Source organism: Bos javanicus, chromosome 24 (assembly GCF_032452875.1).
Source record: "Bos javanicus breed banteng chromosome 24, ARS-OSU_banteng_1.0, whole genome shotgun sequence".
Taxonomy (NCBI): Eukaryota; Metazoa; Chordata; class Mammalia; order Artiodactyla; family Bovidae; genus Bos; species Bos javanicus.
The window spans coordinates 36,740,077-36,861,972 of NC_083891.1; the positions used below are offsets into that span (position 1 = coordinate 36,740,077).

The 121,896-nt window shown below is 39.8% G+C and overlaps 2 long non-coding RNA genes across 2 annotated transcripts; one reads left to right on the plus strand and one right to left on the minus strand.

Moving 5' to 3' along the window:
- The first annotated feature begins 37,245 nt into the window (after positions 1 to 37,245).
- LOC133237605 (uncharacterized) lies at positions 37,246 to 42,930 on the plus strand. The gene is made up of 2 exons (XR_009733267.1): positions 37,246 to 37,682; positions 41,218 to 42,930. It is a non-coding gene; the product is annotated as an uncharacterized LOC133237605 (long non-coding RNA).
- Positions 42,931 to 67,895: 24,965 nt separating this feature from the next.
- LOC133237606 (uncharacterized) lies at positions 67,896 to 121,526 on the minus strand. The gene is made up of 4 exons (XR_009733268.1): positions 121,228 to 121,526; positions 70,929 to 71,041; positions 70,424 to 70,595; positions 67,896 to 68,390 (listed from the first exon to the last, which is right to left on the minus strand). It is a non-coding gene; the product is annotated as an uncharacterized LOC133237606 (long non-coding RNA).
- Positions 121,527 to 121,896: the final 370 nt, after the last annotated feature.

Below are 121,896 nucleotides of genomic sequence, written 5' to 3' on the forward strand. Positions count from 1 at the left end.
CCCAGTACTCTATCCCACTATAGACTGTTGAACTTAATCAACAAAATCAAAAGTGATTTCTGACCAGATTTATGGAGGACATGGAGAAGGCAATGGCACCCCACTCCAGTACTCCTGCCTGGAAAATCCCATGGATGGAGGAGCCTGGAAGGCTGCAGTCCATGGGGTCGCTGAGGGTCGGACACGACTGAGCGACTTCCCTTTCACTTTTCACTTTCATGCATTGGAGAAGGAAATGGCAACCCACTCCAGTGGTCTTACCTGGAGAATCCCAGGGACGGGGGAGCCTGGTGGGCTGCCGTCCATGGGGTCACACAGAGTCGGACATGACTGAAGCGACTTAGCAGCAGCAGCTCATGGAGGACATGAACATTTATACTGTCAAAGTGTTTGCATAACTAAAAGTACAGTAATAAGATCAAAATGCCTCCAGTTTTGCTTAGAAAATAGTACTTTATAAGTTTATTTCATCTATGAACCCAAAGCTTAGAATGCTTTTGCTGTCGTTGTTGTTTGCACTGAGTCGTATCCAACTCTCTGGAACCCCTTAGTGGACTGTAGCCCACCAAGCTTCTCTGTCCATGGGATTTTCCAGGCAAGAACACTGGAGTGAGTTGCCATTTCCTCCTTCAGGTGATCTTCCCAACCCAGGGATTGAACCCACGTCTCCTACACTGGAAGGCAGATTCTTTACTGCTGAGCCACCAAGGAATTGGAGAAAAGCTAATCAAGACTAAAAAATTTTCCTTAATGTTATTTTCTGCATTGATTCTGTAGACTTTGGGAAGATTTTTTTTCTTTCTTTCTTTACCTATCTTTCCTCTATCTTCTCTTTTCTAAGATATACCAACCTGTTTTACAACGATCTCCTCAGGCCTTAAAAATGATGGCACGTTATCAAAATTTAGAAAGAAATGCTCTCTGTAGAAAGGGTTTCTGAGACAAGCAGGTGAAAGAAAAACCAGTGTGTGTGTGTGTGTGTATCCACTTTGCAACTGAAATATCTTAAATATCCATATAAAAATACTAAAAAGCAAATAAACCAGGAAGGAAGCATAATATAAAGAAAGATGATCAAAGACAAAGGCACAAGTGTTTGAGAACTCTTGGCCCTTTTTTCTCTCCATGTGACTGGATTCGGACGACTATCTCCTCCTTCAAGAATTTAGCTCCAAGCCTTGACTTACTAACCAACAGCCCCATGGTGCCTCCTTGGAGTTCTATCCTGTGTCCCAGACTCTAGAGCTAATTGCTTGTCAAACAACTCCAGCTAGGTATTCAAGTGCTTCAAACACAACCTCTCCAAAATGTCCAAGGTCAGTTTTCCCTGCAGTATTTCTCGTGTCAACAAATGGAACCCACCACCCTTCCAGTTTCCCACCTTTGAGGACAGAGAATGAGCGAGCAAAGAGGACGCTAGTGTTAGCCTGGATGCAGTCTCCTTCATCTCTCATATCCAATCAATCATAAAGTCCTGATAATCTTACTTTATTGGTGTCTTTAGAATCAGTTCAGTTTTTTCATCTTAAACGCCACTCCATCATTCTCTCCTAGTGAAATACTGTAATAAAGTCTCTTGGTCCCTCTGCCTCTAGACTAGCCCAGATCCTATCCATTCCTCATGCTATCACCAAAGGAATCACTCAAGAGCAGATCCAGTCACATCACTCAACAACCTAATCTGACTCTTGAGAATCTTCTAAATGAAGGTGAACCTCCTGATAGGATCTGTCATGACTGCCCCATCTGTCTCTCTAGCTCCCTCCTTGCCACTCCCACCTTCCCTCAGCCTCAGGGATGCACCTGTACACAGCTACTTGCACTTCCTAGACTGGATCATTCTCTCTCATTCCCCAGCCTTTACACATGTTATTAATATTTTCTGTCTGAGACACCCATTCCTGTTTCCATTCTTAATAGATACCTATCTGCCTTTCAGGACTCAAGACTACATCTAGACTGGCAACCCCCCTCTCTGGACACCATTAGTGCTTTGTCATTTTATTTATTCGCCACGCCTGCCGTGAACTGCAAGCACTTTGAGCTCTGACTGCCTTTGCCATTTTATCCCCAGGCTTAGCCCTGTACCTGGCATAATAGTAGGAGCTCAACATATGTTTTGTTAAAGGGATTTGGTATCTCTTTTACTATGAGTCAGCCTTTCAGATTAAATTTTAAAGTTTGGTTACAGCAGCTAACAAAAGAATGGAAATGTAAGAATGCCATAATTATGAAATTAACTCAGGATGAAAGCATTAAGCAAAGCAGAGCATCACTGCATTTGTCTAAATGATGCCCTCCTATCCTCCTTCCATCGAGACTGGATTAGGTTTCTGCGCAGCCACCTCAGCTCTCTTGCAACCCTCTCTAACTGCATTGTCCTCACATCTCCTGGTATGCTTACAGACTAATCTGGGAGTTCTTTGAGAGGAGTGGCTACATTTTATTTATGTTTTTATCTCTAACTGTTGATAAATGTTGAATGAATAAGACACAGCCACAAATCTTTTGCACTAAATAACATGACATCAAAATATATGGAGGAAAATGGTTGTAAATGAAAGTAGGAAGGACAGTCACGCAATCATGAGATATTTTAACTCACTACTATCCATCTATGACAAGTCAATTTAATAAAAAATAAATAAGGGCATAGAAGAATTGAACTATATAACAAGGTTACATTAATATATGCTGAACTTTGTAACCCCAGAAATGGGGAATGCTTCTATAAATCAAACATTTACTAAAATGAATCATGACTGATTCACAAAGAAAACTTAAACTCAGCCCACACAGCTCAAATGATATAGACCAAGTTCCCAAAGGAAATATAAAAATAAAAAAGAATGAAAAAAGGAAAAGAGAGAAAGAGCAGAAATTTTAAAATATCCAACCACTTGGAATATAAACACTATTTCCCTAAATTATTAAAATGTTGTACTAGAAGGAATATTTAAGTTTAAAGGCTATGGAACTTACATAAAAGCAAGTGGATAAATATGAGTAAATAAAAAATTTTAAGTTACATAAATCAAAAATGTAACAAAATTAAAAAGGCAAGGAATAAGCTCTTTCAAAATATTTGCCAGAAATATAAAAAATTAACATCCTTAAAGAGCTGTTACAAATTGGCATATTAATGCATATATATGGAATCTAGAAAAATGGTACTAATAAACTTCTCTGCAGGGAAGGAATGGAGACACAAATGCAGAGGTAGATGCAGCAGAGGAAGGAGAGGGTGGGGCGAACTGAGAAAGTAGCATTGACACATATATACCACATGCGTGAAACAGATAGCTAGTGGGAAGCTGCTGCCTAGAGCAGGGAACCCGGGCTGGTGTTCTGTGATGACCTAGAAGGGCAGGGTAGAGGGTGGGGATGAGAGGGAGGCTAAAAGCGGAGGGTGTGTGTGTGTGTGTGTGTGTGTGTGTGTGTATATATATATATATATATATATATATATATATATATATATATGTTGTGTTGTGTTAGTCGCTCAGTTGTGTCCGACTGTTTGCGATCCCATGGACTGTTGTCCACCGGGGTCCTCTGTCCATGGAATTCTCTAGGCAAGAATACTGGAGTGGGTTGCATTCCCTTCTCCAAGGGATCGTCTCAACCCAGGGATCAAACCTGGGTCTCCTGCACTGCAGGCAGATTCTTTACCAACTGAGCCACCAGGGAAACCCTATACACACACACACACACACACACACACATACATGTATAGTTATAATTGATTCACCTATTCAACAACCTATTGTACAGCAGAAACCAACAACACAACATTGTAAAACAATTATCCTTCAATTGAAAAATAAAAATAGATACAAAAATAAAATGGAAAACCAACAAGGACCTACTATATAGCACAGGAAACTCTGCTCAATATTATGTAACAACCTAAATGGGAAACAATTTGAAAAAGAATGAGGAAGCAAGTGCTAATTACTCAGTTGTGTCCTACTCTTTGCAACTCTATGGACTGTATCCCACCAGGCTCCTCTGTCCATGGAATTCTCCAAGCAAGAATTCTGGAGTGGGTTGCCATTCCTTTCAGGGGATCTTCCTGACCCAGGGTTCAAACCCGGGTCTCCCGCATTGCAGGCAGATTCTTTACTGTTTGAGTCACCAGGGAAACCCCAACCACTGAAAAAGAGTAGATACATGTATATGTGTAACTGAATCTCTTTGCTGAATACCTGAGACTAACAGAACATTGTTAATCAACTACACTCCACTCCAATATAAAATAAAAAGTTAAAAAAAGTAAAAAGAGTCCCTGATAGCTCAGTTGGTTAAAAAAAAAAAAAGTAAAAAAAAGTAGTGAGAAAAATACTATTTCTACAATTTTAACAGTAAATGACATTAATATACAATTTAATAAAGTAAATTTAAAGTGAAAGTTGCTCAGTCATGTCTGACTCTTTGTCACCCCATGGACTATACAGTCCAAGGAATTTTCCAGGCCAGAATACTGGAGTGGGTAGCCTTTCCCTTCTCCAAGGGATCTTCCCAACCTAGGAATCAAACCCACGTCTCCAGCATTGCAAGCAGATTCTTTACCAGCTGAGCCACAGGGAAGCCCAATTAAATTTAAAGGGGCTATTAAATATTCAAATAGTTTAATTTCACCAAGAAAGAACTGTAATTTAAAGCAAAATATCATTTTTGCCTATCAAACTAGCCTATGAAATTTTCCTATCAAAGTCTCGACTTTTTTATTGCTTTGTCTTTATTATTTTGCTTCTTAAATGCTTGTGTTCAGTGCTGATAAGATATAGTGAAAGACATACACTAAGCCTTCTGTTTAAAACAGTGTCAATTTGTTCAATGTCTGTTGGAAAATAGCTTAGAACTCTTCAGTGATGGTCTTATAAAAGTTGACATTATAGATGGTCTCTGACTTAAATGGTTCAACTTACAATTTTTCAACTTTACAATGGTTTGAAAGTGATACATGTACAATAGAAGACATGCTTCATATTTTGAATTCTGATCTTTCCCAGACTACTGATATGCAGTATGGAGCTCTCTTTTGATGCTGGACAGGGGAGGGAGCCACAGCTCCCAGTAAGTCACGAGATCACAAGGGTGAAATCTCATATGCTTACAACCATTCTGTACCTATAAGACCATTTTCATGTTCATGTTCAGTATACAATTCAATAAATTACATGAGATATTCAATACTTTTTATAAATAGACTGTTTTAGGTGATTTTGCCCAACCATAGGCTGATGTAAGTGGTCTGAGCATGTTTAAGGTAGATTAAACACAGGCTAAGCAATGATGTTCAGTCAGTAAGGTGGATTAAATGTACTTTTTTCTTTTGGATTTATGATATCTTCAACTTATGATGGGGTTATTGATGATGGGGTTATTGGGACATAATCCCATCATAAATTGAGAAAATCTGTATTTGAAGTGACAATTCCCTCTCCAGAGATTCAGCTCAAGGAAGTATTCCCAATTGCTTCCTCAGATTTGTGCATTAACATATTATTTCAAAGCATCATTTATACTAGCAAAGAATAAAAATCATTTAAATGTCTAGCAAGAGGGAAGTGATAAACTACAGTGCATATGTAATGCAATGTTAGGCTTCCCTTGTGGCTCAGATGGTAAAGAATCTGCCTGCGATGCAAGACACCTGGATTTGATCCCTGGGTCAGGAAGATCCAGTGTTAGGAAGATGCAATATTGTGATATTGTGAAGCCATCACAGTTTATACAGTTTGTAAATGCATGAAAATATTTATGATCATTTCAGTTAGGTCACTGTATAACAAACCACCCCAAAACTTAATGCCTTAGAACAACAGCTTATATTCCTCACTGCTGCTGCTAAGTCACTTCAGTCATGGCCAACTCTGTGCAACCCCATAGACAGCAGCCCACCAGGCTCCCCCGTCCCTGGGATTCTCCAGGCAAGAACACTGGAGTGGGTTGCCATTTCCTTCTCCAACTCATGAAAGTGAAAAGTGAAAGTGAAGTCGCTCAGTCGTGTCCGACCCTCAGCGACCCCATGGACTGCAGCCTTCCAGGCTCCTCCATCCATGGGATTTTCTAGGCAAGAGTACTGGAGTGGCGTGCCATTGCCTTCTCCTCACAGTTCTGGGTTAAATTTGGCTGGGATCCTGGGACAGCTGGAAGGGACAAAGGGGCCTCTCTCATGAGTCCAGTCTTTGGTTTTCCTCCACATGACCCACTCCATAGGATTTCTTGAACTTTCTCAGAGAATGGGGACTGGAATCTAAGAAGAAATGTTCCAAGCATCCAAAGTAGAAGCTGTAGGTCTCTTAAGGCCTAGCCTCAAAAGTTATTTAGTGTCTCTTCTGCTGCATTTTATCAGTCAAAACATGTCCCAGGGCCAGGCCCCAATTCAAGAGAAGGGAAAACAGATTGCATCTCTCAATGGGAGAAGCAGCAAAGAATCTGTGACCATTTTAATCAACTCCAGTAATATGACAATGCTGTTGATTAGTCACTCAGTCATGTCTGACTCTATGCAACCCCAGGGACTGTAGCCCCTCGGGCTCCTCTGTCTGTGGAATTTTCAGGCAAGAATACTGCAGTGGGTTGCCATTTCCCTCTCCTGGGGATCTTCCCAAAGCAGAGATCAAGCAATAAGTCTCTTACACTGGCAGACAAATTCTTTACCACCAAGCCACCAGTTGAAGCCCATATGAAAATAAGTCAATAAAAAAGGATTAATATATGTGTAACAATATAAACTCAACTCTGATATGTAATATTCCTACATATTTATCTATATTCTATGAATAAAAAAGCATATTACACATAGATCTATATTTTACATATGAATTAAAAGTCAAAGGATAAACTACTACAAAGATTATCTCTAGCTAGTAGAAGGAGTACAATCATAATTTTCTTCTTAAAGTTCTGTTTTTTTCCAAAGTTATGAGAATGTATTACTTTTTCAGCTGGAACATAAATGTAATTTAAAAGATATTTTATTCCCATATAGAAACACTTAAAGCAATGGCCTACAAAAGGCTAGAAAGCATTAAAGCAAATTGAATCAGAAATGGAAGAAAACCAACAGCAAATTGAAAAGCAAAAATGGGGGGCTGTATAATTCTTTTTTTGACTGTACAGAATATTGAGACATTTGAATCATCAAACATTTCATAGCAGGTTTATGACCACACTGAACAAATGTGTAACTGGTTTTCATCTTTCATTGTATTTACATGACACATGAGTATTTTTCTGCCTGCAAAAAAAAGATAAAATGAGGCACTTTCTTTGTTTTTCATACATACATCTAAGCCACAATAGAATAGATGCAGCAGAAGCCTTGAGGCAGAGATAAATAAAACTTGAAAAATTTTAATGGATGTATTAAAAAAACATTTCAAAACCTAATAACAAAATAGACATGCTCAAAAAAAATAAAATTTCACTATTGTTTCTCATGATTCTATGGTTCTGTAAAGAAAACAGGGGCCGGTGTTTTCACAAAGTTACTGTACTATTTCAATTCGTTGCTGTTGTTCGGTCACTGAGTCATGTCCAACTCTGTAACTCCATGGACTGCAGCACACCAGGCTTTTCTCTCCTCCACTATCGCCCAGAGTTTGCTCAAATTCATGCCCATTGAGTCAGGGACGCTATCTAACCATTTCATCCTCTGCCGCCCCCTTTTCCCTTCAATCTTTCCCAGCATCAGGGTCTTTTAAAGTGACTTTTGGCTCTTGGCCAACGTGTTGGAGCTTCAGCTGCAGCATCAGTCCTTTCTGTGAATATTTAGGAGTGATTTCCTTTAGAATTGATTGGTTTATCTCCTTGCAGTCCAAGGGACTCTCAAGAGTCTTCGCCAGCATCAAAATTTGAAAGCATCAATTCTTTGGCATTCAGCCTTTTTTATGGTCCAAATCTCACATCCATACATGACTGCTGGAAAAACCAAAACTTTGGCTATTTCAGTATCACATCATAAACTAATGTTGCATGATTCTGATGGCAACTTTAGATGATACAGAATGAAAACACTATGCAAGGGGGAAAATATGTATTCCTCTTACACAACCCTTTATGTTCAAGAACTCAGCACTGCTATTTAATGCCATTGTCAGGGGATTCCAGGTTTTATCTTTGCATCTTGATGACCAGGAGTTTTGGAATCATTTTTGACTCACACCAAAAAATCACATATTTGAAAAAAAGAATTCTCTCTCCCTCTAGAAAACAACAAAGAAATCCATGGTTCAGCAGTTTAAAAGAAGAAGAAATACTGGAAAACATTAGCAAAAAAATGTGTGTATGGATGCATGCTATTTACAGATGTGTATGTATTGAACTCCAAAATATCACCTGTTTCCAATTTAAGAATGACTTCTGCTGATGTACACAGGCCAGCAGAAGTATCTCTTTCCTTGTATCCTGAGGTTTCTAATCCCAGGTATTAATTAGATCCCACCTCCAGCCTATACATGAATTCTTAGCAATCTTTCTCCAAACACTTGCATATGGTATGGCAATTTTTCTGGGCCCTAGGGTTTCCCCAGTGGCTCAGCAGTAAAGAATCTACCTGCAATGCAGGAACCATGGAGACAGAGACATGGGTACAATTTCTAGGGCAGGAAGATCCACTGGAGAAGGAAATGGCAACCCACTCTAGTATTCTTGCTCGGATAATCCTATGGACAGAGAAGCTTGGCAGACTACAGTCCATGGGATCGCAAGAGTTGGACACACAACTAAACAAGAACAACTGGGCACTAAGCAGTAATGACACATCCATTCAGTCACTCAGTCATGTCCAACTCTTAGAGACCCCAAGGACTGCAGCACGCCAGGCTTCCTTGTCCATCATCAATTCCCAAAGCTTGCTCAAACCCATGTCCTTTGAGTTGGTGATGCCATCCAACCATCTCATCTTCTGTCGTCCCCTTCTCCTCCCACCTTCCTCTTTCCCAGTGTCAAGGTCTATTCCAGTGAGTCAGTTCTTCACATCAGGTGGCCAGAGTATTACAGTTTCAGCTTCAGCATCCGTCCTTCCAATGAACACCCAGGACTGATTTCCTTCAGGATAGACTGGTTGGATCTCCTTGCAGTCCAAGGGACTCTCAAGAGTCTTCTCCAATACCACAGGTCAAAAGCATCACTTCTTCAGTGCTCAGCTTTCTTTATAGTCCAACTCTCACATCCATACATGACTACTGGAAAAACTATAACCTTGATTAGACAGACCATTGTCAGCAAAGTAATGTCTCTGCTTTTTAATATGCTGTCTAGCTTTTCTCCCAAGGAGCAAGTGTTTTTTAATTTCATGGCTGCAGTCACCATCTGCCGTGATTTTGGAGCCCCTGAAAATAAAGTCTGTCACTGTTTCCCTTGTTTCCCCATCTATTTGCCATGAAGTGATGGGACTGGATGCCATGATCTTCATTTTCTGAATGTTGAGCTTTAAGCCAGCTTTTTCACTCTCTTCTTTCACCTTCATCAAAAAGCTCTTTAGTTCCTCTTCGCTTTCTGCCTTAATGGTGGTGTCATCTGTGTACCTGAGGTTATTGAGATTTCTCCTGGCAATCTTGATTCCAGCTTGTGCTTCCTCCAGCTCAGCGTTTCTCATGATATACTCTGCATATAAGTTAAATAAGCAGGGTGACAATATACAGCCTTGACATACTCCTTTCCTGATTTGGAACCAGTCTATTGCTCCATGTCCAGTTCTAACTGTTGCTTTTTGACCTCCTAAGATTTCTCAGGAGGCAGGTAAGGTCATCCAGTATTCCCATCACTTGAAGAATTTTCCAAAATTTGTTGTGATCCATACAGTCAAAGGCTTTGGCAGAGTCAATAAAGCAGAAATAGATGTTTTTATGGAACTCTCTTGCTTTTTCAATGATCAAATGGATGTTGGCAATTTAATCTCTACTTCCTCTGCCTTTTCTAAATCCAGCTTGAACATCTGGAAGTTCACGGTTCATGTACTGTTGAAGCCTGGCTTGGAGAACTTTGAGCATTACTTTGCTAGCATGTGAGATGAGTGCAATTGTGTGGTAGTTTGAACATTCTTCGGCATTGTCTTTCTTTGGGATTGGAATGAAAACTGACCTTCTCCAGTCCTGTGGCCACTGCTGAGTTTTCCAAATGTGCTGGCATATTGAGTGCAGCACTTTCACAGCATCATCTTTTAGGATTTGAAATAGCTCAACTGGAATTTCATCACCTCCACTAACATTTTTCGTAGTGATGCTTCCTAAAGCCCAGACATTGCATTCCAGGATGTCTGGCTCTAGGTGGGTGATCACACCATATTGGTTATCTGGGTCACGAAGATCTTTGTATAGTTCTTCTGTGTATTCCTGCCACCTCTTCTTAATATCTTCTGTTTCTGTTAGGTCCATAACATTTCTGTCCTCTGTTGTGCCCATCTTTGCATGAAATGTTCCCTTGGTATTTCTAATTTTATTGAAGGGATCTCTAGTCTTTCCCATTCTATTACTTTCCTCTATTTGTTTGCATTGATCATTGAGGAAGGCTTTCTTATCTCTGCTTGCTATTCTTTGGAACTCTGCATTCAAATGGGTATATCTTTCCTTTTCTCCTTTGCCTTTTGCTTCTCTTCTTTTCACAGCTATTTGTAAGGCCTCCTCAAATAACCATTTTGCCTTTTTGCATTTCTTTTTCTTGGGGATGCTCTTGATCCCTGCCTCCTGTACAATGTCACAAACCTCTGTCCATAGTTCTTTAGGCACTCTGTCTATCAGATCTAATCCTTTGAATCTATTTGTCACTTCCACTGTATAATCGTAAGGGATTTGATTTAGGTCATACCTGAATGGTCTAGTGGTTTTCCCTACTTTCTTCAATTTAAGTCTGAATTTGTCAATAAGGAGTTCATGATCTGAGCCACAGTCAGCTCTCAGTCTTGTCTTTGCTGACTATATAGAGCTTCTCTGTCTTTCGTTGCAAAGAATATAATCAGTCTGATTTCGGTGTTGACCATTTGGTGATGTCCATGTGTAGAGTCTTCTCTTATGTTGTTGAAAGAGGGTGTTTGCTATGATCAGTGCATTCTCTTAGCAAAACTCTGTTAGCCTTTGCCCTGCTTCATTTTGTACTCAAAGGCCAAATTTGCCTGTTACTCCAGGTATCTCCTGACTTCCTATTTTTGCATTCCAGTCCCCTATAATGAAGAGGATATTTGTTTTGGGTAATGATACATACCATGTAGAAATATTTTTGATATGAGAGACAATCATAAAATGTAAACTTCTGTCTCTGGGTCATCCTTCCAGCAAATAGGATCAATTAAATAGCAAGTACTCCTTTCAGTTCAGTTCAGTCACTCAGTTATGTCCAACTCTTTGCGACCCGATGAATTGCAGCACACCAGGCCTCCCTGACCATCACCAACTCCCGGAGTTCACCCAAACCCATGTGCATTGAGTCGGTGATGCCATCCCTCCATCTCATCCTCTGTCATCCCCTTCTTCTCCTGCTCCCAATCCCTCCCAGCATCAGGGTCTTTTCCAATGAGTCAACTCTTCACATGAGGTGATCAAAGTATTGGAGTTTCAGCCTCAGCATCAGTCCTTCCAATGAACACCCAGGACGGGTCTCCTTTAGGATGGATTGGTTGGATCTCCTTGCAGTCCAAGGGACTCACAAGAGTCTTCTCCAGCACCAAACTTCAAAAGCATCAATTCTTCAGTGCTCAGCTTTCTTCACAGTCCAACTCTCACATCCATACATGACCACTGGAAAAACCATAGCCTTGACTAGACGGACCTTTGTTGGCAAAGTAATATCTCTGCTTTTGAATATGCTATCTAGGTTGGTCATAACTTTCCTTCCAAGGAGTAAGCGTCTTTTAATTTCCTGGCTGCAATCACCATCTGCAGTGATTTTGAAGCCCCAAAAAATAAAGTCTGACACTGTTTCCACTGTTTCCCCATCTATTTCCCATTTTTTGTCCAGGTAAATACACATAACATTTTTAATATATTTCTATAAAACTGAAAATAATCCTTCTAAAGCTTTGACAATACATATTTTATACTCAGTTAAGCTATTTCAAAATGTTATATAATTTCTGAGGGCTAAGAGGAATTTCAGACTCTTTAAACACTAATGAGATCTCAAGAGATTATTCTAAAATACTTCTAATCCTTCCCTACTGTTTCATCACTGGTTCATACACAGTTCTTTTACCTTCATTAAGCTTCAAAGTTTTTTCTTAAATAATTATTTTAGTTGTCCATGCATTCTGAATGCTTTGTACTAGAAGATAAAACAGCAGCTTAATTTGGTTTTGTTTGTTTGTTTCAGGGATTTAGACTTTTGAGATATTTTCAGTTTTCATCACCTAATGCCTGATCAATCTCACTCGAACTCAAATTTTAATTGACTTGATACATCTTTGAAGGAAGAATTTAATGTGTTGGATACTGTTTAGTTGGGTGACTGGGTTCTGCTTTACCTAAAACTTTAACACACTTAAATAAATCCATTTATAACTAGGATTCTAGGTTCCTTATAGCACCACAGTTTTTTTCAGTCAAATTCTACATTTCTGACCTCATTCACATTTTTTCCATATATCCTATATTTAAAAAGAGAGAGAGAGAATGAAGGGCATCAAGATAAACTTATTGAAGCAACTTGTTAAAGCAAGCTTCAACTAATAAGAATATCCCATTTTCAAATCCAGAGCCACAGTGGTAAAAAAAAAAAAAAAAATCTGTCTGCAATGTAGGAGACCTGGGTTCAATCCTTGGGTCAGGAAAATCTCCTGGAGAAAGGAATGGCTACCCACTCCAGTATTCTTGCCTGAGGAATTCCATGAACAGAGAGCCTGGCAGGCTACAGTCCATTGGGTCGCAAAGTGTCAGACACAACTGACTAACACTTTCACTTTTTCGTTCTCAGATCCAAGAATAATATAGTTTCTGTTTTCAACACTGAAAGTGGGAGCTTTCTTTTTATGTATTTCTTAATAGCTAGAGCTTTGTTGTAGGAAAGATTCTTATCATCTTCCGTTATTGCAGATACTAAATTAAGAATGATCAAACTGAGCTCATTTTAGTGATATAGATAGTGAGAGCAATAAAAGTATTCCCATTCCCTATAATAATCTCTCTGCGGTATCATTTTTATATTTCTTTGTATGGGTTTTCTTTTTTTATACAAACCACCGTATTTCCACAGAAGGCACAATTCCTTACCTTTGGACAGAAAAATATAGTTACATTTAGAAGATGGCATTTCTGGATGTCCTTCTCTAGTAAAGTTCTGCTTTTATATTTGATTAATTGCGTCAAACTAACTTTAAGCATATGTAAATACCTCTCTTGTCTTGAAGTGCTAGAGTTTTATTAATACAAGATTAGGAATGGAAATAGACATTTTTAAAACTGCCTTCATGATTTATATTGGTTTCTTAGTAAGCTATGCCAAAGTTCAAATTGTTAACCAAAATTACTCCATAAAAAGTTACCTATTATTGTAAACTTGCTCAACAAAGTGTCTTTTCCTTAAAAAACTCAGCTTAGTTCATAAACATTAGAGTTAATCTTTTAATCTCCCAACTCTCTTTTGCAGTAGAGGCTGTATTTACACTAGAAAGAATTCTATTCCCAGCTGTCAGAAAACATATATTTATTTATCCCTATTTCACTGCTTTCCTACTGAAGAGGTTGTCATTATATTTAATTCCATCATGACCCAAGATAAGAGTTCTTCTCTATACTTTTATGCTAAAAGGTTTTAAGGCATATACTTCATCAAAGCATAGGATGAAGCATCCTGCTATGAGGACTCTAGTTATCTCAAAAAAATTAAAAATAAAGTGTGGTAAAGTTTAAGTCATTTGCTGTTTGGTTTCACTTTCATTTTTATCAGTTACACTCAATTTTAACACTAGCTCATTTGGAATGGAATGGTTTAACTGTTTCAAGCTGTATTATGAAATAATGAAAAACCACCTGCCCATGCTTTTATTACTTAATATTTTATAGTATTTTATAATTTAATATCAAGTCAACTTGACTCTTTCAGCAATCCTTTGTTAGGTAGGGCAGAAACTGTCATATCTTTTTTATAAATGAGAAAATCAAAGAAGAGGAGGTTAAGTACTACCAGCCACTGGAAATGTTGAGCCTGGAAACCCTACCTGTGAGCCAGGGCTTTTGCGACTGTATGGATGCATTGATAACACCATCTATATAAGAAGCCCATATCAAATGTCTCAAAAATAACTAGTAGAGTGATTTAAAAGTTTTAAAGAATGCAGTATAAGAAGTAAAATGCACAGCCTTTGCCCATACGGAGTTTTCATTCAAGAACTGAGAGAACTATTAAAAGGAAAAAGAGAACAATTTCAAAATACATACACAATGTATGTTAATATGGCACAAAGTCATTACTGTCTACCTCCTTCCACATACAGCACACTGCAAGGATGAGCATTTCTTATACAGCCTTCACTTAAGAGAGGTGCACTCTCTATCCCAGGTTAGAAGCTATATAATGTCAGCATGCTTTTGCTGTTGTTCAGTTGCTCAGCTGGGTCTGCCTCTGCGACCCCGCGGACTGCAACATGCCAGGCTTTCCTGTCCTTCACCATCTCCTGGACTTTGCTCAAACTCATGTCCATTGAGTCAGCGACACCATCCAACCATCTCATCCTCTGTCATCCCCTTCTCCTCCAGCCTTCAACACACTAGAAGTATCTTAGCAAACGGATGCAGTTTACATCAAAGGTAACAATTTAAAGAAACAAATTACATACAGTTTATAATTTAGAAGTCAAAAACTATTTAATATAACATGATAAAGGCAATTGTGAAATATGTGGACCTAAACTTTTGCTTCCTTTAACAACCATTACAAATAACATGTCAAGTTTATTATTTTAAAAATAATCAGTGAAATAATAAGCAATAGTGCTCAGGTGCTCAGACATTCAGTTGTGTCTGACTCTTTGTGACCCCATGGGATATAGCCCTCCAGGTTCCTCTGTCCATGGGATTCTCCCGGCAAGAATACTGGAGTGGGTTGTCATATCCTCCTCCAAGGGATCTTCCCGATGCAGGGATCAAACCTGCATCTCCTACATTTCCTGCATTGGCAGGCAGAATCTTCTTTATCTCTAGTGCCACCTGGGATGCTGCGATGGTGGACAATACCTAAAATGAGTTTATCTTCCTTTCCACATGACAGAGATTAAGGAGGATGCTGGAGGAAGGTGACTATTGCCCTCCCAAAATCCTCCTCATGGTTCAAGGAGGCTTCTGGAAGTTCTAGGTGATAAGCTTGTATAGCAGTAGCAAGAACATTATTACTATCTTCACCCACCTCTTTATAGAAACAAATTCTTTGAGATTTACTTGAATTTTAGGTTGATATCAGTTTTCTCTGTTCCATAAAGAAACAGGAATCAGGAAAGTGCCCTAAGATCCTGCATCCCAGCCAGAAAACACCTAATGAGCTAAAAGTGTTGGTCACTCAGTCTTGTTGAACTCTGCAAACTCACAGACTGTAGCCCATCAGGCTCCTCTGATGGGAGGAGTTCATGGAATTTTCCAGGCAAGAATACTAGAGTGGGTTGCCATTTCCTTCTCCAGGGGATATTCCCAACCCAGGGATCAAACCCGGGTCTCCTGCATTGCAAGCAGATTCTTTACCGTCTGAGCCACCTGGGAAGCCCCACACTTAATGGGAATTATCAATTAATTAATCAGCATTATAAATTGCAAAGAGAGCTTCTGAATATCCACTCTAATGAGAAAGGAAATATAATCACTACAGCAACAGAATAAAGGAGAAGAATAGCTTTGGTGGGAGATACTGTAACTGAAGGATTTCATATTAATTTCACCAGAGGGTATTCTCTAATATCACCTTCCAAATCAGACCTGCAAGAAGGATAAAAATCAGAGAACTATTCAAACTCACAGATAATCTCTCCTATTTTGAACACACAGTGTTTTTGATACAACATAACAAAGGTGCTTCAGATTTGAAGGCATTTCCCTCGCTTCAGCTTCAGTCACTCTTTTCCTAAATATCACTGACTCCCTTACTGGACCTTGTTACTCATCGCTATCACTTTTTTCATCTCCTTACCATGGAAATAAAATATACATGCAGGAACCTTGGGCTGAACTTACATCAGGCTCCACTAGAACTTTGTAATAGGACAAAACAAATTCTGAGATACAGACTTGAAAGTGTAGACAGTTCTATGAAGTTTGAGTTTCCAGTGTTTTTCCTAGAACCAGCCCTTAAGCACATATTTCTGCTCTTCTTTTATTTATACAGACTTTGAACATTCTTTGCTACATTCAAAACACAGAAATCACAGCAAGAAGACATCTCGAGCTATTTTGCAAATCTATATATTCAAAAAAGTGAATATTGACTACCAAAAAACATCATGTCTTTAGTATTTACTTCTCACAAAGAGATTCAGAGACAAAGAAACTATAATTTTTATTATTACTAGAAGAAGGAGACACATCTAAATGTGCATATATTTCTCCTTATTTACTTCTACTTTGCTAACAAAATATTTACTGAAACTCTACATTAAAAACCCATCTGTGACTCTTTCTTCCATTTATAACCTCACACATTCATTCTTTCCCCCAACCTATATTTCTTTTTCCTCTGTATGACTTCAACATTATAAATGCAGAAATAATACTCTTCTGTCAGTTTTTAAATTTCTCTTATAATATGTAATATCATAGGGTTTATTGGGTTCTTTTTTCCATTCTAGGAAGTGTCATAATTCCTTTCCTAATAGCCGTAGCTGCTATTTCTCTGAAGAAAACGGGGGCTTGACATCAGAGGTACATGTTGCTTTAAGCTGAGTATATCCTGAATGACCTCTCTTAGGCGAGTTTGTAGGTAGGATGTCTCTGAGCACGGTTGACAAAACTGATTCCTTTGGACACATGTCTATGGGTGCACCTGCCCCAAGTCACAGAAGCACACCTGTCTACCCCAGATACCTCCTCAGAAGAAGGCTGGTCCAGCAGATGACAGCATTTCTTCCACGTTGCCCCTGAAGGGAGAGTGGTTATGAGGAGTGACAGGGGGAAACACTTCTAAAGTTAATCTTTTAATTGCCCAACTCTTTTGCAGTAGATGTTATATTTACACGAGGAAGAATTTTATTCCAGCCTGTCAAAAAATATATGTTTGTGTATCCCTAGTTTGTGCTGCATGCTAAGTCGCTTCAGTCATGTCCGACTCTGTGCAACCCCATGGACTGTAGCCGTCCAGGCTCCCCTGTCCATGGGATTCTCTGTCCGTGGAGTGGGTTTGCCATTTCCTCCTCCAAGGGATCTTCCTGACCCAGGGATCAAATCTGTATCTCCTGCATTGGCAGGTGGATTATTTCTGCTGAGCCACCAGGGAAGCCCACCAAAGAAGGTATATGGATGTTGAATAAGCATATGAAAAGATGCTCAATATCTTAGGGAAAGACAAACTAAGACTACAGTAAGAAACCACGATGCATCCACTAGAACAGCTAAAATTTTTTAAACTGAATATAACAACCAGTGGTGGGAATGGAACATTACTCTGTCCTACGTAGTGTCTACCAGGATCCAGTACAGTGTCTGGCATGCTAAATAAATGCATACATACGTAAAGAACAATTCCTCTTAAACTGAACTGGTGGGACTTCCCTGGTGGTCCAGTGGCTAAGACTCCACGCTCCCAATGCAAGAGGTCCACATTCAATCCCCGGTCCGAGAACTAGATCCCACATACCGCAACTAAGACCCAGCAAATCCCAATAAATGTTTAAAAAAACAAAAAACCTGAACTTATAAAGAAAGAGGAAAAAGTCACAACAAAGTAGGAATTGTGATCAATGGCAAATGCTGCATGGATGTAAGATTCAATAAAGACAGCAAATGCTCTGATGTGCCCATTTTTCCTTTTGCGGATCACGCTTTTGGAGTCCTATTTGAGAAATTTTTCTTAGCCTAATGTTACAAGAGTTTTCTCCTTTTTTCTTAGATGAGCACATAATCCAAGTTTGACATACAAAAGTCAGCTCTGGCCTCTTTTCTGGGATCGAGCCACTGTTTTCGTTTCTATTTCATTTCATTAGCATTTTGATAAACTGGTAAAATGTGAACTTACATCGGATATTGGCCATCTTTGTTACTGTGTGGCGTGTTCCTGCCTGAGAATGAAAGCAGACCCAAGAGAGGGAGAGAGGAAATTTCTGGCCAGCGTTAAGTCTTGCACTTTTCAATCGTACGACCCAACACTTCCTCTTTCCTTAAGGAAGTTTGAGTCTGTTTCTCTCATTAGTAATCAAACAATCCTGATGAGTAGAGTGATTTTCTGGAGCCATTTCAGTATAAGCAAATAAAATTCCTAATACCTGACCACGAGGCTGTTGTCAAGAAAAGAATAATAATATATGTAAATTGTTAGCATCACGCCTTGTTTGTTGTTGTTTAGCCTCTCAGTCGTGTCCGACTCTGTGACCCCATGGACTGTAGCCCGCCAGGCTCCTCTGTCCTTGGGATTTCCCAAGCAAGAATACTGGAGTGGTTAGCCATTCCTTTCTCCAAAGTGAAAGACATTCCTAATACCTAGCCACAGGATAGCTGTTAAGAAAAGAATGATAATATGTGTAAATTGTTAGCACCACGCCTGTGTTGCGTGCTCAGTCGCATCAGTCGTGTCCAACTCTGTGTGACCCCATGGACTGTAGCCCACCAGGGTCCTCTGTCTGTGGGGATTCTCCAGGCAAAAATACTGGAGTGGGTTGCCATTTCTTCCTCCAGGGGATCTTCCCAACTCAGGGATTGAACCCAGGTCTCCTGCATTGCAGGCGGATTCTTTACCGTCTGAGCCACCAGGGAACCCCATGTACCATACCTAACAAATATTAATCTCTCAAAAAATGTAAATACAATGCAGACATCAGCCAGATTTCAGAGGGTTGAAGACAAAATTAAAGATGAAGATAGAAATAGGTACTGGTAATTTTCAAGTATTTTTGCTATCAAGCGAGAGAAGGAAGGTAAAGCTGATAGAAGGAGGTTTAGAATGAGAAAGGTTTAAGAGGGATTTCTCTTCTTGCAATATTCTGTTAAGATTGTTAACAAAAATTTGTTTCATCATGTTCAGTCAATATCAAACTAAATTTAATTTTGGTTTTTTCCTAGCACCTTCAGATTCTTAATTATTACTGCTCTGAGGCTTGCTGATCTTATAAAAATCTCATTACAAACTTTAAGAGACTATATGAGAAAAATAAAATGTTTATGAACTAGACCTTTGGATGGAACACTTTGATGAAATGTCCTTTCTTTATAATTATTAAAATATTTTCTAGATACTGTTGCTGTTGATCCACTTTTCTCTGATACCTGTTAAAATAAAATTATATTAAGTTGCTGTGTATTATTCTTTGATACCCAAAGTGATCATATTAGAATCATATCAAGTTATCATTTTTTTAAATGAATCTGAAACTCATAATTAGGGCTTAGATTAGTAAAAGCTAAATAGGATGACAGACATGCCTCAAAATTACAGGGATAGTGTCATCCTGAATCTTATTTCTTTTCTATACAATGTTAATTATCAAAAAATCACAGGTTATTTTGTTATTCTTTCTAAAGATGCATTATTTTAATAATGGAGTCTTGTATATACAATGTCTCAATTCAAAGTGCTAACTCACTAATGGTATAGTTTGTGACACTACATTAGAAAAATAAAATGTTGATTTGAACCAGATTAAGTTAACGTTACGTGTTTCTCCAATTACCAATAAGAAAATATCTTATGCTATTGCTATAATTCTCCAGTGGGTGTTGTTGGTGAAATGGGGAATGTCAAAGTATGAACCAATTAAGCAAATCCGATAACTAAAGTTTCATCTTCATATCACCAAGAATTACAATAACACAGCTGAAAAATATTGCCATCCACTTTAGAGCAGAATAACAGATAATCTAATTCTACTTTCTAAAAAACATGTAGTAAAATTCTCTAGACTGTATTAGGGATAACTAACATGTGTGACTCTCATTGTTTATAAATCCTTTTACATAAATATCTCACTCAACTCTGTGAGGTAAATAAGAACTTTTGAAGATGCAGAAAGCTCAAGTTCAGAGACATTTATTGACACCTAAAGGACAGTTACTAAAAAATGAAATCAGAATTCAAACTCATCATTCAAATCAGTATTTTATTGTTCTAGTATATCATATACATCTAGATAGATAGATTATAGATAAAAAGATATTAGTAGATACAGATAGATAAAAAGATTAGTAGATATTAGTAGATGTAAACATACATATAATTTCTTCTACCAAGATACCCCCATACAAATTCTAAAATAATAAAATTGAGAACTCCCTAAGTTCCTCAGATCAGATCAAGCTTCATATTGATCTTTTGCCTCTCACAGTCAAAGCTGTTCTTTCACAAACTTCTTTTAAATTTTGATTCTCTATAAGAAAACAAAAACTGCTCAAAGACATGGGTCTGACCCCACGGCTGCAGGCATCTTCCAGATAATATCTACAGAACACACCCCTCCTTGACTGAAACTGTCCAGGAACACGGAAAGCGGCTGCGTATCTCCTGCTCAGCACCTGAAGCCCACTGTGCTCCAACCTTTGCTGCAACCAGCAGGTTCCTCTGCTTGGATTATTCTCCTAATGAACAAAGCCAGATGGTGGCCAGTGAGGTTACCAGACAAGAAGAGTTTCCTTTTCTACAAACTCTGCCTGAGTGTTTCATAAAAGAAACGCTGCCTCATCTTCTCCAGACTTCCAATAAGCTCATATTTCTAGTACTTTCAGTCCTTGAGAAATTTCCAAAAATGTTTTTCATACGAAAAGACTTCTTTGTGGGTGTATATTCTCATGTTATTGCATATGTGTATAGACTAGACCACCTGATCTGAGCACTTCTATGCTACAATTGACTTACTTTTTACAATAATTCTATGTGGGGGACTGGGTACAGTTCTTACCCCCACTTTCCAGTTCTTACCATAAGGCTTAAGCGGATTAGTGAGTAACTGCCAATGTATTGTTGTCTCTTAGTCAATGCTCAGTCTCTTAGTCATGTCTGACTCTTTGCAACCCCCTGGTCTGTAACCCACCAGGCTCCTCTGTCCATGGGATTCTCCAGGTAAGAATACTGGAATGGGTGGCCATTTCCTTTTCCAGGAAATCTTCCCGACCCAGGGATTGGACCTGCATCTCTTCTTATCTCCTGCTTTGGTAGGTGGATTCTTTACCACTGAGCTGCCTGGGAAGCCCTATTGTGCATACTTTATCTCAACTAGATTTTACAAAGTTGAAACTCTAGGGCTGAAACAGGACCAGGCTTGTCCCTTTTCTGCCCCCACTAAGCTGCCTCAGCAACTGTACACACAATCCCCTGGTACATTTCTGGATAATCCACAGGCACTTAGAGATCTTGGCAAATTGAACTAGTCATACTACAGTTTGAGTTAACAGAAGAGAATCTCTTTTCAAAGAGTATAACTTCAAAGACAGCATTTAAAGATAAGATGCTTTAAAAATACACATGGGAAACATTTTAAAACATGAATACTATGATCAGGTAAAGGTTTCAATTTCCTACTGAGATTGTAAATCAATTATTTAATTTATGACTGTGTATACTTAGGAAGATAAAGAGTATTTGTACCAAGTCTAAGATAAGTTACATGTTAAAGGTAGAAGAGAAAGGGACAATGAGAAGTAAGCAAACATAAGAAAGGACATTCTAGCCTCTGACTGAGGTCCAAAAAGGATTGGAACTTGTCGATAATTAATATGCTCTAAGTTAAATTTGGGGCTTCCCAGGTGGCCCAGTGGTAAAGCATCCACCTGCCAATGCAGAAGACTAGGGTTCGATCCCTGGCCTGGGAAGATGCCCTGAGGGAGGAAAAGGCAACCCACTCCAGGATTCTTGCCTGGAGAATTCCATTGACAGAAGAGCCTGGCCAGCTACAGTCCATGGGGTTGCAAAGAGTTGGACACAACTGAGCAACTAACACACACACACACATAAGTGATGTTTAGGTTCAGAAAAAATAGAAATTATTAAGCTATCCTCCAGATCTCAAAGTTCTCAATTAAACCTCACTAGGAATCAATCAAAATATTATTTTTTTAGTAATCTGATGAGGACACAATATAAAATTATACTTTTTATTTTTTAAATTCTCCTTTTCCCACAAGGACTGTGTGCATGTATGTGTGTGTGTGTGCATGTGTTTGTCTGTATGAATGATTGCCCCATAATCCTCAACCCAAGTAGAAGGGTTAGAACCATTTTAGGGTGCTATGATTTGGGACTGTTTGCTACCAGAACATAACCTAAACTGATTCACTCTCTCTCTCTGAAGAGACTACGTACATATTCTTCTTTCGAGTTAACCTGTTCTGAGGGACTGCCACATAGTACCTGGTTAACAACTGCCAAGCATGTCACATCTTCTGAATAAAGCCTGGTGATCAATGAAGCAGTAAATGTCACAGTTAAATCACTCTCACTCCAACACCCACACTATCATCCCCAACTCAGACTGAAAGGTTAGATTCCTTTGTAAATATCTCCAAAGGCTCAAGAAAGGATTTAAGATCTGGATACAGCATTCCTAATTTCTTGAAGAATAGGCTACGTGTGTGCTCATTGCTTTGTATGCCTTTGCATTGATGCACAATTCAGTACATGATACATACTCTTCTGCTTACTATCCTCCTCCTCAGTCCTCAAACTTCTCTTCAATCAGTGAAAGACCTTTTGGAAAGTTTTAATCTTTTTTTTTTTTTTCAAATATATTTTGAAAGAAAACTCCCAAAGATGTGGGAGAACATTTTCTAGGTCCTGTGAGGGTGGCTTTGCACATCATATAACAAAAATTATTCATCACTGTTACACACTTTTCCCTCCATTCAGTATAGAATCAATTGTAATCCAAAGTCCTACACATGGAGTCAGACCTGAAAACAGTGAAAGAATACAACAAAGAATCGTCTCCGCCTTTGTACTCAAACAGACAAAGCTGCTCAATATGGAATGGGCATTTCTTCATGGTTTTTTCCACTGTATGATTTAAAGAGATTTTTGCATTAATAACAAAAATAAAAATCCTGTTTTCAATTTAGTTCATAATTAAAATTCTCTTTTAACTCTTTTCAAGCCTACCTGAAGCCAACAAGAAAAGACTTTGTGCAACGAAGCTGAATGAGACATCTTACTGAAGGTCACATGTAGAACTTTGAACCTCCAGTTGTTGAATGCTTCTTTCACTCTGAAAACACTTGATCAAACAGAAGAATCTCAACATTGTCATGTGAATGACATTCATTATTCTCCTTGGAGAATTACATAAATTTCTGTGTATTGACAGCGAAGGTCAACAGCCTCTTTACACAGTCCAAGACTAAAAATAAAACCCCAACAGTTCAGTATTTTGGAGAGAAAATTTAAAAGACTTCTTGTAATACATTTTTAAGTTTAGAAAACTGTACATTTATAGACTGTAAAAACTCAATGAATTTGAAATATCCAGTCCCTTCTTAAAAATAATCCATCACATTTCTTTGAGGAGTTTATATCATATGAAAGCATTACTTCTTGCTTTTGCATAAAATCTAGGAAAATCTTCCTAGTTCAAATTGGAAACTACTCTTCATTCCACTACCATTCAATTAAAAAGAAACGATGACTTACAAAGTTGTGTTTGCTTTTATTTATATAAATTAACAATAATCCCAAGCAAGTTCTTGGTCTTCTAAAGTTTATATTTGACTTCACATATTATGAAGTTTTCTTCTCCTGATGTTTTCTTCCCTGATAATAATATTTTTACTGATATCAATTTTATATTGCATTTTATACTTTTCCTACAGTTTAAGAATCTATCACTATTATTACAAGAAGAAGCTGAGTTTTTTAACCACCTCTTACTATAACCTGCAATCAACATATTCATTTCTCAGGCTCCCTCTTAGCTTTTCTTAACCAAGAATAACATTAGAAGTAAAATGATTCTTCTTTATTAATGTCCTTTGTGATGATCAGTTAATACTGAGTTTGAATTTCACAAATAATTGTGTACTCACATATTTGCATTTTTCAGTAAAGATTCAAGTTCAGCATGTATTTTTCTATACTGAAGTAAACTAAAAAGAATTAGCAAATTCACTAGAACCCTGATTTTATTGGACTTTAGGAGAAGGAAATGGCAACCCACTGCAGTGTTCTTGCCTGGAGAATCCCAGGGACGGGGGAGCCTAGTGGGCTGCCATCTATGGGGTCGCACAGAGTCGGACACGACTGAAGTGACTTAGCAGCAGCAGCAGTGAAAACAAAGGGCTTCCCAGGTGGCTCAGTAGTAAAGAATCCACCTGCAATGCAGGAGACCCATGTTTGATCCCTGGGTTGGGAAGATCCCCTGAATAAGGAAATGGCAAACTACTCCAGTATTCTTGCCTGGAAAATCCCATTGACAGAGGAGCCTGGTGGGCTATAGTCCACGGGGTCACAAAGAGTCAGACATGACTTAGTGTCTGAGCAGCAGCAGGCAGAACAAGACAGTCTTCATACAGTCAGGCCTTCCTTTTTTAATCTTTCCATATTTCCTCATGCCTGCCTGTTTTTAATCCTGCCTCATGATTAATTACAAGAGCCCAAAAAAGAAGAGCAGTTTGCCTTAGCTCATATAGAACCAGAGAGGTCTTAAGAAAACAGTGAGATCCAACTCCACAGGGGCTCTCAGATGATATCAAATACTGCCAAACAATATTGCTGTGGTAAAGCCACAAAAACAAAAATATCATTAAAAGCCACTAGTATATAGCAGAAGCCTAAATCTAAGGTCTATTCATGCGTATGTGGACAGGGGGGATGTTCATGTATGTGCATGTGATGTCTGTGTATGGTACCTGTGTGTGTACATGGTGTTTGTGAGCATGTGTGTGTTGTGTCTCCAAGTGTGTGTGTGTGCGTCATATTGTGTGTGCATAGAGTCTGTGTATTTGTGTCTGCATGCATGTGTGATGTTTCTGTGTGTATCCACGTAGAAGAGAGGTATGCAGGAGAACAAAGAAACAGAAACGAGGGAAAAGACGGTAGAAAGCCAAAGACCATTTTCCCTCTTTCAGAGCTGATGTCTCCCATGGGACCAGGAAGATTTTTGAGGCTGGAAGGTGTGGAAAATAAACATTTCACAGCCAGCTGTGCCACTTAAGGCACGTTCTGATAATGAAGAAAGTTCAGGAACCCCAATCCAGACAGATGTCATATGCCCTTTAAGGCTGCATACAGTGTGTGCATGCGTGCTCAGTCATGTCTGACTCCATGGACCACAGCCTGCCAGGCTCCTCTGTCTCTGAGACTCTCCAGGCAAGAATACTGGAGTGGGTTGCCATTTCCTGCTCCAGGGGATCTTCCCAACCCAGAGATCGAGCCCAAGTTTCTTGTGTCTCCTGCATTGGTAGGCGGATTCTTTACCACTCGCACCTCCTGGGAAGGCTGCAAGGTCACAGGTCATTTTTAGTGGCCTGATTTTAACTGTAGTGACATATATGAGAAAGTACAGATGACAGAGTTTCCAGGTTTTCTAAAGCTTGAACCCCCGCCGAATAGAAACAAAAAGGAATTCTGCCAGGCCCATTGTAGTTCTCTGTGACTTAAAAAAAAAATTTCAGCAGCAGAACCATACTTTTCAGGAGACGGTGTGCAGGTTTACTGCTGAACTGCTTTGATCAAATTTTTTTAATTTATTTATTTTTTATTGAAGGATAATTGCTTTACAGAATTTTGCTGTGTTCTGTCAAATTTTTAAATTAATATTTTATGTGCCAGGAAAGTGTCCTCTCCTTCCAATCCCCATCTAAGGATTTATTAACAGCCCCTCTCAAGAGACCAGGAAGCAGGGCCTGAAGGTACAGGAATTTTCCCTGGCTATTATCTAGCAAAACTTTCTTTTACAGCAGTAGCTATAACCTGGCAGGTGTGAGCAAAATAAATTCAATTCAGATTCTTTTTTTCCCCTAACCTATATATCCCTCTGAAATGGACTGGAATGGGTGAATTTAACTCAGATGACCATTATATCTACTACTGTGGGCAGGAATCCCTCAGAAGAAATGGAGTGGCCATCATGGTCAACAAAAGAGTCCGAAATGCAGTACTTGGATGCAATCTCAAAAACAACAGAATGATCTCTGTTCGTTTCCAAGGCAAACCATTCAATATCACAGTAATCCAAGTCTATGCCCCAACCAGTAATGCTGAAGAAGCTGAAGTTGAACGGTTCTATGAAGACCTACAAGACCTTTTAGAACTAACACCCAAAAAAGATGTCCTTTTCATTATAGGGGACTGGAATGCAAAAGTAGGAAGTCAAGAAACACCTGGAGTAACAGGCAAATTTGGCCTTGGAATATGGAATAAAGCAGGGCAAAGACTAATAGAGTTTTGCCAAGAAAATGCACTGGTCATAACAAACACCCTCTTCCAACAACACAAGAGAAGACTCTATACATGGACATCACCAGATGGTCAACGATGAAATCAGATTGATTATATTCCTTGCAGCCAAATACGGAGAAGCTCTATACAGTCAGCAAAAACAAGACCAGGAGCTGACTGTGGCTCAGACTATGAACTCCTTATTGCCAAATTCAGACTTAAATTGAAGAAAGTAGGCGATGGCACCCCACTCCAGTACTCTTGCCTGGAAAATCCCAGGGATGGAGGAGCCTTGCAGGTTGCAGTCCATGGGCTCACAAAGAGTCAGACACGACTGAGCGACTTCACTTTGACTTTTCACTTTCATGCATTGGAGAAGGAAATGGCAACCCACTCCAGTGTTCTTGCCTGGAGAATCCCAGGGACGGGGGACCCTGTTGGGCTGCTGTCTATGGGGTCGCACAGAGTCAGACACGATTGAAGCGACTTAGCAGCAGCAGCAGGGAAAACCACTAGACCATTCAGGTATGACCTAAATCAAATCCCTTATGATTATACAGTGGCAGTGAGAAATAGATTTAAGGGCCTAAATCTGATAGAGTGCCTGATGAACTATGGAATGACGTTCGTGACATTGTACAGGAGACAGGGATCAAGACCATTCCCATAGAAAAGAAATGCAAAAAAGCAAAATGACTGTCTGGGGAGGCCTTACAAACAGCTGTGAAAAGAAGAGAAGTGAAAAGCAAGGGAGAAAAGGAAAGATATAAGCATCCGAATGCAGAGTTCCAAAGAATAGCAAGAAGAGATAAGAAAGCCTTCTTCAGCAATCAATGCAAAGAAATAGAGGAAAACAACAGAATGGGAAAACTAGGGATCTCTTCAAGAAAATCAGAGATACCAAAGGAACATTTCATGCAAAGATGGGCTCGATAAAGGACAGAAATGGTATGGACCTAACAGAAGCAGAAGATATTAAGAAGAGATGGCAAGAATACACAGAAGAACTGTACAAAAAGGATCTTCACGACCCAGATAATCATCAACGGTGTAATCACTGACCTAGAGCCAGACATCCTGGAATGTGAAGTCAAGTGGGCCTTAGAAAGCATCACTACGAACAAAGCTAGTGGAGGTGATGGAATTCTAGTTGAGCTATTCCAAATCCTGAAAGATGATGCTGTAAAAGTGCTGCACTCAATATGCCAGCAAATTTGGAAAACTCAGTAGTGACCACAGGACTGGAAAAGTCAGTTTTCATTCCAATCTCAAAGAAAGGCAATGCCAAAGAATGCTCACACTACCGCACAATTGCACTCATCTCACACGCTAGTAAAGTAATGCTCAAAAGTCTCCAAGCCAGGCTTCAGCAATATGTGAACCGTGAACTTCCTGATGTTCAAGCTGGTTTTAGAAAAGGCAGAGGAACCAGAGATCAAATTGCCAATATCCGCTGGATCATGGAAAAGCAAGAGAGTTCCAGAAAAACATCTATTTCTGCTTTATCGACTATGCCAAAGCCTTTGACTGTGTGGATCACAATAAACTGTGGACAATTCTGAAAGAGATGGGAATACCAGACCACCTGATCTGCCTCTTGAGAAATTTGTATGCAGGTCAGGAAGCAACAGTTAGAACTGGACATGGAACAACAGACTGGTTCCAAATAGGAAAAGGAGTACGTCAAGGCTGTATATTGTCATCCTGCTTATTTAACTTCTATGCAGAGTACATCATGAGAAACGCTGGACTGGAAGAAATACAAGCTGGAATCAAGATTGCCGGGAGAAATCTCAATAACCTCAGATATGCAGATGACACCACCCTTATGGCAGAAAGTGAAGAGGAACTCAAAAGCCTCTTGATGAAAGTGAAAGTGGAGAGTGAAAAAGTTGGCTTAAAGCTCAACATTCAGAAAATGAAGATCATGGCATCTGGTCCCATCACTTCATGGGAAATAGATGAGTAAACAGTGGAAACAGTGTCAGACTTTATTTTTGGGGGCTCCAAAATCACTGCAGATGGTGACTGCAGCCATGAAATTAAGAGACGCTTACTCCTTGAAAGAAAAGTTATGACCAACCTAGATAGCATATTCAAAAGCAGAGACATTACTTTGCCAACAAAGGTTCGTCTAGTCAAGGCTATGGTTTTTCCTGTGGTCATGTATGGATGTGAGAGTTGGACTGTGAAGAAGGCTGAGCGCCGAAGAATTGATGCTTTTGAACTGTGGTATTGGAGAAGACTGTTGAGAGTCCCTTGGACTGCAAGGAGATCCAACCAGTCCATTCTGAAGGAGATCAGCCCTGGGTGTTCTTTGGAAGGAATGATGCTAAAGCTGAAACTCCAGTACTTTGGCCACTTCCTGCAAAGAGTTGACTCATTGGAAAAGACTCTGATGCTGGGAGGGATTGGGGGTAGGAGGAGAAGGGGACGACAGAGGATGAGATGGCTGGATGGCATCACTGACTCGAAGGAGGTGAGTCTGAGTGAACTCCGGGAGTTGGTGATGGACAGGGAGCCTGGTGTGCTGCGATTCATGGGGTCGCAAAGAGTCGGACACGACTGAGCGACTGATCTGATCTGAAGAGTTCCTTATGTGTTTTGGATATATTAACCCCTTGTCATATATATGGTTGTAAATATTTTCTCCAATTCTGTAGGTTTCCTTTTCATTCTGCTGACTGTTTTCTTTACTGTGCAGAAGCTTTTTAGTTTGATGTAGTCCCACTTGTCTACTTTTGCTTATTTTCTTGTACATTTGGTTTCAGGGTTATTTCTTTCAGTTGGATTTCCTTAAGCCATATCCTTACTTCAAAGACCTCCTTTGTTAAAGCTCTTGCTACATGTTGCTAAACTGCGTAAGTTTCTAGTTTATACTATCAGAGGCAATAACAAATCCTTATTCTAGCACCAATTATCTTTTTTAAAAAAATAATAAAAATACAACTTTTCTTCCTTATTTCACTTTACATTTCTCTACTGGAGAAGATAAACATTACCTCTACAGTAGTATTTTCTTACCCAGTACTTTGTAAATGGTCTTCCTTGCCAGGATATTTTAACATTGATATCTATTGTTTTTTTGATATATTGTGAAGACTTTAGTTCTTAGTCATATTAACAAATAAACATTATCTCTACAGTAGTATTTTCTTACCCAGTACTTTGTAAATGGTCTTCTTCCTTGCCAGGGAATTTTAACATTGATATCTATTGTTTTTTTCGATATATTGTAAAGACTTTAGTTCTTAGTCATATAAACAAATATATATATATGCCCATTGTTTTATATAATTTTTATTTGCCTTTTACTTTAGGGTTTTATTTCCTTACAAAAAGATTTTCTATTTTAGATAAAACCTATTAAATTTTCTATGTAACTTCTTTTATCAATTTAAGCCTAGAAAGTTCTTATACATAGAGATATCAGCTATTTCTGTACATACTCATCTAACTTTTTATAGTCTGATAGTTTTAATTTAACTCATCAGGACATCTAAATTTCTTTTTAAAATTATAAGAATTTGGACTAGATTTATAAATTTTTCCAGCCAAGTTTCCTTAATTAGTTATTTAAAACTTACAAGTTTTATATTTATTCATTATGCCTACTTAATCATATATTAGAGTCTGTTTCTGGCCTAACCTTTTCCATGACTTTTTGTCTATTTTTGTATCAGAAACACACTTTTAAGTACAATTATTTAATAATATCTTCTATTACATGACAATTATACATAATGCTTCTTTTTAAAATGTCTTTGCATATCTTACCCAGTTATTCTTCCACAAAAATTTCAGAAAAATAGTGTCCTACTAAAAAATTAACTCTGTAAGTGTACTTAACCAAAACTATATTAATCTATATGTTAAATTAGGAAAAGTAAATACCTTTATGATATCAATTTTTCTATAGATATCAATTCTTTCCAAATTTATGTAAAGATTTAATTCTGTTTCAACCAAATACAAGTAAGTTTACATAAAGTTTCTTCATATACTTCTTAAGTGTTTTTTGATAAGGTTATTCATGTATTTTATTATAAAGGTCATTTTACTAATATATTGTATCATTAATCATTGTCAATATAAAGGAAAAGTATGTTGGACTTAATGATATCTCATCTTTTCTAAAATTTAATCAATTATAATTGTTTAATTTGTACTCAAACTTTATAACTAGGCAGTTTAAAAAATGATAATGAAATTCTATCAACTATATAAGAGATTTCCAAATATTGCTAGCTAAATAAAACAGAATTTGATGAAGAATCCAACAGTTACCATGGATAGGAAAAAGTTCAAACTGAGCTAAATATCTCATCGAAAGAAAGATTTCTAGATATCTCCCCTTTGGGGGAAGTGAGGAAGGCCGTCAGGGTGGTCTCACAAAGTGGCCAGAAATAGAAGATTAACCGAGATGATCTGCAAAGAGCAATGGTTGCAAAATAATCCGCCTACATAAGACAATCAAGACATCTAAAATTTCATCATTAGAGCAACCTATGAATGCCTCTTTTCATGCCTTCATAGAGAAGCAACATATGCAAATTTTTTACTGAAGCATGGTTGAGATTCCACATCGCATTAGTGTCAGGTGTACTACATGGTGACCTGACATGTACACGTTATGAAATGATCACCATGATAAGTCTAGTAACTATCGGTCCCCATACAAACTTATTATGTTATTGACCATATTCCTTATGCTGTATATTACATCCCATGGCTTATTTATTTTATACCTGGAGGCTTTTTAACCTCTTTATCCCCTTCCCCTATATCACCCACCATCCCACCCCCACCAAGTAACACATATAATTAAAATCTGTGTGTGATTTATAAGAGCTACTTTCCTTTTCGTGAGAAAAACTGAACATGTGGGAAGCATCATCTCCCAATGAAAAGAGAGTTTAAAGAAGTATAAATGCCACCAACACCAGTCATACTTCAGTTAAGAGACAATTTTTTCTCAGGCAGGTAGTTTACTGGTTTTTTCCCTGACCCACAGCCTCCTTCTCTCCTTTTCCATCATCATCAGTCTTCCCTCAGAACACCTGGGCTCTAGTTTCCCTTCTTCCAGAAACAGAAGGTACAGCTTCAAGCTGCCACTGATTGCCTGGTCTCAATTACTTAGAAATTAGGTGTTGAGCAAAATGATTACTTTGAAGTCTTATCATTTTTAAGTGTTGAGGTTTTAATAGTATTTGTGAAGGGAAAGGGTGAAACATCCTACCAACTGTATTGATTTTGCTGAAAGACAATGTCCAAATCCTTCAGGACAAAAAAAACTATTTGGTGTTTCACTGTCTAATCCAAAGCAAAAATGAAATGTCATGAGATGTGATTTTTAACTATTATATTAGTATACTGATTTGCTATTTTTAGACCCTTCGACTTGAGAAACGAAATAAAATGTACATCATTCTGTTGGGAAAATATTCTTTTCGGGCTGGTTATCCTGGGGCAGGACTGAACACACACACCTACCAATCCCCACTAACAAAACTGTGAAGGAGATGTTTTTACAAGAAAGCATAAACTTATTAATACAAGGAAACTGGAAAAGCAGTGGCAGGCATGCAGGGAGTGAAGAAGGAATAAGCAGAACACAGAGACTTTTCAGGGCGGTGAAACTACCCTGTATGACATTATAATGGTGGATACATGTCATTATACCTTCATTAAAACCATAGAATATACAACATCGAGAGTGAACTCTAATGTAAAAAATGTAGAAGGTGGATCTGGAGAAACAAACAGAAAGTACCAGCTCAGAATTACTCATCTGAGCTTTTCTGCCTAGAAAAGACTACCTTGGTCCATTTTCCAGGGTCTAGAATGTTTTTCATCATCTCCTTTTGCACAGAAACCAGTACTTTAAATATGACATACTGTTTTCATTACCCCTGATTAAAACTCTTTCACAGCCAGGATTTTCAAGTTACCTTAAAACACAGTGTCTTTGAAAAGTGTTTAACTCCCAAACCCATTAAGAGATTTTGGTGTTTTTTTTTTTTTATTAAAGTATTTATTACCCAGCGGGCATTTAACAACCTGGATTCAATGACCAGCAATGGGTCATAATAATAATTGAAAGAAACATCGAATCTGCCTCGGAAAGGCCAGACTGGCCTCTAGTCTATCCTAGACTTCTCCTTTCTTAGATTGGGAGGTGGACTAGTTTTCAGGGCTTTGTTTGCCTCTTTGTTTCCTTTTAAGACTTAAGGAAGAAAATTCTGGCAAGCTTCTTAGAGATGTATGATGCCGTGAGACTGAGTTAATTTGACAGTCTGTTAATTTTGTTCTTCAGCTGTACATACAAGAACCACTGCTTCATGCTTTGTAACACAAACAGCAGGCTGACATCAACTTCATTTTTGTTTCTTTTCTGAGAATCAATTATTTTATGAGAAAAGGGAAGAAAATTTCACCTTTTTTGACAGCTTAAAAAAAAATAAGCAAACAGACTTCGGTATCCCACCCTGTGAATTTTGCTACAATGTCCTATTTCCATTTAAGTTGCAAGTTCAAACATAGACCTGATGTACAGAACTCTTAAATATCCGAAATGTTCTGAGTTGGGTTTGTTTTTTTTTTTACAAGAGAAATGAATAAAACAGACACACAATAAATCAGTATTTCTGATAAAAATGCTACTCTGCTTACTATATTTTCCATTACCTCTTCTAATCTTTTCATTTACAAATTGAATTCCCTCCTTTCTCAAAACAGATTCAGGATTTCAGACTAAAACCCTGTAGTTGTACTACTGTCCACAGTAGGCTCACAATGTATGTTTCACTTAGTTTTTATTATCACCCCTGAAAAATCTACCCACTCTTTTTCACTGGTGGTCAGTGATGATGTTAGGATTTCTTATACTCTTGGTATTCCAGTAAGAAGACTACACTCCTTTCTAACTTGCTGACTTTTCTGCATCACCGAAGTGCCCTCAGTTCAGTTCAGTTGCTCAGTCGTGTCCGACTCTTTTCGACCCCGTGAATTGCAGCACTCCAGGCCTCCCTGTCCATCACCAACTCCAGGAGTTTACACAAACTCACACCCATCGAGTCAGTGATGCCATCCAGCCATCTCATCCTCTGGCGTCCCCTTCTCCTCCTGCCCCCAATCCCTCCCAGCATCAGAGTCTTTTCCAATGAGTCAACTCTTCACATGAGGTGGCCAAAGTACTGGAGTCTCAGCTTCAGCATCAGTCCTTCCAAAGAAATCCCAGGGCTGATCTCCTTCACAATGGACTGGTTGGATCTCCTTGAAGTCCAAGGGACTCTCAAGAGTCTTCTCCAACACCACACTTCAAAAGCATCAATTCTTCGGCACTCAGCTTTCTTCACAGTCCAACTCTCACATCCATATGACCACAGGAAAAACCATAGCCTTGACTAGACGGACCTTTGTTGGCAAAGTAATGTCTCTGCTTTTGAATATGCTATCTAGGTTGGTCATAACTTTCCTTCCAAGGAGTAAGTGTCTTTTAAGTCATGGCTGCAGTCACCATCTGCAGTGATTTTGGAGCCCCCAAAAATAAAGTCTGACACTGTTTCCACTGTTTACTCATCTATTTCCCACGAAGTGGTGGGACCGGATGCCATGATCTTCGTTTTCTGAATGTTGAGCTTTAAGCCAACTTTTTCACTCTCCACTTTCACTTTCATCAAGAGGCTTTTGAGTTCCTCTTCACTTTCTGCCATAAGGGTGGTGTCATCTGCATATCTCAGGTTATTGAGATTTCTCCCGGCAATCTTGATTCCAGCTTGTGCTTCTTCCAGCCCAGCGTTTCTCATGATGTACTCTGCATAGAAGTTAAATAAGCAGGGTGACAATATACAGCTTTGACGTACTCCTTTTCCTATTTGGAACCAGTCTGTTGTTCCATGTCCAGTTCTAACTGTTGCTTCCTGACCTGCATACAAATTTCTCAAGAGGCAGATCAGGTGGTCTGGTATTCCCATCTCTTTCAGAATTGTCCACAGTTTATTGTGATCCACACAGTCAAAGGCTTTGGCATAGTCAATAAAGCAGAAATAGATGTTTTTCTGGAACTAGGCCCTTCCTATTAAGTTTAAAATAAAGAGGTACTCAACCTGTACTCGGAGAAGGCAATGGCACCCACTCCAGTACTCTTGCCTGGAGAATCCCATGGATGGAGGAGCCTGGTGGGCTACAGTCCATAGGGTCACTAAGAGTCGAACACAACTGAGCGACCTCACTTTCACTTTTCACTTTCATGCATTGGAGAAGGAAATGGCAACCCACTCCAGTGTTCTTGCCTGGAGACTCCCAGGGACAGAGGAGCCTGTTGGGCTGCCACCTATGGGGTCGCACAGAGTTGGACACGACTGATGCAACTTAGCAGCAGCAGCAACCTGTACTAGTGCATGAAAATATCAAAACATCATTTCTGACTGATCATCAATTGATTCCAATGCTACCTTTTGAGACTAGGAAAAAAATAGTTGGAAAATAAGCATTTCTTATAACTGAAAAATAGATCTGCAATATGTTCTCACAAGGCATAGGAAAAAAAAAGTCTAGAAGGCATCAAATCACTTCCAGGTGGTTAAAATGAGAGTGTTCATTCTTTCAAGGGAATCACATAATTAATGGAAAGAGTTCATATCTGCTACAAAGGCATTGAAAATATTCTCAGTTCCCAATTTATTTTGCAAAAACTGAAATATTTCTTTCCAGTATTTGTTCAAACACCATAAAGTGACCTGGTGATTTACCTTCTACTAAAATGTTAACCAGTAGAGATGATCTCAGTGGAATAAACTATAAGAAATTTTCAAAATTTCCAAACTATCCACCATAATAAGCACTTAAATTTTGGCCCATGAATCATAGGCATTTAGCCCTGTTATTCTCCACATACTGCCCATCTCCTTTTGACAGCCCTTTCATGATTAATCATTATCTCCTCCCTCTGGTGTATTATTTGTACATTTACAAAATCAGAATAGCAGAACACAACGCCTAGTAGTTCTTTGGGGTTTTGCTACTGCTCTTTTTCCTTAACTAAAATACAGCCTTCCTGAAAGCATAGTACATGCATACTAAGTTGCTTCAGGCATGTCTGACTCTTTGCAACCCCAAGGAATGTAGCCCACCAGGCTCTTCTGTCCAAGGGATTCTCCAGGCAAGAATACGGGAGTGGGTTGCCATGCCTTTCTCCAGGGGTGTTGGGGGCCAGAGTGAGGTACTCCGCCCGTGACAAAGGTCATGAGGAAGGAGGCTCGACATACGCAAAGGCGGGATCGAGCCTCAGGAGTCCCCCTGGAAATCCTCGAGCGTCTACCCCCATAACCAGAGCCTGCCTACTTTACTACTTTGTGCTCTTACCTACACCTCTGACTTTACGGGGGGCTGTCCCCCACCACCTCTTTCGGAGAAGGAGTTAACCTAGAGCTCCAGTCAATAAGAACTCTTGGGTGTGACAAGAGTGTTTTAACCTACAAACTCCTCTGAAGGTTCTCTAGCCTGCCTGACAGGCTCATTGGGCCTGTGATTGCTCACAGCCTCCCAACCGTGAGAGGCACGAGATGCTTTAAACCCTCTAAAAACAGGTTCTTTAGAGAGGTTAGAAAACTATAAGTATAGTGGGCTAATTAGAAATTGTGTTGGTGAAGGGTTTTTCATTTGTTGAGCCAATGTTTGTTGCTAAGTCTCCATATCCCCTGCCCTTACACACATTAATGAATATATAGAAGGAATAAGTATTAACCTTTGATATTAATCACGTTAGACCTTAGGCTAAGTAAATTCTTTCCTTAACTAAAACCCACTACACCCTCACCCTGTAGGAATGTAACTTTATTTGGGTGGCGTCTGTTTTGAGAATAATCAGCCCTGGAGAAATAAGTGTCCTGATTGACTGACCACTGTCACAAGGAGAGGGTCGTAAATTGTCAGCAGGCCCCCCTGGCCAGAAGATGATGTAACACCCCTAAGACCTCTGTATACATTTGTGTGAAGCACCTGACTTTAATAAAAGTCAGGACTGCTGTCCCCACGTGACTTTTGTATAACATCTCAGTGTATAAAAACAGACTCTGGAAAATAAAGAATTGGGATCAGTTTCTCGAAATACTGGTCTCCCCATGTCGCTCTCTCTCTCACTCTGGTTGAGTCTCCATCTGGAGCGCGGAACCCACCATGCTTACTAATTATGCCTGGGCTTCTAAGATCTGACCGGGGAGGCCTCAGTGTCTCCTCTCCTTCGGGAGAACGGAAGGACGCCTGCGGCCTACGTAAGTGGTGCAAACTTCTTGTCTTGAAGTTTTATTGGTCTCCCGCATAAACCAAGCTACTCAGCCTCTTTTCTCCACTGAATTTTCCTACTGAGCTATCCTCATCCTATTACTCTTTATATCTTTGATAAAATATTTAAATAAATAGGTCGCCGACGCCATCCCAGCTTCGAATACCCTGGATTAGCCGGGGCAGGACCCCGCCACAGGGGATCTTCCTGATCCAGGGATCGAACCCCAGCTCCTGCACTGCAGGTGGATTCTTTACCAATGAGCCACTGGGGAAGCCCTGAAAGCATAGTGCCTGCCTTTAAATTCTTTTCTAATACTCCAGTCATTAACCAAAAGAAGGTCCCCTGCATGAGTGACACTTGCCTTAACAGAACTACTCAGCCCTACGGTTCATCTCAGGAAGTTCTGCGCCTTATGGATGGCTTTAAGAATTCTGCTTCTCTTAGGGATCTTCTAGTTGGAAGTAGGAGAAAAGTCTCACATTGACTTACACAAAAAAATATTTACTGTTCCTTTAAATGAAAGGTCACACTAAGAAGGAACCTGAGAGATTCTTTATTCAGGACTCAGATGATACCAGCAGTGTTCTTTGCTTCTCTCCCTGCAGTGGGTCCTGCAACTTCAGGCTCCTCTTATCTTTACACACAATCCAGAGCCAGAGCGAAAGTGAAACAAAAGCTCCAACAGGAGCCTGGATTGAGTCTTCGTAGCTGAGATTGGCCAGGTCAGTGGTTCTGACTGGCTTAGCTTGGGTAAGGAGAGCAGGGTGGAGGCAACTCCAACCCAAAGCTTCTGGGCCAGGAGGGGAGGCAGAATGGCCTCCGGGCAAAACTGTGGTGGGGGAACATGGACACAGTGGAACAAAACCAACCCATAGCCACTTGTGGGACTGCATCCACTTCTGCCTTTCAGGTAATTTGCTATTATTTTCCTTAGCAATAAATTTTGTCAGAATAGTAACCCTGTGTGGGGTCCATAGTGTGGCAATTATGTTCCCTAATGGCAAACACATTCCACAGGACTATTGAATGAAATTCTTATTTTTTTTCCTTCCAGAAATGATTTCCAGATTTGTATGATATAAAATAACAGATATACTAATGATGCACTCAGACTTCCACTGTCCTTTAGTATGCTCTTCTCAAGATCTCAATATAACAAAATCATGTGGTTTTCATTCATTATCTGTCTTTTAACATATGAAAAACTATAACACCATAGATAAATACTTTCTATCAATTTATGAAGTCTAATTTTTGTATTAATCATCTGCAATTCTTAATAGGGTCCTAAAAGATCTCCCTGAGTTAACAGGTCTTGACTCATGATTTTAGCTATTTTTACCACATCTAACATGGCACTAAAAGCTCCCCATGGCAAGAGGGAACGTGTTAAAAGTCTGTGGTTAATGCCTCTCCCTTGTTCCCCGATGCCTTCCCTAAAAGGCCAGTGCCTTTTAGCGCTTTCAGGCCAGGCAACTGTGTTCACCAGTGTCACTGCCTTTTTCTCCTTTGTAAACACTTGAGAAACAAGTCAAATGTCATTCTATCATTTCCGCTCCTTCTTGCTTCCCTTTAAATACTTTGGAAGAAAATTATTTTCCCAAAACTGTATTTGGATTTATTCATCCAGTAAAACTGTATCTTTGCATATTGTGAAATAGTTTTTAAGCAATGCCAAGGATTTTTTAGTTTCGTTTTTGCTTATTTGGCCTTTTTTTTTTTTTTTCCCTCTTGTCCATTTCATCCCACATTTATTCCTTTTCATAAAATTGACTTTTTTCCATTCAAACTTCTGTCAGATTTTTATCTGTCCTATCTTCTTTCCCTGAAGGCATCTTGAAAGTGAAAGTGAAGTCTCTCAGTCATGTCCGACTCTTTGTGATCCCACAACCCGACCAGGCTCCTCCGTCCATGGGATTTTCCACACAAGAGTACTGGAGTGGGTTGCCATTTCCTTCTCCAGGGTATCTTCCCAACCCAGGGATCAAACCCAGGTCTCCCGCATTGCAAACAGGCACTTACCTTCTTAAAGATGCCTTCTCCAAACAGCTGTTCAAAGGACTAGGATACTGCTTAAACCTAAAATCACCATCCTAAAATTATTTCTGTTTTATTATCCCCTTGTCAAAAATGAAAACTGAAAGAAGTCATAAAATATTGTTAAACTTATTAACATTTTGTATTTATATATACAAACACCATAAATCCCAAAATAGTCAGGTGAAGTCCTGGATATTTTTACCTATTGATTTTAATTAAATTTAAGTTGTCAGGATTGCAAGTAAGAGAGAAAGGAGAAATAGATGGGAAAAAAAAAAAAAACACGAGCAAGCTTTTTATCCCAGCTCTTGGGGGAAAAAACTAATAAGCCACCTCCACGGTGAATTTCTAGTGAATCATTAACCAGGGATTTGTTGCCTTGGTTACTGAGCCAGGTAGAGATTTCAGAAAAAAAGCAATGTGACCTATGAGCTCAGGAAACTGAAGAAGTGAAATTTCTGCATGATGATATTTGCAGTTTCTACAGAAAGAAATGAAAAGAGTAAAAAATGTATGTTAAAATGGAAAAAAGGATATCTTGAGTTCTGTCCCAATGTCAAGACATTTACACACACACACACTTAATCATAGCATCTCAGTGTTAGTTTGCTAACAAGATTTTATAACAGACCAGTTCCAATATATGAGACGACTCCTATCCTAGAAAACAGAATACTGTGCTCATCAGGGGTCACTGGACATGGGCTTTTCCATTGAGTTATGGTTCTACGATTCATTACATTATACTGTATCAAAATAAAAATCACAAGAATATTCCTACCAGCCCCAAAACCGAAAGGAAAAACTAGAGTCAGAATTTGAAGGCATGACTTCAAGTAGTAAACCTTTACCTTTAGTACAAAACTCAGGTTCACACTCAAGACACCAGTGGTTTTCTAACTAACACCTGCCCAGTGATGGGAGAGACCATTGTACCCATAATAGTTCATTTTGTTCCATTTCTCTGGAGAACTCTGGATCCTACAGGATCCAAGCCCTACATCTTATTTTTTTGGTGCCAATTCTCCAAGCCAGTCCAGTTTATACTAAAACCAAGACCTGAGGATAGGAAGTAAAAGGCTGGCAAAGTCACAGCTGCCCTTTAAAGAGAATAGGGCATCTAAATAAGAAAACATAAGAACCGTAAATTCTGTCAATGGCTAGTGATAAACAGGCAGCATGACACGGCCGGTAGGTCAGAGGCTCTGGGGTCAGCTGGCTGGGATTTGTATTCTAGCTCCACTGCTCACTGACTGGGGGGCCTTGAAAGTGTAACTAAACTCAATTTCCTGTCAGCTACGCAATGGGAATAATCACACCCACCCCAGAAGACTGATTGTTATCAAAATTCAGTGAGATAATACAGCCAAAGCTTCCAGCTCAATAAAAATTAGTATCTTTCTTTCCTCCTATTTCCCATCTGCACCTCTCTTACTTTTCATTTAAAAAGTAAATTTCCTGAAATATTTAAACTTGAGATTCTAAAATTTAGAACATTTTCCATACACATCTTTAAGTGATACTTTTTCTAAGTGCAATATTACTAGGGTTTTCTTGGTCTGGAACCCTTCAATACACATAAACAAATAAATACCTTAAAGCAAAGCTGAAAACAAAAGTTAAAAGGGTAGACTTAAGGTTCAGATTGAGGTGTAAATTCCTAAAACACGCACATCATTTAATTTGTGCCCACACTGGAATGTGGTCACTGAGTGTTCCCACCTGGTCTTACAGCCTCAGACAGGAGGTATTCATGATTAAGATATATTCTCAATCATAAATTACTCTGTGTTTACAATCTTCCCATTATCCTGTATCTGCAATTGCAGGATTTCTTTCACCATCATTTATTCAGTTTGGGAAATACTTAAAGTTCTCTGTTCAAGCTTAGCACTGGACTAAGGTAAATGAGATGAATAGTCGGCATCTGCAATTTATCACAAATTCAACAGAAGATGCTGAGATTTGCTTTATTCCCAATCAGGCTTTATTTAGACTTACCTTTTTATGACCATAATGGGCTTTCTGCCTTTATTTCCTGTCAAAGTTCTTAGATGCTTATTACTTGATATTTATTTATCCTTCACCTTTCAGAGGCAGCCAAATCCTAAGATGTTTAAATATATGGTACAGATTTTGAATTTTTTAGGGCTCAATTTTAGTTAGAATTATCTTGCCGGTGGCAAAACAAAATGGCAGAAATACCACTGGGGCTTTGAATCATCTGCTTAGTAAAACTTTCTTTTTCTTACTTCCTTCATGATTCAAATATTACCTTATATTTCATATACAAGAGATGATTTTTAAATATTAGCCAATAAGATTATGTATTTAATAATGATATATGAAGGTACCAATTTTACAAAGAACATTTTTACTTTATGATTCCCTATATTTTCCTGTAGAAGTCTGTTACATGAACATGGACCTTTGGCCTGCTGCTGCTGCTGCTGCTGCTGCTAAGTCGCTTCAGTCGTGTTTTACTCTATGCGACCCCATAGACGGCAGCCCACCAGGCTCCCCCGTCCCTGGGATTCTCCAGGCAAGAACACTGGAGTGGGTTGCCATTTCCTTCTCCAATGCATGAAAGTGAAAAGTGAAAGTGATGTCGCTCAGTTGTGTCTGACTCTTCGAGACCCCATGGACTGCAGCCTACCAGGCTCCTCCATCCATGGGATTTTCCAGGCAAGAGTACTGGAGTGGGGTGCCACTGCCTTCTCCAGACCTTTGGCCTATTTAATGTCAAATATTGGGGTATATATAACAAAAAGTATAAAGTGGTTTCTGCTTTCAAGGGGTTGATAGTCTCCCAGAAATGAGACGCATATAAACAAATCATTATTGTATCAGTTTGTCAAAGGTTCCATGGAAAGACAGCCTGCGGCAGGATGAACTCTGAAGGTTTATTTGCAGTGCATGATCCCCAGGAAGCAAGAGTAAGGAAAACTGTAAGTATAGCTGGGAAGATGGGGAGCGAGGCAACGGGACACATCACTGGGCTGGCAACTGCTTCTCAAAGAATCCTGAAAAGATGCAGCGGGCCACTGGTAGTGCATTTTCTCAGCTACTCGGATGTCTGCACGACACACTCTGTGTAGAGAGAGAAGCCTGTGGGAAAGAAGGAGGACCTTCCTACCTGGCTGCCTCCTGCTGGTTTCCACTGGTTGACTTTGATGCAATACAGAATCGATTCCGTGCCAAGCAGTTTGCACCATCAAGCCCTTAGGCAGACCCTGGGAAGCCAGAGGCAGGCATGCAGCTGGCTGATCTGCCACCATGGTAGGTAAAGCAGAGCTCACAGAGAAAGATCTGGGAGGTAGATGAGCCCAAGAGACTCTGGAAAAGCAATCAGGTACAAACAGAATGCAATAAAGCCAGGTAAAAATGTTAGGGAAACTCAGACAAGGAGTCACTGAGGAAGGCTGAGGTGACTGTGGCTGGAATAGTGAACTGATGGAATTACATTTTTGATGAAAAGAGTATATGCATATTATGTATGCATAGTAGAAGATAGTGTACTGGTTCTTAGAATGGTCCACATTGTTCGATCTAAGTCTTTAAATCTGTATCAGTGTGTTGGCTACTGTTCTCTAACAAGAAATCTCAGCTCCACTAGGGGCAGTGGGCTTAACAAAGGATGTGGTTCAGAGGAGAAACCAATAAGCCCATTTACTGCCCATTCAAACATGTTAGAAGATTTAGCGTCAGCTTCCAAAGGCTGAAATTGATAGCTGACCATCTTCTAAGACAGCTGGTGCCCACTCTATCAGGTCCTGCCTTTGTGACCTTTCTATCCTTTCCCAGATGAATTCCTCAGAAGGAAAAATAAGCAAAGTCAAATATAGAGGTGATAGCCAGCCTAAGATTTTTGGTTTTATGGTGCTTTGGTTTAATTAAAACTGTACCTTTTAGAATTCAGCCTCCATATAGGCTACTGCTGCTGATTCAATTTGTGGATCCATATAATCAGTCATTTTCTCATTTTATGGGTATTAAAGTATAAGTAGATGAGCAAAAAATTTAGATAACCAATGTTAATTTTATCAACTCAGCACAAATGGTTTCATTCTGTTCACCTATCTACATCTTCTCCATGAAAATACATGTCTTTTTCCATTTTTTAATGTAAGTTTTTATTTCTTCTCAGCAATACTGTACTTAGTAGGCATCTGTGCGCTTTGTACCATTCTAAACATTATGTACTGTGCTGTGCTTATGCTCAGTCGTGTATGACTCTCTGCAACCCAATGGACTGTAGCCCACCAGGATCCTCTGTTTATGGGGATTCTCCAGGCAAGAATATTGGAGTGGGTTGCCATGCCCTCCTGCAGGGCATCTTTTCCTAACCCAGGGATTGAACCCTGGCCTCTCGCATTGCAGGCAGATTTCTTTACTGGCTGAGCCGCCAGGGAAACCCTCTAAACATTATAAGTGGCTTCAGAAAATAAATCACCCCCTTTATAGAGTTTGCTGTTTGGTTAAGGAGACAATCCAGAGTCAGAATCTCAAGGATGGGAGCTACTATGGGGATTTGTTAAGGCCAAAACACACACCTGAAACACTAAATAAAGATAACAACCTCAGATAAAATAAAAATTTTTATAAGAGTTCAAAAAGAGAGAAATAAATATGTTTGAAAACTCGAAGATTGATGAGGAGGAGGTAGTAGATGATTGCAACCTGAAGAATTCCTAGACATTAAACAGATAAAGCAGAAAAAAAAAAATCCCAATTATAGGGGAAAAGTAGGAGCAAAGGAACATAGGTAGAAAGAAGCACAGCGAGTTCTCAGGGCAACAGGGTTGGGGGATAAGAAGTCCAGTAGTGCAGAGAGTTTGGCTCAGTGGTAAAGAATCTGCCTGTCAGTGCAGGAGACAAGGGTTCGATTTCTGAGTAGGGAAGATCCCCTGGAGAAGAAAAGGGCCCACTCTAGTATTCTGGCCTGGGAAATTTCATGGATGGAGAAGCCTGGAGGGCTTCAGTCCATGGGATCGCAAGAGAGTCAGACACAACAATCAGCAATTAACCAACAATAACAAGAGCAGAGGGTACTGGTTGGGGAGAAACAGGAAATAAAACTGGTAGGATGGCAGATGGGAAAATTTGAAATTCCAGGACACTGTGACATGGATTTTTAGACATACATTAAATCCTATAGCCTGACTCTGAAGCTAACTTTACTCAATCTTGCTAACCTTCCAGAAGTCCAAAATAGAATTACAAATGGTACAGTGAGTGGCTAGACCAGAACTAAGTGCCTGAAAACAGGAAAAGCCTGTGTTATCCCAATGAGACAGGATGAATCACTCTGTATAATCCAGAAGATGCACTCCAGTGTATTTAAAGTAGACCAAGAAGGATGATCTACACATTCAAAAAGCACAGATTTGTAATCAGCAGTCACCCCTTTTCCTCTCCAACCAAACACATGCACACATCATTTGAGAAAACAAAACAATACCATTTCTTAAGATGTGAAATGCTCCCTGTCTCATAGTAGGTGGAAAATTTCATCAGCCCTTCTTTGTATTTCTACAGCTTTTATTAATTAAGCATACAAACAAATTTTCTGTAACCTCAGCCTGAACTTTCATTATTTTCTTGAAATTTTTATTTTCTTTTGTCAGTTTAGTTCAGTCACTCAGTTGTGTCCAACTCTTTGCAACCCCATGGACTGCAGCACACCAGGCTCCCCTGTCCTTCTTGATCTCCTGGAGTTTGCTCAAATTCATGTCCACTGAGTCAGTGATGCCTTCCAACCATCTCATCCTCTGTCGCCCCCTTCTCCTTTCGCCTTCAATCTTTCCTAGCATCAGAGTCTTTTCCAATGAGTCACCTCTTCACTTCAAGTGGCCAAAGTATTGGAGTTTCAGCATCAGTCCTTCTAGTGAATATTCAGGGTTGATTTCCTTTAGGATTGACTGGTTTGATCTCCTTGCAGTCCAAGGGACTCTCAAGAGTCTTCGCCAACACTATAGTCCAAAAACATCAATTCTTCAGTGCTCAGCCTTCTTTATGGTCCAACTCTCACATCCATACATGACTACTGGAAAAACCATAGCTTTGACTATACAGACCTTTGTCAGCAAACTGATGTCTCTGCTTTTTAATACTCTGTGTAAGTTTGTCATAGCTTTCCTTCCAAGGAGAGGAAGTATATGAGAGCCATTCATTCACCTTACTCCTTGTTTCTTCTTTCTTTACACTGCTTGTTTGCCAATTTGGTTGTAAACCCACACAAGCAGAAATGAATGCAGATCTCAACTATCCTTCTCACTAGACTTCAAAACCGAACTTCACTGTGTGTTCTGTCGCAAGTTCTGTTGGGTTTCTCAAAATTGCTTGCTATTTTTTGAACAATAATATCATTTCAATTATATAAATAGTTAGTATTTATTTCACCTGCAATATATCAAGCATTGAGCTAGAGAGTGGGAAAGCCAAAGATGAATAAAAAATAGACTCTCTGCCTTCAAGGAACTTGGAGTCTATTGGAGGAGACAGACAAATAAATAAATAAATGTGTTTCACAGTGATCTTCACTGAGGTCAGTGGGAACTCAAGAGGGGCATCTTGGCCAACCAGCAGAGAAATGAAGGCCTGATGGAAGTGGAAAAGAACAGGAGAGATAAATTATCTTAAAGTCTTGCTAACAGAGGAGATTGTTGAAAAAAAAATCTTTAGCATGGATAGTCAGAAGGAAATGAGGTGAAGCTATCCCAAAGGGGAGGGTACAAACCAAGGGGAAAAGGCAATAAACAGTGTGTTATGTCCAAGGAACCAGAAACAGTGTGCAGCCACTACAGCATAAAATGTGAGGCAGGGAGAGCGGAAGACGATGCTTCATATGGTCCATGATGGACTCTGAGGCGGATCCGTAGGGGATGTGGATCAGTGAAGGCTTCACGCCAATAAGCACCATATTTGTTACCAACTGAACAGTCTATCACCTGGGTAGAAGAGCTCCCTCAGTGACAGTTTACTAACAGGTCTTAATCCAGAGAAAAGAAGTCCTGTAGACACATTATCCAGCCCACGAGCTTGCGTGTTACGGTGGTCTCCTGGCCAAAAAAGTTCATGTTCTTTCCTGTGTATGTGTGTGCCAGGGAGATAGATTAATCTGTATCTAATAGTTTCTCGAAAACCACCTTTAGAAGAAAGTGCACAAATACCATTGTGAATTATGTGGCAAAGACAGCAATGAAACCTTAGCTTATACTATAATTCTGAGAGCATATAATTCCGGAAGCAGTGTATGGAAAGGCCTCTAAACACTATCACTCAGAGAACAGTGAGGTATAAATTGCTACTGAGACAGAAACCAGACCTGCTAACACAGTAATTACTGGAAGTCAGAATCTCCACAATTATCAGTACTCAGGGTCCACTCAGTTAAGGTGTCTAAATATAGCAATCCCCTGAGGGGCTCTCTCAACTGAGGTACATGAGTCGGCCAGAAGTACTCATTGGGAATGACTCAACCCACACTCAAAGACAAAAAAAAAAAAAATACAAATATAAATAGCAAGGCAATAAGGTTCTGAAATTGACTTTCAGGTCCTCTGAAGACACAGGCAAGCACACGAGGCCGGCATGACTAACAGCAGAGCACCGGATGGTTCAGCAGGGACCATCGTCTTCCTGGATGGCCCCGGACGTGCTGGGCATCTCTGTGCTGTGCTGCCCTAGGGCTGGTGCCACTTCCTTTCAGTATGATCAGTCTTGGTATATGAAAATATTCATCATTCTTCTGCACCTGTTGATTTATACTGTTTCATACGAATATGCTTTGCAAAATGCTTGCAGTCTGCTTTACTCATTGTCTCTTGGAATAGCTTTTATTTGCCTACTGGCTTAGGCAGCTCTAACATGAACTTCACAGGCTGAAGTCTCTAACAGGTGTAGAACTCTAGAGTGCTGGGGCCAAGAGGAAGGTTTAATCTGTTCCCTTGCCAGAAAGAGTCTCTATGGTGTTGGGGCTCCAGCTACAAATAAACCTACAGTGTATATGCCCTTGATACTTTCTACCTTAATCATTCTGTCTCCAAGAGTAAAAACTCAGAAGCGACATTGCATATACTATACTTGCTATGTTCGGCATTCTCAACTTTCTCCCCAGTGTGAAATATTTAACCTTGTTATCAAAAATTACTGTATTTTAAAAATATAACTGAGAAATCCAGATTTTAGAAACCACTGTCATGCTTTTCTGGGAAAAGAGACATAGTTCTACACTGTAGTTTTTATATATTTTATCATGGAACTCTATGCAGTCTGCCTCAATTTCTACGTCCCATGTTCAGTTCAGTTCAGTTCAGTCGCTCAGTCGTGTCCAACTCTTTGCGACCCCATGAATCGCAGCACTCCAGGCCTCCCTGTCCATCACCAACTCCCAGAGTTCACTCAGACTCACGTCCATCGAGTCAGTGATGCCATCCAGCCATATCATCCTCTGTCATCCCCTTCTCCTCCTACCCCCAATCCCTCCCAGCATCAGAGTCTTTTCCAATGAGTCAACTCCTCGCGTGAGGTGGCCAAAGTACTGGAGTTTCAGCTTTAGCATCATTCCTTCCAAAGAAATCCCAGGGCTGATCTCCTTCAGAATGGACTGGTTGGATCTCCTTGCAGTGAAGGGACTCTCAAGAGTCTTCTCCAACACCACAGTTCAAAAGCATCAATTCTTCGGCACTCAGCCTTCTTCACAGTCCAACTCTCACATCCATACATGACCACAGGAAAAACCATAGCCTTGACTAGATGGACCTTTGTTGGCAAAGTTATATCTCTGCTTTTCAATATGCTATCTAGGTTGGTCATAACTTTCCTTCCAAGGAGTAAGCATCTCTTAATTTCATGGCTGCAGTCACCATCTGTAGTGGTTTTGGAGCCCAGAAAAATAAAGTCTGATACTGATTCCACTGTTTCCCCATCTATTTCCCATGAAGTAATGGGACCAGATGCCATGATCTTCGTTTCCTGAATGTTGGCTTTAAGTCAACTTTTTCACTCTCCACTTTCACTTTCATCAAGAGGCTTTTGAGTTCCTCTTCACTTTCTGCCATAAGGGTGGTGTCATCTGCATATCTCAGGTTATTGATATTTCTCCCGGCAATCTTGATTCCAGCTTATGCTTCTTCCAGTCCAGCATTTCTCATGATGTACTCTGCATAGAAGTTAAATAAGCAGGGTGACAATATACAGCCTTGATGTACTCCCTTTCCTATTTGGAACCAGTCTGTTGTTCCATGTCCAGTTCTAACTGTTGCTTCCTGACCTGCATACAAATTTCTCAAGAGGCAGATCAGGTGGTCTGGTATTCCCATCTCTTTCAGAATTTTCCACAGTTGATTGTGATCCACGCAGTCAAAGGCTTTGGCATAGTCAATAAAGCAGAAATAGATGTTTTTCTGGAACTCTCTTGCTTTTACCATGATCCAGCGGATGTTGTCAATTTGATCTCTGGTTCCTCTGCCTTTTCTAAAACCAGCTTGAACATCAGGAAGTTCACGGTTCACATATTGCTGAAGCCTGGCTTGGAGAATTTTGAGCATTACTTTACTAGCATGTGAGATGAGTGCAATTGTGCGATAGTTTCAGCATTCTTTGGCATTGCCTTTCTTTGGGATTGGAATGAAAACTGACCTTTTCAGTAAGGTCCCATCTTACCAGAAGCCAAATCTACCCAGGATGGGCTTGCTGATCTTGTACTCAGTTGTCTTCTAAATACTGATCCTGGATCTAAGTCTTTAGTTTATAGTTTTTTATGCTTTCTATACTGTGATAAGAGAAGGCAATGGCACCCCACTCCAGTACTGTTGCCTGGAAAATCCCATGGATGGAGGAGCCTGGTAGGCTGAAGTCCATGGGGTCGCTAAGAGTCGGACACAACTGAGCGACTTCACTTTCACTTTCTACTTTCATGCATTGGAGAAGGAAATGACAACCCACTCCAATGTTCTTGCCTGGAGAATCCCAGGGACGGAGAAGCCTGGCAGGCTGCAGTCCATGGGGTAACACAGAGTCGGACACGACTGAAGCGACTTAGTAGTAGTAGAGTAGTATACTGTGATAAACTTCCTAGTTATCCAAACTTTGATTTTGAATTATTCTGTACCTAAATAGTTACAGCTGCCTCTGCTCACTTCTGCTCTCAACTGAGGGATGTACTCAAAGTGTTAGTCACTCAGTCATGTCAGACTTTTTGCAACCCCATGGACTGTAGCCCACCAGGCTCCCCTGTCCACAGGATTCTCCAGGCAAGAATACTGGAGTGGGTTGCCATTTCCTTCTCCTGGGGATCTTCCCCACCCAGGGATCAAACCCACATCCTGCATCACAAGCAGATTCTTTACCGTCTGAGCCACCAGGGAAGCTCATGAGGGATATATTGGGTTGCTTAATAATTTTCCTCCATTTTTTCCTCCACATTTTCCTCCACATATTCACCTTTTTTGACCAGAAATTCAGGGGAGAGAATTCTATTGCTGCTCTGGTAAAATGCCTAGGGAGGGCCATGAGTGTCACATAATTTGAGAGGAGAGAAGGGTAGGAGTACTTATCCTATAAAGCCCAGAATCAAGAAGATATGTTCTTTCAACTCCACAGGATACTGAAAATCTTCACGTCTCTAACAAAATGCTATAGTGTTCCTGGAACTCCGTGAGTTGCAGAAACATTTATAAATGTGTTTCTAAACAACTTACCACTCCAGACTTGGAGACACTGGCAACTATGCTACCAGTTCTGACTTCAGCTTCTTATACTGGCACTCTATTTCTAAAAAAAGAAAAACCTTCTTGTTATGGAGCTCTAGCCTTGACTTGTGGCAAACTGTCTCTGTGATGATGATAATTAATTACCTTTCAGCTTTGGTATATGACTATGTTAATAAAACCTCACCCACATTCTGCATGGTGATGTTGTGATGGCAACTGATACGTGTAGAAGCAATTGGGAAAAAATGTAACTTGATATTATAGCATCAGCACTAGAGCAAGTAGTACAAACTATGTTGCCAGCCTGGTGAGGAAATGTGTTAAGGAAATGTGAGAGCTGAGGAACAACAGTGGGGAATTACCTCTTCCTCTAGCCACTGCCTGGCTTTGGTCCTCCCTCAAAGACAGGGATGATTAATGGTAACCTTTGAAAGGAGAGATGCAGAAATGTATGCTTTCTTACTATCACAGAAAGTTCTAAGTTGGTCCGGAATGGAGCATAGATCTTTGTTGTTACAGCATCTCCTTAGTTAGATCAGAGTCACATAACCCCAGGGATGGAAGAGACTCAAGTAACCATCTATCTCATTTAGCTGCCTCATTTTGCAGATGAGGACACCAAGGCATATGACCCAAACCTACATGGCCACTTCACAGCACAGTGCCTGGACCCAGTGCTTCCTCCTCTGTACCTCATCACCTACTGCTCCCATGGTTCAGCATCGTTTTGTAATAGGTAGCAGAAAGGGCAATTAATTCATTTATTCATTCATTTAACAAAAATTTACTGAGTCCTTATTTTGGACCAGGAATACTGAAGGCACTGGAATTGTAACAGTAAATAAAACAGTCAAGAATCATTGTCTTTGTCTTCTCAATAAGTGGTGCTGGGAAAACTGAACAGCTACATGTAAGAGAATGGAATTAGAACATTCTATAACACCATAAACAAAAATAAACTCCAGATATACATCTTTGGTTAATTCATGTTAATGTATGACAGAAACCACACCAATATTATAAAACAATTATCAATCAATTCAAAATAAATATTTTTTAAAATAAATACATAAGCTCAAGATAGACTAAAGACCTACATGGATATATGACAAAAACCAACACCATATTGTAAAGCAAATATCTTCCAACTAAAAACAAATAAATTTTTTTTAAAAAAGACCTAAATTTAAAACCAGATACTATAAAACTGTTAGAGGAAAACATAGGCAGAAAACTCTTTGACATAAATCACAGCAATATCTCTCTGGATCCACCTCCTACAGTAATGAAAAAAATAAAAATAAACAAATGGGGCCTAATTAAACTTAAAAGCTTTTGCACAGCAAAGGAAACCATAAACAAAGCAAAAAGACAACCCACAGACTGGGAGAAAATATTCACCAATATGCAACCAACAAGGGATTAATCTCCAAAATATACAAACACCTCGTGTAGCTCACTATCAAAACAAAGAAACAAACAAACAACCCATCAAAAAATGGGTGAAAGATCTAAACAGACATTTCTCCAATACAGATGGCCAAAAAGCACACGAAAAGACGATCAACATCTCTAATTATTAGAAAAATGCAAATCAAAACTACAACAAGGTATCACCTCACAGCAATCACAATTGCCATCATCAAAAATTCTGCGAGCAGTAAATGCTTGAGAAGGGGTAGAAAAAAAGGAACCCCCCTATACTGTCGGTGGGAATGTAAATCTGTACAGCCACTGTGGAGAACAGTATGGAAGTTCCTTAAAAAGCTAAAAATAGAGTTACCATATGATCCAGCAATCCCACTCTGGGGCATATATCTGGATAAAACCACAATTTGAAAAGATAGATGCACTCCCATGTTCACTGAAGCACTGTTACAACATCCAAGACATGGAAGCAACACAAATGTCCATCAACAGAGGAATGGATAAAGATGTGATACATATATGCAATGGAATATTACTCAGCCATAAAAAAGAATGAAATAATGCCATTTGCAGCAACACGGATGGATCTACAAATTATCATACTAACTGAAGTAAGTCAGACAGAGAAAGACAAATATCATATGATGTCACTTACATGTGGAATCTTTAAAAAATGATACAAATGAACTTATTTACAAAACAGACTCACAGACATAGAAAACAAACATATGGTTACCAAAGAGGAAAGGTGGGGGAGAGGGATAAATTAGGAGTTTGGGATTGGCATATACGTATACAAAATAATCAATCAGACCTTATAACATAGGGAACTCTACTCAAAGCCACCGTTTCTGTGGAGTTTACCTTTTAAAATAAGAGACAGAATAACAACTGCTAGGAGAAAATAAATAAATAAAGGAAGGTATGGGGGAGTTGTACATGAGGTAGCCAGGGAAGGTGACTTTTAAGTAAAACCTGAAGGAACTGAGAAAATTAGCCAAGCAAATATATCCCAGACAAGCATTCCAGACAGAGGCAAGAGCAAAGGTTTTGAGTTAGTGTGTGTGTGCTCCTGGTGTGTGCAAGGAACAGCAAGGAGGCTGGCGTGGCAGGTGTGGGTGAACAACGAGGGAGTCAGTGACGTCCAAGAGGCTCAGCAGGGGACAAGTGGATGGAGAGTTCTGTAGGGCACGGTAGGGACAGCAGTGGACTCAGACGGAGAGCCATGGAGGAACACCATGACCATGGGTTCACTTGTACAAAATTACCGTGATGATACGGTTAGGAAGAGAACAAGAATAGCAGCAGGAAGGATTATCATAATAATCCAGAGAGATGAGAGTGGTTTGGGCCAGAACGGCAGCACTGGGGGCGGTAGAGTGGACAGAGTTTGCTGATGACCAGATGTGCAGTGCGAGAAAAACAGAGGTGCCACGCATGATGCCAGAGTTTTCATACTGACAACTGGAACAAGAGTTGCCGTGAGCAGAGACAAAGAGACAAGAGACATTGGTTTGGAAAAGACGTACTGAATATCAGGGGCTCCGTTCCTGACATCATTTTGCAGAGCGTATCTGATGTTTGTGTGGAGGTGTCAGCTGGGTGGTTGGGTATTTAAATTTACAGTCCAGAGGACAAAGCCTAGCGAAGATACAAATTTAGGAGTAAAGCAAGTAGAAAGTATTGAAAGTCATGAGACTGGATAAGATCACACACAGAGAGTGAGGACAGATGGAGAAGGGCCTCAATTACCGAGCCCCAGGGTTCTCCCACATGTAAACACTGAGCTGATGTGCTAGAAGAGAATATCAGGGCACTAGAAACCCAACAAAATAATTATGACGAATTTTCTCTGAATCCCTATCTACACTCCACACACCCTTTCACGTTTAATTCCTTGTTCCCTTTTATTAGCTTACTATTGTATTATCCAACTTGATTGTTTATCTTACTCATCAGTCTTTACTTCAAAGGACTTATGATATTTTCCAAAACCCACATACCCTCCTACTCTCTGGAAGAAAATATTTGCTGCCATCAATTACACTCAAAAAAATATGCCACAACAGCCTGGATAGGAGGGGAATTTGGGGAAGAATGGATACACATATATGTATACATGAGTCCCTGTGCTGTTCACAGCATTGTTAATCAATTATACTTCAATATCAAATAATAAGGTAAAATAAAAAAAAAAGAAAATGCCAACATGCCACAAGACATCACTAAAAATGTATAGTTTTCTCAGATGACCATATGAAGGGGGAAACAGTCATTTGTGTACATAACTTCATGTATGTATGTGAACACCGCTAATATTTATTAAGTGCTTACTAGTGCTGGTCATTCTAAGTAGATATGTATGTATATTATCACAATACCTCATAATAATCACATGAGACAAACACTATTATTATTCACTTTTAGAGAGAAGGAAAATGAGGCTTTCAGATGTTAACTAACTTGCCAAACTTATTAGCTAGGCTGGTTAAGAAGAACTGAACCTGACAGTTTGACTCCAGAACCCCTACTCTTTAAACTTTTGTCCAGAGTGTGCAAACTGGCCACCAATCTAGGGGATGGATTTAACTCATTTAGCTGTTTGGGTTTGGGCTGCAAGGTGTTTTCAAAAAAGAAATGTGCTTTGAATGTATTTAGGAGGTACGCATGTTCATTACATCACAGCCTGCCCTGGTCCTTACCGGCTTCATCCTTCCCTCTTTGGCATGTAATTTGCCTGCACACCGAGTACATTTGGGTTGTTGACACTTGCTGTGCTATACATCTTTCTTTGATCTTTAACAGGCTTCTGAACCACATATTTTATTTCTTGCACACACACACACCACCAACCCACCATCAGGAAAAATTAAACAAAACAAGGCTGTCCTTTCTTTCCATCCTTAATACTTTTCCCTGTGGTGGTCATTCATAATGTCTGAGATTATCACCTAGATTTACCTCTCCAAACCTAGTTTGAATTTAGCTTCCACAATGTAGGGGCAGCTTGATTTTCGCCTGGAAGCACAGAGCTGTACCCTTAGCATGTCCTATAACAGGAGGACTCAACCTCCAAGAGGGGGCTTCATCTCATTTGTTTGATGTTGTCATAACTCATCTCTGAGCAGTAGCCTATGACACATATGTGTGTTGTAAGTGCGAGTAGATTCAAGTTATTTTTGTTTGGAAATGGCCAAACCACTGCTGATAAGCGTTGCCTTGAGAACTCTTGCTTAACCACACGCCAATTAGACATTCAGGACTTAAGAATATTTTCTTAAATTACCTACATCAGGAAGCTAACGTGTTTCTTCAACTGCTTCTCCTTCTTGAGTATCAGGAAGGGCACTATGATTCTGGCTCTATTTTGGATTTAGAGGGGAGAAATCTGAGTTCAATGTGTAGCCATTTTTTTTTCTTTTTTGCTTTCTTTACAGAAAGTAAGAAGACATTTTAACAAAAGCCAGATTGAAACTCTTTTTGCTATAAAAGGAAATGATGGAAGATATTATTTATTTGTGTACCTAAACTGTTGGGTATATTATCTTAGCAAATATTAAAACCAGTTTTTCAGAAGCTGCTCTTTGCATTTTGAGCTCCAGCAGAGCAAAATAAAGCCGGGTGCTGAGCACCAAATTGGGCATATGCCTTACCCACCTAATGGGCTGGTTTCTGCACCTGGGGCACTGGAAGAGCACAGTTATTAACTGCTAGGAGTTTTTCTTTTTTGCCAGAGGAAGGGTTGGATTTCTTTTCCCTTTATATATTAGAACACAAGACATGATTTTAACCTTCGACCTAAAGCATCACCTACTACATGTTTAATGATTCAGTTCACTAATTAGAACACCAGAATTCATTCTTATTTAGAATTGATTAAATACTTTAAATATATAAAAAATAACTAACACACTCTGCCAAGTTTGCACATGAAATTCATAAAGTGATTCTAATAATAAATAGCTATAACAATTGTCCCCATTTCATACATGAGGCAACTCAGAGAACCAAATGACCCTCCCAAGATCACACAGCTCCAAGTGATAACTGTGCGGGGACTCCAAGCCATGTCTTATCATTCCAAAGCTCATGTTTCTTCCATGAGTTGGCTGTCTTTGTTGTTTGGCTGCCCTGATGCTGGTGACAGACTCATTAGATCGGTGACCCACTGTCTCACCACTCTGAGTCAATAATTTGCATTAGAAATGGATAAGGAGAGCAGAAAATTATTTGCTTGCCATCATCTGACAACTTTCCCTGAGTCAGTAGAAAAACATAAAAAGCTCCCACAGTTTGTCCCTAAATCACATGGACAGTTTTCCCCATGGGGCACCAGCTATGCAGGGTGTTGCACACAGAGAAATTTTGTGATCACATTTCCATTCCTTCCCTTCATCAGTGTGGTAATTGGCACAATGATGCTCCTGGAAAAGGGTCTAATACAACATGTTTTCCACATATATTTCACCACAGAACCCACTTTATCGAGTAACCAGACAGATGAGTGTCCCTTGGATTCTCGTGGGGAGCTACTGTTCTTACGAATCCCACAACTAACAAAATTTTGGAAAGCATGTTCCCAGGAGCATCTCTCATAGCTCGGAAACACAGTGTGTAGGACAGTTGGAAGTAAACTTGGAGAATTCATTCTCTTCCAAAATTCGGTATAGAATAAAAATATAAATAGTTTCAGAAGCAGCTGAGAACAAATTTGTGAAGGGCACATTTATCATAGCTTACCGAGGGAGACTAGCAATGATGCAACCTGATGTCCAGGCAAATGCCACTTAGCCAGCTTCTACCCTGCCACTCCATGCCCCTCTCTGGGGTAGGGTTCCAGACTGTCTGGCCCAGGCATGACCCAGGAAGACAGCTCTTGGGTTCTTAACTCAAATTTACTTCAGGGTGGCACTGAGAACTGTATGCATTCTTGTTAGCCATGAGGAGAAGAACCCAAGGCTTAAAAATAATTATATTTTAGACTCATCTACATTTAGAATGTCTCACCACATCCCAATATATTCTTTGGAGCTAATACTTATTATTTCTTATTCACTTTCCTTCAGAATTGAATAAGATAAGAAAGCAATACTTTATAAGAAATATTATATAAAACTCCCTTCTTTCCCTGAAATGAATTCCAGAGATAATATATAACTTACTTGCATACACATAATCTTTTTTTAAAAAAATAAATAAACCATTCTAACAATATCATAAAGGAGAAATGATCATTTATATTGGAACAATATGAATTTTCACATACGAATGCTCAACCATTGTGGCATTTCAGGATATGGAGAAATCCTGACTCACGCCCACTAAATAATAGCAGCCCCACTTTCATTGTGACCACTCAAAACATCTCTTTCTCCTTTTCCAAAGGAGAAAGGATGCCTCTATGCATCCATGTCTTTCCATTTAGAAGTAGTATATTAAATAAATTTAAGTAAGAATCAATAAGTTCCAATTACTGCCTTAACAGATCACTCTAGCTATTGAGTGCAGGGAGAAGGGTGAAAACAGTAAGACGGGCCAGGAGGTGGTGTGATCATCTGAGTAATAAATGCTACGTTCGTGCAACTGACAACCACATCTACAGTTAGTCTGTTCTGTGGCCAGAAGCCTATTGGGTATCTCTATCTTAATATGCTGGTGATATGTGAAATATTTCAATCCTCAATTTAAATTTTAGAATCCCCCGATTCTCCTACAACAAAAGAGCATCTCTAATTTTAGCACCACATCCATCCTGCATATCTTTTCTGCAGTGTCTCTTGAATTTTTGCTCTGCCTTACATCCAGTCTGGGATGGCAATCTTTGAGCCATCCTAGGAACTTAAATTTTCACTGAAATCACCCAGAAATTGCAGTGTAAAGGTTCCTTTCCTTTCAGACCAGAAATTAACATTGGGAGAAATCGAGTTTTTGCTGTATTCCAGATAGGTTACTTTCTCTAAAACCAGAAGCATAACTTTTTTTATCCTGCTATTAAAAGTACATTTCAGTAAACGGGTATCAATAAAATATGCAGTTATAAAAAGAACATTTTGGTCAAACCCTCGAATGTTAATAATACAGAGAATTCCAGAGACAGGTTGTTCATACAATAAAAGTATAACAAAGGGGCTTGCTACTGGCTCTAGTGGTAAAGAACCTGCCTGCCAATGCAGGAGACACCAGAGATGCAGACTCAATCCCTGGGTCGGAAAGATCTCTGGAGGAAGACATGGCAACCCACTCCAGTATTCTTGCCTGGAGGATTCCATGGACAGAGGAGCCTGGTGGGCTACAGTCCATAGAGTCACAAAGAGTCAGACACAACTGAAGCGACCTAGCATGTATGCAGTGTAACAAAACTTTATGTGGTTTATTGTTTTCTTCGGCTCTTTAAGAATGCACCACATTTGGAGAGAAGGGACAAAGGGGAAAGACATTATCAGAGATGTTCCAGATCCCTTTCTTGAAGTGAGAGACAATAAAAAGCCACCGTGAAGCCTTCCTGTATAAAAAGAGTATCTGCTCGTGTAATTCCCGAGTCAGTGCAGAGGGCAGATTTGAATTCACAGCATTTTCAGCTGTCAGAACACAAGAAACTAGCAGGCTTAGTTCTGCTCCCCTCATGTTCAGGGACTCACTCGTCTGAACCTCTCCTTCAGCCGTCTGGGTTCCACTGACCAGTCTCATCCTTTCCTCCAGCTCCCACTGTGGTCCTGGACGTGACTTCCCGGAGATAACGGTCCCTTGAAAGAACCCATGGAGAGGCAGGATTCTGGGCCCCAGTCCATCTCAGAAGGACGGCGGCAGAAGGAGGATTGCTTTATCAGTCACTTTTCTGCAATGAGGTGGGAAGTCTGAGCTCTACAGTCAGGGCAGTAACGTTCTGCTTGAAAACTCCCTGATTTTCCAGAATAGTGTGGCCAGTTCCCCCAAAAACAGACGCCCTCAGGGCAGAACTCACTTACAGCCTGTCCAGCTCAACCTTTGCCCCAAAGGGAACCTTCTCCTTCTATGAATTTCTTTAGCAAGTGATTGCAAAGTGCAAATGTTGGCCCTTGTTAAAACCTGCCTTGCATTAATGCCTAACTGAGCAATATTTTGTCAGAGAAACTGTGAGCTCCTGTCTCCACATCAGCAGATAATGTTTTATACATCCTTTTCAAGTCCAACACATGCCTGTATTAAATCAATATCAAACAAATGAATCAAGGTATTTGGGAGAGGATGGCTTTTAATTAGCATAGTACTGTTCCCAACATCTCTGTGCAGTTTAGTGAAATGTCTTTAGATGTTCATCTCTGATAATGAAACCATTTTAAATGTTTTTAATTAATTCATTCAGTATGCAGTGCCTGCCCTTCAAGGGTAAGGATGCACTTGAAGGTACAGGTAAGGATGCCCATGGAAGGTACAGGCAGATACAGGTCATGGAGACCCTCGTAACTTATCTTTTAGAAGTCAGAAAGTCACTGAGGAATTTTGAAAAGTCAAAGTGTTAGTTGCTCAGTCATGTCCAATCCTTTGTGACCGCATGCACTATAGCTGGCTATAGGACCCTCCGTCCATGGAATTCTCCAGCAAGAATACTAGAGTGGGGTGGTAGCCATTCCCTTCTCCAGGGGATCTTCCCAACCCAGGGGTTGAACCCAAGTCTCCTGTATTGCAGGAAGATTCTTTACCATTTTAGCCACCAGGGAAGCCCCTTTATGAGGAATTTTATCCATGGCATAAAATGGTCAGTTTTGCTTCATCCTCTGCTGACCATGTGAAATATGGATTTGAAGGACAGAACTGGAAGCAGGGTATGGTGTAGGACATCAGGAGAGAAATGATGAGGACTTCAACTACAATAGTCACAAGGATGTAGAAATGGGAACAGGCATAAGATACAAACTAAATACAATTTGATGAGCTTTAGAGGTCAAAATTCAAGAATGACAGTCAAATCTCTAACTTGGGTGACTAGGTGGTAATGGTTTAGAAAAATATTAGCTTCACTTCCAAAAAGAATTCTAGATTTTTCTCATGCTTCTTTCATAACACACATCACCCTGGAAATGCCATATATGTGTTCACTGTGCTCAGTGACTCATGCTCAGTCACTAAGTCATGTCCGACTCTCTGCAACCCCATGGACGGTAGCCTGCCAGGATCCTCTATCCATGGAACTTCCCAGACAAGAATACTGGAGCGGGTTGCCATTTCCTTCTCCAGGGGATATTCCCAACCCAGGGATTAAGCCCGCATCTTCTCTTTGGCAGGTGGATCCTTTACAATTGAGCCACCTGGGAAGCCCATGTTGCTGCTGCTGCTGCTAAGTCGCTTCAGTCGTGTCCAACTCTGTGCGACCCCATAGACGGCAGCCCACCAGGCTCCCCCGTCCCTGGGATTCTCCAGGCAAGAACACTGGAGTGGGTTGCCATTTCCTTCTCCAATGCATGAAAGTGAAAGTGAAGTCGCTCAGTTGTGTCCGACTCTTAGCAACCTCATGGACTGAAGCCTACCGGGCTCCTCCGTCCATGGGATTTTCTGGGCAAGAGTACTGGAGTGGGGTGCCATTGCCTTCTCCGGGAAGCCCATAAGTCTGTATTATTAATACCAGCCTGCACTCTGCAAGAGGTCCTGAACCACACTGTCATGTTCACCACTGTCTGTATCACCAGGTACAAGCTCCAAGACATTCTAGACATTTACTAAATACTCCTTGAATTAACATCAGCATATTGATCTGAAGTGACTCCTATATATCTAGGAAAAAGAATGTTTGGGAAAAAAGCCACTTTTAGCTCTGAGAAGTGACTTAGCAGCAGCAGCAGCAGCTACCCACGTCAACTTCCAGAGTAAGAGATACATTCTGTTTTTAGTATCATTACCTCCAAAAATAAAATTTCCACAGTCTCTCTAATTTAATACTTCCATGGTTAAGCAGAACTCACTGTCAAAAACGTCTTCCTAGAATATGGTACAAAATCAACGTGTTTCCATTTATTCCAAAATTCATTTCGTGAGATAAACGGATTAGCTTTTTTAAAGCTGTCTCGTCACAGGAATCAACAAAGATTGAAAGGAGACATACCTCAAAGAAACACAAGTAAAGGCTAGTACCCAAGTACCAACTTTTTGGCTGCACACACAAAATTTTATTTTCCTTAAGAATAAACTCATAAAGGCATGATAGTTACATGGTCTTTGAAATCCTAACCATCTTGATTTAATATTCTTCTAGGTAATAGAAAATAATACTTTCATTTTTGTGAGGTTAAACATTAAACACTGATCCAACATAAATATAACAACATTCTGTGCTTAATATACACATTGTTAATAACTTTGATTTCTTGTGGATTAATAGAATTTTTACCAGAGTCCCAACAGGAAACAGGTGGCACACTTCAAACAGGCTAATTTGAGAGCTTATTCACAGAAATGAATTATAACGGCAATGCTATTTGGGGAACCACAATATACAGGAGAATCACCAAGGGCTGGAAGCAGCCTGTGACCACGGCTGTGCCAGAATGAAGGAGGGGCTCAGGAACTACTGAATCTGCAGAGAGAGTCAAGTAGAGAAGAACCTTCAAGAGGACCACAGACTTCTCTTGGAAGACACAGAATCAACTCCACAGTGTGGAATCCTCAGGAATGAACACCCAGGCAGCTCTCTCCTCCTTCCCTCTGATCTTCTACCATACCTCCCCACCTGAAGCTGAAGACCAAGGAAATGCGAGCCATTCCAGTCAGCCTCCTGGAGCAGAGAACAGGTAGAAAAAGGTGGAAAGTGGATCTGAAGGAGCAAATAGAAAATATCAACTCAGAGTTACTCATCTGAGATTTTCTGCCTAGAAAAGACTACCTTGGTCCATTTTCCAGGGTTTAAAATGTTATCTATCACCTGCTCTTGCAAAGGAGAAATTTTCCTGGGTTAACATTAAATTTTAAGTAAACAGTTATCAAAAATCTTGTGTTCCTCCAGCATAGCAAGCAGAAAATCTAAAAGATGAGTGTAATTATAGAACACTGGGGAAATAAGTACAGAGAAAGTACAAAGCAAAACACACAGTAAATCCATAAATAAACATTTATACATCAGAAAAAAGTCTTTAGAATTTAGGGATGGCTTCATAGTTTGTGTCAGATGGCCATAAACACACATATCAGGATTCTTAGATTGGAGCCAAAAGCGTCTTTCTTTTATCTCTTTTTGGAGATTTAAAATCCCCTCACTTGTGGAACTGTACTTCAACAGTCCTTTTATCTAAATGCTTAGATACTTCCTTAAAAAGTACTGTTTTAATTCAAAAAAATATCATTTTTGTTACTGATTTCTACTGATTACCAATAATACAAAATGTTTTCTTATCTTGGATGTCCATTTGTTATCATAATATAATATGTCCGCTTATTATCATAATACAATATGTGCAAGGCGTTAGAGTTCCCTCTAGCATTTTCTTGAAGTACCTGATATGTTTATTGCAGAGCACGTCACTTAGCTGTGCATAGATAAAGTTAGTGTAATGGTAGTAGGTAATTGTTGCTCTCATTTGTTCCTCTCTTGAAGACGCAGTATTTTTTTCAAAGTATGCATTCAGAAATGCACTCTTAAGTGTGAGATTATGAATGAAGTTTTGTCTTACAATATGCATTGTCATGAATGCAAAATGTTTTTTTAAAAAATGCACTGCATTCTCCTATTGAGTATCTTAAAGTTTATGATAAAGACAGTAAAATGCAATGGGCCACAGAGATTCTAGGTAGGGCCAGATGGACAAGAACTCTAAAATCAAAATAGTAACTCTAAAATATAGTTATTTTCTTTATTCGCATATTTACTGATGCTGAAGCTGAAGCTCCAATACTTTGGCCACCTGATGGGAAGAGCCAACTCATTGGAAAAGATGCTGGTGCTGAGAAAGATTGAGGGCAGGAGAAGAAGTGGGGAGCTGAGGATGAGATGGTTGGATGGCATCACCAACTCGATGGACATGAATTTGAGCAAACTCCGGGAGGTAGTGAAGGACAGGGAAGCCTGGCGTGCTGCAGTCCGTGGGGTCGCAAAGAGTCAGACACGACTGAGTGATTGAACAACAACTGGAGCACTACATCCTGCCTTCTCTTGAAAAGAAATGAAAGGCTTCATTGTCATTTCCTCCTCATTTTCCCTGTCTTTCCTTAGATTATAGGCTGACAGCTTAGATCACGTTCCGAGAGAGCAATGAAACCACAGCCTGGCCGTGTGTTATTTGAAGGCTTGGGTTTCATTCACTGTGGGTAAAGTTGGCTGAAGTGAGAGAGCCTGATTTGCATCACTGGGGCTGCCAGCAGGACAGAGATCTTAGCCCCTGCCTCCCATCGTGAACAAGATCTATAAAGGAAGCTGAGCCTCGATTCTTCCCACCAGGGCACCCATTTTACACCGTGCCAACTGACAGCATTTTCAAAAGCAGAATTTCAGCTGGTTAAACAAGAAAGTCCCCCTAACTGGTTTATACTATAACTAGTCAAAAGAGAGGAAATAAAGATTCATGGTGTGACCTCTCTCAAATACTAGACAGGTAACAGGTGTTGGGGGGGGGGCGGTGGGCGGTGGTGAGGAAATGGCTGTTATTTAGAGTCAGATATTGCAAACACCATTCAGAACAAGAGCCATATTGTTTAAACTTTCACTTGAAGTGTAAAATTTTTAAGTTTATCTCATTCACTATTTCACGAGACTTTCATAACTAACCTACTTATACCCGTGTTTAGGAGCCCCAGGTTCAGTCCCTGGGTTGGGAAGATCCCCTGGAGAACAGAATGGCAACCCACTCCAGTATTCTTGCCTGGAGAATCCCTTGGACAGAGGAGCCTGATGGGCTATACTGTCCATAGGGTCACAAAGAGTCAGACACAACTAAGCAACTGACACTTTAACTTTTACCATAACAGTGCTACTTTAAAATATGCCAGTTCCCTCACCAGCAGCTGTACTGGCCAATGTCTATCTTAACTGGTCCTCTACTACACTGACTTGAATAGCACCCCGAGTGTCAGTATTCTCAAGGTAGCTTTAATGAAGGATTTTTATCAACCTATTTTATTGTTAAAGGTATCAGATCAAATTCCACAGCTTTATTTCTACTTAGAGTGTAGAAAATCATAATATTGCTTCTGCCATAATAAGAAAACACCAGATAAACTATAAAGTATGTTTTCCTTTAAAACCATCAAAGAACAGTAAACACAAAGAAATCATATTTACAGAGAGGAGTGAGCCCTTTCTAGGTGAGTAAATGGTGACTGCTTTCATACCTGGGCTATGTCACATCTGGGGCTATCAATAGATGGAGGAGTTGGGCTACCATAAACATTATTTGCTGGGACAAGAAGAAAACCAAAGAAAACCTTGAAAGACTGTATGATCTAGAAATATAATGTAAAATATAATTATCCTAATTCAACAATTCTTCCCCAATCTAGCTACTCAAGTAGCAACTGAGGCCAGGGGTCAAAGGTAGAGAAAGATATAGATTTCAAGTTCCCAAGTCACAAATTTGTGCTTGTGAAGTGGGAGTGAACTCACTCATAAGATATTTTAAAACAGAGATGATCTGAAATTAACTAAAGCTTCAACCTAGCACTGACTTAGCTCAATTCTAATAAAGCAAAAAATATCAACCCTTAACTCCAGCTTTCTCACAAAGGAAAAGGCATGTCCTCTATTTTTTGAAAAAGTCTATTTCAACTATTTCTGTTTTTTACATACAATATCCAGTGTACAATTAAAAGTTATGATATATGGGCTGAAATATGAAAATGTGACCCATAATCAAGGGAGAAAAGAGTCCACAGAAGTAGATCCACAGTTAATCAAGATGATGTTATTAACAGACTTAGATTTTAAAATATCTATTATAAATATTTAGAGAATGGAGAAAAAATGGAAAAATGGGAAGAGCAAGTTTGGAGAAAAAAAATCAAGAACTCATTCTCAAATATGTTAAGTTTGAGGTATCTATCTGATATCCAAGCAAAGACAGTTTAATAAAGAGATCTAGACTGGAAACATACATTTTGGAATCATCAGGATAGAGATGTTATTTAAAGCTACGAGACTGGATTAGGTTTACTTAGGGAAAAGGGTGGAGAGAAAAATTAAGGAGTCTAAGGACTTAGACCTGAGATATTCTAAAATTGGGAGGATACAGATGTCAGGAGGAAGTAGTAAACTGGGGTGAAAGAAAGCACCCTTCTTTTCCAGATATATGCTCAGGAGTGTGATTTCTGGATCATATGGTAACTCTTAATTTTAGTTTTTAAAGGCATTCCATACTGTTCTCCATAGTGGCTGTACCAATCTACATTCCCACCAACAGTATATCAGGGTTCCCTTTTCTCTACACCCTCTCCACCATTTATTATTTGCAGACTTTTTTTCATGGCCATTCTGACCAATTCAAGGTGATACCTCATTGTAGCTTTGATTTGCACTTCTCTAATAATTAGTAGGGCTTCCCTGGTAGTTCAGCGGTAAAGAATCCACCTGCCAATGCAGGAGATGCCTGTTCAATCTCTGGGTTGGAAAGATCCCCTGAGGAAGGAAATGGCAACCCCCTCCAGTATTCTTGTCTGGGAAATCCCATGGACAGAGGAGTCTGGCAGGCTATAGTCCATGGGGTTGCAAAGAGTTGGGCACGGATTAGCGACTAAAACAACTGTTTATGTAAACTGGCAACTAATACATAGATTCATTCTTATTGAACATTTCAACAATACAGAAATACCTAGAATTAATATCAAAACTCCTTTTCCCCACATCCATCACAATTCTGTCCCAGAGGAACTGTTTTTGTCACTTGGGGTGTATTCCTCCAAACATTTCTCTATGCATTTTCATACATGATGCTGATATACTGGCTTGGTAAAAAGTGATTTTTCATAAAAGAGTTCATGAATACATATTGCTCTTTAGCTTTCTTTTCACATATAATGAGGTATTAGTCATATTTCTATGTCAGCATTGTAGCTCTAATCCATTCTTCTAACTCCTACACGGATTGCACCTATTCAAATGTGTGTAAAAAAAAGTTTAAAAAAAGATATATCCACATTCCCTGATTGAAAGAAAGCTAAAGGAGCTTCAGTTTTATTTTTTGGACTTTGAACGCTTTCCCTTCATTATTTTTTGCTTCCAGTGATGTCCTGGAAATTGTTCCCTGAAATTAAACTGTTTAATGTAAATGTCTGTCATGTCTTTCTCTTTCCTTGAAAAATATATTTACAATAGTTGCATTTTGCAGCATTTTTCTAAATTTAGCTCATTTCAGTACTTCATCATGTGATTAACTGTAAATCGTCTAACTCTTTGGGTGCTGTGATAAGAAGGGGATTTATCATCATAGATCAGAAATTATTGATGAGTTGCAAACAAATGAAGCAGAAAAAAATGGTGCATGCTTCAAGTACATATAAATACTTAAAATGTTTTTCTATGTGCTTGAGTCAGCATAGCATCAGACCTTCTCTGCATTGTTTGTTAAATGTTCTTAGTACAAATTTACAATATTAAGTGATAGTTCTCCCTAGGGAAGATTAGAAATTAAGGAGGAGCTCAGTGACTGAAACACATTCACACATTTCTTGGTTTAATCACACTTTCTTGATGGAATTTGTCCCCTAATTCTTGTTTCCCATATTTGTTTCATTCTGATGAAGCCTGCCTCGAGCTCAATTTGGTTGAAAATAAAAACTTGTTCTTACTGATGGTGATAGATACCTTATTGCATAAATTATGGCCTTTGAAGTTTACATAGTAGATTGGATTAGTTCTTTAGAGTTGAAAGATAAGCAAGTTTCAGATGGCTTATCAATAGGATCGAAGTAGAAGTAGTGTTTCCATTACATACGTTTGACATGAAATCCAAATAAGCAAGCACAATAGCAAAACACACATAGACACACACACACACATATATGCTTTCTATTAATAATTTTCAAAAATTTAATGTAAATATTTCTATTATATAGGCCCTTGTGATTAGTCAGTTTGCCAGTGACTGAATAAATAAGATTTATGTTGTTAAAGAGAAGTTTTTCACATGTGTGAATATCACTACATTTTCTCCATTCTTCATCATAGTCTGTTTGAATATAGCATAATGCCAAGTTCACTAGCACTTGCATTTGAAATGGTCTGCCATGCCACGTGCCTTCCTCACAAAGGAAAAGGCATGTCCTCTACCTTTAAAAAATATCTAGTTCAACTATTGCTGTTTTTTACATACAATATCCAGAATACAATCAAAAATTATGAGACATGAGCTGAGTATAAAAATGTGACCTGTAATTAAGGCAGAAAAAAGTCCACAAAAGCAGAAAAGATGAAAACTTCTAATCTGAAAAGACACATACACCCCAGTGGAAATAACCTAAGCATCCATTGCAGATGAATGGATAAAGAAGATGTGGTATGTATATATATATATACACAATGAAATATTACTCAGACATTAAAAAGAATCAAATAATGCCATTTACAGCAATATGGACGGACCTAGTGAGTATCATACTAAGTGAAATAAGTCAGACAGAGAAAGATAAATATCATATGACATCGCTTATATGTGGAATCAAAAAAAATGATTTATTTACAAAAAGTTCATTATTTACAATGAACTTATTTACAAAACAGACTCACAGACATAGAAAACAAACTTATGAGGGGAAGGGATAAATTAGGAGTTTGGGATTAACAGATACATACTACTGTATATAAAATAAACAATAAGAACCTAATGTATAGCAGAGGGTCTGCTGCTGCTGCTAAGTCGCCTCAGTCGTGTCCGACTCTGTGCGACCCCATAGACGGCAGCCCACTAGACTCCTCTGTCCCTGGGATTCTCCAGGCAAGAATACTGAAGTGGGTTGCCATTTCCTTCTCCAATGCATGAAAGTGAAAAGTGAAAGAGAAGTCGTCTAGTCGTGCACGACTCTTAGTCACCCCATGGACTGCAGCCCACCAGGCTCCTCTGTCCATGGGACCTTCCAGGCAAGAGTACCCGAGTGGGGTGCCATAGCAGAGGGCCTATATTCAATAGATTGTAATACTGTAATAATCCATAATAGAAATGAATCTAAAGTATATATATATATATATATATGTGTGTGTGTGTGTGTGTGTGTTTGTATATATGTGTGTGTGTGTATATATATGTGTGTATGTGTATATATATGTGTGTGTGTATATATATATAACTGAATCACTTTGCTATACACCTGAAACTAACATAAAACCAAATATACTTCATTTTTTTCAAAAGTTCCTATTTTATATACATACTCATACCATGAATTTATATATGCACAAACAGCCTTCAAGAGGAGCTCAAAACCAGAGTCATCTTTTGCACCTCTCTACAACCTTGACTTCAGTACTTAATGAAATGAAGTCTTAGCTTTGTTACCAAATAAGAGGATGTAATGATTTGTGCTTATCTTTTTTATTTATTTTTAATTGGAGGATAATTGCTCTACAAGGTTGTGTTGGTTTCTGCCATACATCAACATGAATCAGTACATATGCCCCCTCCTGAACCTCCCTCCCACCTCCCACCCCACCCCATCGCTCTAGGTTGTCACAGAGCATCAGGTTGAGCTCCTTGCATCATACAGCAAGCTCCTACTGGCTATCTATTTTACATACAGCAATATATATGTTTCAATGCTAGATTAGTGCTTATCTTTGTTCACCATATTATGCTTCAATTCCATCTGGTATACCTCAATTCAATTCTGGTATGAACCATGTGGGGTTAACACAGACCCCACCAGTTAAAAGGCCCAGCCTACAAGAAGATTGCCTCACTTCAGACCAATGAGCTACAAATGTGGGGGGTTACCACAAGCCCCCTAATGTTTGATAATTCACTAGAATGACCCACAGAATTCAGGAAAATGCTATCTTTATGATGACAGTTTTATTAAAAAGGAGTTGTAACTCAAGAACAGCTAAATAAAGAGACACACAGGACGAGGTCTAAGATGGTCCCAAACTCAGAGCTTCTGTGCCCTGTCTTCATGAAATCGAGGTACATCACCCTCCCAGCACATCAACATGTTCACCAACCAGAAACCATCACTGAGTTCAGTATCCAGAATTTTAAGTTGGGTTTCATTAATTAATGAAATGAAATTAAACCCAATTTTTACTTGGGTTTCATTACATAAGCATGACTGATTGAATCATTGGTCACATGACTTAACTCAGTCTCTAGCCTCCGTCCCTCCCCATAGGTCAGGCTGTCTCAAAGTTTCAATTCCATAATCATATGGTTGGTTTTTCTGACAGCCAGCCTCATTATCATAAACTCAGATGTGATCCAAGGGGCTCATGAATAACAGAAACACTTCTATCACTTGGGAAGTTCCAAGGGTTTCAGAAATCCCCAGCAAGGAACCTGGGACAAAGAAGAGAAATTTTATTATAAATAAAGCAAACCTCCTGGGGACAGTACTTAAACTTAACAAATCCAGCATTTTTACATTTTCAATCTAGAACTGCCAACATGTGTGTTAATCACTCAGTCATGTCCGACTCTTCGCAACCCCACGGGCTGTAGCATACCAGGCTTCTCTGTCTATGGAATTCCCTAGGCAAGAATACTGGAGTGGGTGGCCATTCTCTTCTCCAGGGGATCTTCCTGACCCAGGGATTGAACCCAGGTCTCCCGCACTGCAGGTGGATTCTTTGCCATCTGAGCTACCAACATAGCATCCTTGAATATCTATTCCATTGATTAATCAACTTTCAGCAAATACTGTAGTTAACACTTCAGGCTTGTAGTTGCTTTATGTATCCATAATCCTGACAGGCAGGACAGCATCATGGGCAAGTGTTATAAGCTACAGAACTAGATTTCTTGGGACTCTGCCACATCTCAGTTCTTAGGCAAATTACCTGCCTCCCCAACAGAAAAAAATGAGATGTAAAAATTACACCCATCTCCTATGGTGATTGTAAGGAATAAAAGTGCTAATACAGACAAAGTTTTTAGGATGGTACCTGGCACTCAGTAAATGTTCACTTTTATTGTTGTTATTATACTAGAACTATTGAACACTCTTTACTAATTGTTTTATCTTGGCACAAAGAGCCTTAATGTATACCTAATTATCTTTAAAGTTGGAAATCTTTTCCCAAAAGCAAATAAATCATTGCGTTCTAAAAATAAGAGGGTTGGAGTAAACAATCTTAAGGACTCTTACAACTCAGAAACGTTATGATTATATAACTGGCCTCTTGACAGCTAAACGAGTTCTAACTATGTAGCCTAACTGTTGTGATGTTCTTATATATTCCCTTCATTTCTCTGATACTGTCAACTCATTGCAAGTTATCATGTAATGCAGAGCTTCATAACTGATTTTTCATCATTGTTATTTGAATATGAAGAAATAATCTCTGCCAGTATGTCCCAGACACACTCTATTTCAGAACCATATTGCCGAGATAGGAGACAAAGTTTAAGGACATACCCAGATCTGCAGGTGTCTATCAAGGTGGGAAAGAGCTATTTTCTCTTTTCTACAAAGGAAAGTCTACTTTATCCCTCCATTTGGGAACAGAGAAGGAAACCTATCTTCTGCCAAACTCATCCTTTATTATTACATATCCTCTGTGTTTGTCTTTCACTCATCTTTTTTTGTCTGGAACCAGTTCAATCCAGTTGATGTGACAGATCATAAAATTTCATTAAAACCATTTAAAATTTCTAGCATCCTGCCATCTCTTTGCCTCAGATTTTTTCTTATTATTTCACCTGTAGGCTAGAATCCCACAAGCTACATCTGGATGGGAGAAAATTAAATCAATTTCTCCATTTCTATAGATCAGTTTCTGGAAGATAAATGCTTTGTTTTGGTTTCTTTAGAAAGCTAACATTCAAATGTTAAGAACCACTCGAGCTTAATGCAGAAGAGGCATGATTCCTAATCCTCATATAAATAATCAGCAAGTAACCAAGCATATCATTTCCTTTGAGTACATATCTATGTGCCAGAACAGCTTCAGTTATGTGGTCCATTCAGAATGCCTCAAATTGATAACAGAGCAGAGTAATGAGAATGGATTTAAAAAGTACTTTGGGGGGAAAAATGACCAAATAGCTTAATTAAACATAATGAAAATAATAGAGAAGAAAATAGGGGGAAAGTCAAATATTTAAGAAGGGAGTATTATATTGGAGAATGCTGTCTATGCCCTATATCTTAATGTTAGACATCTTTTCCATTAAAATGTGAAGGGAGTATTATATTGGAGAATACTGTCTATGCCATATATCTTAATATTAGACACCTTTTCCATTAAAATGTGAGCTTACTGGTTTGCATGGCTAAAACACTGAAATTTTGGCTGCATGAGTTGCATGGATCCAAGGCCAGCTAACCTGCATGAAGTATCCAGAATGTTGACTCATGGCTAAACACCCACCTGGAAGATCTGTGCCATGCCATAGGACTCTGCCCTTGCTCCTGTTTCAGTCAACAGCTGTGTCATTTTTATCTAAATGAAGATATCCTTATCAGATTCTCATAGAAAGCCAAATAAAGCAGTAGGGTGATGCTTGATGGACCCAATTTCAAAATTATCTTGGTGCTTGAAACTACATCAAACAAAATTAGACAAAAATAAAATAAAATTTTACATTTAAATTTGTTTTTTTTTAATTGCACAAGAATAGCATAAGGAGATCTGCTTTAACTGCATTTCTTATGAAAATTACCTGCTAATTTATTTTAGGATAAAATCAATATGAGCCAACAGCATAAACTAGCCTAAATAGGATAATGAAAACGATTTGCATTAGTCAAAAAAGCAGTCCAGATCAAGAATCTGAAAACACTATGTGCTCATGGTGCTGTGGTTTGGGTTCATTTTGGATAATTATCATGAGGTCATTAAGAGGAAGGCTGACACCAAGTGTACTTGGACTTACATTTCAGAAACTGGACTAGGTTCTCTATCGTTTACTCTGCCACAGAGAGTTTTTCCCAGTGCTGCTGAGAAACTAACAGCAGCAGTCCACCTCTTCTCCATCTTCTGTTTGTTCTGACAAGAAAAAGAGAGAGAGAAAGAAATGGAGAAGAGGGAGAGAAAGGGCACTGGTGTTTCCTCTTGGTCTTAACTTATTTAGTAATAGTAAAGGTCAGACATGTCCACAGAAATTGGAGATGAAAACCATCTTCAAATAGGCTCCATCCTGGAACGGCTCTTTAGAGAATTTCATCTCCTACACTGGATGGAGGGAGCAACCTGTACTGTCTCCCCCTCACCCAATGTGGAGGGAATCTTATTCCCCCATGTCTTGTACTCTAGGCCTCCTGTCCAAAGGGATGCTTTTTATGTGTTCTCACAGATTTTTTTTTTTTATTTGAGGCACACAACATCAATCCTCAACATATGTGTAATATTTTAATTTTGTTAAAATAAAATTGCTAAAATAAATTTTGTTAAATTGTTAAATGAACGTTTATTTTGTTAAATCAATGCTTGTGAGTAGACATGAATTTATACTACACAGATATCTTGTATATTCTTAAATACAAATGACTTTATAATTTTACTCACTAAACAATCCATCCTCATAAACTGTATTTTCACAGAATTTGCAAAAGGAAGTAAAGTAATTTAAAAGGGTATCAGGTAAATTAAAAAGAAGGGGAGGTTACAAGTAAAATTCTCCCTGGAAACCTTTCTTCAGAATAGAGATAACAAAGGAAGAAAGTGTGAGTGGAGAAGAGTCAAGTTAGACATATTCTTCAAACTGTTGAAAGACTCTCAAGAAAGAGAAGATGGACATACTCTCATTATATCAACTAATGATCAGAAATGACAATGACAGAGCTTTCTATTCAATGTAAGAAGAATTTTCAACAATGAAAAGAGCTTCAGCTAAAATAGCGAGCTCTGGGAAGAATTCAAGCAGGGGTTGGGTAATTTCTCAATGACACAAAATTCATGGAGTTCAAGGTTGATTAGAGGATCTCTAAGGGATTACCAACACTTAAGAGTCTGTTATTTGTGCGTATGATAAAACACAATAAAACTTTAAAATGTAAAAATTATAAAAGGGATAATGTCAAGACTTTGCTCATAACTGTACAATTGCATTACTCAAAATATGGCTATTGTTGACAAGTTAAATGATAGTAACATTACACAGCCAAAGACTGCAGTACATGTATAATTTTAAAGACTGAGGTTGTATGAGAACCTTGAGAAAGGATGACAAATTTGTGAAACATACTGGGTTTTTGTTCAAAAAGAGATTTAAAAGTATGTTTAATGAGCTCAGGAGGGGGGAAAAAAAAGCAAATAAGGCATTATTTAAAGGAAAGCACGTGAACACAATCCTTCTTTGAAAAACTACTAAATGGTAATTCCAATCAAAGACAAAGTAAATCAAAACAAAGAACTCTGAAACAGAGAAGCCAAGGTAAAATGATGATAGTGGGAAGTTTTGAAACTGTTTGAGTAAATACAGACCAAAGGCTAAAATGACCATAGGGATTATGGCTCCATGTGAAAGGCACCTTCTCTCCACCAGGAGGATAGAAGACATCCTCATCACCAGAGACTGGGGATTCAGGGCCATGGAGGCTGTATAAACAGACCTGTTAACCCTTATCTTTCTAGTTACTACATTTTTAAATTGGAGTATAATTGCTTTACAATGTTGTTTTGGTTTCTGCTGTACAATGAGAAGCAGCTACATGTGTATGCATACCCTTCCCTCTGGAGCCTCCCTCCCATCTCCCCCATCCCACCCCTCTAGATCATCACAGAGCGCTGAGCTGGGCTCCCCATGCTATGCAGCAGCCTCCCACTAGCTGTCTATTTTACACATGGTAGTGTCTAGTCACTACTTTTTCACTATTCACTATCCATAGCCCAAACTCCTTTGTTATGTGAATTCTTCACAAATTTATTACTTCTTTGTCTAAAAGATATAAAAGCTTCCAGCTCTGGTCACTTCATGTCTTCATTCCCTTGTGAAGGCTTCCCTGCATACATAAAAATTCAACAAAAAAATATATATATACACATTTCTCCTGTAAATCCGTCTTGCCTGCTCAGTTTCTTCAGTCCTGTCTGCCTATTTGCGACCCTATGGAATGTAGCCCGTCAGGCTCCTTTTGTCCAAGGGATTCTCCAGGTTAGAATACTGGACTGGGTTGCTGAGCCATCCTCCAGAGGATACTCCAGATCCAGGAATCAGTGTAATTCTTAGGCCCAGATATCCGAAAGGATAGAAGAGAGTTTTTCCTCCCGATATAAATAGCTCTTTGTGATTATGAATTCATTGCTTTGTTTCGCCCTACATAGTTGGGTGCTGGCATTATAAATAAATAATTTTTTAATTATGAGTTTCAATATAAAAGTTTAAAGAGTATGTTCAGTTCACTTCAGTTCAGTCACTCAGTCGTGTCCAACTTTTTGCGACCCCATGAATTGCAGCACACCAGGCCTCCCTATCCATCACCATCTCCCTGACTTCACTCAGACTCACATCCATAGAGTCGGTGATGCCATCCAGCCATCTCATCCTCTGTCGTCCCTTTCTCCTCCTGCACCCGATCCCCCCAGCATTGGAGTCTTTTCCAATGAGTCAATTCTTCGCATGAGGCGGCCAAAGTACTTGAGTTTCAGCTTTAGCATCATTCCTTCCAAAGAACACCCAGGGCTGATCTCCTTCAGAATGGACTGGTTGGATCTCCTTGCAGTCCAAGGGACTCTCAAGAGTCTTCTCCAGCACCACAGTTCAAAAGCATCAATTCTTCAGTGCTCAGCTTTCTTCACAGTCCAACTCTCACATCCATACATGACCACTGGAAACACCATAGCCTTGGCTTGACGGACCTTTGTTGGCAAAGTAATGTACACTGCTTTTGAATATGCTATCTAGGTTGGTCATAACTTTTCTTCCAAGGAGTAAGCGTCTTTTAATTTCATGGCTGCAGTCACCATCTGCAGTGATTTTGGAGCCCCCAAAAATAAAGTCTGACACTGTTTCCACTGTTTCCCCATCTATTTCCCATGAAGTGATGGGACCAGATGCCATGATCTTAGTTTTCTGAATGTTGAGCTTTAAGCCAACTTTTTCACTCTCCACTTTCACTTTCATCAAGAGGCTTTTGAGTTCTTCTTCACTTTCTGCCATAAGGGTGGTGTCATCTGCATATCTGAGGTTATTGATATTTCTCCCGGCAATCTTGATTCCAGCTTGTGCTTCTTCCAGTCCAGCGTTTCTCATGATGTACTCTGCATATAAGTTAAATAAGCAGGGTGACAATATACAGCCTTGATGTACTCCTTTTCCTATTTGGAACCAGTCTGTTGTTCCATGTCCAGTTCTAACTGTTGCTTCCTGACCTGCATACAGGTTTCTCATCGGGCAGGTCAGGTGGTCTGGTATTCCCATCTCTTTCAGAATTTTCTACAGTTTATTGTGATCCACACAGTCAAAGGCTTTGGCATAGCAAATAAATCAGAAATAGATGTTTTTCTAGAACTCTCTTGCTTTTTCCATGATCCAGCAGATGTTGGCAATTTGATCTCTGGTTCTTCTGCCTTTTCTAAATTCAGCTTTAACATCTGGAAGTTCATGGTTCACGTATTGCTGAAGCCTGGCTTGGAGAATTTTGAGCATTACTTTACTAGCATGTGAGATGAGTGCAATTGTGCAGTAGTTTGAGCATTCTGTGGCATTGCCTTTCTTTGGGATTGGAATGAAAACTGACCTTTTCCAGTCCTGTGGCCACTGCTGAGTTTTCCAAATGTGCTTGCATATTGAGTGCAGCACTTTTACAGCATCATCTTTCAGGATTTGAAATAGCTCAACTGGAATTCCATCACCTCCACTAGCTTTGTTCATAGTGATGCTTTCCAAGGCCAACTTGACTTCACATTCCAGGATGGCTGGCTCTAGGGGAGTGATCACACCATCGTGATTATCTGGGTCATGAAGATCTTTTTTGTACAGTTCTTCTGTGTATTCTTGTCACCTCTTCTTAATATCTTCTGCTTCTGTTAGGTCCATACCATTTCTGTCCTTTATCGAGCCCATCTTTGCATGAAATATTCCCTTGGTGTCTCTAATTTTCTTGAAGAGATCGCTAGTCTTTCCCATTCTGTTGTTTTCCTCTATTTCTTTGCATTGACTGCTGAGGAAGGCTTTCTTATCTCTTCTTGCTATTCTTTGAAATTCTGCATTCAGATGCTTATATCTTTCCTTTTCTCCCTTGCTTTTTGCTTCTCTTCTTTTCACAGCTATTTGTAAGGCCTCCCCAGACAGCCATTTTGCTTTTTTGTATTTCTTTTCCAATAGGGATGGTCTTGATCCCTGTCCTGTACAATGTCACAAACCTCATTCCATAGTTCATCAGGCACTCTATCTATCAGATCTAGGCCCTAAAATCTATTTCTCACTTCCACTGTATACTCATAAGAGATTTGATTTAGGTCATACCTGAATGGTCTAGTGGTTTTCCCTACTTTCTTCAATTTAAGTCTGAATTTGGCAATAAGAAGTTCATGATCTGAGCCACAGTCAGCTCCTGGTCTTGTTTTTGTTGACTGTATAGAGCTTCTCCATCTTTGGCTGCAAAGAATATAATCAATCTGATTTCGGTGTTGACCATGTATAGAGTCTTCTCTTGTGTTGTTGGAAGAGGGTGTTTGTTATGACCAGTGCATTTTCTTGGCAAAACTCTATTAGTCTTTGCCCTGCTTCATTCCATATTCCAAGGCCAAATTTGCCCATTACTCCAGGTGTTTCTTGACTTCCTACTTTTGCATTCCAGTCCCCTATAATGAAAAGGACATCTTTTTGGGGTGTTAGTTCTAAAAGGTCTTGTAGGTCTTCACTCAACTTCAGCTTCTTCAGCATTACTGGTTGGGGCATAGCCTTGGATTACTGTGATATTGAATGGTTTGCCTTGGAAACGGACAGAGATCATTCTGTCGTTTTTGAGATTGCATCCAAGTACTGCATTTCGGACTCTTTTGTTGACCATGATGGCTACTCCATTTCTTCTAAGGGATTCCTGCCCTCAGTAGTAGATATAATGGTCATCTGAGTTAAATTCACCCATTCCAGTCCATTTTAGTTCTCTGATTCCTAGAATGTCGACGTTCACTCTTGCCATCTCCTGTTTGACCACTTCCAATTCACCTTGATTCATGGACCTGACATTTCAGGTTCCTATGCAATATTGCTCTTTACAGCATCAGACCTTGCTTCTATCACCAGTCACATCCACAAGTAGGTATTGTTTTTGCTTTGGCTCCATCCCTTCATTCTTTCTGGAATTATTTCTCCACTGAAATAAAGAGTATGTTAACATTGATCAATTGTGAAATAAACAATTCACTAATGGAAAAAATCTACTTAGTTATCTCTCCCCAACAAACTGTTAGGACTTTCCTAAACAGGACTTCTAGAATTGTAAGTTACTAACATCAGAAGATAATAATAACAAATGCTATCCATAGTGTATGAGACTGTTGTTCATAGTTGAAATTCTTTGTTTAAAGGAAAAAAGTCTTTCATCTGGGATCCTCAAGGACTCTTTCAAAATCTAAGAATGTGAAAAAAATATATAAGAATGTGCTTATGTTATAAGCAAGAGGAAGCAAAAAAGTGACAAGTATGTAGAAGACCTAAACAAAGGCTGCCACTGGGGTCTTGGTAAAGAGGAGACAAAGCCAGTAAGTCTGAGACTTAATAACTGGCTGGACGAATGAGACTGAAGAGAGGAGCAATAAATGGTAACTACAATTTACAATCCTGAGAGTAAAGAAGGATGACAGTACCTAAATTAGAATCAAGTTAGGGGCAGCTTGGTTCAAACCACATTTTATTTTGGGGGTCAGTCAACACCTGAGGACAGCTGTCCAATAAACAGCAACAGGTAGAAGACACAGAAGAGGACAGAGGTCAGGATTAGAGAGATGCATTGACATTCACTGCCACTCCAGACCCCCCACAGGACACCTCCCACTCCCAAGCAGTATGGATCTATGCATGCGTGTGTGCCAAGTCACTGCCATCATGTTCCACTCTTTGGAACCCTATGGACTGTAGCCTTTCAGGCTCCTTTGTCCATAGGATTCTCAGGCAAGAATAATGAAGTCGGTTGCCATCTCCTCCTCCAGGGCACCTTCCTGACCCGGCACAGATCGAACCCATGTCTCATTATGTCTCTGGCATTGCAGGCGGGTTCTTGACCTCTAGCGCCACCAGGGAAGGCCCTATGTACCTATGACTGGATTACAAAACCCACAAAAACTACAGAAGTCCCAGTTGGTTTAAGAGCAGGAAACACAGAGAGAATAATTTCTTTCTTTATTTTCTTCTAAAGAAGGGAAAAGAAAGAAACTCTCTAGTGGAGCAAAATAGATAGACTATGACCTTATAATGTGATTAAAGTCTATTGGTACTGATAAGAAAGGCGACACTTAATTACACAGTGCTTTTCATCTTCTAAGCACATTACAAGTATTATATCAACTAATTAACAATGGGAAACTTGATGTTTCTGAGGAAAGACTGCTTTGACTACTTTTTTTCACCCTTTAGATGAACTTTTTCTAAATCTCAAAATACAACTTGCACAAAATGGGTAATATTTAAGCTTTTCAAACTAGTGGTTATGCCAAGCAGTTCATTTTCCTGGTACTTCAGAGCCGAATTACAATTTAAAAGGGATGTAGGTAAGCTATGTAAAAAGAAAAACAACTCTACTGCTCATAAAAGCCCATCTGGTGAGAGAGCACCACTGGGCCTGATAAATGGTAACATGAAGATGTGTGCTATTGGCCTGTGGCTTCTACATCCTCCAGAAGCAGATGGAAAAAGGGCACCGATTCCACATGCATTGAGGTCTAGTGTGGCTTCCAATTCAGACTTTCTTTTTCACCTCCAGTCATTTTAAAATTAGTGATCATCTGCTGGAGAAGATTCTTGAGAGTTCCTTGGACTGCAAGGAGATCAAAACCAGTCAACCCTAAACAAAATCAACCCTGGATATTCATTGGAAGGACTGATGCTAAAGCTGAAGCTTCAATACTTTGGCCACCTGATGCAAAGAGCCAACTCATTGGAAAAGACCCTGATGCTGAGAAAGACTGAAGGCAGGTGGAGAAGGGGATGGTCAAGGATAAGACAGTTGGATGTCATCACTGATTCAATGGACATGAGTTTGAACAAACTCCGGGAGTTGGTGATGGACAGGGAGGCCTGGCGTGCGGCAGTCCATTGGGTTGCAAAGATCGGACACGACTGAGCAACTGACCAACAAAGCATGTGTCACAAGAAAACTGGGCTAAGAGAGTGTGTTGAACACCCTTTGAAGACAAATTTTTGTTCATGAAAAAGTCTCTTATGAGCAGGTTTAAGAATCGGGATCAGAATTTTCAGCTCTTCCCTCATTCAACTAAAAGGTATTAAATACCTATTATGAGCAAAGTACTCCTAGGAGGGTTAACCTTGTTTAGAGTTGTATGGCACCTCTCTAATCACCTGAAGAAATAGGTAGCTATCATTCCTACATACTCTCCTTCTGCTGCTGCTAAGTCACTTGCTAAGACTCTGTGTGACCCCATAGACGGCAGCCCACCAGGCTCCCCCATCCCTGGGATTCTCCAGGCAAGAACACTGGAGTGGGTTGCCATTTCCTTCTCCAATGCATGAAAGTGAAAAGTGAAAGTGAAGTCGCTCAGTCATGTCCGACTCTTCTCGACCCCATGGACTGCAGCCCACCAGGCTCCTCCATCCATGGGATTCTCCAAGCAAGAGTACTGGAGTGGGGAGCCAGTGCCTTCTCCGACTCTCCTTCTGTCTGTCCATAAAAATCCTGTCTGCCTTGGCTAGGCTTCAATTCCCAGTCGAGAGGAAGGCAGCATGAGATAAGGGAAAATCAGCAGGCTTAGGTTTATACCTGAGCTCTGCATATACTGCTCTAGCAGTAAAAACTTAGGAAGTTATTTACCTCCTCTGGACCTTTGCTTCCTCATACAAGGTGAGAATGGTAAGGCTTTCACAGCAGCATAGCAGAGCATGTATATAGGGTGCAATTGGCTTCGTTCCTTTGATTATGAAAAATGCTTTTTCATTTCTCTTTTTTTTTTCTTTTCTTAAATGTATTTATTTATTTTAATTGGAGGATAACTACTTTACAATATTGTGATGGTTTCTGCCTTACATCAACATGAATTGGCCATAGGCATATACGTGTCCCCACCTTCCGGAAACCCCCTCCCACCGGAAACCCCCTCCCACCTCCCTTCCCACCCCCTCCCTCCAGGTTGTCACAGATCCCTAACTGGGTTCCTTCTGCTGAAATGGTTGGTTTCTTCATAAATTATAAATAATTATCATTTCTTTGAAAGCTTACAGTAAATATTAAATAAAATAATGTAAGACAAATGCCTAGCCAATGGTAGAGCATAGTAAAATATATAGGATTTAGAGACAGGTAGACCTGGTTATAAATCTTGATTATGGCATTTAGTGAGTAGGAGCCGTGGATTATGGTTTCCTGACATCTCATAGTACCTTTCACAACACTAAGTATACAGTAAACACTAAGTTTTGGTTGACTGACATTGACTTATTCGTCAGTCAAGTAAAATACACAGCCACTTTACCTCTTTCCAGATATACAGTAACAGGTGGAGTCTACCAGAACTTTTGAGCTCTTTCTAGCCTGGGAACATTGACTCTAAAGTTACTGGAGTCAGAAAGACCACTTTCTTTTCTTTTTAATATTTATTTATTTGGCTGTGCTAGGTCTTACTTGCAGCATATGGGATCTAGTTCCCTGGGCAGGGATCGAACTCAGGCCTCCTGTATTGGGAGTGCCGAGTCTTAGCCACTGGACCACCAGGAACCACCACCCTTTTGAAGCACGTACATTGTCAGCTCAGCAGCTCCAAAATGAACTCCAAGGGGCAGTAGAAGGCCTCTTACTTATCTCGTGAGCTGAGCCTTAGGAATACAGATAAATTTATCTCTGGACGTCTAATAATTCTCAGTCTATGTATTGTTCCAGCTCAGATATCTAAGGAATATTCTTTCTGACCTCTGCTTATGTGCCCTTCAATAATTTATTCCAGAGGTCATGGATTGCAAAGGCATGGATTATAATTTCAGTAAATATTTTCTTTGAATTGTTCTTTTTCCCCATTCTTCCCAGTCATTCTTTAATCAAAACGAGACCTGAGCAGACATGCACAAATTCTCATTTGTTCTATCCAGACAAATTCTCAATTCCTCTTGCCTATATCTAACTTTGTTATCTATATTTATGATATAATATGTTATATCTATATACATCTAGGGAAGAGCAATTGCAAAATTTATCAAGAATTCTCTTCAGAAAACTGCTCTCATAATAAGAACAAATTGTTAGCATTTATCACCATACGATGTAATCATATAAAAGCCTTTTCTTCTACCCTTATCCCCATAAGGTACCTCTCTATTACATTATAATGATAAATGGCAAAATGTTTTGCATGACACTTAAACTATTACAGAATTCTACAGGAAATGCTAGGATGCTACCCAGGGTATCTGATAAGCAGCTACAGCTAAAAGTCAGCCTCACATTCTTAAGTGAAGAATGCTTATCTATCTCACACTGTTTATTTCCGTAAAACAATTTGCAAGTGAGCACAACTACATCGTAAGGTCAACACAAACGTGTATTGGGAGCAAACATGCCATTGGGTGTTTGAACAGGTAACAGTTAAGTATTCAGCTTGGGGACAGACATAACCCTTTGCTCCAGTTGAGAACAATCTAAACCAGTCACGTTATTCCCTCCTGCAATGCAGCTAACTTCCAATTCTCGCTGATGATTTGATATAAGTAATTAGGTAAAGCCCAAATTTATACTAGTCAATAGCTAAGTCCCAACCATCTACTGCTACTTGAAGGAAGCATCACCTCTGGTGTGTGAGTGCCCGGTTGCATCTGACTCTTTTGTGACCCCATGGACTGTAGCCTACCAGGCTCCTCTTTTTGTGGGATTTTCCAGTTGGACAACCTAATACTGCAGTGGTTTGCCATTTCCTACTCCAGGGAATCTTCCCCAACACAGGAATCGAACTCGTTCCTCTTGCATCTCCCGCATTGGCAGGCAAATGCTTTACCACTGCGTCACCAGGGAAACCCAACGAATACTTACTGCATATGTAATCTGTGCCAGCCACTGTGCTCATTGCTTTGCCTCCATTACTCATTTAGCCCTAGGCAAGTCCTATTATTATTCGCATTTAACATCAGGCAACTGAGACCCAGAAGGGCTAAACAATTTTCCCAGCTTCAGCCATGTACTAAGAGATAGAAGAGAGAAGAACACCGAGGCAAATGGTTTTGGAGTCTAGGTTCTCAACTCCCCCCTGTATTTCTTCTTTGTCGCTGCTCATATTTCAATCTATGTCTATAGACTTACCTCGAATATGTCCAGGGTATATTTGAAAGAATTAACTTATGGCTGATTCGTGTTGATGTTTGGCAGAAACCAACGCAATACTTAAGGCAATTACTTTTCAATTAAAAGTAAATAAATTTAATTTTTTTTAATAAAAGAATTATATTAGTAAACCATACGACAGCATTTTAGACCAAGCTGCACTGACAAATAGTTTAACCAATAAGAGGCAGGACAAAACAGACAATAAACAAGACTGTTTTACTGGTAAGGATGATCACCAGGACCTGAGTTCATTCCCCCTTCCACTCTGATTATTAGTATTGCCTCTCTTCATGGTCCCAGAGGCTGAAATTCTAAGCATCACAGCTGTCAGACAACATCCAGAGAAGAGGGCCACTGCATACTGGTGTCTGTTCTTGCTTGTTTTTTGTTGTTTTCTTTTTGAGTTAAAGAAACCTTTCCCAGAAGCGCCCCAGTAGACTGACCCTTGAGTTCCATTGGCCAGGAATGGGTCATCTGCCCATTGCCGAATCAAAGGAGGTAAGACCACATGATTAACTCTTGATAGATAGATAGATAGTATTAGACCGATAAATAGAAGCACAAATTGTTAGCTTCTTACACCACATGATATAATCGTATGAGAGCCTTTTTTAACCAAAGTGCCAAGAAAAACCTCTTCCAGGGGAGTTGTTGTCATCCACCGTGAGAAGTCAAGGTTTTTCCCTCATTTTGAGATGAGAAGCTGTTAAGAATTACAGTGAAAGTTTGGGTCCTGACCTGACTGTTAAGATTAGCTTGAAAATAAAACAGAGACACTATTCCATTAATATTATGTCTCCACTAGAGTTTCAAGGCCTGTTGTCCTTATTTTTCATTAAGAGTCTGCTTCATCTCCTTCCCTCACCCCAAAAAAGCTTTATACTCTTTGTCCCGGGGCCTTCTAAAGAAAGAACAACAGACAAGTAATCTGATGACTGTGGGAGTGTTGAGACAATTACAAACATGACAGGGACGGGAAGGAAGAACCAGAGAGCAAGGACAGGCAGAGAAATTGAGGTTTCAGGCAGGGAGAGAAGAAGGACATGGAGTTTGGAAGTCAAGGGAAGAAAGATTGCCCTCAAGGAACCTCCAGAGCCTGTCTCTACAAATCAGAGAAACCACAACCACTGCACTCTCTTCTGGAAGCAAACCCAGGGCTTGTCTATAACAACAAAGACCTTTTCATTTCTTCTCTTCTCCCTAAGCATCCCCTTAGCGTACCCCCCACCTCAGATCCTGTCTTTGTGATCCTCCAGTCTCCGTGTTCCTCTTTCAACCTCTGACAACCGCGAAGAAATATTTTCTAACGAAATTTATATGTCACGTTCCAGCTAGAAGGCATGGCAGGCTGAAGCATCCTAATATAAAAGCAACTAGTGAGTAACCCCACTTTACACAGAATTTGTTTTTCATCCCCAGAGCAAACACACTTAAGCTGTATAGTCTTTAAAACTATATATATATATATATATATATATATATATATATCTTTTTATATCTCTAGGAAGTTTTCATAGGCAGCTTTCTGATTTCATTCTCCTCAAGCACTTAGGGAGCAGAATAGGGGTCGATCATATTAGCTGCTTCCCAGGTGCCACTAGTGGTAAAGAACTCGACTGCCAGTGCAGGAGACCAAGAGACGCAGGTTCAATTCCTGGGTTGGGAAGATCGCCTGGAGGAGGAAATGGCAACCATCCCAGTGTTCTTGCCTAGAGAATTCCTGGACAGAGGAGCCTGGCGGGCTACAGTCCATGGGGGTCACAAAGAGTTGGACACAACTGATCACACACTCTCTATTCTAGCTGCAAATTCATTTCTTCAGCCAGAAGAGAAGAAAATGCAAGAGTCTGTGGTTGGGGTTTGTGGCACTACTGAGTTAGCGGAGGAATTTTCTCTATCCAATGCTGACATGAGCTCTAAGGGCAAGGGAATCTGTGTAGCAAAGACTCGCACAGCAGTTAGAGTCTGTGTAGCAAAGACTGCATGGGTGGTAAAATAGAGAAGCACAGAAAGTCCACATTTAGGACCCAGGGAATCAGAGAGCAAGGGAGTGCAGAGCAGGGGGTAGATGGGCAGCAGGGTGCAAAGGACTGAATGGAATGAGCATGTGGGGCCAGAGCTGAGCCAGGCCCTGCAGGAACTGGAATGTCAGGATCCGAGCAATCTCCTACAGCTGGGTCTCCTGTTCCCTGCAGCGCACTCCCTTCTGAAAATGCTCCTTTCACTGTTTCCTTCCCACAGCACATCTTTTTCTTCTCGCCATTTTCATAAGACTTCACCAAGATTTGCAAACAGAAATATTTCACCCTCTCTGCTATTTCCTTTCTAATTATTGTTACAGGAATTATTTCTCCATTTTTCTCCACAGCTAGATTTTTCAAGTACTTCACAGTTTGCCAGCAGCCTCATCCTTGTCTATGTCTAAGAACTCCTAAAAGCAACTCCAACATTCTTAACCTTTTTCATCCCTAAAATTTCCATACTTGTGCCGACCTTTGAGCAAGGAACAAACCAAATCTTCAACAAAGTAAAGATAGCAAATTCCATATGCTATGCTTCTAGAATAGCATATGGAATTGTCTCTTTTGGAGGCTTATCAGTTAAATTGTGCCACACTCCCTCCACAAATTTATATGATATAACTGTATTTGGAAATAAGTTCTTTACAGTGGTAATCAAGTTAAAATGAGATCACAAAAAAAAAAAATGAGGTCACTAGGGTGAGTCCAATACAACTGATGTTCTTTTAAAAGTGGGAAATTTGGTACTTTCTTGGCAGTCTAGTGGCTGAACTCCACGCTTCCCCTGCAGGGGGCCCCGGTTCAATCCCTGGTTGAACAACAAGGATCTCGCCTGCCAAGTGGTGAGACTAAAAAATAATAAAAACAATTTTTGACTGTATGATTATTCTTGTATTAGGTATCTAAAGTAATCAAATTCAAAACAGGAGAAAGTGGGATGGAGATTTTCTGGGGCTGGGGGATGGGGAAGCAGGAGTTGCTGGGGACTGAGTTCTGGAGATTTGCTGCACAGCAAAGTGAATACGCTTAACACTGCTGAACTGTGCAATTAAAAAAAAAAAACACACAGTTAAGATGGTTCTTTTTACTCTGTGCTTTTTTTTAACCACAAATAAAATTTTTAAAAAACAGAATGAAAATGAAAACGGGAAACGTGGACAGGGAGATAAGGGACAGTGGAAAGGGAAAAAAGCAAGGGGAGGAGGAGGCATAGGGTGAACAGAGCCATGCACACACCCGGGAGGGGAGCCTGGGATGGCCTTCCCCTCACGGCCCTCAGAAGGAACCTGCCAACACCTTGCTCTGAGACTGCCAACCTCCAGATGGTGAGACGACAAATTGCTGTCGTTTTAACTACACAGGCTGTGGGATTTTCTGCCATCACAGCTCTAACAAACTAATATACAGTCACATCATGGAGAGGATAGAAAGGCCGGGTTCCAGGGGCAGGTGGGCCATCTGGAACATTCCATCCCCAGAGGAAGATGAAAACACGGGATCATATTTACAAAGCACACAACAGTGCTCATGTCCCATCAGAATACATGGGCTCTCACCACCATTCCAGGACCATACGACATAAACTCCACTCTTACTGCCCCATGAGATGACTGATGGGCTCATCCGCCCAGAGAGAGGACCTGAGGCGGGCTGCACCGACCACCCATTAAGCCTCTCCTACCAGGTGAGAAAAGAGACCTTCAGTTCACACCATCAAATATAATGAAACCACTTAATGAAGACACTGGGATGGATATTATGGGACAGACAAAATCAACAAAATAAATTCCTTCCTTCAAAGAGAACAGGTTCAGAGATATCATCAAACTAGAGACCATCTGGGGAAATGAATCCGTAGGTTCACTACCATGCACTGATACTGATATCGTGCAGATACTTCACAGAAACATCACTTTCAACTCCCAGGAGTTACCAAGAACACGACTCAAAGACAACTCAAAGCACCCTTGCTTGCTAGGGGCCCAGCACTTCCTGCAAGAGAGCATGGCGTTAATCTGCGGGTGCTCGTGCTTCACAAATAACAATCCCAGAGGGACAAAGAAGCCACATGGCTCAGCATAAGGTCGTAGCATATGTCTGTTTTGGAAGTTCCAGTACATTAGTTTCTCATTTCTGTATTCTGAGAAATATCTTCTTGAAATAAAAACATTTATTACACATATTTTCAGACATATTCAATAGTAAAGTCTGAAAGTCGCTCAGTCGTGTCCGACTCTGTGACCACATGGACTGTAGCACACCAGGCTCCTCTGTCCATGGAATTCTCCAGGCAAGAATATTGGAGCAGCTGGTAGCCATTTCCTTCTCCAGGGGAATCTTCCCAACCCTGGGGATAGAACCCCAGTCTCCCGCATTGCAGGCAGATTCTTTACTGTCTGAGCCACCAGGGAAGCCCATTCAATAGTAAAGAGAAGGGTATAGCAGACTCCCCAGTCTCCATGTATACAACACCCAGCTGCATGCCATTTTCAGGAGACTATTTCATCTATTCCCCATCCTCCTCCCCACCCGCTAGATCATTATAAAACAAACCCCGAACACATCATTTCATTCACATGTACTTCAGTACACATTACAAGACAGGACGCTTAATCAAATATCACACTTAAAATTAATAGCAGCTCCTTAATATCAACAAACTTTTCCAATTGCTTTGTAACTTTTATAGTTTATCATTTTCATAGTTGGTTCTAAACCAGAGATTTGGTTGACAGTTCTCTTAAGTGTCTTTTCATCCAGTTTTCTCCTCCCACTTTTTTCTTGTATCATTTAGTCAGGGCAGAAATTGAGCCATTTGTCCTGCAGCATTTCCCACATTCTGGGTTACTGATTACATCCCTAAGGAATAATTTAACATGTTTCTATGAACAGTAGTTAAACATAAAGACATGATTAGATTCAAGCCCAACACTTAAAAAGAATGCTTTATAAATGGTGCGGGATACACACTGTCTGATTGCCTTTCTGTGACAATGGCATGAACCAGCTAGCTCGTATGTTGGCAGCCTATCAATCCACGATAGCGTCTGCCCTACTGTCTCTTCCTCCAAGTAGAGGCTGGTGTGAGAACATGGATGCAGCAGGTTTATTGGGGTGGTGATCTCAAAAAGCAGCAGTGAGCAAGCAGGGCCAGTGACACAGAAGAGGAAGGAAAAAACAATGAAAGCGGACATTTGCAATTCCACTGAGGCCTGCAAAAGACCTCCAAGAGTGGTCCATCAGGGAAACAGGAGACAGGGGCATTTGTCCTTTAGCTCCCATCTCTGGGATAAGGGTTGCTTCTAGAGACACTAACTCTTCCGCACTAAGGACTGAGCTAGAGCCAGGGAAACTTGTGGGGTAACCCAGAGAAGGCTCTGGAACAGGAAGTAAAAAGACTCCCTGTGCACTGAGGGACACTGATAGGATAGTGGGTGAGGAATCTGAGTGCAGCATATCTGTCTACCAGAGCTGAGGCTAAAATCAGAGGTGGTCCCAGAGGATGTTGCATGAGCTTCAGAGACACCTGACACAGTCCCCATCAGGCCTTCTCTAATGCTAATGATTTTAGCAGTACTCTTGCCTGGAAAATCCCATGGACAGAGGAGCCTGGTAGGCTGTGGTCCATGGGGTCATTAAGGGTCGGGCACGGCTGAGCGACTTCCCTTTCACTTTTCACTTTCATGCATGGGAGAAGGAAATGGCAACCCACTCCAGTGTTCTTGCCTGGAGAATCCCAGGGATGGGGGAGCCTGGTGGGCTGCTGTCCATGGAGTCGCACAGAGTTGGACATGACTGAAGAGACTTAGCAGCAGCAGCAGCAGTGGTGAGCAATGCCTAGATACATGACATAATTAAATTAGGGGCACAAAATGAAGATAGTTTAATTGCGTATTACTCTTTTCATTTATTAGGCAATATTCCTTAAAAAAATTTTTCCTACATGAACTATGTGGTTACCCTGAAATACTGTTGCTCAGGAAGCACTCTGCAGTAGTTTGAGTTTTCCCCTCTTATTCACCTGTTTTCAGAATAATAATATGATGACCAATAAGTGTTTTTTTCATTATTATCCTTATAGAATCATGAGTTTTTAAACATTTTCTATGTGTTTCACTAGACTTTCTGATATTATTATTCTTTCCAATAAGTAATTATTCTTTCCAATATTCAAATTGTCCATCATTAGTGGAAAACCCTCCAAGTGAGTCCTTTTGACATGACCCCAGTTGTCCTGAGAGTCACTCTGCTGTTTGATACAAAATGTTCCATGTCATCTTGAGCATTTTCTCCCTAAGATCTGAAATTAGTTCTTCATCCAGGGAATCTTGGTTCCTTTCAGGAGACACAGCCTTTTAGGAGATATTCATAGACCAAAATCAGGTACCACAACAAGGCACTCTTAGCTACTGGGTTGATCATTGTTTCTAGATGTTTTGGGGAGCAGATGTAAATATATGAGTCCACATTGAAATTTCCAACTCAAAATTAGGAGATTCATGTAACTATTTGATTTTATATTTTTATCTCTTTTCCCTCACGCTGAAAAAAAAAAAAAAAAGGTTCTTCATGACATCATGAAAATTACTCATTTTAGCCAACTCCATGTATAGTATATTTTCAAAATAAGAATACCAGTATTATCAGCAATGGTATGAATCCTGAAAAAAAGTTTGATTTCTTTATGTCTTTAGGTTACATCCCACCAGTTTCAAATTGATGTGTCATAAATTCACTTGAAATATTTTTTCTCAGTGTGGGTAAGCTACCAAGTGTAAACACAAGCTCATTTGTTTCATTTTCCTTTCAGTTACTTAGAATTGCTTTTTAATGTTGATTTAATTTTGTTGTATAATTACCAAAAATTTACATAACTCCCAATTCAAAAGTAAATCAAGGTACATTCAGATAATTCAGGTTTCTATATCTGTTACCTCCATTCCCTTCTGCTGCTGCTGCTGCTAAGTCACTTCAGTCGTGTCCGACTCTGTGCGATCCCATAGACGGCAGCCCACCAGGCTCCCCGTCCCTGGGATTCTCCAGGCAAGAACACTGGAGAGGGTTGCCATTTCCTTCTCCAATGCATGAAAGTGAAAAGTAAAAGTGAAGTCGCTCAGTCGTGTCCAACTCTTAGTGACCCCATGGACTGCAGGCTACCAGGCTTCTCCGTCCATGGGATTTTCCAGGCAAGAGTACTGGAGTGGGGTGCCATTGCCTTCTTATATAAAACCAATTTATTTAGAATCAGTTTTGTGGTTTTTTTAATTCATTGAATTTTTTTAAATAAAAGCAAGTACATTCTGTATAATATTCTTTAGAGTTGTGATGGTTAATTTAATGTGTCAACTTGGTTGGGCCACAGTGCCCAGAGTTTTGGCCAAACACCATTCTGGATGCTTTTGGATGAGAGTTTTTGGATGATATCTGTCTACATCTACATAGTAGTCCCTCAGGTAACTGCATCAATATTTATTCACCAGTCCTCTCTATTGATGAATTATTGGGCTATTTCCAATTTTTTCTGTTACAGATGGTGCTGCAATAAATTACCTTGTGCATCAGTCATTTTGTTTTTTTGCCAGTGAATCTTAATAAATTTTAGAAGTAGGATTGCTTGGTCAAAAAGAAATGCATATATAATTTTGCTAGATATTATCACGTCCACCCTCACAGGAGTTATACAGCTCTGCATTCCCCCAGCAATATATGAGGGGGCCTCCCAGGTGGCTCAGTGGCAAAGAATCTGCCTGCCAGGGTAGGAGCTGCCGAAGACAGGTCCAGTCCCTGAGTGGGGAGGGCCCCTGGAGAAGGAAATGGCAACCCACTCTAGTACTCTTGCCAGGATAATCCCACGGACAGAGGAGCCTGGCGGGATACAGTCCATGGGGTCGCAAAGAGTTGGACACGACTGAGAGACAGAGCACATCACAACAATATATGACAGAGCCTATTTCTACCTAGACTCCCCAACAGAACATGAGCATCAAACGATTATATTTACAAGAGCAGGTACTTCTGATAGGTAAGAAAAGGTATCAGTATAATTTTGATTTGTATCTCTCAAGGTGAGCAAGGTTGAATATGTTTACATACTATAGGAAATTTTTACTTCTTTTCCTATTAACTGCATGTTCAAATCATGTGCCAATTTTTCTATAGAGTTTTAGAATTTTTCTTCTCTATTTTTACAAGTTCTCATATATTTTTAATGTTTGTTTAAGTACTTACATTTTCTTCCCCCTTTACTTTTTATGGCATTTTTGGTGGTGGTGGTAATAGGTTTTTTTGTTTTTGTTCTTATTTATTTTTAGGCCATGCCATGGGATCGCACAGAGTCGGACATGACTGAGCAACTTTCATTTCACTTCACTCCGTGTGGCATGAAGGATGTTGGTTTCCTGATCAAGGATCAAACCTATGCCCCCTGCATTGGGAGCACAGAGTCTTAACTTCTGGACCATCAGGGAAGTATTAACCTTTTGTCTGTGATATGTCTATTATATTTTTCACAGTTTATCTTGTTTCACACAAATATTTCAAATTTTTATCATTATTTTCCCCTAGTAACTACATCACATAAATGCCAGTGAGTTGTTATTAAAAGTTAATTCCAACCACAGAGAAAACCAAACACTGGCCTCATAGCATTTATGGCACTGTGAAATGTACTTTCATTTTCTATTCTCCGCATTCAATTTCTGCTTTGATCTTTCACATAAGCCTGCTGTTTACCTTCTACCACAAGTGCTTAGGGTCAAATTCAAGATCACTATTGTAAAACAGAATTCCCTGTCCTCATCCCAGCGAAGAGAAGTGCCTTTTTCTACCAAGCTAAGGTAGTCCAACAGAGAAGGCAATGGCACCCCACTCCAGTACTTTTGCCCAGAAAATCCCATGGACAGAGGAGCCTGGTAGGCTGCAGTCCATGGGGTCGCTAAGAGTCGGACACGACTGAGCGACTTCCCTTTCACTTATCACTTTCATGCATTGGAGAAGGAAATGGCAAGGCACTCCAGTGTTCTTGCCTGGAGAATCCCAGGGACGGGGAAGCCTGGTGGGCTGCCGTCTATGGGATCGCACAGAGTCGGACACAACTGAAGCGACTTAGCAGCAGCAGCAGCAAGGTAGTCCAATCAGCCTAGACGCCAGCCCCTTAAGTTATTAGCTATAAAAAGTAGAAGGGACACATTTCTTTTTTCTCAAAAGATTTTTAAATGTGTTGTAAACAAGGGATTTATTTGGGACCTTGATCCTGAATGATTTAGAGTCAGGAAGCCAAAACCCTGGGGGGGATTGGCTCCTGCAATCAGAGTGCACAAAAGCTGGTAACTCTGACAAGGGCTCTTTCTGATTCATGAAAAAAGGAGTGTGTGTGTGTGTGTGTGTGTGCGCTCGCGCACGCGCGCGCACCCGTGTGAGCACACACACATGCCAAGGAGCAATGGGATTGAGGGGAACACATCATTCTTGTGTTGGCTCATGAAGGCCAGGGCATTCCAGCAGCCCATCATTTCTGGGGTCATTCACGTGTCATGAGTCACATATAAAGATGGGAAAATGCTGATACATTCTCCAACTATAAGAGTGGAGAGTAGACAACTTCAATCAGTAGACAAGTGAGAAAAGTCTTTGAGTACGACCTTTAATTCACCAAGTGAGCAGATACAAAATCATAACTTCTCCAACTGACTGATGTTTTTTGAAACTTTTTGTTGGTGAGAACAAAACCTTTGATTCCTCTATCAGAATTAAAAAAAAAAAAAAAAAAAAAACAAGGCTTTAAATGTAAATACTCCCTGAGAGGTGATTCTGTGTATTATTGACTGAAGGCATCGTTAAGCATTTCACTTTTTCCTAAGGGCCATTTTGAATTAGGGGTAGAGGAAGGAGGGCAGCCAGTGACAGAGGTGAAAGCGAAGTAAGAAAGGAAGCTGTGAGGGAGGGGGAAGAATAGAAGAGAGCCTGGAGGCACGAAAAATCAACTTCTCAGCTTCAACATTTTGCCTAGAGCAAGCCCAGGGTGTTTGATTTCTTAGCCTGCCTAAAAAATGAAAAAGAACTTCCCCTGAAAGCTTCATTAACTCCATAAGCCAGTGATTATAGCAGCCTTTAATAGAGGAAGAATGACTTCCCTTTCCACAGAAACCTTGAGGGAAGACAACTCAAATCAACTTTTGAAATGTCTGGAAGAGAAATGGGAAGGGGTAGGAGAGAGGCCAGGAGGAGAGGGGAGGAGGGAAAAGGAGAAAGAAGGCAGGAGGTGAAGGGAGACGAGGCGAGTCATGGCACAGCAGGATCCACAGGGCAATCACGGTTAGGGTTTGGGGAGGGGAGGAGGGGAACAAACTCCAAGATGCCCCCTAACAAAGCAAAGAGCAAAAACTCTTCTGGTTAATCATTCCAGCCTGCGGGAGGTCCAGCCACAACATACCAAGAACAAAAACTGTCCTGGACAAGTGTCCTTCCTTTTGGCTACTAGACAGTTGAACCCCGTCTTAGCTGTGGGCCTCCTCCATCCTGTGGATATGGAGGTGAAGCTGAGCTACCTACAGCTATAAAGGCTGAAATACCTGCAACTTTGCCTCCCAGCCTCCTTGGCAGGTATGGGTATGCTACATGGACAAGCACTTCTCTCACTTCAGGGGGCCTGGGCTCAGTTGCCCAGTCACGTCCTACTCTTTGCACCCCCATGGACTGTAGGCCGCCAAGCTCCTCTGTCCATGGAATTTCCTAGCAAGAATTCTGGAGTGGGTAGCCATTTCCTTCTCCAGAGGATTTTCCCAACCCAGGGATGGGACCCTTATCTCCTGCATTGGCAGGTGGATTCTTTACCATGGAACCATCTGGGAAGCACTTATATAAACTATCATCTTCAGTTAATAATAATTTCTTCATATTGGCTTGTTAAGTATCAAATGTACCACACTAAAACAAAATGTAAATAATAAGAGAAACTATATAAATAATAGAGGGAACTGTGCAGCAGAAAAGAGGATCTATAAGAACTCTGTAGTTTGGGCAGTTTTTCTGTAAACCTGAAACTGCTCTAAAGTAAAGTCTATTAAAAATTTTTAATCTCTGAACAAACAGTACTGCTTTCACATTGAAAATCTCGAAGCAAAAGTAGAACATGCTTTACCAAAACAAAGTGGTAACTATATGTAATTTTACAAGGGTGTTTTTCAGTAAATAGCCCTAAGCTCTTTTCTCAGACTCCAAGTAAATAAGCCAAGTTTGGTATATAGCTTGTGATTCATCCTGGCCTATTTTCTACGAAATAGAAAAATATTCCCCATGGTTACTTCACTGAATTACTTCTTTATGTCTCATGCTCCAGAACCTTCTACCTCCGACATTTTAAAGCCCTTTCCTATGTGACATTTATTCTCTTACTTTTGTTGTTGTTGTTATTTGATATCATCCTTCCACTTTCCTTCAACAAAACAAAGTTCATGTTCTCTTCAAGTGCCATGTGCTCCATTGTGTCCAACTCTTTGCGACCCTATGGACTGTAGCCCTCCAGGCTGTTCTGTCTATGCAGTTTTCCAGGCAAGAATACTGGAGTGGGCTGCTATTTCCTCCTCCAGCAGATCTTCCCAACTCAGAGATCAAATAGCATCTCCTGTGTTTCCTGCATTAGCAGGTGGATTCCTTACCCGCTGAGCCATTGAGGAAGCCCCATATTCTCTTAGTCCCAAGATTTTCTTGCACATCTGAACATCTCACAGAGATTCCCTGAATTTCATGCCTCTTTATCTTCCTTGCAATCTCTATCCTATCTTCCATAAATTACTTCTAGTTTTTGAATCCTTTCCTGAACTCTTTCTCTATTTCATGAATTCTCTGAAAGCGTTGGTTCATCAAACAAGTCTCAGAGAGCTGACTGTAGTTAACATATGACTAAGAAACTTTAAAATATAGGGGAAATGAATTACAGTGAGATTAAGTGATTCTTGGCTGAAGATCACAGAGTGAGTAACTTTGAGGTTGAAATTAGACTGTGTGTTCTTTATTTCAATCTAATCCTCTTCCATTGGACAGCATTACCATTTTAAAGGAGAAGAACAGCATGCATCTGCTCTCACACCACACAGCAGAGAGGAGAAAGATGGCTATCAGAAAAGCTTAAATAATATTTATTCATAATGACCACTAGCATCCAGGAGCAAAAACTAAAACTTCTTGTCTGGAGCTACATATTTCAAGTAAAAATTAAATTAATACTGTAGTCCCACCCTGGGGTTCCCTGGTCGGTAACACAGTAAAGAATCTGCCTGCAAAGGTTCAATCCCTGGGTCAAGAAGATCACCTGGAGAAGGGAAAGGCAACGCACGCAGTATCCTTGCCTGGAGAATTTCATGGACAGAGGAGGTCATGGACAGGCAGAGAATTTCATGGACAGGCTGGTGGGCTACAGTCCTGGGGTTGCAAAGACTCAGACATGACTGAGCAACTAATACACACACATACACACACACACACACACAGTCCTACTTTATCTATAGGGGATAATGCCCAAGGCCCCCCAGTGGATGCCTGAAACCACGGACACCATGACATCCTGCATGCACTATGTTGATTCCTACACATACATACTTATGATAAAGTTTAATGTGTACAATAAGCACAGTAAGAGATTAACAGTTTATTGGCTGTTGTTGGATTAACAGCCAATAAATAAATAAAAAGAATTTTTAAAAATTCTTACTGAAGCAGTCCCCAAACTTTTTGGCAAAAAGGACCAATACCTGCTAATGCTAAAGAAGCTGAAGCTGAACGATTCTATGAAGACTTACAAGACCTTCTAGAACTAACAACTAAAAAAGATGTCCTTTTCATTATAGGGGACTGGAATGCAAAAGTAGGAAGTCAAGACATACCTGAAGTAACAGGCAAATTTGGCCTTGGAGTACACAGTGAAGCAGGGCAAAGACTAACAGAGTTTTGCCCAAAATATGCACTGGTCATAGTAAACACCCTCTTCCAACAACACAAGAGAAGACTCTATACATGGACATCACCAGATGGTCAATACCAAAATCAGATTGATTATATTCTTTGTCATCAAAGATGGAGAAGCTCTATACAGTCAGCAAAAACAAGACTGAGAGCTGACTGTGGCTCAGATCATGAACTCCTTATTGACAAATTCAGACTTAAATTGAAGAAAGTAGGGAAAACCACTAGACCATTCAGGTATGACCTAAATCAAATCCCTTACGATTATACAGTGGAAGTGACAAAGAGATTCAAAGGATTAGATCTGATAGACAGAGTGCCTGAAGAGCTATGGACGGAGGTTCATGACATTGTACAGGAGGCAGGGATCAAGACCACCCCCAAGAAAAAGAAATGCAAAAAGGCAAAATGGTTATTTGAGGAGGCCTTACAAATAGCTGTGAAAAGAAGAGAAGCAAAAGGCAAAGGAGAAAAGGAAAGATATACCCATTTGAATGCAGAGTTCCAAAGAATAGCAAGGAGAGATATGAAAGCCATCCTCAATGATCAATGCAAGCAAATAGGGGAAAGTAATAGAATGGGAAAGACTAGAGATCCCTTCAAGAAAATTAGAGATACCAAGGGAACATTCCATGCAAAGATGGGTTCAATAAAGGACAAAAATGGTATGGACCTAACAGAAGCAGAAGATATTAAGAAGAGGTGACAAGAATACACAGAAGAACTATACAAAAAGATATTCACGACCCAGATAACCAATATGGTGTGATCACCCACCAAGAGCCAGATATCCTGGAATGTGATGTCTGGGCCTTAGGAAGCATCACTATGAACAAAGCTAGTGGAGGTGATGAAATTACAGTTGAACTATTTCAAATCCTAAAAGATGATGCTGTGAAAGTGCTGCATTCAATATGCCAGCACATTTGGAAAACTTAGCAGTGGCCACAGAACTGGAAAAGGTCAGTTTTCATTCCAATCCCAAAGAAAGGCAACACCAAAGAATGTTCAAACTACCTCACAATTGCACTCATCTCACACGCTAGTAAAGTAATGATCAAAATCCTCCAAGCCTTCAACAGTACGTGAACCATGAACTTCCAGATGTTTAGGCTGGATTTAGAAAAGGCATAGGAAGCAGAGATCAAATTGCCAACATCCATTGGATCATTGAAAAAGCAAGAGAGTTCCAGAAAAAAACATCTACTTTATTAATTACACCAAAGCCTTTGACTGTGTGGATCACAATAAACTGTGGAAAATTCTTTAAGAGATGAGAATACCAGCCCACCTTTCCTGCCTCCTGAGAAATCTGTATGCACGTCAAGAAGCAACAATTAGAACTCGACATGGAACAACAGACCAGTTCCAAATCGGGAAAAGAGTACATCAAAGCTGTATATTGTCACCCTGCTTATTTAAGTTAAATGCAGATTACATCATGCGAAATTCTGGGCTGGATAAAGTACAGGTCAGTTCAGTTCAGTTGCTCAGTCATGTCCAACTCTTTGTGACGCCATGGTCTGTAGCATGCCAGGCTTCCCTGTCCATCACCAATTTCAGGAGTTTACTCAAACTCATGTCCATTAAGTCAGTGGTGCCATCCAACCATCTCATCCTCTGTCATCTCCTTCTCCTCCCGCCTTCAATCTTTCCCAGCATCAGGGCCTTTTCAAATAAGTCAGCTCTTCGCATCAGGTGGCCAAAATATTGGAGTTTCATTTTCAGCATCAGTCCTTCCAATAAATATTCAGGAATGATTTCCTTTAGGATGGACTGGTTGGATCTCCTTGCAGTTCAAGGGACCCTCAAGGGTCTTCTCCAATACCACAGTTCTTCAGTGCTCAGCTTTCTTTATAGTCCAACTCTCACATCTATACATGACTACTGGAAGAATCAAGATTGCCAGGAGAAATATCAAAAACTTCAGATACGCAGATGACACCACCGTTATGGCAGAAAGTGAAGAAGAATTAAAGAGCCTCCTGATGAAAGTGAAATAGGAGAGGGAAAAAGTTGGCTTAAAGCTCAACATTCAGAAAACTAAGATCATGGCATCTGGTCCCATCACTTCATGGCAAATAGATGAGGAAACAATGGAAACAGTGACAGACTTTATTTTGGGGGGCTAACCCTAAAGGAGATCAGTCTTGGGTGTTCATTGGAAGGACTGATGCTAAAGCTGAAACTCCAGTACTTTGGCCACCTCATGTGAAGAGTTGACTCATTGGAAAAGACCCTGATGCTGGGAGAGATTGGGGGCAGGAGAAGGGGACAACAGAGGATGAGATGGCTGGATGGCATCACCGACTCGATGGACATGAGTTTGGGTAAACTCCGGGAGTTGGTGATGGACGAGGAGGCGTGGTGTGCTGCGATTCATAGGGTCACAAAGAGTCGGACACAACTGAGTGACTGAACTGAACTGAACTGAAAATCACTTCAGATGGTGACTGCAGCCATGAAATTAAAAGACGCTTGCTCCTTTGAAGAAAAGCTATGACCAACCTAGACAGCATATTAAAAAGCAGAGACATTACTTTGCCAACAAAGGTCCATCTAGTCAAAGCTATGGTTTTTCCAGTAGAATGTATTGGAAAAATATGAGCTTGAGCAAACTCCAGGAGTTGGTGATGGATAGGGAATCCTGGCGTGCTGCAGTCCATGGGGTCACCAAGAGTCGGACACAACCGAGCGACTGAACTGAACTGAACTGACCAATACCTGGAAGACAATTTTTCCACGGACCCAGGAAGGTAGGGGTATGGTTTTGATTTCACCGGCCATGCACCTCCTGTAGCCTGACCCAGTTCCTAACAGGCTACAGGCCAATACCAATTTGTGGCCCGAGGATTGGGGACACCTGTCTTACTACAGAAATGTAATGCCTTCACCATCTTAACTAAGCTTTTATCATGCACTATGACCATAGTTTTGCAGTTTGAGATGTGACAGCAAAATTTAAATTATTAATTTGATTTCTAAAACCTTTGTCCAGATTTACATTCCTAGTAATGGCAGAGAAACCTGCTTATCCCACCATCTCTTCATCATATAGTATGTTGTTACGGTTGCTTTTAATCTGTGCTAATTTGTTGGGTGAAACTGGCAAAATTTTTATTGTTTTAATTTGCATTTCATTGATGACTAAAGAGGATGAATAATTTTCACTTCTCTTAGCTATTTATACTTCCGGTCTGCATATTTGCATTCATCTCCTTTATTCCAATTTCAGCCAGGTCTTGCTGTTTTGTTGATGTGTATCCTCTCTTTGTAAATTAGGGTATTAATCTTTTATTATATCATAACAAATAGAATATACCATTTACTTTTCCATTTTACTTATCATATTTTGATAACCTAAATGGGGAAACAGCCGTAATTCGTTACTTATTTGGTGAGAGGTCACCAGCTCAAAGATCTGATGAAGACTCTCATTAGAAAATGAACAAATGCACACACACATACACATCTGCTAACAATTTTAAAGGGCTTATAGACCTCTGGAATTCCATTTATAGACTCTTTAATTACAATACTCATTTATTACTCTTTCATCTGAGTCCTAACCATCTTAAAAACCCTTCAGGGTAACAGAAACTCATTGCAACGTCTTGCTAATTTTGATTGTGAAAAAAATGTAGAATTCATTGTGTGTACTGTCTTGGAGAAAGGCAAGGTGCAATTGTAGGAAGAAAGTGTCTTAGGGGCCAGAAAACCTGAGCTCTCATCCTAATTCTGTCACTAAATAAATGAGCTGGGAAAAGTTACTTAATCTTTGTCTCCAGATCTTCAACAATAAATATGCACATGTATGTGTGTTTGCTCATGTGAGTGTGTAAGGTGTAGTGAGAGAATTATTCTCTAAAGTCTTTTTTATTTCTAAAAAGAACATATATTTCACATCAAAAAGATTGTGTTATACAACACTTTTACTCTGAAATCATTAAAAAAAAAAACCATCCTGGAGAAAAGAAACATAAACTCCTAACATCACAGCTGTGACTCTTCAGCACTCCTTAGTTACAAGTAGTTAGACTACCATTTAATGGTACCATTAAAAATGCATTGTCACCATAGTAACTGCAACATTACAAGACACCAAATCTCTCCCTGAAATACTCATGCTGAGCAGCATACATTGTCTTTTGTAACGGTTGCTTCTACCTTTAATTTTTTTATCTAAGAATGCATAGCTTTCCCTTCTTTAATTTATTTGTAACCATGAAAACCTATCAAGACTTAGCTTTTTTTTAAAGTTTTTATGATACTTGGACATATATAGTACCAGTTGTCAACTGTGCCCCTGTCTTGCAGATTGGGAAACAAAAATGTTTCCACTCTCGGTAAAATTCTAATATAATTCTCCTCCTACTGCCATTCATCTCTTTATCACTATTTATCCCCTCTGATGGCCCTTTGCCTTTGGGTCTTATTTTTAATTCCCCCACTCCTGACACTCTGTCATTTTCACATCCTATCTCAGCTTCTCCCTAGGTGGTGACTAAGAACCAAAATATTAGTTGATACTGATTTGGGAAATAAACTCATAAGGTTATCTGCATTTTAAGAGAGGAATCTTAAAGGCTATGAGTCTTTCAAGACTGAACTAGATGTGTGGATGGGGTTTGGTGGGAGAGAGGTTCAAGAGGAAAGGATATATGTATACCTATGGCTGACACACTTCATTGTACAACAGAAACTAGCACAACATTGTAAAGCAATTATACCCCAATTTAAAAAAAATTTTTTAAGAAGTAATACTTTACTAGACCTGGGTCAGCAATTTGGAATAAGCCTTCTCAACTAACCATAAACAAACTACATTCTATGCTATATACTTTTGAGGATCTCTTTTTTCCATGAAAAAAAATGTTTCTTGAGCACCTATCCAGAGCTCTCCTAGGCACACTCAGCCAATGAGATAGATCAGTACATATCAGACATTTGTATCTAGTTCAAGGGGAGGCGGAAAACCAAAACGTGAACAAAAAGTAAATAAATAAATTCAGGTCCAAAACAGTTTTCCAAGTAATGGAACCCACTAATGCCAAGTCCTGAGATAGAAAGGAATTCTACATGTCTTTGGAACAGGAAAAGGCCGGTGTACCTGGAGCACAATGTATGAAGTGGAAATTTGTTCAGGATGAAATCAGAGAGAAAAGTATGGGCCAGTTCCCACAAGATCCTGGAGAGAAAAAGCAAGAGTCTAAATCTAATGGGAAGCCAATGGAAGATTTCAAAAAGGGGAATACAATTACCTGAATTACAATTTAAAAAGATCGCTCTTGGAGAATAAATTACAGCAGGAGACAAGGGAAGAAAGGAGACAAATTTGAGGAAATTTCAATAACACAAGGTACAGTCCCTTAGACAGCAAGGAGATCAAACCAGTCAATCTTAAGGGAAATCAATCCTGAGTATTCACTGGAAGGACTGGTGCTGAAGCTGAAGCTCCAATACTTTGGCCACCTGATGCAAAGAACCGTTCTTGGCAATCACTTTGATGTAAAATAGGGGTGTGTCTGAGAGGGTAGGACATGTGAAGGGAAGAAAGAACAACTTTATAAAGTTATTTCCAGTGTTACTGAGATGAGAGGGGGAATTCTGGAAGAAGATGATTAAAATAGCTCCAGCCTGGAGCATAATTCCCTCTCGGAAAGATTAATAAGAACATCTGAAGATGTTAGGATGGTGTTTAAGAAGGCTTCTTTTTGCTTTCAGCAAATGAGTCATTGATATTTCCTCAGTTACTTTGTTTGTGTTGGATTAAAATATGGTCGTAAATTACCTTCAGCTCCTCCTAATAAGAGATGGAGTCTCTACTCCTCTCTCTCAGTCTGGGCTGGCTTTGTAGCTTGCTTTGGGCAAAGTGGTTGCCAAGAACAGTTGGGGGAAGCAGAGAAAGGTGAGAGTGAGGGAGGGGTTGTTATATATAGTATATGCATTTATTTTGAGTTAATGAACAAGCCATTTCAAATATTTCATTACTCAATTCATAAAACATGAGGAGATGGTAGAATTTCAAAAGGTCTTCAATGGAAAAAAAAACTGAATATTTAGATTATATTAGTCAACTTGGGAAGTAAATGATAGATTCTGATGAGAGTTGTATCTAAAGTTTGCATGGAGTATTGGGTGGAAAAAGAAAAGTAATAGATATACATTGGCTATTTAAATAAAATGTGCTGATACGGGGCCTTGAAAATGACCATAGGGAGTTCAGTTAATGAGGCTGTTGGTGTCATTTAGTTGCTAAGTCATATCTAACTCTTTTGAGACCCCATAGACTGTAGCTTGCTAGACTCCTCTGTACATGGAATTTATCAGGCAAAAATCCTGGATTGGGTTGGCACTGCCTTCTTCAGGGAATCTTCCTGACCCAGAGATCAAACCCATCTCTCCTACATTGGCAGGCAGATTCTTTACCTCTGAAGCTCTTGGTTAATGAGGAGAACAATCTAAATACATTGCATGTGTTCTAACATGTAGGAAACTGTATTCTCTTAGCAGTCAATATAAAACTCCTAGAGGAGAACATAGGCAAAACACTCTCTGACATACATCACAGCAGGATCCTCTATGACCCACCTCCCAGAATATTGGAAATAAAAGCAAAAATAAACAAATGGTACCTAATTAACCTTAAAAGCTTCTGCACATCAAAGGAAACTATTAGCAAGGTGAAAAGACAGCCTTCAGAATGGGAGAAAATAATAGCAAATGAAGCAACTGACAAACAACTAATCTCAAAAATATACAAGCAACTCCTACAGCTCAACTCCAGAAAAATAAATGACCCAATCAAAAAATGGGCCAAAGAACTAAATAGACATTTCTCCAAAGAAGACATACAGATGGCTAACAAACACATGAAAAGATGCTCAACATCACTCATTATCAGAGAAATGCAAATCAAAACCACTATGAGGTAATATTTCACACCAGTCAGAATGGCTGCGATCCAAAAGTTTACAAATAATAAATGCTGGAGAGGGTGTGGAGAAAAGGGAACCCTCTTACACTGTTGGTGGGAATGCAAACTAGTACAGCCACTATGGAGAACAGTGTGGAGATTCCTTAAAAAACTGGAAATAGAACTGCCTTATGATCCAGCAATCCCACTGCTGGGCATACACACCGAGGAAACCAGAAGGGAAAGAGACACGTGTACCCCAATGTTCATCGCAGCACTGTTTATAATAGCCAGGACATGGAAGCAACCTAGATGCCCATCAGCAGATGAATGGATAAGAAAGCTGTGGTACATATACACAATGGAATATTACTCAGCCATTAAAAAGAATACATTTGAATCAGTTCTAATGAGGTGGATGAAACTGGAGACTATTATACAGAGTGAAGTAAGCCAGAAGGAAAAACAGCAATACAGTATACTAACGCATATATATGGAATTTAGAAAGATGGTAACAATAACCCTGTGTACGAGACAGCAAAAGAGACACTGATGTATAGAAGAGTCTTATGGACTTTGTGGGAGAGGGAGAGGGTGGGAAGATTTGGGAGAATGGCATTGAAACATGTAAAATATCCTGTAAGAAATGAGATGCCAGTCCAGGTTCGATGCACGATACTGGATGCTTGGGGATAGTGCACTGGGACGACCCAGAGGGATGGTATGGGGAGGGAGGAGGGAGGAGGGTTCAGGATGGGGAACACATGTATACCTGTAGTGGATTCATTTTGATATTTGGCAAAACTAATACAATTATGTAAAGTTTAAAAATAAAACAAAATTTTAAAAAAATTAAAAAAAAATATTTTGTAGGGAGAGCACCACCTTTATTAAGAAGAAGCTGTGATGCACTCTTTTGCCACAGAAACAAATTGGCTAGGCTTTGGTTTCTTGAGGAAGAGAGAAAATTTTGTTGTTATTGCTCTTCAGTCCCTAAGTCATGTCCAACACTTTGCGACCCCATGGACTATGGCCCATCAGACTCCTCTGTACTCCCCTACTCTCCCTTCTTGGACCACAGCCTTGTCATTGTGAAGGGGCTTACATAACTCAGTGAAGCTATGAACCATGCCATGCAGGGCCACCCAAGATGGATGGGTCATAAGGAAGAGTTCTGACAAAACATGATCCACTGGAGAAGGAAATGGCAACCCACTCCAGTATTCTTGCCTGGAGAATCCCATGGACAGAATGAAAAGAGAGATAGTAGTTAGCATTAAAAAGAGAGAGAGAGAAATGTTCTGCTTGAGTGAGTGGAAAAGAGGAAAACCTAAGTTAACCCAATGGGGAGGAGAGTCTAGAGAAAGACACTGGGCTCAAGGGAAGAAGAAACTGGGGCAATAAGATGCTGGAGGGAGATGATTTAAGGGAAATGTTGAGTGGAATAACTCCTCTCAAAAAAAAAAAAAAAAACACCAAGCCTATCAAAATCCAGAAAATTCTGCATATGCCTGAATTTTCTTCCTTTACAGACTCTTTAGATTGCAAGGGGAAAAAAAAAATCCTAACCCTAACTAGTCTAGGAAAGACAGGGTAGGAGAAAGGTACAGGGCTGGACCCAGAGACTGGAGTGCACTGCCTTTCTCCATCTCTCATCTTGGCTGTCTGTAGGTATCAGCCTCATCCCTTCTCCTTGCCAGGAGCAGGGAATATGAGCCTCAGCCACTCCAGGCCCCACATCCCACAACTGCACCACCTCATTGAGGCCAGAGGCAACTCTATTAATGGTCCGGCTTGGGTCAGACGTCCACCCCTAGGCTATCACTGTGGCCAAAAAGACGGCAGCTTCCATTGCGTGACAGTGAAAGCCCTGGTCCAAAAAAGTGGAGGCGGGGGGGTTGACACATAAAACAGTAAATGTCCAGTTCAGACTTTATGTGGAAAATACTGAAGGGTCTAAGTCTCCACGCCAGCTGGTTCGGGAGTGAGAAACAGCCACCAACTTTCAGTGCTACAAAGCCGAATTCTGAATTACTTTTAATGTGAGAAACAGTTCAAAGCCATATACTAATCATTTCCTCTTTAGTCATCAAGTAGCATATTATGTCATTTTTGTTTTCTGCTTTTTTCAAGAAGAAAAACAGGTGGCAACAGACTAGGGTTAGGATATATTAAACACAGTAAATTAAAAGACACAATTTCTCACATTAACTTTTTCCTAGCTCCATCAGGGCTTAATATGTAAATACACACATATATTTCTATGATATCATTAATATACACAAATGTTCAAATATTAAAGAAAATTTTAATTACACACACATGAAAAACAAAAGGACAGGAACCTTGTATCTTTTATGAAATTAAAGCAAATGTGAACTGAAATATAGCTATTTTACCTATTAGCAAATCTCTCTCATATATGGTATGAAATCAAACCCTTTAGGTTTTTATCTAAGTTACTGCCTCCAAGTCTTTCTTGCTTGTTTTGATCTTAAAATAGAAAGCAGTAACAGTGTGGAGCAGAAAAATATGAGAAGGAAGCAAAACCAGTCAATATCCATCTTTAGACGGTTGAGGTTTGTATGTAACAATAACTGTCACATAAAGGTAACTGTCCCGCTTCTCGCTACACATGCCACATACCTCACGGCATTCGCTTCTGTCAGAAGCATCTTCACTACCACAAATCACATTTTCCAAGAAGGGAAGAAAGAGTCAGCTATGACTTCTGGATAGTTTGTGACCAGAAAGACCTCGTTGTTTAGAATAGGAAGCTCCAGGGCCACTGCTGGGGTTTTCGTTGCTGGTGAATTACCAGAAGGGTTTCCCAGGTGCTTCAGCAGTAAAGAATCCACCTGCCAAGCAGGAGACGCAGGTTCAATCCCTGGGTCAGGAAGATCCCCCGGAGGAGGAAATGGCAACCGACTCCAGTATTCTTACCTAGGAAATCCCATGGACAGAGGAGCCTGGCAGGCTACAGTCCATGGGGTGGCAAAAGAGTTGGACACAACTGAGCAACTAAATAACAACAAAATTACCAGGAAGGAGAGAGAGCATCCAGCTACTTTTTAAAACACCCTCCCTATCAAAAAAGGGCCTCATTTCCATGCCTTGTTAGATATCTGCGTGGGAGGATAACACAAGGGACCGAAAAGGAAATACACTTACTGCAAAGAGACTGTTTAGATGGGTTTGGAGCTGGAGTAATCACACCCAGGCTCATCTTTTCTTGTCCTTTTCAAGGGGATGATTGCTTCTGATAAGCCTGCCACTCTTTTCCTACTGGGCGATCAAGTGGAACTTGTCCAGAGAAGATTTTAAACAGAAGGTGTACTGCCTGAAATAGAGTCCCATCAGCAGTTGAAGGAGCTTTGCACTCTAGTCACTTGTACTGTACTTGTTATAGAAACACTCACATCGCTGATCCAAGCAAAACGACATGGAGAGAGAAACAAGCCTAACCAGAGTCTTCTGTGAAGGGGTGGGGAGGGGGGCGACGGGGCAGTGCTGCATACCTGTTCCACCCACATGATTCAGTGATTTAGCCACTAAGCTATGTCTGACTCTTTGTGACCCCATGGACTGTGGCCCACCAGGCTACTCTGTCTGTGAGATTTTCCAGGCAAGAATATTGGAGTGGGTTGTCATTTCCTTCCCCAGGAGATCTTCCTGACCCAGGGATCAAACCCATGGCTCCTGCATTGCAGGTAGATACTTAACCACTGAGCCACTAGGGAAGCCCACATGGCTAAACACAAGTATCATCCAGAGTTATTGATCCGATTCAGGTCTCTGTCCCAAATAATCTCAGGAGGCTTAGGGGCTTTTGTTTGATTGTTTGTTTGTTGGCTAACTGATCAGTTAGTTGGTTCAGCATTCTAAAAATACAAGTCTAAGCAATGTTGAGGCTTCCCAGGTGGCGCAGTGGTAAAGAATCCACCTGCCAGTGCAAGAGATGTGGGTTCGATCCCTGGGTCAGGAAGATTCCCTGGAAAAGAAAATGACAACCCACTCCAGTATTCCTGCCTGGGAAATCCCATGGACGGAGAGGAGCCTGGTGGGCTATAGTCCATGGGATCCCAAAGAGTTGGACGTGAATGAGCACAGCACAGCAAGCAATGTTGACTGGACATACCTAATGGAATGTATTATAAAGAATACAGGAATACGGAGAGACACAAGCCTAGCATACGCAGACCCCACACCACAACATAACAGTCATTCTGGTGTTCACCCGAGCACCTCTCTACTGAGCACTGGTAAAAGTGCTAGCCAGGGGCAGCTGAGGGAACAATGCCAGTTCTGGTTCTGGACAGATCCTTTTTTCTTCCATTGTCCAATGTATCTAATTTGTTAATCCTCTTTTATTGTCCCATCTTCTTTGGTCAGTCCTTTCACCAAAGCTGATTAATTTTCTCTGTCAGAAATTTCCCAAAGCTCAGATTCAAAACTTTTCAGTTGTTACAGCCTTTATTCCACTGCCCATAACAACATGGCCTGTTTTAAATTCACCCTGCATGCAGGTGATCTCAAGGACCACTACTCCTTCCACCACTGGTGAGAACCAAACAACTTCTGGGCCAAGTGCTACCTCAAGGTCTCTTTTCTTATTACTCAAAATAAAAGTTACTTTAGGATTTCTTTCTATCAAACACTCCCACCCTTCACATTTATCGTTGAACAGTTTCAGACCCATTAATGAGGGCATTTAAAAAAAACACTACAAAATTATAAATTAGAGGAATTTATTTATTTTACAAATGTGTTCACTGTAAGATTCACTTAAAGAACACGTTTTTTCAGCTTCTGTGTATGGATAGGTGGGCTTAAAGCTGACAGCAAAATGAAAAGGAAAGCCTCCTTTTTCAACAATTCAGCTTTTCAAGACATGACATGAGTGAACTAAACCAAGCCCAGCGCCCTGTACAGTAGCACATGTTGCCCATGGAGCCAGTCCCGCTGGTCCTCCTGTCTGCTGGACCAGGCATCTCCCCCTTCCTGGCCCAGGGCTTTTATGACACTAAGACACTCACAGATGGACCCTCCGAAAGCTTGAACGAACTACCAGCCATGGAGCAACCCTGGAGCCATGGAGGATGGGAGCCCATGAGTAAGCACTACCCTCCTCTGCCACTCAGGTAGACAATTCACAGGTGCAGTGTACATGGCTCCTTGGAGAGTCCGGTAGGATTTGTCTTTAGCTGTCCATCTGTTACTGTGGTAAACAGCCAAGTGATGGATCAGCTTTCCCTCCTTCCCTCACCCACACACGAAGTCTTATCTCAGACTCTGCTCCCAGGCTGAGACACAGGCACACCTTTGGTAAAGTGCTTTATCAAGACGTGGCTCATCAAAGCTCCTCTCTGCCCTTCTGAGTTTCAAGAGTCAGTGACCAGAAAAAAGAAGCGATGAACAAATTTTCCCCAGGGTCCAGAAGAAAGCTGAAAGAAGACTTTATGCTCATCCTACTCATCCATCTTCTCAGTTCACTCCTCTTCCCAACCATCCACCCTGAGTCTCAACACAGATACTCATATTTTCTTTAAAACCCATCTGGTTACTCCTTGTAACAAGATTCTAGAAATTCTATTTATTGAAGTCCTGTTTTTCCTGACATTCATCTGGCCTTGGTGCTGTAATAATCTCGCTGGAAAAGAAAACACGATCATGACTCAAGCTCTCAATGAGGAAGAAGAACAAAATTTGTTACTTTACCAACAGTGCAATAAACTAATTTAAAGGAAGTAAAGTACTCTCAAAACACCACTTTAAAAGAATAAAAGACAATTGGATTCTTGGCTACCTAAGAAGCACATTCTGATAACTGGAAAAATTATTATATACTTTACTGATAATTATATTCTGATAACTATTAAAAATTATTACATATTTTATTATATATTATATGATATGTTATAGTATTATACTTTGTTCTCCCGAGATAGTATCCTTCCTTTCATGTCTTTTATTCATCATCACAATTATTCAATAACCTGTCTAAGGAGCCATATTAGAACAGAAAAATTATACAAAATAGCAAAATAACCTTGACTGACCAGAATGGCTGACCCTCCTCTGGGTTCTGCCACTTCATAGATGCTCACTCATAGGCAAGTTTCAGTAAAAACCCAATAATCCAACAGAGTCCAGACTGGTAATGTATCAATATGAGTAATGAATTTTTCTATACTACTTGAGAACCCCATGAACAGTATGAAAAGGCAAAATGATAGGATACTGAAAGAGGAACTCCCCAGCTTGGTAGGTGCCCAATATGCTACTGGAGATCAGTGGAGAAATAACTCCAGAAAGAATGAAGGGACGAAGCCAAAGCAAAAACAATACCCAGTTGCGGATGTGACTGGTGATAGTAGCAAGGTCCAATGCTGTAAAGAGGAATATTGCATAGGAACCTGGAATGTTAGGTCCATGAATCAAGGCAAATTGGAAGTGGACAAACAAGAGATGGCAAGGGTGAATGTCGACATTCTAGGAATCAGCAAATTAAAATGGAATGGATGGGTGAATTTAACTCAGATGACCATTATATCTACTACTGAGGGCAAGAATCCCTTAGAAGAAATGGAGTAGCCATCATGGTCAACAAAAGAGTCCGAAATGCAGTACTTGGATGCAATCTCAAAAATGACAGAATGATCCATTTGTTTCCAAGGCAAACCATTCAATATCACAGTAATCCAAGTCTATACCCCAACCAGTAACGCTGAAGAAGCTGAAGTTGAATGGTTCTATGAAGACGTACAAGACCTTTTAGAACGAACACCCAAAAACGATGTCCTTTTCATTATAGGGGACTGGAATGCAAAAGCAGGAAGTCAAGAAACCCCTGGGGTAACAGGCAAATTTGGCTTTGGAATGCGGAATGAAGCAGGACAAAGGCTAATAGAGTTTTGCCAAGAGAACTCACTAGTCATAGCAAACACCCTCTTCCAACAACACAAGAGAAGACTCTACACATGGACATCACCAGATGGTCAACACCGAAATCAGATTGATTATATTCTTTGCAGCCAAAGATGGAGAAGCTCTATACAGTCAGCAAAAACAAGACCAGGAGCTGACTGTGGCTCAGACCATGAACACCTTATTGCCAAATTCAGACCGAAATTGAAGAAAGTAGGGAAAACCACTAGACCATTCATGTATGATCTAAATCAAATCCCTTATGATTATACAGTGGAAGTAAGAAATAGATTTAAGAGACTAGATCTGATAGAGTGCCTGATGAGCTATGGACTGAGGTTCATGACATTGTACAGGAGACAGGGATCAAGACCATCCCCATGGAAAAGAAATGCAAAAAAGCAAAATGGCTGTCTGGGGAGGCCTTACAAATAGCTGTGTAAAGAAGAGAAGAGAAAAGCAAAGGTGAAAAGGAAAGATATTCCCATTTGAATGCAGAGTTCCAAAGAATAGCAAGAAGAGATAAGAACACCTTCCTCAGCAATCAATGCAAAGAAATAGAGGAAAACAACATAATGGGAAAGACTAGAGATCTTGTCAAGAAAAGTAGAGATACCAAGGCAACATTTCATGCAAAGATGGGCTTGATAAAGGACAGATATGGTATGGACCTAACAGAAGCAGAAGATATTAAGAAGAGGTGACAAGAATACACAGAAGAACTGTACAAAAAAAGATCTTCACGACCAAGATAGTCAGGATGGTGTGATCACTCACCTAGAGCCAGACATCCTAGAATGTGAAGTCAAGTGGGCCTTAGAAAATGTCACTACGAACAAAGCTAGTGGAGGTGATGGAATTCCAGTTGAGCTATTTCAAATCCTGAAAGATGATGCTGTGAAAGTGCTGCACTCTATATGCCAGCCAATTTGGAAAACTCAGCAGTGGCCACAGGACTGGAAAAAGTCAGTTTTCATTCCAATCCCAAAGAAAGGCAATGCCAAAGAACGCTCAAACTACCACACAATTGCACTCATCTCACACGCTAGTAAAGTAATGCTCAAAAATCTCCAAGCGAGGCTTCAGCAATACATGAACCGTGAACTTCCAGATGTTCAAGCTGGTTGTAGAAAAGGCAGAGGAACCAGAGATCAAATTGCCAACATCTGCTGAATCATGGAAAAAGCAAGAAAGTTCCAGAAAAACATCTATTTCTGCTTTATTGACTATGCCAAAGCCTTTGACTGTGTGGATCACAATAAACTGTGGGAAATTCTGAAAGAGACGGGAATACCAGACCACCTGACCTGCCTCTTGAGAAACCTATATGCAGGTCAGGAAGCAACAGTTAGAACTGGACATGGAACAACAGACTGTTCCAAATAGGAAAAGGAGTACGTCAAGGCTGTATGCTGTCATCCTGCTTATTTAACTTATATGCAGAGTACAACATGAGAAACACTGGGCTGGAAGAAGCACAAGCTGGAATCAAGATTGCCGGGAGAAATATCAATAAGCTCAGATATGCAGATGACACCACCCTTATGGCAGAATGTGAAGAGGAACTAAAAAGTCTCTTGATGAAAGTGAAAGAGGAGATTGAAAAAGTTGGCTTAAAGCTCAACATTCAGAAAACAAAGATCATGGCATCTGGTCCCATTACTTCAGGGGAAAGAGATGGGGTAACAGTGGAAACAGTGTCAGACTTTATTTTTGGGGTTCCAAAATCACTGCAGATGGTGACTGCAGCCATGAAATTAAAAGACGCTTACTCCTTGGAAGGAAAGTTATGACCAACCTAGATAGCATATTCAAAAGCAGAGACATTACTTTGCCAACAAAAGTTCGTCTAGTCAAGGCTATGGTTTTTCCTGTGGTCATGTATGGATGTGAGAGTTGGACTGTGAAGAAGGCTGAGTGCCGAAGAATTGATGCTTTTGAACTGTGGTGTTGGAGAAGACTCTTGAGAGTCCCTTGGACTGCAAGGGGATCTACCAGTCCACTCTAAAGATCAGTCCTGGGTGTTCTTTGGAAGGAATGATGCTAAAGCTGAAACTCCAGTACTTTGACCACTCATGCGGAGAGTTGACTCATTGGAAAAGACTCTGATGCTGGGAGGGATTGGGGGCAGGAGGAAAAGGGGACGACAGAGGATGAGATTGCTGGATGGCATCACCAACTCTATGGACATGAGTTTGAGTGAACTCCGGGAGTTGGTGATGGACAGGGAGGCCTGGCGTGCTGCAATTCATGGGGTCGCAAAGAGTCGGACACGACTGAGTGACTGAACGGACTGACTGACTGACTGAACGGACTGACTGACTGAGTATTACACTATTAATACCAGATACCCACATATATCTCAGTTCTCATCATCAAATGTGCAATATCACATTTTGATATTTTATTATGAAAGTATAGTACTATAAGTAGTCAACATAACAGGAAAGTTTATTCTAGAAACTGCTAAATACAATGGACTATCAATACACTAGTAAATCAATACCTATAAATGGCATAAATATTAGTTTGATTTTTCACTGGGTACTATCATTAGTATATTAGATAATTCACTACAGGAGATTAGGATGCATAGTATCTACGTACATGCTCAGTCATGTCCGACTCATTACAACCCCATGGACTGTAGCCCGCCAGGATCCTCTGTCCATGGGATTTCCCAGACAAGAATAGGGGAGTGGGTTTCCATTTCCTCCTCCTGGGGATCTTCCTGACCCAAGGATCGAACCTGCATCTCTTGCGTCTCCTGCATTGGCAGGTGTATTCTTTACCACAGGGTCACCTGGGAAGCCCATCCATATCTTATGGCATTTGCAGAAAACAGTTTCAATAATTTTTCCATCTATGCCTCTTAAACAATGATGATAATTGATCTTTTGTCTCAATGTAGTATATTTTAAATAACACTGTAATACCAAATTTAATTTCTGTCTTATATATACTTTCACCATTTTCAGTATCTGAGGTATCATCAGAAAATTGTGTTGCTCTCATTCTATGTGTTACCACTGAAATCCACAACCACAGAGGGTTTGAACAGTGAATTTAAAAGCTGAACATTAGGATTATCTAGCTTTTTTCAAATAAAGAATTCGTATAGATCTAACTCAGATCTATACATTACAGAATGACACTTTTTTCAGTTTTTATTTTGCATAACCTTTCCGTGTTTTAGGTTTCCAGGTTTAGGTTTCCTTGCTGCTCAAGTGGGGAGAATAATGCCTACTTTACATTCTTAACAAATGAAGAGTGCCTGGTGTTGTGTTTAAGTGAGCTTACTGATTCACATCAATAAGGATGAAACACAGAGCAAAGCCCAAACTAAATCATAATTTTTAAGTAATATGAATTCCCAAAACTAAATGCAAATGAGGGCCTTTAAGAAATTAGCAGTTTCCTAGAAGATAGAGTTTATTTTTCCAGGTAGCTACAGATTCTTCAGCTTTCATTTGTCTCCATTCATTGTAGCACAAGTGAAGTCTTCTCCTGGTAAGGACTCACAGCAGTTTCAATATATTTAGAGCTTCTAAATATACGGTACTGTTATACAGATTTCCTTTCAGTGACCCTTCAATTCTTATCATGCAGCCAAGGAAAAAAGATTCTTAACCTCTGTATACATAAATATTCAAAACAAAGGTTCTACTTTGTAACTTACACTTCTCAAGTGTAAGCAGCATATCCTAGTCCAATGCTGGCACATAATACGATTAACTGAGAAAAAAACACAGTGTATCAAGCTCACTAATTTGGAAAGAACTTCCCAAAAAATTGATAGGGAAAAGACCAATAAACTGGTAGGAAAATGGTCAAAACACATGAACAGTTTGAAGAAACGGAAAGATAGAATGAGTCTGGAGTAATATGAAGTAATACACAACTTTCATCAAAATAAGAGAAGGGAAAATTTTAACAATGCTCAGCCACCTTTTGTCAACTATTAAGACATGAAATAACCAAAAAGTTTAACACTCCGTGTTGGTAAGTGTATGGAGAAATAGGCAGTATCATATACTGCTGGTGGAAGTGAAAACTGATTCAACTTCTATGAAGAGCAATTTTGCAATATGTACCAGATAATCTACTCTTTTTCTGTTACTTTTTTTAAGACCCTAGAGCAGTTTCCCTTATATTTTTTGTTATGGATGTATAGTTGATTTAAAATGTTATGTTAGTTTCAGATGTACAATACAGTGAATTAGATATATATATTATATATATATATAATACGCATACATATATATATTCTCTTTCAGATTCTTTTCCATTATAGGATTATTACAAGATAGTCAATATAGTTGCCTGTGCTATATCTTTAACAAAGAAAAGTCCTTTTCTAGGAATTCATCAAATCATATTGAAACATGTACAAAATTTGTACAAAATTACACACAAGATATCTTACTGCAACATTGTTTGATATAGCAAAGACTGGGAACAACCTACATGGTCATCAATAGATGACTGGTTAAATAAACTGTGATATATCCACTCAATGAAATATGCTGGAGTTATAAAAACTAATAAGGATTCTCTTTTTGTAACAATATGGAATGCTTTCAAATGTTAAGTCTTAAAAAAAACCATACAAGGTGTAAAATTGTATGAAGAGTATTTTATCATGTATATCAGAGGAGGAGAATATCTACATATCTATTTATTGATATTTGCATACATTTACAAAACTGATAGCACTGTTGGCTTCCAAAGAGAAGAATTGGATGGTGGAGGAATGGAATGGGAGAGAGTTTCATTATAAGCCTTTTTGTAACTTTTGAATTTTTTAATCATATGTATGTATTTCCTATACAAAAATATACATAAATAAAATTTAGATTAAAAAAGAAAAAGACACTCTAAGCTGAACAACAGGAACTATGATCACTGGTTCCATCTCAGTCCCTGCTCTCTTATTCCATCTCCTCTGTGGCTCATTTTTCCCTTCAAAGAATATGGAAGTTAGAGTGGCAAATCTCTAAGGTCTAAGTGTAGAGTTTTAGGCATGTGTAAGAAAACATAGCTTCAGAAGAAAAAAATAGAAAAATACTTTTCTGTATTTTACATATAAAGCTTAATGGTGAGTCCAGCCAACACAATTGTGATTCACTTCTTCACAATCACAAAGTAAAAGCCCAGATTCTAAGCGAACCATCCTGATCTCTTCTACAAACAAATGGCATCAACATGGTCTTTATGGAAATTGGAAGTACCCATCCTGAGTCCCTGTAACCACATGTCAAGCAAGCAGGTGCCTGTCACTGTCCACCTCCTGAAGACAGGGAGTTTTCACTTCCCAGTGCTGCCCATATGAGGAATGTCAAAGACCCCTAGACCCATTCATGCATGCGTACTGAGTTGCTTCAGTCCTGTCTGACTCTTGGCAACCCAATGGACTGTAGCCCACCAGGCTCCTCTGTCTGTGGGATTCTCCAGGCAGGAATACTGGAGTGGTTTGCCATGCCCTTCTCCAGGGAATCTTCCCAACCCAGGGATCAAATCTGCATCTCTTACGTCTTGTGCATTGGCAAGCAGTTCTTTACCACTAGCGCCACCTGGCAAGCCCAGACCCATCCACCTCGTCCACTCTCAGTGTACGGTACATCCACTTCATTTAATATATTAATAGAAGCATGCTGGTTTATATCTGTGCATACACAACTCAGTGGGGCACATACAACTCAGTGGTTGGCATACACAACTATGTACAGATATAAAGCGATGTCATGTACATATAATACATACATGTATGTAATAATACATATTATATATACTTATCTTAAGGTAAACTTGTATATATAACGTATACATATTGCATTACCTTAAGATAACAATTTACCTTAAAGTCTACTTAAGATGAAAAGTAAGGACCAAGAATACATTTGCTGCAAAAATACAACACTTTATACTGTAAGGTTAACCAAACAACTCAGCACACTCTAAGAGTAATTTATTTATAATTACAAAGCAAAAGAGCACCATCTAAAAACCATCCCATACTCAAGATGGTATCATCCATGGGTGATATAGGGATGACAGTTTCTCCTTGATACCATGGCAACTGCAACTATCCACGTGTGAACAAGTGCAACAGAAGTTTTATAAACTTGCCAAGCACTGCATAGTAGCCCAACTAATGTACTAAATGAGGTCTTCCCTGTAGCTCAAAAGGTAAAGAATCTGCCTACAATGCAGGAGACCCAGGTTCAATCCCTGGGTCAGGAAGATCCTCTGGAAAAGGGCATGGCAATCCTCTTCAGTATTCTTACCAGGAGAATCCCCATGGACAGAGGAGCCTGGTGGGCTACAGCCCATGGGATCACCAAGAGTCAGACTCAACTGAGCGACTAACACTAATATGCTAAATGAAAGGCCTCTGTGTTGGGGTTTAATTGCTAAGTCGTGTCCGACTCTTGCGACCCCATGGACTGTAGCCCACCAGGCTCCTCTATCCATGAGATTTTCCAGGCAAGAATAAAACTGGAGTGGGTAGCCATTTCCTTTTCCAAGAGATCTTCCAGACCCAGGGATTGAACCTGTGTCTCTAGAGTCTCCTAAATTGGCAGGCAGATTCTTTACCAACTAAGCCAGCAGGGAAGCCCATGAAGACCAAATTGTAGTTAACTTTAATAACTCTTTTAATAGATTATTGGTGACTAGCACTTATTCATAACCTAAAAATAAAAGTACAGAATATATTATTTGCCTCTGTTATCCTAATTTGTAAAACAGTAACAATATTTATTTCTACCTTACAAGATTACTTTAAGGATCAAATGATTAAAAAGTTTGTAATAATATTTCATAAACTGCAATGGGGTTGATATAGTTTGCAGATATAAATTTTTTGTTATTAAATCCTAAAATGACTCTGGCTACAACAGCCATGCAACCTTGAGTTGCTATGTACAGTCACTGTTCAACTGTTCAGCCTTCAAAGGCTTCTGGAAGCCCTAGGAATTTTGACAAACATTAAAGTTTAGTTGAGTAATTGAAATTAAAGTTATTCGTAAAACATTGTTTAGAAAACTATATATTGAGGGTGAACTGACAGATTTATACAATAAGCATATAGTTAATCAATATAAACAAATTTCCTATATATTGAGGGTGAACTGACAGATTTATACAATAAGCATATAGTTAATCAATATAAACAAATTTCCTAACAAGTGTGGTTTGCTGGTGCACTCAATGTCTAATTTCTTTTTTTTTTTTTTCCCTAATTTCTGATAAACAACTCTTGAAGAAGCAAAATGAGCCAAATTTTCACATTCCCTGCTTGGAAAATATGCCCTGTAGATATTTAATAACACATTCTGCTTTTCTGAAATCATTAATATTAGTATATGCAAACTTACCTTCAGGATCTGTTTTAATTACAAATGTGTCATGCATAAAACATGTGGAATCTTTTCAACATGTTCATTATCCTCTACCCCATTCTTCAATTCACAAGGCAAGTTTAATTGTGGTCTATTCATCAACTCTCCTTTAGTCTTAAGGTTTCTGCAGATATTAGTTCAGCTGAAATTTTTAGAAAACAGTCCTCTGGCAGGTTACCCCTGATTGGGTTCCACTTGAGAGGACAGTATTAATCAATGCACTGGAAAACACACAAGCACCAAAGCCACACTAAATCTATGCGCCGTCCCTCAGGGCTCTGATTATGGAAATAGATTCACATATTTTAATGATAATATTAGCAGCCACAATTCTTTCTCAGATGAAACCTGAAGCAGTCATGCAGATTAGCACCGGCTTAACATTTTTAAAACTTTGTTTTTAAATGGGCTTCCGAGGAAACTACAGCCTCCCTGCTTACTTATTCTCCCTACTTCGTTAGAGTAACATGAGCTTAATTAGATTTATGTTGAGGCTATGTGCTCCTCTAAAGTCCGAGTTTCTATGAACACTGAATCATTAAACAATTGCAGTGGAAACATTTAAAAGAAAAAAATCTTTTACCAAATCAAAAGAGATTCAAGAAATCCCAAGCTACCTGAGGCTAGAGGGTTTGAAATGCAATTAGTTGGTATATATACTAATATTTATTTGAGACAATGGACCAGAATTTGATTCTCAGATGAGGAGCTAAAGTAAAAAGCCATAGAGGCAAACTTGTACAGAAAGCTAGAGAACTTAAGGAGAAAAACTAAAGTAAGAAGTTGTTAGAATTGGGTGGTGGTGTTAAACATTGAGGACATCATAGGTGATTTTTTATAATAAGGGCTAGGTGTCCTGAGGAGAGAGGGCCTAATTGAATCGGCGTTCAAGTGGTTGAAAGGAAAGCAATTTTGACCAGCCACCAAAAAGTGGTTTTGAGACCCAGATAAAAGAAAAACAACAAAAAAAACTGTCTCTCCCCAAAAGGAAGGAGGAGACCAGAGGGAAATAGCTCTGTCCTTATACTAGAGTAACTGTTTCATATCCTTTTTTTCCAAGATACATGACAGATGACCAAATGATGTTTCCTTTTAAGATGTATCTCCCACAAGCAATTTTTTAAAAAAAGCTAGGATGTAGATTTGCAATTTTTCACCATATTTCATCCTTGTTTCTTCAACTCTAGAACTGTTAATGTGCGACTGTACCATCTTTGTAGGGTAAGTACTACATGGAGAAAGTTAAATTATTCATTACATGGAATATTTACCTTATGATTTAGACAACTCAGGTTGTTACCGTACCAAGCAGAGAGTGAGACAAACTAGGAAGGGCAACGGAGCTTCCTAGAGAAGGCCAAAGTATCTGTCCACTTGTCAACAAGTTCATGGAAGCCCACAGGTTAAAAGATCTGAAACCAGTCACTCACGACTAGTCCTCCACACCAGGAGCCAAGACACCTCTACCCAAGTCACACTGCCTTCTACTTTGAGGGTGATCAATAATGCGTGCTCAGCCATGTCCAGTTCTTTGTGACCCCGTGGACTGTAGCCCACCAAGCTCCTCTGTCCATGGGATTTTCCAGGCAAGAATACTGGAATGGGTTACTCAACCCAGGGATTGAAACCACATCTCTTGCATCTCCTGCCTTGGGAGGAAGATTCTTTACCACTGTGTCATGTGGGAAGTCCATTTTGAGGGTAGGAAATCAGAATAAACAAAATCCAGTCTAAATTTTTTAAATTACAACATATGAGTTTTAAACTTTGGAAACCTTTGAGAATCTGTAAGCTCACAACTACCCCACATCACACCAACCAACATAGAATTTTCTTTAAAATACTAGGTAAAGAATAGATTGTGAAAACAAAATGTTGGCCACCCAGGGAACTTACTTGTGATTTGGAACTGGTTGAAAGTATGCATGTTAAATCGCTTCAGTCGTGTCCGACTATGTGTGATCCTATGGACTGTAGCCTGCCAGGCTTCTCTGTTTGTGGGATTCTCCAGGCAAGAATACTGGAGTGGGTTGCCATTTCCTCCTGCAGGGGATCTTCCAAACCCAAGGATTGTACCTGCATCTCCTGAGTCTCCTGCATTGGCATGCGGATTCTTTACCACTAGCACCACCTGAGAAACCCGGTTAAAAGTATGAAACTGGGGAATTCGCTGGAGGGCCAGTGGTTAGGACTCAGAGCTTTCACTGCCAGGGTCTGGGTTCAATCCCTGGTTGAGAAACTAAGATTCCACAAGCTGTGCAGCATGGCCAAAAAAATAAATAAATTTTTTGAAAAATAAAACCCACCATAGGGTACTGAAATATACAGAGAAAAAAATCAAAACAATCTTCCGTGTCTTTCAGAAAGCTTACTTTTCTCCCTTTCCAAGATGCAGTACTTATCGTTATCCCTCTTCAGATGCATCTACCCACATACTCCCAGCAAGTTTATTTACTGTTTCTGTTTTGTCTTATCGCTCCAGTTAAATTGCAAATTTCAAGTGATCAGGACTGTACCTCTCTCAGCCCTTCTGGCAATGCTAGACACCAAGAAGCCTTCCTACTAAATTCTTTTTTTTTTTTTTTTACTTTGGTAAATTCTTATATGATTAATTAATTAAGCAAATTTGATTAACCCCTACATTTCTCTAACATTGTTTTCTTGCCATCTATTATTTTTTGTGGTTTTATTTAAATGTAATTGCAATTAAAGTAAATAAAATACGTTTATGGCAGATGTTATAAACTTAAAAGTAAGAAAAATATGTCAGACACATCATCAAAAATTAAACATACTTTTTATGTATTTATAAATTCTCAGGTCTTAGTTGCAGCAGGCAGGCTCTTCCTCGCGGCGTGCAGGCTTAGTTGTCCTGACGCATGTGGGATCTTAGTTCCCCAATCAGGGATCAAACCTGCATCCCCTGCATTAGAAGGTGGACTCTTAACTACTGAACCACAAGGGAAGTCTCAAAAATAAATATACTTTTATTATTGAACGGCACCTGGTTTTAGCATGAGAATAATGGTGAGCTCTTAGAAGAAATAGACCAAAATGTATATCTGATTAATAAGGAATGTTTTGTCCTACATATTAAACTCCTAATAAGTTGTTTTTTATTTTAATATATCATTCTAATAGGTTCTTTTGCATTAATTTTACTATTGAAAGTTACCATCTTACTTCCAGAGTCACTTCCTTAAAGATAACTTTTATCTCAATAAGTCTGAGAACATATAAATCTAAGCAAGACAACTTAGAATAACTTAATTTATAGAGATTTGCATTTACAGCCACATTATTAAATTCAAAATTAAAGATGAGCACTGCCTAATCGTATGTCCCTGGCCAGTTTTGCAGAAACCCCAATCTAGAAGACAGCACAAAAGCCAGTGATTTGATTTCTCATGTTTTGTTCATTACAGAGAAAATTACAATGAGGGAAAGAGATCAACAAAAAGTCATGTGTAAGGAACTTGAATTCCTTAAGGAACAGAGGCAAAATATTAGGTCAGATCAGTGATTCTCACCCTGTGCTGAAAGCTGAAACCTGACATGCTTCTAAAAAATAGCAATGCTTGGGCCCCAGCCCAAGATTCTAATTTATTTGTCTGGGAGAGTCCCAGGCATCTGTAGTTTTGAACGTCCCTCCAATGATTTTAATGTAGAGCTGGAGTTGAGAATCATTAGATTAAATGATATAAGATTACACATAAACCTTTAAAAAAATATATCTTACATTTTCCCTCTGTCTACTTCCAGTCCCAATTCAGGCAAAGTTAGAACTGTCCTTTAAGAAGAACTTGCTTTATGTAGAAATAAAAATCAACATACACACACACATATAATATCCTGTCACTTGCAGGATATTCATTGAGGAGAGAATGCAGCCAACATCCACAGAGAAGCATAACTAAGGTTTCCCTTGAAATCCATCATCAAAATTATTCTGTGTGTAGCTAGAGCCAAAATCGTAAAAACTAAGTTTACAAATAATGTTAATTAACTCTTTTATTCTTTTGTATCTACATGGACTCTTTTGGTTTAAAGTGATAAAACTGAAATCAGCCTAGTTTAAATGAAAGAAAACGGGGGAGTGGATGAATCAGCTAAAAACTGCAAAGGATCGTCACAGATCCACATTATCCACATTAGATCCAGGGCCCAATGTTACCGAGACCTGCTTTCTCACTCCCCTAGAACTCCCGTGTTCCCATTCTTAGTTATGCTTCTCTGCGGATGTTGGCCACATTCTCTCCTCAATGAATATCCTGCAAGTGACAGGAGCCCCAGGTTCGCATCTTTGCAGCAACCTTACCTAAAAGGCAAAATGTGATCTCTCCTGCTCCTCCAGAAGAAAAGTCCCAGACAGTGACTCTGATTGACATAAGCTGTATCACAGGCCCATGCTAAAAATGTCAACATATTACCTATCTACAAATAAATCACTTGAAAGCCAAACTGAGTTTTAAAACATTAACAGGAATGGACATAGGAAAGAAGTAGAGAGATTCAAAGACCAATCAGCAGAACTCTGTTTGTCTGAAACAAAATAACATATTACAGGAGATGCAATAGTTGATTTACAGAAATAGTCAAAGGTCATATCAAGAACAGACTTTTATCTTAAAGTGATGAACTTGATTTTTATTCTGAGAGCTGAGAGGGCCACAAAAGGATTTCAGCGGAAGAATGAGATGATCAGATTTGTTTTAGCAAGATGACTTTGGCATGTGGGAATAGACTGAACAGAAAGCATTTTAAAAATAGAAATCCGTTAGAAAGATATTTCAGCTTTCCGCATGAAAGGACATCTAAACTCATACTAAGGCAACAGTAAAACAAACAAAAACAGGAAATGGACTCAAGAGAGTTTAAGGAACTGGTTATCTACATTAAACGAAGTGGTGTATGGAGTACTCAGAAAGGGAGAGGGTACAGAATGACTCAGTGATTTCTGGCTTGAGAAACTTGGAAGATAGTGATGCTATCCACTAAGAGAATTCCAGAATAGAGGCAGATTTGGAAGGGGATTATCAATTCTGTTTAACATATTGAAGTAGACTTATCTATAGGATCCAAATGGAGATCAATTCGTACTATAAATTCAGCCTAAAGATCAACCTTAATTGTAAAGTCATGGTGTTAGGTGATTTGTGCATAACTCCACTGATGTTCACTTTTCAGGACACAGGAAGAAGTAGGAGCAGTTAGCAGAATGGGGTACCATGTATTTTTAACAAATAAGGAGTTGGGGGGGGGGGGTAGTATATAATCCCAACCAGAATGGTGTAAAGGGTATTCTAGCTGACAGCATAAGCCCCAAAGGAGGTCCAACGAGAGAGGAGAGACATTTTGAAGGGTTAGCAAGGACAAATGACCACGGACTTCACCTCACCCCTTCCCAGGTCTGTAGTTTGTAGCACTGAAGAGGATGATAAGGGAGTGGGGATTCTGGAGGAAAGCCAGGTGCTCAGGTTTAGATTTCTTTCTTTTTCTGGCTCCCCAGTGTCCAAACCATACCTTGGCCTTGGGAAGAAAAAAGAAAAGAAGCCAAAGCAGCAGCAGTCTCCGTCCCCCTCGCCCAGTGAAAAGAGAACTTGTGTCCAGGTCCGGCCAGCTCCACGGTTGACACTCCCCCTAGAGGCAGTCATGGAAGAGTGCAGCCAACCTGAGAAATTCTCCACGGTTCAGGTGGGGTGGGGCTTATTGTTTTGAGGAGAGTCCTAACTTTTTTTTAAGGTTATACTCCACTTATGTCTGGCTCTCCTCCCCCAGAGACTCGCCACCCTATCAGCATGCATGCCCATTTTCTTCTGAGCCTGGTTCTCAATCCTTCCCATTATTAGACATCTTCACAATGAATTCTTTTTCTTCTTAAGTTAACCAAAGTTGGTTTCTCTTGTTTGCAACAAGCAACTCTAACAGGTACAGGTGACAAGTACTTTCAGAGGCAGAATGAAGGATGCACTATACTAAAGTCCCTGGCTCTCCTAAGACCTCTAAACTGTAATATTAGAAGCGTCACAGAGTTGCTAGACATAAAAGCAAAAGTTCAAAGGAGAAAAGTGATGTGACAAAGGAAAAATTAAAGCATTTCCATGTCCAAATACACCATAGCTAAAATTAAAAGGCAAATCAAAAGTACATAAGAAAATGTTGAGGTGTCCTACGGCTTTCCAAAATTAGGAA